Genomic DNA, 121,896 nt, shown 5'->3' on the forward strand with positions numbered 1-121,896 from the left:
AGTGAAACCCAAGCTCCTCATTCATTTTGAGAATGAGAAATAAGAAATCCAGAGAAGTTGAATGGCTTTGCTGGTACGGCCAAGTTGGTGTCAGGGCTAAGAACTGGTCTTGCTGCCCAGGTCTGTGTCTTTCTCAGCATGGCCGCCTGCTCTCCTCCGGGGTCAGTCCAGGGGTCAGACCATGGTCCTCTTTGCCAAGTGCAGTGCCCTGTCCAGTGGAATGTGAAGCTCAAGGACCATTGAGGCTACGGGCAGTGTGGATGTGAGCAGTAAGGATGAAGTTCAACTCCAGGTGAGGTCGGGGTGGAGGTCAACTGAACCCACATCCCTCTTCTCCTTGCTTCACTGGGTGCCCACAGAGGAGCTCTCTGGTTTACACTCCACTTGAACCAGCAGGAGCCCATGGTCTCCAGACTGCACTTGTCCCCTGGCAGGACTGGAGAGGCAGCAAAGGAGCCCAGCAGTCATCACAGGGCCAGAGGCAGAGAACCTGGGTGGTGCTGGGACAGCCTTGAACTAGACTCTCACTCTCTTTCCCTTGGGAGCCAAGCAGGAAAATAGCATAACTGTGTATAAGGCAGTGGAAAAAGGATGTGTTAACCCTCACCCAGAGCTTGTACATCCAGAATCAGTTTTCTCATCCTTTTCTTCCCTTTTTGCCAAACTCCATACATCCCCCATGGGCTGAGATGCTGTGAAGCTGGCCAAGCCTGGTGGCTACGATTCAGAGCAAGGATTTTGGGGTCCAACCTCCTGGGTATCCACCTAGCCTCTGCCACTTGAGCGCTGTGTGATTTCAAGCAGGATTTTATTTTCTGGAAGCCTCAGTTTCCTCATCTGGAAAATGGACATCATGCCCGTTAGTTTAAGAAATACCCTAAGGCTTAAATAAGAGGAAGTTTGCAGTGGGTTTGGCTAAGTACCTGGCATGAAAGTGATGGATATACCTCAACTCCTGTTGCTGTTAGCACATAGAGAACTTCACCAGACAGAATTCATAAAAGAATTTACTTGATTGTTTTTTAAAGGGTCTTCTTCGATGTGGACCATTTGTAAAGTCTTTATTGAATTTGTTGCAGTGTTGTTTCTGTTTTTATGTTTTATTTTCTTGGCCAAGAGGCATGTGGGATCTCAGCTCCCCGACTAGGAATTGAACCTGCCCCCACTGCAATGGGAGGTGAAATCTTAATCACTGGATCACCAGGGAAGTCCCAGGAGACCATTTAGAAGGACAAACCTTTGCAGTTAGCAAGTGAGACTGCATCAGTCATCAACATCTGGTCTTGGTGAAAAGGAAGGGCAGCTGCAGACAAGGAGACCGACTGGTGGAAACAACACAGATGACCTACACCTTGATGGGGCTACATATCAACATCGACCCCTTATAGAGGGTGGAGCCAGCCTATCCTAGCTGGGGAACCCCAAATTCTGCTTTCAGTGACCTACAGCCCTGGCTGGGGGCACCTGGGTCTAGCAAGCAGTCCAACCACGGGGCATGACTGCAGGGAAAAGAGAGAAGCAGTACAAAAGAATGGGGGACCTCCCTGATGATCCATGGTTCGAATCCACCTCCCAGCGCAGGGGACGTGGATTCCATCCCTGGGGGTCCTCCTCATGCCAGGTGGCAACTCAGCCCCGGAGCCACAACCACTGAGCCCATGCTCCACAAGAGAACCTCAGGTGCTGCAACTAGAGAAAAGCCTGCATGCCGCAACAAAGACCCAGCACAGGCAAAAAACAAACAAACAAACAAAAGGAATGGTGGCATTCTCATGGCTGCGGTGCAGAGAAGGTTTGACTGATCTCCGAGAAGAGGACCTAGTGTTTTTCACGATCACTATATTCCAGATGCAAACATTCTCAGGCAGGAGAATGGTCCCTAAAGGATTGGTCTACCAACTGAAGAGTGAGAAACTGTTTATAGAGTCACGCCTGGACTTCCTCGAACATTCCTCCTGCACACACTCACGGACACAGACGTGCACACGGGGTGCCTGACCGAGGGGCAGGGGGACCCAGCTGATGGCTCAGACGGTAAAGCGTCTGTCTACGATGCAGGAGACCTGGGTTCGATCCCTGGGTCGGGAAGATCCCCTGGAGAAGGAAATGGCAATCCACTCCAGTACTATTGCCTGGAAAATCCCATGGACAGAGGAGCCAGGTAGGCTACAGTCCATGGGGTCGCAGAGTCGGACACGACTGAGCAACTTCACTTTCACTACGCTGGCCAGAGCTCCCTGGGGTCGTTAGTACCTGGAGAAGTGACAGAAGAGGCGAGGGCTGGCCTCACCGCACCAAGGATCAGCTAAATGAACCTGGTACCCAGAGTTTTCCTTTCCCTGCAGAGGGAGTGGAGCTGAGAGACTGGAACACAGGAAAAACTGGAATGTGCCCATTTTCTTTCCCCAGTGTCTCTCTGGCGGTCATGACAACAGAGAGGAGGCTGACGGGGGTGGATCAATCTTTCTCCGGCTCTGGAGTGAGTCATTTGGCAAATAGCTTCATGTGGAAGTTACAAAACCTCTCGGGTCACCTATGGAAACCCCAGTCTTCAGAAACCACAGCAAAGTTTCTGTTTGTTTTTGGGTTTTTTTTTTTTTGCTGTTGAGCTCACTTCCGCAGCGGCAGGGATACCGGCGAATCACAAACCGCACACCGACCGCGCACATGCGTTCCACCTGCGGATGGATACGCTGCCTTCGGCCTGGAGGACCCCGGAAGTCCCTTCCATCTGCCGTTACAGTTTCTTTTGTGTGTTGCCTATTTGGTCTCTGTTGTACTAATTTGTCCAGGCCACTCCCAAGATGGGGGGCTGCTACGGTCCTCTGAAGGACCTTTTCTGTGGGGCCCGGAGAAAGCTTTTACTATAGACATGTTTTAAGGGGGAATTTTCTTGCTTTGTGTACCCTACACAGATTTTAGGGCTTTCTTTTACCCCCTTGGGGATAAAAATCATTACAATAAAAACCCACAAAACTTTTGACGCCTGTGGTATTTCTGCTCTTTCGGCTTTTAGTCCACTGAAATTATTTTGGAAACAAAGTAGCTCTCGATTTTTCAATAGCCACCTTCTATCCCAGTGGCTGCCACGTATACAAATTCAGTCACTCAGGAAGTATTTTTGAGCATTGCCTATGATCCAGGGACTGTTGAGTTTGCTGAGTATATAGCTTTGAACATCACTGATACACTTCTTGGTTTCAGGAAGCTTACATCACAGTAATAACTAAAAAAACTTCACAGATATGCTATGAACCGAAACCAGAATTAAGGCCGGATAAAGACCCACTTAAACTTAATGGCCTACCTTTATTAATATATATGCAACTATTGTTCTCAAGTCATTGTTAGTGTACACAAGGGGCTTACCTGGTGGCTCTGTTGGCAAACAGTCTGCCTGCAGTGCAAAAGACCAAGTTCCATACCTGGGTCAGGAAGATCCCCTGGAGAAAGAAATGGCAACCCACTTCAAGTATTCTTGCCTGGGAAATCTCAGGGACAGAGGAGCCTGGCAGCATACAGCCCATGGGGTCAGAAAGAGTTGGACACGACTTAGGGACTAAAGGTACCTACCTACTAGTGTACATAGATATACAACAGGCATCCCCCCAACGTGGGGGGGGGGGGGTTGGCTGTGTCACTGAAAATTTTGGACTCTGTGAATTCTCCTACAGTGATGACAAAAGCTTAGATGCAAGGTTGAAAAGGGACCACCCAACCTGTGAAAAAAATTGGATTTTGCTGAAGCTTTATCTTGGAAAAGGGCTTAGAAGTAAATATCATTTAAACAGTTCATTTTTCTTTAGAGACATACAAAACAACTATTTAAATAGACTGCTGATTTTGTAAATCTGCTGATTTTAATTGGCAGCTCATCCATGTATTCATTTATGGTATACCAAGGCACTGTGCTTTATGACAGAAACACGAAGTTTAATAAGACATGGCCTCTGCCCTCCTGAAGCTTATAATCCTGTAAGAAAAGCAGACATGGAAACAATCTAGTAGATGCTAGGTTGAGGTGAGAGTGGGGATGGAGTCCACCTTGCATGAGCAAGGCAATGGGAGGGTCATCAAAAGAAGACTTTCGAACAGTGTCTTCAGCACAAGTTTAAAGATGTGCCTAAACCTCTTTTAAGAGCCGGTAGCTTTTCTGCATCCTTGTCTTTTTTTGTTTGTTTCTTTGCTGCATGGCATATGGTGTCTTAGTCTCCCAAACAGAAACTAAACCCACACCGTCTCCACTGAAAGCACAGGGTCTTAACCGCTGGACCACCAGGGGAGTCCCACACTATCCTTTTCTCTGTGATGTTTGTCTATGGTAGCTGTAAGGAATTTGGCTGCATTATCCATACACCAATAAACAACTCTACCAGCCCTTAGACAGAGTAAGCTGCTTAGTATTCTATTTTGTGCAATCAGAGATTAAATTCCAAATTCACTGGCACCCGGAGATGAAACAGCTAATTATATACAGTAATTGCATTTAAAATCCATGCCTTTGAATGACTGATGAAATCTTCTCTTTCAAATGCTCATAAAACTCAGTGTGCCCAGCAACCAACTGGGAAGAAGTGGCAGTAAGTTTTCAGTCTTGTAATGTGGGTATGGTGCCATGCTCTTTCACCCCTGTGCTTTCCTTGAATTCACCCTGCATATTTAAATAATACTTTTGTCCAAGAGGAAGAAGTAAAATTGTCTCTGTTTGCAGATGAAATGATATTATATATAGAAAACCCTAAAGACTCCACCAAAAATTGTTAGAACCAATAAACAAATTCAGTAAAGTTGCAGGATATAAAATCAATATACAAAAATCAGTTCAATTTCTCTACAGCAACAGTCTTTCAGAGAAATTAAGAAAACAATTACCTTGACAATAGCATCAGAAAACATAAAATACATAGGAATAAATTTAACCAAGGAAGTGAAAGAACTGTATACTGAAAACTATAAAACACTGATGAAAGAAATTAAGGGAGAAACAAATAAATGAATTGGAAGAATTAATATTGTTTAAACTTTATTCTACCCTAGCAATCTACAGATTCTGTGAAATCTCTATCAAAATACTGATGACATTTTTCACAGACTAGAACAAACAATCCAAAAATTTCTGTGGAACCACAAAAGATCCTGAATAGCCAAAGCAATCTTGAGAAAGAAGAACAAATCTGGAGGCACCATCCATCCTGATTTCAAACTACAGTTGACCTTGAACAGCACACAAGGTGCCAGCCCTTTACACAGTTGCAAAGCTGCATGTCACTTTACAGTCAGCCATCGTCTTCATCCAGAGTTCAGTAGCCTTGGATTCTACCAACCAGGGATCAGATTGCATTTTACTGCAATTCGTATCTATTGAAAAACATCTGTGTTTCAGTTGACTCATGAAATTCAGACTCCTGTTGTTCAGGGGCCACCAGTATATTACAAAGCTATTATAATCAAAACAGCATGGTATTGGCATTAAGAACAGACACATAGATCAAAGAAACAGAATAGACAGCTCAGAAATAAACCTATGCTGTGCTGTGCTGAGTCGCTCAGTCATGTCTGACTCTTTGCGACCCCATGGACTGTAGCCTGCCAGGCTCCCCTGTCCATGGAATTTTCAAGAATACTGAAATGGGTAACCATTCCCTTCTCCAGGGGATCTTCCCAACCCAGAGATCAAACCTATGTCTCCAGAACTGCAGGCAGATTCTGTACCATTTGAGCCACCATGGAAGCCCAGGGAAGAGAAAACCTCTTCAAAAAATGGTGCTCTAAAAACTAGATTCCTTCATGCAAAAGAATGTCACTGAACTATCTTACGTCATACACAAAAATCACCTCAAAATGGGCTAAAAACTTAAGTATCAGATGCAAAACCATAAAACTTATAGAATAAATTTTATAGAAAAAGCTGTTAACCTTTGTCTTGGGTATGATTTTTTTTTACACCAAAAGTAAACGCAACAGAGACAAAAATAAATAAGTGGGACTATATCCAGCTAAAAAGCCCCTGCACAGCAAAGGAAACCACTGACAAAATGAAAAGCCATCTGTGGAATGGAAGAAAGTATTTGCAAACCATATATCCAATAAGAAAATATTTGCAAACCATATATCCAATAACCATATATCCAAAAATAATAATTAACATCCTAATTATACAAAGAACTCACACAACTCAATAGCAAGAAGCCAAATAACCCAATTTTTAAAATGGGAAAGGGATGTGATTAGACGTTTTTCCAGAGAAGACCTTCTCATGGCCAGCAGGTGCATGAAAAGATGCTCAAATCACTAATCGTCACAAATCAAAACCACAGTGAGCTCTCACTTCACATTTGTTTTCTGTTATCAAAAAGACAGGTGATAACAAATGCTGGTGAGAATGTAGAGTAAAGGGGACCCTCATACACTGTTGGTGGAGACTGGTACAGCTGCTATCAAAAACAGTATGGAGATTTCTCAAAGAAATTAAAAACAGACTTACCATCTGATCCATCAATCCCACTTCTGGATATATATCCAAAGAAAGCAAAATCATTATTTCAAAGAGATATCTGTACACTCATTTTCATAATAGCCAATAACATTATTCAGAATAGCCAAAGTATATAAACAACCTATGTGCTTGGATGAATGGATAAAGAAAATGTGGTATACACACACACCATGGAATATTATTCAGCTTCAAAAAAAAGAAAATCTGCCATTTGAACAGCATGGATGGATCTTGAGGGCGTTATGCTAAGTGAAATAAGTCAGACAGAGAGAGACAAATGCTGCATGAGGTCACTTATATACGGGATCTAAATAGAAAAAAAAAGCAACACTGATTATATAGATACAGAGTAGAATGGTGACTGTCAGGGCTGGGGGCAGGGAAATGAGGAGAGGTTAGTAACAGGGCACAACCTCTCAGGTATAAATGAGTAAGGGGACTTCCCTGGTGGTCTAGTAGTTAAGACTGTGTGCATCCAGATCAGGGGGTGTGGATTCAATCCCCAGTCCGGAAACTAAGATCCCACGTGCCACGCAGCATGGTCACACAAAAAAGGAACGAAATAGTAAGATAACCTGTATCTATAGTTAAGATAACATGTAATAGGTAATCTATAGAAGGCATAGATTGTAGTAAGATGACATGAATTTATAATAATTGTGTAATTTCATGATAGCATGATAGCCAATTTTTGTTAATATTTTAAGTTTCTTATGTAATAGTGGTTTACACCTCAAACATCTATAATTTATAGTATTTTAAATCTTTCAAATAAATACTTAAGACTCTGGGGTGTTCTTACTCATAACCTGAGTCACTCGTTATTAAAATGGATTCAGTCATGTATTAGAATGTATTTATAGAATCCATGCTTCACTATAAACACCACAGGAGGGGAAGGGACACAAAATATATCCAGGGCTTGCACTCAGGCCAGTGCTTCTGCTGGGGAGCTCAGCTCAGGAAGTGGTGGTGTGTTTGGAAGACATTCAGTTTAGTTTTCTCCCAACTTGATGGTTAGTTGAAACTTTTGGAACTATTTCAGTTGGATGGAAAACGGAGGAAGTTATGTCAGATGAATCATTTCCCTGTGTGTTGCTTTACAGAATCACTTCCCCTGAATAATTAATAAAAAATTGACAGGAAGAATGTCCCCGGAATAACTAGCAGGCAATTTCAGCGGGGGAACTTTTATTTTTCTCAGTCAAACTGAGCACTTAGTTTTTGCCATTTGAGGAGTTTCGACAGACACGGAGGCAGCCGTAGAGCATCTTCAGAGCAGCTCCCAGTAAGAGCAGGGCGTGTGGATTCCTGGAGAAGCACTTTCATCCTTTTTCTCTGAAGACCCCTGGAAATCAGCCCTGACTTTGGGAAGAGCCCTGCCCCATTCTCTAGGAGATGCTCCAGCATCGCCTGTTCCACACACTGGTTTTGGAATTTTGTGGCCAAGTGACCAGCAACTTTACAATGAGATGAAGTTTCCAGTTTCTAAGCAAATAAGTCAAGCAGTGCAAATTCAAGGGGCATAAGGATTTTTTTGCTGTTTTTACCTAAGACGGTGCCAAAAGTTTTCAAGGACTATACAGGAATCCTAAGTCCCATTTGGTCAAAAAACACTCAGAGCTCACACTATGTTGAATTGCCCAGAATCCTACAAACACATGTGGGGACAAGAAAAATATTTGCTTTCTGGGTGAGAATGCTCCCCCTCTTTTTCCTTCCTGTATTTCTCATGTTTTTGCTTTTGCACTAATTTTATTCTTTCTTGCCACTATACTCCCATATCTGTATTACTTTCGGCAAAGAACACTGGCTGATTCAGCAGCCATGTTGATATCCATTGCAACTTTATTAATAATCTTGATAATATTATTAATACGAAAAATATAGCTCTGGTACTAATTAGGTGGATGACCTCCCACAAGGCATTTAAACGCTTTGAACATCAGTTTCCGGATTAGGTTAGAATTTTTTTAGTTGTTTCAATGTCTACACGCTATGGTTCTGAAGGACCTGGCTGGGCCTGGGGCAGTACCATTCACAGACTGATGAGAATATAACCAAGGGCTCCCTGGGTGTCATTCCAGACACTGCCTCTCTGTGCCTCCTGCCTCCGCTCTCTCCCTGAAACTAATCAGTCGTTCAGCCTATGTGTAAGGAGGAGAACAGTATGGGGGATGCTCTGGGGGCACATGGGGTTTCTCAACTCCCCCCGGGGCCGCCAGGTGAGAGATGTAGCTTTTCAGGTGCTCTGGACCATTCTTGATGATTTAGACACATCCCTGCTTAGAACAGATTGCTTCTCCTAATCTGAGACCCGCCCCCCCAACCTTGCAGTGTTCATCAACTTTTTTCAATGTGGTTGAAAATTTTACTATTTTGAGCCCATAAAACTGTAACAGAGTATTTCACCATTTACCTGGTTAATTTCGCATACAGTGGATTGTTCCATCTCATCGCTGTCAGGATTTCATTTTTGCCTCTGGGAAGTAAGCGGCCCAGTCACCTCCTGCCAGACCACTGTGGGCTAAGGTCCCGGGGAGATGCTGCATGTTTGCTCTGTGCGGGGACAAACCTCCATCGGGCATACCTCCGGGGCATGATGACTACAGTGTCCCCCACACGTGAACCTTCACTGTGTGAACTTTCAAAGACGCGAACATGTGTTTCCATGTCCAATCACATAAGTCAGTTCACATGTCTGGTGTACATGGGCTTGCATTCTCTGTAAGTGGTTGTGCTTTGGGGTACTGTCCAGTACTGCATAGAGTACAGTAGCGTAGTATCCTTATTTCAAGCCCAGGATGTCTGAATGCAGGCTTAAAAGCGGCGGTGATATAGCTGATAGTGCTGAAAAGCACCAGCTATTGTACTATACTACTGTACTTTTCAAGGTACTGGAGAGTAAGATGAAAAATGTTCCCTTAATTTTTTGTGCTTTTTTAAATGTATTTTTTGTGTGAAAAGTATCATAACTCTATTACAGTACACTACTATATAGTCGATTGTGTTAGTTGGGTACCTAGGCTAACTACGAACAACTGGACTTCAGAATGAGCCCTTGGAATGGAACCAGTCCATATGTAGGGGACTTAATGTATTTCACACAAGAGCTGAGGTGCCTTAGCTAAACCCCATCACCCCATAGCTGCCCATCTACAACACGGTGCTAAAAGGGACTCACCTCTCCAGGGGCTGTGGGTACCCTTGAACTGATTATCTGTGGCAGGACATGACTGCGAAGTATTATTATAGTAATAGAGAAAGAGCCAGTATTAGCATTTTTAGGCCCTGGGGACACTTGAAAATCAGATACTCTCAGAGCTGCTGGTAATGGCTGCCTGAGAGCTGGGGAACCAGCTTCTTCACCATCCCCAAGCCGCCAACATTTAACTCATCACAATGCAGAGCAATTTGGGTGACATCAGTTGGGAAGGGGGCTGGGGAGCTGGAAGGGGTGGTAATTAAAAAAAAAAAATTCTTGTCTATGTGTTCATTTAATCAACAAATAACTGAATGTCAGGGGTTGCTCCTGGCAGGGGGTAGGCACCCTGCAGCGCAGCAGGCAGCCTCCGGAAAGGGAGGGGCTATCCTGAGGGTGGGGGCTAGTCCCAAGCTGACAGAAAGCAGCAGGATCCCCGGGGCAGATAGATGGTACAAGTGCTGGGGATTCTCAGAGCCCTGGCACAGAGCCCGGCACCCTGTAGGCACCACAAAATATTTATGGATGAATGAATTTTAAAAATAAATAAATAAAAGCAGGAAGGTCCAAATGGAGTGGAGAGATAAATCCAGTCAAGTCAGAGGCGGCAAAGCCCAGGAGAAATGACCACATGCCAGGGTGTGGAGCCTCAAAGGGAGAGCCCGATCGTGGCCTGGGAGCACATGTTCGCATCTTTGAAAGTTCACAACAAGCAGGTTCACATGTAAGGGACTTAGACTGTAGTCATCTCGGCTCCTATCCTGGGTTCTAGGGGACAGACGGACAGGGAGACAGAAGTGCAGCCAGGCCCTGGGAAATGAATGGAGCCGAGGAGCTCCTCTGAGCAGTGGTGTTGAACTCTCTAGGCACCAGCCTAGGGAACTTGTTCTCTCTCTGTCCACATATGGGCCACACCCTGCAGCCCTCAGCTTCTCTCCTGAGGCAGGTGCTTCCCAGCGTTGCCACCAGCAGTTTCTGACTCATCCTTTCATTTCTATCCTTGCTGTATGTTTTATAAACAAATTTTTATTTAATCCTTAAAGCTATGATTTGGTGGTTGACATTGGCCCAGGTTTTCAGATGAGGCTCAGAGAGGTTAAGTCACTTTCCTGAAGTCACACAGCCAGCACAGGTGGGAGCTAGGAGATTAACCCAGGTCTGTCTGGCTTCAAGGCTAGGATTTGTTTTCTCCACCAAGGCATTTCACAGACTTAGAGAATCTCCCAGTTGTGAGGGCTTTGAAAGGTCATGTTGATGAACCCTCTGAAAAAAATGCAAGAATCCTTTTCTAACTTTCTCCATAAGTTGCTCATGCTCTCGCTTAGGGAAATAACAAACATAGACAAAGAGAAAGAAGATGGGAAGGAGGGAAAAAAGGATAAATGAAAAAGAGGCAGAGAGAAGACAAAAGTTTAGCTTCAATGAATGTATTCAGAGTTTAATTGGCAGGAAAATCTAGCAAGAAGCTACTTTAATTTCAGCATATCTGAACATCTTGTATTTTAGGTTTAGTGTTCTTCTTCTTGCAGGTCTTAGGTCTGGCATGCAGGGATGCAGCATGGGGGATCTAGTTCACTGACCAGGGATCGAACCCCAGGCCCCCTGCATTGGGAGAGCAGTCTCAGCCACTGGACCACCAGGGAAGTCCCTAGTGTTGTCTTATATGAAGTTACATCTGGAGATGGGCCCACCTGCCTTCTCCAGTTGAAGGTCTCCGAAGGCCTGGTCTGCCAGGCTGTGTCCTGGCCTCTGCCCTCTAAGATGTGCTCTTTTTTTCCCAGGCGAGATTTTGCTTCCTCTTGTTCAGCCACTCAGTCGTGTCTGACACTTTGTGATACCATGGACTGCAGCACACCAGGCTTTCCTGGCCTTCATCATCTCCCAGAACTTGCTCTAACTCATGTCCATTGAGTTGGTGATGCCATCCAACCATCTGTCATCCCCTTCTCCTCCTGCCTTCAATCTTTCCCAGCACCAGGGTCTTTACTAAGGAGTTGACTCTTCACATCAGGTGGCCAAAGGATTGGAGCTTCAGCTTCAGCATCAGTCCTTCTAATGAATATTCAAGATTGATTTCCTTCAGGATTGACTGATTTGATCTCCTTGAAGTCCAAGGTGCTCTCAAGAGCCTTCCCCAACACCACAGCTCAAAAGCATCAATTCTTCCTCTTGTTAAAGGTCCTAACTTGCTGTCCTCATAATGAAGCTTCTCCATCGCATGCCCCATTTAAACCATCGATATCAGTATGAGCCCAGGGGTGAGGCATCCATTTGACCTGCCCAGGCTTCCTGAGCAAGACTAAACTAGGGAGAGGGCAGAAAACATGCTTCAGGCACCCCCAGCCGGCTTAGGGAAGGGCTGATGGATTCCCAGACCTCAGGAAGACAGAAATTCCAATAGACTGGAGTTGAAACGGGGCACACATACGTGACTTTGGTTACGTCTTGAGGTTATTTGGGGCGAGACAACTCTCAGAACTAGAAGAGTAACAACTCTGTCTAAATATCCTGGTTTCTACAACTATCCATAGGCAAAAAAGAAAGAAAAATAATCTTGCTCTAAACTTTATATCTTACACAAAAAATTAACTCGAAAGAACTGCTGCTGTTGAGTCGCTAAGACATATGTGACTCCTTGCATCTCCGTGGACTGCAGCCCAACAAGCTCCTCTGTCTTTAGGATTCTCCCAGGCAAGAATACTGGAGTGGGTTGCCACTTCCTTCTCCAGGGGATTTTTCCAACCCAGGGGTCAGACTCAGGGATCGAACCCTGGTCTCCTGCTTGGCAGGCAGTTTCTTTACCACTGAGTCACCTGGGAAACCCAACTCAAAAACAGATGGACTTAAATTTAAAGTGTAAGCCTATGAAACATTTAGGAGAACTATTAGCATGATCCATAAAAGAAAAGACATAAAAGGAAAAAGTCATTATACTACTCTGTTTTTATGTATATTCACATTTTTCCCTAATAATTTTCATTATTTGCTATATAGAAATATTGCTCTGTTCATCATGAGCCTCTCTGGAGTTCCAGGTGGATGGAGGGAGGGGCAGCTTGCAGACAGCACCCTGCTACCCCCCAAAGAGCTGACAAGGATGGGACAGGTTCAGGGCCACTGCCCAGCAGTTCCTAACCCTTGGAAGCATGCTAAACAACAGAGGGGATCTAAGAGACCAATAAGGCTGGCCTCCTGCCCTCAGGTTGCTCAGTGTCTAGACTCGGGTCCAATCAGAAGACAGTTTAGGGCTAAGGTATGTGAAAATAACTGTAAGGTTGCGTGCATGTGTGCAAAGTCACATCAGCCATGTCCAACTCTTTGCGACCCCATGGACTGAAGCCCACCAGGCTCCTCTGTCCACGGGATTCTCTAGGCAAGAATACCAGAATGGTTTGCCTTTTCCTACTCCGGGAGATCTTCCCGACCCAAAAATCCAACCCAGGTCTCAGGTCTCCTGCATTGGCATGCCGGTTCTTTACCACCGGCACCACCTCAGGGAACTATATTCAATACCCTGTGATAAACCATAATGGAAAATAATATGAAAAAGAATATATATGTAAATATATACAGTAAACTGAATCACTGCAGGTGGTGATTGCAGCCATGAAATTAAAAGACACTTACTCCTTGAAAGGAAAGTTATGACCAACCTAGACAGGATATTATGGAGAAGGCAATGGCACCCCTCTCCAGTACTCTTGCCTGGAAAATCCCATGGACAGAGGAGCCTGGTAGGCTGCAGTCCATGGGGTCACGAAGAGTCAGACACGACTGAGCAACTTCACTTTCACTTTTCACTTTCATGCATTAGAGAAGGAAATGGCAACCCACTCCAGTGTTCTTGCCTGGAGAATCCCAGGGACAGAGGAGCGTGGTGGGCTGCTGTCTATGGGGTTGCACAGAGTTGGACACAACTGAAGCAACTTAGCAGCAGCAGCAGCAGAGACATTCCTTTGTCAACAAAGTTCCATCTAGTCAAGGCTATGGTTTTTCCAGTAGTCATGTATGGATGTGAGAGTTGGACTATAAAGAAAGCTGAACGCAAAAGAATTGATGCTTTTCAACTGTGGTGTTGGAGAAGACTCTTGAGAGTCCCTTGGACTACAAGGAGATCCAACCAGTCCATCCTAAAGGAGATCAGTCCTGGGTGTTCATTGGAAGGACTGATGTTGAAGCTGAAACTCCAATACTTTGGCCACCTGATGGTGAAGAGCTGACTCATCTGAAAAGACCCTGATGCTGGGAAAGATAGAGGGCAGGAGGAGAAGGGGATGACAGAGGATGAGATGGTTGGATGGCATCACCGACTCAATGAACATGAGTTTGGGTAAACTCCGGGAATTGGTGATGGACACGGAGGACTGGTGTGCTGCGGTTCATGGGGTCGCAAAGAGTTGGACATGACTGAGCAACTGAACTGAACTGAAACTGAATCACTTTGCTGTACAGCATAATTTAGCACAACATTGCAACTCAATTACATTTTAACAAAATATATTTTAAAACAACTTTCCTGGCATACATAAGCACCTCATTTAATTATCACAGCAATCCTGCAAGATTAGTCTTATTATTCCTCTTTCTTGGGCCACTTAAGTCCCAGAAAAGGATGAGGCTTAATGAGAAATGTGCCCCAAACCACCAACTAGTAAGTAACTGCACCTTGACTCAAGTTCAGAGCTGATTTCAAACTTTGGTGTCTTCAACTGCTTCCCCATAGCACTTTCACCCATATTAGTCTGCAACGGTTGGCCTGACAAAGTACCCCACCCTGGAGAGCTTAGACCACAGGAATAGCTTGTCTCATGGGTCTAAAAACTCAAAGTCTGAGATCAAGATCAGGCAAGGCTTATGGAGAACTCTTGCCTGCCTCATCTAGGTTCTGGTGGGGCAATCTTCACCTTGTAGCTGCAACGTTTCATCCCTCTCTGTCATCACGTGGCCTTCAGTCACTGTGTCTGTCTTGGTGGCTCTTTCTTTTGCCCTTATGGGGACACCGGTCACACTGGATCAAGGGCACACTTACAACCTCATGACCTCATCTTACCTTGACCACATCTGCTCAGACCCTATCTCCAAAGAAGTTCACATTCATACGGGGTTGGCACTGCACCGTATCTTTTGGTGGGGGACACGAAGTAACCCAGAGAATGAAATCTAACTGATCCGGGAACTGAAGGCAGGAGATGCAGTGATATACCCAGGCTACCAAGCCCTCTGGCGGGAAAAGGGCTCTCTCTTTTTTCACATTATGAATGGATTGGGTAAACCTACCCTGTAGACACAAGAGAAATCACATAGACAGTAATGAAATTTGGGAGGGGTTGGCGAAAATCTGATATTGATTCTTTGACACGTTTGCTAAAATAGAGCATAAAACAGTCAGTAGGGGCCAGAGGTGAGGGAGGAAAAAGGAGCCAGCAATCAAATCACTGCAAGTCATCTGGGTGATTGTTCATTTATTCCATTATTAAACACATGCACATGTGCAGTCAGTACAGTGAAGGGTCACTCACCTGGTAAATTTCCACTGAGTGGCCACCATTGTCAGTGTGAGTTTATATGTCCAGTTGGCATGCTTGTCTCCTGTCTTCTGTCATATGTCTTTGGATAATCCTGAAAGATAATTTTGCTGTACAGTCTTTAAGAAACCAAGATTTGACCTGTTTCTTTGGAACATTGGTCATCGATTTTTCAGATTAACGTCCTTTGGGAAGAACCAGGAAGTTATCAAGGGAAGGAAAAAGGTAACTAATTATACTAAACATAATATGATAATTCAAGTCACCTCTGGAAATTCCTAGCAAGTAGTCATGTCCAAATTGTGCTTCACATTCTAACCAACGGGCCTTGGTTACATCTCCATCACCTTCAAGCTTTCCAATGTCACTTTGCTGTGCTGGTCTGCGCTTAGTTGCTCAGTCCTGTCTCTTAGTCATGTCCGACTCTCTGCGACCCTATGGACTGCAGCCTGCCAGGCTCCTCTGTCAATGGGGCTTCTCCAAGCAAGAATACTGGAGTGCATTGCCATGCCCTCCTCCAGGGGATCTTCCCAACCTAGGGATCGAACCCAGGTCGCCCACATTGCAGGCAGATTCTTTATAGATTCTTTACAGAGCCACCAGAGAAGCCCAAGAATACAAGAGTGGGTAGCCTATTCCTTCTCCAGGGGATCTCTCCAACTCAGGAGTAGAACCAGGGTCTCCTGCCTTAGTCCCAAGAAGACAATAGGACAACCAGGAAATGGCAGAGGAAAGCCCATGAGAACATGGACTAAATCATCTGGGTGTAGGAGACCTATATTTGTAGAGGACAGAATCCAGGGGCCCCCGAAAATAGAAGGTGTACCGCAGTATCATTCTGAACTGAGCATGAATCTTTAGGAAGTAGTTGTTTAAAACAAAATAACTTCCCAGTTCCCCAATTTTCTCTCTCTTTACAGCTCATCACCTCAGTCATCCTTCCTAACACCTTGACACAAATGCCTTTATCCTCTCAGTCATCCTCTCTAACAGCCCAGGGCTGCATGGTGCCCTCATGGACCCCAGACCCCTTCCCCAGCTTATATCCAGCATGTTCAAAGCTCCCACCCTCCACCCTGATGGATGACGACATAAGAGCTGAGGGCAGTCGTGGTTGGTACGTTAGCGTGTCACACTTTCAGACGTGTGATGAAACAGTTATTAGTTTAGATGATTTTCACTTCATATTTTGAGAACAATGAGTATCATCTTGAGTCAATTGAGCATGTTGGCATCCACCAAGTGTTGAATGGGCAAATCGATAGGGCGTCAGCCTGCTCACTGAGTTCTGATTCTTGGACTCCTTTCCCTCTCTCCCATGACCTTAGTTCTAGGTTTGCCTCAGGATCCAGCAAGACCACCTCCTCTTTCCACTAAACATTCATCAGATTGTCACAGCCTCCAAAAGAAGTCCCTCTCCAGTCTTGCACTATGAGGTTTGTTCAGAGATGCTGGCAAGAGATACATACCCCAAAGATGGGATGGGAAGAGTCACACTGACCCTCCTTCACTTAACTAAGGTGCACTGTAATAAAACCAGTCCTGGGAAGTCCCTGTCCTCAGCTTACAAACATAAATACCTGCAAGCCTGCTCGTATGGCTGCAAGAATTGAAGGAGCGTTTTAAAACCCTGAAAGGCGACAAACCTGTGACAAGATGGGGTTTTCAGTATTTCCTATAAGCAAGCTTCACCTTGAATATTCAAAAGGTACTGCTTGACTCACGATGGGGTCATGCCCCTTTAAACCCATCGGATGCAGTTGAGCATAATCATCTAACACAAAACCTATTTCATGATAAAGTGTTAAATAGCTCATGCAATTGGTTGAATGCTGTACTGAGGGCGGAAAACAAAACAGTTATCTGGGGACTCAATGGTTGTAAATGTATTGACTGTGAACACTCATGACAACAAGGCTGATCGGGAGCTGCTGCTCATCGCCCAGCATCACCAGCAAGGATGGAGGGTCGTGACCCAAATCACTAGCCTGGGGAGAGATCGCAATTCAAAATCTGAACTTCTTTTTCTACTGAATGCCTATTGGTTTTTTGTTTTGTTTTGTTTTTGCTGTACCGCTCAGTTTTCAGGATCTTAGTTCCCCGAGCAGGTATTGAACCCGTGCTCCCTGCAATAGAACTGTGGAGTCTTAACCACTGCACCACCAGGGAAGTCCTGCATGTTGCTTTTGAACTGTCACGAAGTTGGAAAATCATTAAGTTAAACCAGCTATAAGTAGGGACTGTTTCTTCCACTCTTAGTCTCGGAACTGAATATTTATTTAGACTTCCACCATTAAGGGAAAAAAGAAAAATAAGAACACCTCAGTCCGGTTTTCTGAAAGAGATCTAACTCATTACAGAGCACACATGTGTTCTCACAAGCGAACGTCTCTCTACATATAATTTATATTGACATAAATTATATACACAAATTTATAACACATATCATATATCTCATAATACACTGTATGTATATATCTCATAATATATAATTAAAACATAATTATAATATACAAAAGTATGTGTCATATGTATTTATATATATTTGATGATATATTTAATATTTTGGAGAATATTTAGAGAATACTTTCCTTTATTCCCCATCCCCAGCCTCGTGGATATTCAGGCCACCATTGCCAGCCAGCAAGGGAAGAGAATCATTTCTGTCTTCCATAGTCGATTGAACTTGAATTCTTGCAAGGTCTTTGCATGGTCTTGGAACCTGGTTTCTTCAGAGTTCTCCTAATTCCCTCAGTTAAACTGGATAATTTCAAGCTGGTTGTACAGAGGGTCTTCGTGATTTAAACCAAAACAAGACGTTCCCTACTTGGCCATGTCACTTGAAGGACATCTTCTTGACCTTCCTTCCCTGGCCTGGGACAGGAGTAAGTGGAACTAATCCAGGCCTCACGTACAGATAGCCCATCCCTGGGATCTGCCAATATAGGCTGGCCCAGTGGCCTGCCTCACAAGGGGGTTTTGAGGAATTACTAGTTAGAGGCTATAAAATACTTATGAGTATAATAAACCCCAGGCAGTGAGATCACACTTGCACCCCAGTGTTCATTGCAGCATTATTTACAATAACCAAGCCACAGAAACATCCTAAATATCCATCAAGAGAGGAAGGGATAAAGAAGATATGGTACAAATAAATAATGAAATATTATTCAGCCACAAAAAGGAATGAAATTGGTTCATTTGTAGTGACACAGATGGGCCTAGAGACTGTCATACAAAGTGAAGAAGTCAGAAAGAGAAAAACAAATACTGCATATTAACACATATATATGTGGAATCTGTAAAAATGATATAGATGATCTTATTTACAAAGCAGAAACAGAGACACAGACATAGAAAGCAAACCTATGGACACCAAGGGGCAAGAGGTAGGGTGGGACGAAGTAGGAGATCGGGATCGACATATACGCACAGCTGATAGTACGTGTAAGATAGGTGGGCTTCCCTGGTGGCTCAGTGGTGAAGAAGCCGCCTGCAACGCAGGAGATCCGGGTTTGATATCTGCATGAGGAAGATCCCCTGGAGAGGGGAATGGCTACCCCTTCCAGTATCCTTGCCTGGAGAATCCCATGGACAGAGGAGCCTGGCAGGATATAGTCCAGCGGTCTCAAAGAGCTGAACACGACTGAGGGACTAAGCATGCATGCATCAAACAGATGGCTAATGAGCATCTACTGTGTAGCACAGGGAACCCTACTCAGTGCTCTGTGAGGACCTAAATGGGAAGGAAGTCCAAAAGAGAGGGGATATATGCACATGTATAGGTGACTCACTGTGCTGTAGAGCAGAAGCTAACACAACCTTGTAAAGCAACGTTCAATAATTGTTTTTAAGTACCATAGAAACCCAAATTGTTTCTGAAAATGCTAAACAATAAGACATTTCTCAAAAGAGCCTCAGTCCCTCCAGTTTTTTCCAGGAATCCAACTCAAGCAGCTTTACACAGCCATTATCACTTAATTACCAATATAAATCTCACTAGCAACTTCCATAACTTTGTTTGCAAATGAATATGCACACCTCCTAAATCATTCCCTCCTTTTCTCTCTCTCCCCAGCTGGAGTGGAGAGAAACTGTAGCAGCTGTGATTTGCAGAGGCTTCTGGCCTGCAGTGTCACCCCAGGCCGCCCGTACCTGGGACACGGCACTGCTGAGGCTATGGAATTGTACCTGGTTCCCGCTCAGCCCCGTAAATCCCCCCCTGGCATCGGCGGGGGCAGGCGCATGGCAGAAACCTGGCTCCATCTGTTTGAAAGGTTCACAAACCACAGTGAACTTTTTAGTGATCTCAGGCCAAGTTTCCGGTGTGTAATGAAAACCGAAACCCAGTGTTGGGTTTCCTTACCAAATTCACACAGGGCTGGTCATGACAAGGGACTAAGTGTGAGGTGGCAGGGCACAGCTAGGACACACAGCCATCAGTTCTATTTCTAGCTCGGCCACCGACTTGCTGTGTGGCCTGACGCCAGTCCCCTACCCTCACGCCTGCAGTTACCTGTCTCCAGTATAGAGGGGGAGCTTTTTACCAGAAAGTTATCTTTCTGGTTCAGAAAGGTGTTTTGAGATAGTAGCATTCCTCTGCATCATTTTTAGTTATAGCACAGAGGCACTTGAGAATATTATGACCATCCCACTTGTGTGTATTATCCATTTTTTAAAATATTTAAATAAAATTGAAACAAAATCTATTCCATTTATTTAGGCCCTCTGTCTGCATTCTGAAGTCTTGCTCTTATTTCCTTTCTAAGCTTCAGCTTTTGATTCCAGGCACATGTATATTTACAATTATAGAGAACAGTGGGGAAGGGATTATTGCATGATTTAGAAGGTTTATCTAAATGACCTCCCAGACCTCTCCCAACTCAGAGGTTCTGTGAGTCTATGAAATGCCTTGATGAAGGAGAACAAACCCAGGCCTTCAAGTCCAAAATACCTGTGTCTATTTTCTAGCTCTCACATTTACTGGCTGTGTGACTTCTGGCGAGCTACTTAACCTCTCTGAGCCCAGATTTCTCATCTGAAAACCTGGGGCAATGCCAAATACTAAGTCGTTGTCAGGAAGATGAAATAATAAAGTACTTTTCAGACATGGGACAGGGTGCCAGACAAAGAGTAGATGCCAAGGTTTTGCTTGTCTTGATTCACACAAGTTTCTGATTGGGTCAAAAATGTAGGTCATATTTGAATATTGCCTTTGTCTTCCCTTCCAGGGCCCTACTTCAGAAAGAGAAAGAAAGAAGGAAATAAAAAGTGACTTGCTGAGGCCCTTCTGAAAGCATCACCCATGTATTGAAATATTCCTTCCAGTCAAAAACTAGGTTATTAATTATACATTGCTATTGGAACAGAAAATAAGAAGAGGCCTCACTGCTTATGACCCAGAACTTGACCATTGTTTGATTTCGATTATTTCCTGGTATCTGCGTAATGTATCCCAAATGTGAGATTTGCACTGTTGAGAGTCCAACCAACTGTAGCCTGAATGACTGTCCGTAATATTTAGTAAATGCCCTGGAATGACTGTTCATTTCCACTCCAGGCAGCGCATTTCTGGGGGATTATTTCACTGCATGGGTGGCCCAAGTCCCTTGGCCTTCAGCCTCACAGCTCATTCCACAGCTCTGGGCAAGCAGCAACCACGCAAAAGCGCGAGTCTTTCTTCCCGGCCCCAGTGGCATGAGTAACATCATTAACTCTTCGGGGCTGAGGTCTGGGATGACGTCAAAATCTTCCACCCCACTGTGTTAGCTGACAGAATACCAGAGTAACAAAGTTTTGGCAGTTTGTTTTCACGCCAGCAACGTGCCTGCCCTCATAAAAAATCTTGGGATATTTTTTTCCTCTTCTTTTCCAGCAGGATTGTGGGTTTCAAAATGGAAGCAAAGTCCTCCCCGCGTCTAGCTCCAGTTCTGAGAACAAATGGGCAAGAAGGCTCCGAAATTCTACAGACAAGGGGAAATGCTGCTGACGTGTCCCCGCGAGGGACAGGACAGGAAGAGCACAGCTGTGCCGTGTGCCGTTTCACATGCTCCTCTGCCGATGAGCTTTCTAAAGTGTAAAAACGTTGCAGGGCGCTCCCTGAGAGGAGACACACAAACACATTTCCTCTGGGCCCCGGGCCAGCGCTGGGGCAGGCAGAGGGCGCGCAAGTGCACTGTGGATGCCGCGCGCCATCTGGTGGCCAGGAGGTGACATTGCGGGCACCATCCGGGCTTTTACACCATTGATCTGCAGTCATTTCACGGAAGGAGCAATTTTGTTGTTCAGTTGCTCAGTCGTGTCCAACTATTTGCGGCCCCTTGGACTGCAGCACGCCAGCCTTCCCTGTCCTTTACCATCTCCCAGAGCTTCCTCAAATTCATGTCCATTGAGTCGGTGATACATCCAACCATCTGGTACTCTGTTGTCCCCTTCTCCTTCTGCCTTCAATCTTTTCCACCATTAGGATCTTTTCTAACGAGGTGGCCAAGTATTGGAGCTTCAGCTTCAGCATCAGTCCTTCCAATGAATATTCAGGGTTGGTTTCCTTTAGGATTGACTGATTTGAGCTCCTTGCTGTTCGAGGGATTCTCAAGCGTCTGCTCCAGCACCACAATTCAAAAGCATTGTTTCTTTGGCACTCAGCCTTCTTTATAGTCCAGCTCTCACATCCATACATGACCACTGGAAAAACCATAGCTTTGAATAAAGGACCCTTTGCTGGCAAAGTAATGTCTCTGCTTTTTAATATGCTGTCTAGGTTGGTCAGAGCTTTTCTTCCAAAGAGCAAGTGTCTTTTAATTTCATGGCTGCAGTCACCATCTGCAGTGATTTTGGAGCCAAAGAAAATAAAGTCTCTCACTGTTTCCATTGTTTCCCCATCTATTTGCCATGAAGTGTTGGGACTGGACGCCATGATCTTTGTCTTCTTAATGTTGAGTTTTAAGCCAACTTTTTCACTCTCCTCTTTCACTTTGATCAAGAGGCTCTTTAGTTCTTCGCTTTCTGCCATAACGGTGGTGTCATCTGCATATCTGAGATTTTGATATTTTGATATTTGATTTTTGAGATTTTGATATTTCTCCTGGCAATCTTGATTCCAGCTTGTGCTTCCTACAGCCCAGCATTTCTCATGATGTACTCTGCATATAAGTTAAATAAGCAGGGTGACAGTATACAGCCTTGACGTACTCCTTTCCCAATTTTGAACCAGTCTGTTGTTCTGTGTCCAGTTCTAACTGTTGCTTCTTGACCTGCATACAGGTTTCTCAGGAGGCAGGTAAGGTGGTCTGGTATTCCCATTAAAGGAGTATATTGTGGGCTTTTAAATTCTGTTGGGAGTGATCATAGGGGATCCCGAAGGAAGACCCCAAGGGCCAGGTGTTCTAAATTCCGTTCGTTCTTCTGCGACTGGATGCTTGATGTCTCAGATTCTCCTAGAAACAGAGATAATGATCCTTGGGAAGCACTCAGCTCTGGGCCATCCAGCGTCTCATGTCCTCGGGTCCTCCTGTCCCTGTCATGATCGCACAGACCTGGGCACAAGAGTCCCCTTCTTTCCACTGCCTGGGGCATGCTTAGGTTCTCTTCTCCAGCCTTCGGAATCCAACATTTCCCAAGGCTTGCTTCACGGCATCTCGACATTCTCAACTGCTTCATTTTTCGCCCACACTAGTGTTTGTGAAGCCTGTTCCAAGAATACTGGTTTTATTGTTCAGAACTGTATCTTCTCATAAACAGTGTAGGAGGGTTCCCTTTTCTCCACACCCTCTCCAGCATTTATTGTTTGTAGACTTTTTGATGCTGGCCTTTCTGAAGAGTATGAGGTGGTACCTCATTGTAATTTTGATTTCTATTTCTCTAATAATTAGCAGTGTTGAACATCTTTTCATGTGCTTTATGGTCATCTGTATGTCTTTTTTGGAGAAATGCCTATTTAGATCATTAAAAAACTAAACATCTGGCAATCCCACTCCTGGGCATATATCTGGAAAGAACCCTAATTTGCAGAGATACATGCACCCCAATATTCATTGCAGCACTATCTACAATAGCCAAGACATGGAAGCAACCTAAATGTCCACCAAGGGAGGAACGGATAAACATGTAGTACATATTAATGTATACAATGGAATACTATGCACCCATTAAACAAGAATGAAATAGTACCATTTGCAACAGTATGGGTGAGCGTAGAGATTATCATACTAAGTGAAGTAAGTCAGTCAGAGACAAATATGGTATCACTTATATATGAAACCTAATAAAAATAATACAAATGAACTTATTTGCAAAGCAAGAGAACTATATATATATATATTTTAAAAGGCATTCCATGTTTGAGAAACTCTGGAATTAAAATAAGAATTATTGTAGGACATCTGAAGAACGTTGACATATTGACATTGTAGGGAGTATTTAAGAAAGAACTACAATTTTTTTAGTTTCTAAACTTGACATCGAAATTTTGCCCCCGTCTTCACCTTCAACTGTATCTTGAAAATAATCCATTTGATAAAGCAAATTTAGCAGGAAATTGGTCTAGCCCATTCCTTTGACTCATGATTAGATAGGCTTATTTTAAAAGTGATTCATTTCTGGTAGTCTGTTGTGGCTGTATAACAAAGTACCGCAAACTGGGTAGCTTAAACTGCAGAAATTTATTCTCTTGAAATTTCTTTTGAAGCTTCTGCTTAACTTGTAGACGGCCATCTTCTCCCTGTATTTTCACGTGGTCTTCCCTCTGAATGTGTCTATGTCCTAATCTCCTTTCTTACAAGGATACCAGTCATATTGGACTAGGGCCCACCCTAATGGCCTCATTTTAATTACCTCTTTAAAGATTCTATCTCCAAATACAGTCCCATTCTGAGAGACTAGAGGTGGAGGAGGGGTTAGGATTTCAGCGTATGAATGTTAAGGGGACACAGTTCAACTGATAAGACCATCTTATTTTTGTATCTGTTGGAGATAACTTGTGCTTCAGTGGAAAACAGCATTCTTTAGAGCAGGGTCAGCAAACTATAGTCAGTGGGCCAGATATGGCCTGCCACCTGGGTCTATAAATAAAGTTTTATTGACACAAAGCAACACTCATTCCTTTATGGATTATCTATGGTTACTTTTTGTTTAACAGTAGAGTTGAGTAGTTATAACAAAGGGCACATGGCTTGTGAAACTGAAAATATTTACTACCTGACCATTTATAGAACAAGTTTCCCAGGTGAGTATATACCTCAAGTTTATCTAATTCTGACTCTATAGGGACTCTGCATCTTTCATTGCCTTTGAGCTATTTTACAGCTTATTAGGTTGTAGAAAATGAAGAGCAATGTAAAATAATCCTTCCCTTAGACACAACGAGGGGCTTCCCAGGTGACACTAGTGGTAAAGAACCTGCCTGCCAATGCAGGTAGATGTAAGAGACACTGGTTCAATCTCTTCCCTGGGTTGGGAAGATTCTCTGGAGGAGGAAATGGCAACCCACTCCAGTATTCTTGCCTGGAAAATCCCATGGACCGAGGAGCCTGGCGGGCTACAGTCCATAGGCTTGCAAAGAGTCGGATGCGGCTGAGCATGCACACACATTAGACACAAGGAAGCCAGCTTTGCTTCCACTTGCTCATTCCTTTCAACCTTCCTCATCCACAAACATGCCTGTTCTTTAGATTCTCTTTTGAACTCGTTGTGACATCCTAACAGTTCCCTCACTGATCATGACTTCAATAAAATCTTTAACACATGTTGATTCTATATTGGGATAACAGTCATCATTTTCCTTCTTTGAAAACTTTCCCTTAATGTACTGATGTCATTATTCTTGGGTGTGCTCATAACAATGGGATTATAAATGACAATGTTTTTTTGTTCTTAAAAGATACACACTGAAGCATTTAGGGTGGAGTGTCATGCTTCTAGCTTACTTAAATGGCTTGGCGTGTGTATGTGCACAAATTCTCACACATACTATATATATATGGAAAAAGAAAGAAAAGAGAAAGCATATATAGTAACATATAAACAACCAGTGAATCTAAGTGAAAGCCATATGATGTCTTTGAGTGGTGTACTACTCACTCAACTTTTCCATAGGTTTGACAATTTTCAAAATTAAAAAAAAAATTGGAAGAGTAAATTTGTGTCCTGCTCCCAGTTAAGTGTGTAGCTGGCCTGTGTCCTGTACTTCTGGATGTCCTTTACTTCAGAGAGCAGCCAATTACAGACACTTGTTAGCTATCTGACTCTTGGCAGTGGGTTCCACAAATAAGAATAAGTAAATGAAACATTGTTGTTTCTATTGTCATAGGCCTCCACCGTCTCAGACTTTTTTTTTTTTTTTTGACACTCTGCAGACCATGTGGGATCTTACTTCCCCGACCACGGATCGAACCCACAGTCCCTGCAGTGGAATTGCAGAATAATAACCATCGGACCACCATGGAAATCCTCCATTTAAAAACAAAAAAAGTTAATAGCACCATGTGAGCAGGATAATGTAGAATTTTTAAAACTAGATTTCTCATACTCCCCAAGAGTATTTTTAAAGGAAATGAATCTTTTAGGATGAACCCAGAATCTGAGGACCACTTGGAGCATGTTCATGTACAAGCTTGGGGTACTGCTTTCTGGAAGTGGGTGGACATTGAGGTTCATATCTCTCAACTGCTCTACAATTATTGCCCTCCCGCCCCTCAGCTTGACATCATGGTCGTAATATGGTTAAGGACCCCATGAATTGCAATTGTCTGCTGCTTGAGTTGGGACTGTAAGATTCGGAGCTTTTAACATCCTTCAAGGCATGATGGCAAGGTAACAAAGAAGGAAGAAAGCCAGCTGAATGCTCAAACGCTGTGTCATTTAGTGTGAAGGCTTGGGATTGAAATTTTCTGCCGGAAGGAAGCAGAAAAAAATGAGTTTTTACAGAAAGCTGCTGTTTCTAAATCTAAAAGGTGCACTAAAAATAGCTGAAGGGACTGAGCTACCCAGAGGCTTCTTGAGTTGCCCAGTGGGAGTTCCTGCTTGGAGAATCTGGCCTTCAAAGATGCTGCTCCAAATAGCCCCAATAGCTGGTGTGTGGGGGGCTCTCTCCGGGGCTGTCGTTCATCCAGACACAAGGAAGCAGGGGCTGGAGTGGACAGAGATGCTTCTTAACTGAAGGAGACCCTGGAGGAAGGCTTTCTCCCTCTGACAGAGGCTGATGGTTCTGAGAGAGAAGCACTATGTGGGCAGAGACCAGACCGTTCTGAAATCAACCAGGAGCACATGAGTTTTGGCCATGAATTTTGACTAACTTCCCCGTTGGCTCAGACCGTGAAGAATCTGCCTGCAATGCGGGGGACCCAAGTTTGATCCCTGGGGTCAGGAAGATCCCCCAGAGGAAGAGATGGCACCCCACTCCAGTATTCTTGCCAGAAAAATCCATGGACAGAGGAGCCTGGTGGACTACAGTCCATGGTGTTGCAAAGAGTCAGACACGACTGAGCGACTAACACACACACGTTAACACAGACTCTAAAGGAAAATGTCTTTATCCATTCCCACTGATATCATGCTCATTAAAGCCCTGACTTTTTTTCTTACCTGGGCCATCTGCCATAGCCCCTGATAGGGGCACTCTATCTCCAATTTAGGCCACTCCAATTCATTCTACTTATGAACTCCAAAACCATGTTTCTGCATCCCAAATCAGTTCAGGTTTTTCTGTCTATTTTTAGTTTAACTTGAAACAAATCAAACAACCAATAAGCCTAGCAAACAACAACAAAAAATCCCCAAAGTCTTCAGTGATCACTACCTTTTCTTGAATTAACCTAACACCCTTACCCGGCCCTGTCTTTCTAACTATGTCAGCCACCTCTTCTTTATCTACTTCACCAAATGCCTCCTCTCTCCACCAAAATGTGCAGAGAGAAAGAGGAGGCATTTTCCTGTCTACACTGGGCTGACAAGAACTGTGTCATATTCATTTTTCTAAGCCCCCATTGAGTTTAGTGCAGTGCCATTCCTATAAAAGGTATTCAAGAAATAGCCTTGCAGTATATACTAAAAAATGGGCTTCCTTAGTGGCTCAGAGGTTAAAGCGTCTACCTCCAATGCGGGAGACCTGGGTTCGATCCCTGGGTTGGGAAGATCCCCTGGAGAAGGAAATGGCAACCCACTCCAGTACTCTTGCCTGGAGAATCCCATGGACGGAGGAGCCTGGTAGGCTACAGTCCACGGGGTCTCAAAGAGTCAGACATGACCGAGCGACTTCACCTTATATACTCAAAAGAATTGAAAGTAGAGATTCAAAAAATGCTACAAATGAACCTATTTACAAAGCAGAAGTAGAGTCACAAATGTAGAAAACAAACTTACAGTTACCAAAGGGGAAAGGGAAGTTGGGGAGGGGTAAATTGGAAGATTGGGATTGACATGCGCACTGCTATATATAAAACAGACGATCAACAAAGACGGACTGTGTAACACAGGAAACTTGACACTCTGTAGTGACCTACCTAGATGGCAACAGAATCTGAAAAGAGATTCTATTCTATGTATATGCATACCTGAATCACTTTACACCTGAAACTAACACAGCATTGTAAATCAACTATACCCCAATAAAAAATTAATTAAAGAAAAAAGAGACTCAAAGAGACATTTGTACATCCACGTCCACAGCGGCATTATTCACAAAAGCCAACAGATGAATGGATACACCACGTGTGTTAAATCCATACAAAGGAATATTCCTCAGCCTTAAGAGGGAGGAAACTCTGACGCATGTTACAGCATGGATGAAGCTGGAGGACACTGCGGTGAAATAAGCCAATCAGAAATGACAAGCACTGCGTGATTCCACTTAGACAGGATCCTGAGAAAAGTCACAGTCGTGGACACACATGCACGATGCCGGTTTGGGGTAGGTGGGGGTCGGGGGGGAAAGAAGGGGCAGTTGTTTAGCAGGGACGGAGTTCCAGTTTTGCAAGATGATTGCACAGTAGTGTGAATGTACTTGATGCCACTGAACTGTCCACTGAAGAATGATGGAGATGGCACATTTTATGTTATGTATATTTTGTGTGCGTGCATGCTAAGTGGCTTCAGTCGTGTCTGACTCTTTGTGACCCTTTGGAACCATAGCTGGCCGGATTCCTCTGCCCATGGGATTCTCCAGGCAAGGATACTGGAGTGGGTTACCATGCCCTCCTCCAGGGGATCTTCCCCACCCAGGGTTTGAACCTGAGTCTGTCTCCTGCAGTGGCAGGTAGGTTTTCTTTGTGCCACCGGTGAAGCCCATGTGTATTTTACCCCAATTTTAAAAGAGAAAGAAATAGGCCTGGAATGCCGAGTTAAGGAGTTTTTGGATGATTTCACCTGTACTTTTGTAGTGCTGCTCTTTCAACAGAATGGCTAGACTTTTAAAACATGCAAATCACAGCCTTCAACATTCCCTTCTCCCCTCAAAAAGCCCTACAGTGATTTCCCATCAAGAATCAAGACTGAAACTCTTAATCTAGTCTGTTGGCCTACCAGGCCAGTCTCATCTCTCCCCCATGTTCCGCCATCCTTTTGTCTTTCACAGGCCTGTTCACTGCTCCCTCTCATCTCAGGGTTTCCCCCAGTGGAACTGGTCAATCCCCCTCATTCTTTAGATATCAGCGGACGTACTTGTTATGGGGAAGTCAGGCCTAGCCCAGACCAGACTGGGACCTCTGGTTGCAGGCTCTCAGCATGCTCTTGCTTCTCTTACACAGTGCTTGTCATAACAGTTATTAATTATTATTTTTTTTAACTTTAGATTGTAAGCTCCCAGAGGACAGGACTACTCACTGACCTCCACATAGTGCAGGTAACTCAAGTATTTGCTGGGTGAACAAGTCCGATTTCAAGTTGTCCTTATTGATGTGGACTCTTTCTGCCAGTCCCATCTACAGGGGTGTGACAAGTGCTAAGACCCCAGAAAATGTAAATACATTTGCATACATCTAAGGTCCACTTTATTTTGGGGGGCTCCAAAATCACTGCAGATGGTGACTGCAGCCATGAAGCAAAGTTATGACCAACCTAGACAGCTCGTTAAAAAGCAGAGACATTACTTTGCCAACAAAGGTCCATCTAGTCAAAGCTATGGTTTTTCCAGTAGTCATGTATAGATGTGAGAGTTGGATATAAAGAAAGTTGAGCACCGAAGAACTGATGCTTTTGAACTGTGGTGTTGGAGAACTCTTGAGAGTCCCTTGGACAGCATGGAGATCCATCCAGTCCATCCTAAAGGAAATCAGTCCTGAATATTCACTGGAAGCTGAAGCTGAAACTCCAATACTTTGGCCACCTGATGCAAAGAACCTACTCATTTGAAAAGACCCTGATGCTGGGAAAGAATGAAGGTGGGAGGAGAAGGGGATGACAGAGGATGAGATGGTTGGATGACATTAGTGACTCAATGGACATGAGTTTGCGTGAACTCCAGGAGTTGATGATGGACAGGGAGGCCTGGCGTGCTAGTCCATGGGGTCACAAAGAGTCGGACACGACTGAGCGACTGAACTGAACTGAACTGAAGGTTCACTAATGTAAGCAACACCAAGCTCTGCCATAGTCCCTAACCAATGGGAACCTGTATTCACAGAGAACTGTGATCATGTGTTAAAATCATGGCCCTGCCCGTTCATAGGGACATTAAGTTTCCATCATGTCAGTTATAGATAGAAAAAGAAGTTGCCCAGGGACTTCCCTGGGGGTCCAGAGATTAAGAATCTTCCTTGCAATGCAGAGGACGTGGGTTTCATCCCTGGTTGGGGAACTAAAATCTCACATGCCTCAGACCAACTAAGCCGACACACTGAAACTACTGAAACCCAGGTGTCACAGCCAGAAAGTCTGTGAATCAGCCATGAAAGATCCCACGTACACAATGAAGACCTGGTGTGCTGTAACTGAGACCCCACGGAGCCTAATCAATCAATTATTTAATTATTAATTATTTACAAGGTTGCTCAAGTACTAGATTTAATGCTAGGTTACCAATACCTAGATTTTCAAATTGAATGCAAACAAGATCAAGGATTATTTGTCTCCTCTGCAGGCAACCTTTGCAGTTGCAAAATGAATTGGGTGGGAGTGGGTCAGGAAGGGGGCAGGGCTTCCCAGGTGGCTCTAGTGGTAAAGAACACACCTGCCAAAGCAGGAGACATAAGATCCCTGGGTCCGGAAGATCCCCTGGAGGAGGCCAGGGCAACCCACTCCAGTATTCATGCCTGAAGAATCCCATGGACAGAGAAGCCTGGCGGGCTGCAGTCCATGGGGTCACAGTCTGACACGACTGAAGTGACTTAGCATGCACGCAGGTGGGGGCACATTTGGCAAAGCCTGACAGTTGTCATCCTCCCGTTTCTTTGTCCTTTTAAACATTTTGACTCATCCTTCTCCTCTCTCCGACCCCTGTCCACCTGCCTGCCAAAGTCCTCCTCTTGGATCTGACCTCCTGAAGTTAGATTCAGATTCTGCTCTCACCATCTGCTGCTGGGTATGGAGTGGAATGCCGTGTGTGTGTGTGTGTGTGTGTGTGTGTGGAGAGCAAGGTCTTTTTCAAAGTCTGTTCATCTGTTCTCTGGGTAGAGGACCTTAAAGAACAATACACCCTGCACAGTGAGAAGATCAGCCTCCTCCTAGCATATCTCCTGTATGTCCATAGGTTGAGTGGCTGTCTGCCTCTTCCCACCCCCCTTTTTTTACCTTAACCTGCGGAGCAAGATGTGTGTGCATGTTCAGACACTCAGTCTTTGTGGGCCCACAGACTGTAGCCCACCAGGCTTCTCTGTCCGTGGAATTTTCAAGCAAGAATACTGGAGTGGGTTGCCATTTCATACTCCAGGGGATCTTCCCCATGCAGGGATCAAACCCATGTCTCTTGCATTTCCTGCATTGGCAGGTGGATTCTTTACCCCTGCGCCACTTGGGAAGGCTGGGCAGTGAGATAAATCTCCCTCGTTATGCTGATTTTTATAAACTATGCAGTTTAGGGAGCATATAGTGGATGAATACTAAATAAATTCACCTTGATTGATTGATTAGTTGATTGTGAAGAATTAAATAAAGAGCACCTATTTCCTACAGACTCAGAAACATTGAAATAATTATTAGCCAATGAGAAAACACTGAACTTAAATAAAAGTGCCCATCATTAGAAAGATATGAGAGTATCAACTTAAAATCACAACAATCTTTGAAGATGAACTTGAAACACTCAGCAAATATATCTTTTCCTTCTTACTTTATGAACACTGCATTTAATAAACAATGTTCTCAGACATACTTACACGTTTGGGAATTTGTTTGTATTGGTCATGATGCTCCAGAGAAACAGTCCAGTAGGATATGAGAATATAGAGAGAAAGAGATTTATTTTAAGGAACTGGCTCACACAATTATGGAGGCTGACAAGTTCAAGTCTGCCATGAGGGCTGGTGGTGGGAGACCCAGGAGAGCCAATGGTGCAGATGAAGCCTGAAGGCTACCTGTTACAGTGCTGCCTCTTACTTAGGGGTCTGAAGTTTTGTGGTTGTTGGTCTCTTCAGCCATCACCCGATTGAGTGTGGCCCACCCATATTAGAGAAGGCAATCTGCTTTACTCTAAAGTGTGTGTGTGTGCATGCGTGCATGTGCGTGTCGCTTCAGTCACGTCGGACCCTGCGACCCTATGGACTGGAACCTGCCAGGCTCCTCTGTCCACGGGATTCTCCAGGTACGAAGACTGGAGTGGGGTGCCATGCCCTCCTCTAGGGGATCTTCCCAACTCAGGGATCAAACCCCCATCTCCTTCATTAGCAGGTGGGTTCTTCACAACTAGCACCATGTGGGAAGCCCACTCAAATTTATACCAATGTACTATTAGTCTCAACCACAGATACCTAATTTGACATATAAAGTTAATCATCACGCTTCATATGTACACCTTCACAAAGAAAGAGAACCCAATAGAGAACACACTTAAGTGAGGAAAAAATGTAGCGCCACCCTGTCCGAGATCCAGAACCAAGCCTGAAAACCACTTGCAGAGGTGAGTGATACTGATGGCACCTGCTCTGTGCTGTATAAACCAGTCCTGCCTTAACGAAGCAGGAAAAACAACAGCCATACGATACCAATGCACGCAACCTTGAAAACTGTCTCAAGACCTCACCTTTGGAGCCTTGTCACAGCCCCACATGAGGAATCAGCAATATCTACTTACTGTTTTCTGGCTCTAAACCCAGGATAAACATTTAAATCTATGTGCCAAAGCCTCTGTTAGGCCTCCTACTCGCCCAGCAGGGAAAGGAAAGTCCCAGTATTCCAGGAAAAGCTCTTTGAGTCACTGTTACTATTGGTGAGAATTTGATTGCCCTAATAGGACCACGTCTGGCTGAAAGAAGCAGGTAAAGGGCTTTCTGTAGTGTTCAATTGCTTATCAGTGGGCTAGAAAAATAAAGACAGCCAGTAATGGATTTTACCTCCTTCTTTATTGCAGATGTAGCTGTTCAAGGCCCCCCCAGGGCTCTTCCACTGGCGACAATTCCCTGGGCTTTAACCCCTCCTGCAGTGATGAGCTGCTCGATACAGAATCACAATTCATTGTTTAACAGGAATCCTCGTGTGCCTGAATATATTGCCACTGCCTCCCTAAGCCAGACACAGCAGAGTGAGATTCTGCCAGTGACAGAAAGCCTGAGAATTCTGATTCTGCCTCACAAGTAGAGTGGATGAGCAGGCTTTGTCCTGCACTCCCTGCCTGCCAAACTCGGGGATCTGATGGGAACCATGATACCCAAGGCCCATGGATTGAAGCATGGGTAATTCTACCATCACTGCATTAGGGAAGCACACCCACGCAGGACCACTTTGTTTGCAGAAAAACCAAAAAGGGAAGGAAAGATGGGAGGAAGGGTCATTCTTAGATTGTTTTTAAAAGATATGCTGGTGGGAAGTTTGATGGATTTCAAGGCAGTTTCCTTGGGATCCCAGGTGAGATACAGATGTATTTTGCCCAGGATGGGCATGTCCTTCCTGGGGACCTCAGCCATATCCCATCATTTTCATAGTTAGGCTGGTAAATTGCCCAGCACCCCACACCTCTCCTTCTGTGCATCTCCAAGTGAGTGAGGCCATCTCGATGGAGATGAGACAGTTTCTATCTATAGCAGGGTGGTTTTCTGAGTGTTGAAAGGATGGCTTGTCCTGAAAGTTGTTATCCTCTCTCTCCCCTAATTCCTGTGAACATCTATAATGAGTAAGTAGGTGCTAGAGCAAGGCCAGCATTTCTCAACCCTCTTGTGGAGCTTTTAAAAAAATTCATATGGGACTTCCCTGGTGGTCCAGTGATTAAGACTCTACATTTCCACTGTAGAGGACACAGGTTCAAGCCCTGGTCTGGGAACTAAGATTCCACATGCCACGTGGCACAGTTAAAAAAAATTTTTTTTGGATGCTTGCACCTTGCACTTGAAGTTTCTGGTTTCCCTGGTCTGGGATGAGGCCCAGACATTCTGTGTGAACATGCTGCTCCCAGGGATTAAAGATTCCTGATGATTCTACTGGGTGCTGAAATGAGAATCTCTGAGTTAGGCCAACATAAGTAACAATCTTTTTTTTTCCTAGAAAGGCAGAGCTAACATGTACATATTCAGCAGATGCTAGTGACAGTCCTTACAAACTTTACCTCGATCAGTCCCTTGAGTATGAGTTGAGGAAAAGGAAAAAGGCCAGTGGATGCCCAGAACCAATTGTGTAGCCTCCTCCTTCTTTGTTGGACCAACACGGACCCACAGGGCTTGGTCCAGCCAGTGTGCATTTCAAGGTAGGAATGATGGTGCTGATTTATCAGAAAGAGGTTCCTCTGTGAGGAAAGAATAAGATGCTCAAAATGAAGTGAGCTAATAATACTAAATAATACACAACTGGGGAGGAGTTTTTATCAGGAAGGAATGCTTGGCTGCACTTACAGAAAAACCAACCAAAGAAGCTTAAGCAAATAGGGGCCAATATTTCTCCTAGAACAGTAAGTCCAGAAGTGGATACTTGCTAGCACGGGTTGAGCACCTCCAAGGAACCCAGGCCCCTCCTCAGTCTCCTTCCTTGCACCTTTCATGCAGAGTTTGCCCTTTGCTCCTTGTTCTCCTGTGGCTTGGAGATGACTACTGGAGATGCAGCAAACACACTGCTTTCAGGCAGACGGGAGTAGAGGAGGGGCGAGGCAGCGATGGTCTCTTTTATCAGAAAACAAAAGCTTTCCCAGATGGGAATGTTCCTGATGGTCCAGTGGCTAAGACTCTGCTCTCCCACTGCAGGGAGCATAGGGTTCAATCCCTGGTTAGGGACCCAGATCCCACATGCTGCAACTAAGAGTTCACATGTAGAAACTAAAGGTCCCAAGTGTCACAGCTAAACCCTGGAGTGCATACATGCTAAGTCACTTCAGTGGTATCTGACTCTTTGCAACCCATGAATGTAGCCCTCCAGGCTCCTCTGTCCATGAGATTCTCCAGGCGAGAACACTGGAGTGGGTTGCCATGCCCTTCTCCAGGGGATCTTCTCAATCCAGGGATTGAACCCACATCTCTTACATCTCCTGGGTTGGCAGGTAGGCTCTTTACCACTAGTGCCACCTGACCTGGCATAGCCAAATAAATAAATATTTTTTAATTAAAAAAAAAGAAAAGTGTCATCTCTTTAAAAACAAAAACAAAACAAAAAAAACATTCCCAGACTACACAAGCCAACTTCCACTTCAGTCTCATTGTCCAAGACTGGGACTCAGAGCTAGCCCTCGCCTCTAACTGTGAGGACAGCTGGGTCTTGTGAGCATGAGGCCTTGCCCCAGGGGTTAGCATACTGTCATCTCGAAGGAAACTGGAATTTTGTGAGCAAGGGAGAAGTATGAATACCGGGTTAATAACTGATGGTGTCTGACACTGAGCTCCACAGGGAATTTGAGTTTTCTAGACGTTGCCCTTCACACAAACCTATTACCGAGACTGTGTTGGCAATTTTCTCCTCGGAGATTCTCTGAAGGGTTTTCACGGGAGACATCACAAAGCAAGAATCAGGACTCTATCAAGCAGCTTGCTCCCATTCTTTGATCCTCAGAGGTTCACTGAAGACTCCAGCTGAAATCTTGCTCTGCAATTGCTATTTTCTTTCTTTCTGCAGCTGTCTTCCACTTTGCAGCTGTGACACTAAATGGAAAGGATGGCAAAAGCACGCTGCGTTGACAATAGCACCATCTTCTGTCCGGAGAAATGTCCGCTTCTTGACAGATCAGACTTTTGGGGTCATGCCCGTTCATTCCCGAGCAGACATACATGTGAGACACGCACACTTAAGAAGAAGTCTTGAGTGGGCTCTTGAGCCCTGTGTACCGATCTTTTTCAAGATATGTATTCTACTGAAGCACAGTTCATTTACAATGTTGTACTGATTTCTGCTGGACAGCAAAGTGACTCAGCTATACATATGTACACTCTTTTTCATATTCTCCTCCATTATAATTTATCATCACAGAATATTGAATATAGTTCCCTGTGCTATAAAGTAGGATCTTGTCGTTTATCCTCTCTATAATAATAGTTCGCACCTGCTAACTTCAAACTCTCAAGCCATCCCTCCTCTACCCCCGCCCGCCTTGGCCGCCACACGTCTGTCCTCGATGTCTGTGAGTCTGTTTCTCTATCACAGATGCATTCATTTCGTTCTATTTTGATTCACATATAAGTGGTATCATATGCTATTTGGCTTTCTGTTTCCGAATCACTTAGTATAATAATCTCTAGGTCCCATCCAGGTTGCTGTAAATGGCATTATTTCATTCTTTTTAGAGTTGAGTGGTATTCCATTGCATACATGGAATCACGGTAGATCATGGCATCCAGTCCTATCAGTTCGTGGCGAATAGATGGGGAAAATGTGAAAACAGTGTCAGATTTCATTTTCTTGGGCTCCGAAATCAACGTAGGTGGTGACTGCAGCCACAAAATTAAAAGATGCTCACCTCTTGGAAAAATAGCTATGACAAACCTAGACAGTGTATTAAAAAGAAGAGACATCACTTTGCTGAAAAAGATCCATTTAGTCAAAGCTATGGTTTTTCCAGTAGTCATGTATGGATGTGAGAGCTGGACTTTAAAGAAAGCTGAGTGCTGAAGAACTGATGCTTTTGAACTACAGTGTTGGAGAAGGCTCTTGAGAATCCCTTGGACTGCAAGGAGATCCAACCAGTCCATCCTAAAGGAAACTAACCATGAATATTCTTTGGAAGGACTGATGCTGAAGCTGAAGCTCCAGTACTTTGGCCACTTGATGCAAAGAGCTGACTCACTGGAAAAGACCCTGATGCTGGGAAAGATTGAGGACAAGAGGAGATGGGGGTGACAGAGAATGAGATGGTTGGATGGCATCACTGACATGAATTTGAGCAAAGTCAGGGAGATAGTGAAGGAGCGGGAAGCTTAGGGTATTGCAGTTCATGGGGTCGCAAAGAGTCGGACACAACCTAGTGACTAAATGACAAGTATTCCGTTGTACTTATGTACCACACCTTCTTTACTCATTCATCTGTTGATGGCCTTTTAGGTTGTTTCCATGTCACGGCTATCGTAAATAGTGCTGCTGTGAATATAGGGGTGTATGCATATCTTTGAATTACAGTTTTTTTTTCCTGGATACGTGCTCAGGAGTGGGGTCACTGAATCATATGGCAATTCTATTTTTAGGTTTTTGAGGAAACGCCATACAGTTCTCCTTAGCGGCTCTACCAGACTAGTTGCTATTTCAACATCAAAAACAGCTGCCAGCGTGGACGCGTGTTAGAGTCACCCCTGCCTCCTCTTGAGCTGCTTTACTCCCACTCATGTAGTCATGGATTCATTCCCCACTCTCTCCAGCACCCCTTGGAACCCAAGCCTGCCCCATGCTGTTTCTCTGCAATACATGTGTGTGCTTCTGAGGGAGAAACTCCGCCTGTGCTTTGCCCTGTGGACATGAGTGTCTGGCGGTGGTCTCTGAGGACCATTTCCTGGGATGTGCTCCATCCTCCACCTCTGGCTCTCACAGCTGACCGGCCATCTCTCCTACTGTATAGCACAGGGAACTTTACTCAATGCTTTACAATAACCTAGAAGGTAAAAGAATCTGAAAAAAAAAAAAAACACATACATGTATGTATCACTGAATCAGTTTGCTGTACACCTGAAATTAACATAACATTGTAAGTCAACTATATTTCAGTTAAAAAAAAAACTAGTCATAAACCCTAATTCACTTATGGACAAAACAGGAAACTCGCAAGGAGTTGGGGAACCAAACTCAAACACCTTTCACACACGACTTCCAATGCAACCCCACATCTTCATGGGAATGAACAGGGGTAACTGGCTGTTTCTCACACAGGTCTCCTCTGTCTATCAAAGCAGCGTATTGTTGCATGTTGAACTAGGCAACAAGGACTTCAGCTCTCAAATGCTCATGTTTGAGTCATTATGTCCCAGAGAAGACTTTCAAGATGGTGGAGGAGTAAGACGGGGAGAGCACCTCCCCCGCCACTCCCTGCAACAAATACCTCAGAGGTTCATCAGCGTGTGGAACGGTTTCTACAGAGCACCTTCTGAGCGCTGAGGGAAGACCTCAGACTTCCAAAAAGGCAAGCCAATCTCGCAATGAGGTAGGGCAAAATGCTCCACCCCTGAAACTAACTAGTTATAAACTAGTGTCCCTGGAAACTTTCCGACTGATCAATTTATAACTCTCTCACTATGAAATACTGAATTCGTATCCACTCTGTTCCAAACGCTTTTTGAGTAGCTACCATGCTTCTGGTACTACATTTGGTGTGTAGGCTACACAATAAATTAAAACTGAAATCCTCATTTGAAAAGGAGATCATGAGCTATGGCAGAAGCACACAAATTCATTCATTCATTCCTACCACATTCCTAGACCTTGGGAGTGCGGATTATGTAACTAGTGAATCTAATTGCAATCGCAGATTTGCGTTCTTGATGTTTTAGACGTAATGCAGCAGAGTGCACAGCTTTGAGTCAGTTCTGCTGCTTTTTCATCATGCGACACCGAGGCAAGGTACTTACTCTCTTCCCTGCTCGGTTTCCTCATCTGTAAAATGAGAAAAATAACAGCGCTTCATTTCCGAGTTGTTTTGAGAATTCAGTAGAGTGTTATAGGTAAAGATACTACCATATCTTCTTTTTAAGTATGATAAGTAACTGTTGCTGCTGCTGCTGCTAAGTCGCTTCAGTCGTGTCCAACTCTGTGCGACCCCATAGACAGCAGCCCACCAGGCTTCCCCGTCCCTGGGATTCTCCAGGCAAGAACACTGTTAGCTACTGTTATTACCACAATTAAAAGCTTGGGGAAGATAGAAGTACCATTAAGGCATTGTGAAGGGCTTCTTACAGATGCCCTATAGTTTGGGTCTTCATTGAGGAGTAGTGGATAAACATTGCTTGAGCATGATACAACCAGAAGTGCAGATGCTGGGATTAGTGTAATAAAAGATATAGCCCATGACATTATATGATATGATATAATATAAATGAGTGCTCAGTTATGTCTGGCTCTTTGAGACCCCATGGACTGTAGCCCGCCAGGGATTTCCCAGGCAGGAATACTACAGTGGGTTGCCATTTCCTGCTCCAGGGGATCTTCCCCACCCAGAGATCAAACCTGAGTCTCCTGTGTGTCTGCTGCATTGCAGGCAGATTCTTTACTGCTCACCCAGCAGAGAAGCCCATAGCCCCTCATAGCCACTGATAAGCCCTCAAATTGCTTACAGGGGGAGGAGACAGAGAAGTAAACCTGTGGTCACAACAGTGTGGCAAAGCCTGTGTAAGAGATCTGCTAGGAGAATCCCAGGGACAGGGGAGCCTGGTGGGCTTCCGTTTATGGGGTCACACAGAGTTGGACATGACTGAAGCGGCTTAGCAGCAGCAGCAGCAGCAGCAGCAGGATGTTTGGGAAGTTTGGAAGAGGGGGACACCACCTAGGTGGAATGGGTGTTGGTAGTGGGAGTGAGGTTTAAGGAATGACTTTCTGGGATTTCCCTGGCAGTCCAGTGGTTGGGATTCCATGTTCCAAATGCATGGGGCACAGGTTCGATCCCTGGTCAGGGAACTAAGGTCCTGTATGTCACATGGCACACCCCAAAATAGAAAAACAAAAAGAAATGACTTTCTGGAGAAATGATAATGTGAACTGTGTCTTGAAAGGAAAAGAACTAGTCAAATGGAGTAAGAGTCTTCCAGAAGAGGGAAAGCCTTTGGAACGACAAAGTGAAAGCACATGGCATGTTTTGGGGACTTCAAAATCTAGGTGTACATGGGGCATGAGGACAAGGAGGCTGGAGAAATAGGCAGGGCCACCTCAAGAGGCATCTGGGATGTCATGCTAAGAAATTCAGCCGTAATTCTGGGGGCCGTGGGTAGCTGTGGCTTAATTTTAGGAAGGTCATCCTGGTAGCAATGTGGCATGTGTCCTTGGGTGGAGAGTGAATCAGGCAGGAAGTTATTGTTGTCATCTTAATAAGAAATGAGGAGAGTCTAAAACTAAGGTATTGGTGGGGGACAGAGAGGTGGGGACACTAAGAGATTTAGAGAGTTTCATGGATAGATTTGAGGAGCAATTATATGTAGGAATCAAAGAAGAGAGAAGGAAATCTATTTGTAACCAAACAAGACTCTATGGGGCCTTCCAGGCAGAAATCACAGCCTACCACTATGTCCTCTGCCCGCCTCTTGCTTGTAAAAAAAAAAACCTTTAGGCTGCCAGGCCTTCTCTGAGTTATAAAGAGTACTTTTAATCAGAGAAATGAGTAAATGCAGAAAAAAAGGAAAACAGTCAAGCAAAACAAAATAGTAATAATTTAGGGACTTCCCTGGTGATCCAGTGCATAACACTACACTTTCACTGAAGGGGGCATGGGTTCCATCCCTGGTGGGGAACTAAGATCCTGCATGCTGCCTCATGCAACCAAAATAATAATAATAATAACAATAGTTTGGGCACTTGAAAAAGTCAAGGACCTTTAGTTCCATCTCATGGGCTATAGGTAATATCCGAGGCCATGTTCTTTAAGCTGTTTTGCAGATACTGCAACCTCCACCAGGTGGAAGAAGTTAATGGCATGCTGCCCGCAAGCACATAACCGCAGACCAGAAGGAACCAGAAGGTTGAAGAAGGTTGATGATGTTGACTCCTGATTACCTCACTACCAACCAATCAGAAAAATGTGCACGAGCTGGTCATACACTCCACAGTCCCTCTTCCTTACCCTGTCTTGAAAAACCTTTCCCTGGAAGCCTTCATTGAGTTCAGGCCTCTTGAGCACTAGCTGCCTGGACCCCTTGCTTGGCGCCTGCAGTGCACTTCACTGCCACCTGGTGTCAGTAGATCGGCTTAACTGCACATCCAGGCAAGTGGACCAAAATATGGCTTCATAACATTTTGGCTCCCAGGTTTTTTGACTTGGGCAACTGAATGAGTTATGGCCACTCCACTAAATAGGAAATATACAGGAAGAAGTACATTGGTGGGGATAGTGATAATGGGGAAAGGGATGAAAGAATTAAGATAATAAGGTGAACTTCTTAAAAGTGGAGATTGAGTGATGCCTTGAGGGACATTCAGTTTCGTAGGCAGGAAGTAGATAGGTTTGGAGTTTGAGAGAGAGATTTGGTGCTAGACACCTCGAGTTTTTTCATCATTAGCAGTGTGAATCACAGTAGAATCTGTAGTTTTAATGATGCTATTCAGGGAAATTTTAGAGAGTGAGAAGAACAGGAATCTAGAGATGTTAAGTCTGGAAATATCCATATGAGCAGGTCAGGAATAGAAACAGGAGTCCTTCCCAAAAGGATGGAGAAGGAATAGCTGGGGAAATAAGAAAAAGAAAAAAACAGAACAAAGGTATACGGTGAAAACTAGAGGAAGACGGTTTCAAGAAAAGGAAACTCTTGAGTCCTTTGGCAGTTTCAGTCTTTAAAATTTTAGCCATTCAGATGGGTGTGAAGTAGTATCTCTTTGAGGCTTGAATTTGCATGTCTGTGAGGAATAATGATTCTCCATACCTTCCCATATGCTTACATTAGCCTATCTTTATTTGCTGAATGTCTGCTCAAGACTTTTGTCCATTTTTGATAGATATATAAAGACCATATGTTGAAGGAAACTGATGTTTATTTATTTGGCCTTGCTGCAGTGCATGAAGGATCTTAGTTGCCAAGCCAGGGATGGAACTCATGTGCCCCCTGCAGTGGAAGCACAGAATTTTAACCACTGGACCACCAGGGAAGTCCCCGAACTGATGTTTTTTCAATGCTGAAGGCAACTGATATTTACTGACACAATCTAAATTGTTGTCATTGTCGTTTAATCATGTCTGACTCTTTGGCAACTCGGTGGACTACAGCCTGCCAGGCTCCTCTCTCCATGAGATTTCCCAGGCAAGACTACTGGAGTGGGTTGTCATTTTCTTCTCCGGGGATCTTCCCAAACTTGTTTCCTGCACTGGCAGGCATATTCTTTACCACTGAGCCACCAGGGAAGCCTTACAATAAAAACCTTTATGCATGCAGTCAATGGAAAACCGAATGACTCTGAAACATGGAAAAAAATCCTGCATATATGATGTTGGATAACTTAATATAAATTATATAAAACATAAAATATAAAAATCAAATAACTTTAAATTGCATAAAATACACTTAAATTTAAATAACTTTAAATTACACTTTATCCATTATATTTATTACACATAAAGCTCTTTAAAAGGGCAACTGTGACTTCTCCATGGACTAAGGGAGAGATCTTTGTAGTTTGGTTGGAAGGCAAAGAAAACCCACCTCACTGATTGTTTGCCTAGGATTGAGCCACAAACCAAACTAGTATGGTGCATGCTTAGGTGAGGTTTTTGTGTTTCTGTATTTAGCAGTAGACGCTGTCAGAAATACAGAAAATATAGACAAAAGAACTATTTGGGGACTGCATGTGGAAGCACAAGCATTGTGTGGGAAGAACTGCATGCTGGAGTCAGCTTGGGCATTCGACTGCCAGTGCTGGTGTGGGCATCTCGTTTTCAGCTCTGTCCCTAGCTCATTCCTACAGTACTTTGCACGGCTCCTGAATTATTCTTGTTTTCAGTATTTATTTCTTCATGCAGCTGTCGGGAGTCCACTGCATACCCACTGTATCAATGTCTTTGTGGGTGGTGCCAGACTGCTCATTTTTAAAAACAACCTAGGTGATGGTAAGCATACCTTCCAAATGTACCTCTGGCCCATTTTCATAGCACTCTGAAATGATTTAGAGCCCCTGGATAGGCCAATCTCTAATTAAGAATCGATGGAGTTGGTGTAGAGACTACATTAACGTTTCACGAGAGAGCCTCTTTTCTTCTTTAAAAAGTTACCCAGGCCAGTCTGGTAGGACCGGCCCAAGGAGCCACGACCCGGCCCAGGGCGGGGCTGCAAGCCCCCTACCTGCGGGCGGGTGCTCGGGACAGCCGCGCACGCGCACGCACTCGCGCACGCCGGCGCCTTCCTTTGGGCGCCCGGGGTCGGCGGCGCGCGGGGCAAATGGAGTGGGTGCTGGCGGATGCGCTGCTCTCGCAGAGCCGGGACCCCCGGGTCCTGCTTGGGGCGCTGTGCCGCGGGGAGGTATCTGCGGAGCGCGTGGAGACCCTGTGTTTTCTTCTGCAGCGACTGGAAGATGAGGAAGCGCGCGGCGGCGGCGGCGGCGGCGGCGGCGGCGGCGGCGGCGCGGGCGCGCTCCCGGAGGCGGCGCGCGAGGTCGCCGCCGGGTATCTGGTGCCGCTGCTGCGGGGCCTGCGCGGGTGCCCAGCGGGCGGCGCGGATGACCCTGGGCCCGCGGCCCGCCAGCGCCGGCGTGTGCTGAGGGCGGCAGGCGCTGCCCTGCGCTCGTGCGCCCGCCTAGCCGGGGGCCCGCAGCTGGCGGCCGCGCTGGCCGAGGAGGCGCTGTGCGACCTGCTCAACGCGCGGCCCGCGCCCGGCTTCGAAGGGGCCGTCGAGGCGGCCGTGGAGGTGCTGGCGGCCGTGGGGCCCTGCCTGCGGCCTCGCGAGGACGCGCCCCTGCTGGAGCGAGTGGCGCGGGCCGCTCTCGCGCTGGCGCTGGGTGGGGACAAGGCGGGGCCGTCCCCGGACGCTGCGGCGCTGGTTGCCGGGCGGCTGCTGCCGGCTCTGGGCCGGTGCGGCGGGGCGGCGCTGCGGGTTGTGTGGGGCGGGCTGGTTGCGCCCGGGGTGTCTGAGGAGCCGGGCCGCGTCGGGTCGCAGCTGCTGATTCTGAGCGCCCTCGCCGAGAAGCTACTGCCAGAGCCCGGCGCAGACAGCGTGCCTGCCGCGCGCGAGGCGGGCTTGGACGCCCGGCGCTGCTGGCGCTTCTGGAGCGCGGTGCAGGCCGGGCTGGCCTGGTCTGAGGACGCCTTGACGCGCAAGCGGGCGCGCTACCTGCTGCAGCGGGCTGTGGAGGTGTCGGCGGAACTGGGGACCGACTGCGCGTGCGCCCCCGGCGAAGGAACCGGTACTTGCCTCTTTGCTCCCTGGCCCATCCTTACTTGACTTTCTGCGAGGGCAGCCTTTCTGCTTCCGGGGCCGTCTCCGCGATTCGTACAGAATTTGGTTATTCTCGTGGTCCGCATAGAGCCTGAAAAACCTTGGGAACCTTATCTCGAGGGTGTTCTCTGAACTGTATCACTGCAACACTGTTAGAGGAGTCCGCATTTAGGATAAATTCTCTGACCCAGAGCGGGTGGAATACTGCATTCGTGGAATAATTTAGGAACTAGTCCAGCAGGATATTAACAGACCAAAATTGCACTAAATCGTGGGCTCGTTCAAATAGAAAAGAAGGGATAGCACCCATCAAATTGAAAGGAAAAGTATTTGCATGTACTGACCTACGAATTGAGCCTTGAGTATTAGAATTTTGTCATGGGAAACCCATCACAATCCTTCGGTAGTTCTCTTAGGAGAATTTATTAATATTAGTTAAGTATAATGGCCTTAAGTCGACCTTTGGCGGAGAGTATTTTTGCAATTGATTTAATAGAATGAGGTATTAATTAATTAATTTTATATTTTGAGCCTGTGCGTCCTACCCGTTTTTTACAGGATAAAAGTAGACAAAATAGCAAGGCCTCCTTTTAGTTTGGTTTGTTACTATTGATCAGTTTGTTCACTGAAATGTGTGGAAAATACACTTCAGTCGTTTAAATTTATTTTGATCTATCGAAGTCTGAAATGGATTGATTGAGTCAAAACTGCCTCAGTGGATGGAAAATTTCTATCCTCTCAACTGTGGCTGCCTACTTATTTATATTAGTAAAAGAGTTTTGTTCTGCTGAAGTTGTGAGTAGATTAGATTTTTATACACGTTTAAAACATCAGATGGTAGATATTTTAATAGCCCACAAGTTAATGATCATCCAGTGAGCGCTGTTGCTGGAAAACATTTTTTTTAATTACCAAAGTTAAGCAATCATTTATTTTAAAGCGTCAAATCATTCTGCAGTTTTAAAGATAAGCAATAGTCTTATGCTTGCCTCCCATCTATATTTCCTTCATTTCAAAGAGCAGCCGCTTTTATCTCTTAGCTGATTATCTTGGTGTCTGTCCCTATATCTTTGACATATTCTAGTAATATCATAAAACCCATTATCCTACTTGCAATTTTGATTGAATGTGAGTTCAACAAAATTATGACTATGCAGGTACTGTTCACCAGTGACCTATGTAGTAATCTATGATTTATTTTTTCCTTCCTGCAAGTTTTCCCTATATTTGTCATTTAGTTTGGTTGCCTCCATATTTACCACTAATTCAGCCCCCGATTCTTAGTTAGTTGTTTAAATCTGTCCTGTACAAAGTGAGATCATCAGTCATTATAAATTTTCCTGAAGAAGTCTCTTCTGAAGTCCCATTCCAAGCTCAGCCTTGTGCATACCACTGACATTCTTACATCTGCCTTCACTTTCACCTGGGAGACTGCCTTCACCTGATCCTGTGTTGAAGCTATTTTCCTGGAGTCCTTATCTTCAAGACCTTGAGTATCTGATAATTTAATCAAAGGATCCTTTATGTCTTTTCTATCAGTTCACCTGACACTTTTTTAGTTTTTGTCTCCTGGAAATCCCCATCTGTTTGTGGCTGTTTTCTACCTTTTCCATTAGATCCTTTAACATACTAATCAGAGGTATATGTAAGTTCTATTTTTGGACCATCTTTGAGTCTGGTTTTGTTTTCTGTTCTATCTCTTGGCAATGAGATTACTTTTTTTTCAGAAGCAACTGCATTATTTATGCCTTAGAGATAGGTACTCTGTTAGATTGCTGGGCTTGAGTCACTCTGGTTGAGCTGGCTTTGGATTTTGTTACTGCTATAGTTGGCAGATTGTTGTCTCCTTATGTTTAGAAACATAAAATTTTCTATTTAGGAACTAAATCTAGAAACTGATTTTCTTTTTTAAACCATATCAGGCCCAAGTCTGTTTTGGTGGTCTGAGAAGAAAAAAGATGAGCTTCTAAAGTTTTGGGAAAACTATATTTTAATTATGGAAACTCTTGAAGGAAATCAGGTAAGTGTTTTCATATTTTATCAAATCATGTATAGGTGCAGTTTTTTTTTTCCCCCCCAAACATTTTATAGAACCAATACAAAAAGGTCTACCTGGATATAGCATAATGGAATACAAGCGTACTTTGTTTTCCAGTGTGAGTGAGTGAGTGAAGTCACTCAGTTGTGTCTGACTCTCTATGACCCTATGAGCTATAGCCTGCCAAGCTCCTCTGTCCGTGGGATTTTTCAGGCAAGAATACTGGAGTGGGTTGCCATTTCCTTCTCCAGGGGATCTTCCAGACCCAGGAGTTGAACTCAGATCTCCCACATTACAGGCAGACTCTTTACCATCTAAGCTACCAGGGAATCCCTTTTTCTTTTCCAGCATAGATTAAATTTAAGGTTAAATGTAAACTCAGGAAGGAGAAGAGTGAAAAACCCGTGTTAAACCTATTTAAAAGAAGAAACTAAGATCATGGCATCCGGCCCTATTACTTCATGGCAGATAGAAAGGGAAAAGGTTGAAGCAGTGACAGATTTCCTCTTAGGGCTCTAAAATTGCTACGGATGGTGACTGCAGCCATGAAATCAGAAGACAGTTGCTTCTCAGTGGGAAAGCTATGACAAACCTAGACAGTGTGTTGAAAGGCAGAGATGCCATTCTGCCAATAAATGTCTCTGTAGTCAAGGCTATGGTCTTCCCAGTGGTCACATACAGTTGTAAGAGCTGGACCATAAAGAAGGCAGAGAGCCAAAGAATTGATGCCTTCAAACTGTGGTGCTGGAGAAGACTCCTGAGTCCCTTGGACAGCAAGGAGATCAAACCAGTCAATCTTAAGGGAAATCAACCGTGAATACTCATTCAAAGGACTGACACTGAAACTGAAGCTCCACCTTTTTGGTCACCTGATGTGAATAGCTGACTCTCATGTAAAGTCCCTGATGCCTGGAAAGATTGAAGGCAGAAGGAGAAAAAGGTGTCAAGAGGATTAGATGGCTGGATGACATCACTGATGCAATGGACATGAACTTGGGCAAACTTGGAAAGATGGGGAGGGACAGGGAGGCCTGGCATGCTGCAGTCCATGGGGTTGCAAAGAAATGGACACAACTAGGGGACTGAACAACACAATGTAAACTCAGGAAATTAAAGAATATTTCGGTTGACTTAATTTATCATTCAAAGGATTTGGTCTTATTTGATCTTCCCTTGACATTTACTTCTAAAGTGTTTGTTAGTTTTTAGTTTCTCTATGTTATAAATAATCTCCAAAGAAATACACAATGAGGAAAATGTTACTTAAAGTCTGAGGTCAATTGTTATTAAATAATAATGACCCTTTGATTTTGTAGGCTTGCTTTCTTTTCTTCCTTTCAGTTCTTACATCTTTGCATTCTTTGGTTCTGAGACTTGAAACCTGAAAAATCATTTTCAGTTGACTTGAATTAATCTTCGTCAGAACATGGAATTTTTAAGTTAGGAGGAATCTCTTTAGAGATTAACATTTAGATTGACATTCATTAGAATCATCCTGGTGCCTTATTAAAGTATTAGTTGCTGGATCTGGTCTGCAGGGTTTCTGATTCATTAGGTCTGTGGTGTGGCCTGAGAATTCAAATATTTTACATATTCCCAGGAGACACATACGCTGCCATTCTAGGGACCACACTCGGAGACCTGTTATAGGGGTTCTCATACGTAAGCTGCAGATCGGTGTGGGACCAGCCATCATGGGGTCACTGTGAGGTGTCAGTCCAAATGCATTGTTTGTTGACTAAAAGAAGTACTCATATGTGCTAAATGTATGTAGGTGTGGGAATGAGGACTAAACGAAAAACATTTCTAAATTTATATAAACTACGGTTTTCCTTAATCAGTGCATCCATAACACCCTCACTGTTTAGAAACTCTTACGTTAGTTGCCCTTAGTTTCTAGGATATGTACATTAGACGCTGGTATCTGCAAGAGTCTAAGAAAAAAGAGCATTGAACCCTGAGCTGGCTCTGTGTCTAAATGTGTGGCCTTGAACAACTTGAGTGACTAGAGAAAGCATTTCAGTATTTTTTCATCTTTGTAATATTAGTGTTATCGGCTGCCTGCTTCCCAGGACAGTTAAGGATTACATGACATAATTTATGATACTCTATAAATGTAATGTTACTGTAACTATGTTCTAGGTTATATTTATTAGCTTTGCCGTACTCAGTCTTGAATTTGTATGATTAGAAAAATGGAAAAATCAGGCACCTTCTGCATGTTTTTTTACATGGGTGTGGTGGGGTCAGGGAGGGTGGAGGTTGTGGAGGGAGGAACAGAAGAGTGACTTACATAAATATGTAACAATACTTTGGTTTTTAAAGGTGAATTTTCATTTCCGATGGCTTTTTGCTTTTGTTTTCAGATACATGTTATAAAGCCAGTTTTACCAAAGCTAAACAGTCTGTTTGAATATGCAGTGTCAGAGGAATATGGTAATGGTTGCTTTTATTTTGATTTTTTATGACACATCATTTTCCCCCTTATTTTATAACTAATTCTTGTTCACTGTGGAGAATGTTATATGAATATACAAATTTGCTGCTACCAGGAGACAGCTGCTAATATTCCAGATATATACCTTGTGGATTGATTGTTCATAATGCTTTTTTCTGACTCAGCAGTATATCCAAAGTGCACTTACCTATGTCCTTAAATAGTCTTTGAGAATTTAATTTTAAATGGCTGCAGAGTTTTCTATAATTTAGAGGCATGGTAATTTTATAAACTTATGATTATGGAAAATTTCAAACAGAAGGAGAGGAGTTTGTATGATGAACCCTATCACCTAGCTTCTGCACTGATCAACTTGTGGCCAGTTCCTGTCTTACATTGCATGTGGCCTCACTTGCTCACTCTCCATCAAATGATTTTGAAGCATAATGCTAGCATTATCATTTCATCTCTAATTATTTCAGTATATATCCTTAAAAGATAAGGACTCTTTGGTAATGTTTTATGTATGGTATATTATTCATTTTTTAATAAGCATTGTTTGATATTCTAACTGCTTTCCAGCTTTGTTCTCTTAATATATCTGTTTCATTGTTAAAGTTGTTTTCTTAGCGTTTCAGCCATTGTTCTGTAGGTTGGACTTCTGGGGAAGGGAAAATTCTAAGATACTATTTTAAATATAGTTTTTAAGTCCTTAATCAGTACTATATTATGAGGACTTTTCAGGACAAATAAAATGAAAATGGAGCTTCCTAAAATTATCTTACGAAATTAAGTTTAGATAAATGAGACAGCTAAATGCAGGCTAACTGTTTTGTATTCATAAGAATGATGAAATGCTGCATTATCGTGTTTACACATGAGAGTTAACCTAGGTAAATGGGTTTCAGTGCCTGCTTTAGATAATGACAACTTTAATAGTGTGACCCCTTAGGAATTGAGCTTGATTCAGCTGATTGCTATGGTTGTTTTCTGATACACTGGAGTTTTTCACAGACCATAAGAATCTATAGTCCCACCTGGGGCTAGAATTTAATTAAATCCTGTTGTGACTTCACTTACGCATTTACTGTTAAAATGATTCTCTTATTACCACATTTTGCCCACAGCTCTCGGCAAAACAAATCAAATAGCAGTGACAGATTTTGAAAAATTACCACTGCCAAAGAATTGAACAAGCATCTTGATGTAAATAACACACAAAAAGGGACTGATTTATTTATAGAATGCCATGAGTTTAAAATGCTGAATTTTTTTCCTAAAAATATTAAGGATATTTGGAAAGAGTTAAAAGTATCTCTAAGGTACATAATTATTTCATTTTTTGTTTATCACTCATTCATGTATTTACTTAATAGATGCATACTTAGTGTCCAATACATACTGAGCACTGGGGTAAAGTGGTGAGACAGAAGAACTATTTTTCACTTGAGTTTTAGTCTGTTTTCCAGGAAAAAATGGTTTTGATTATAAAGTTCTAGACAGACAACAGAAAAATGACAGGAATGGAATACTAGTAAGGCCATACCTTGGTGACGCGAGCCAGCCAAGGCCTGCCTTAGGACTGACTCAGTGGAGCAGAGAGCTCTGGGTGCAGAAGCCCTGAGATGCGAGCGGCCCCATGGGCTAGAGCGCCCACCTAGCGAGGCAGAGCTTAGTGGTGCGGGAGGGGTGGCCTGAGGCTGGAGCAGTTGTCAGGGGCAGTGTCATGCCTGGTTTGGATTTTATTCTGAGTTTTGAGAAGCCACTCAAGGGTTTTAAACAGAGGAGGGACAGTTTCAGATGAAAAATGGATTGAAGTAAGGTGAGAGAATTGGTTGAAATCACCCCAAACCTAAAGTTCCAACCTGTGTGTGTGGAGTCATATTTAATTCTGTACACTGTAGTCACCATGAAATCCGCTTGCAATCTTTCTAAATGAAACTGAAAATGGAAAATGGAATACTGAAGTGATTTTGGTTATTCATTAGTTAAACACCTTTGAACGTGATTGTTGTAATGAAGTTAATGTGTTTGTGTGTATGTTTATTTATGAATATATAGTCTGTGTGGAGCCATATGTGAGAATCAAAGTCAACTTTGGGTGTTTATTTTCACAGGATACTGGCTCTTTCACCCATCCTGGCATCTGTGCATTTATAAAAGAATGTTTGAAAGTGAAAATAAAATCCTGACTAAAGAAGGTGTTACCCATTTTTTGGAACTGTATGAAACAAGGATTCTTCCATTTTCACCAGAAATTTCTGAGGTAATGGCACCCTCTGCCTTCCTTTGTTCCCTCTGTCAGAAGAAAAGAGGTGAAGGCATTTGTTGTATCTTATGTGATCTTCAAAAGTATATCCTGGGGCTTGAAAATCGCAAATAAAACTTCAGAGATTTGCTGAAAACAAACCCTATATCTCTAAACTAGGCTCTCGTACTTGGGCGTTGTCGACAGGCTGCCTGCATCATCACCGTGTTGAAAAGTAGTCCTTTGTTATCCTGAACAGAAGTCAGCGGCATGAGCCCTGGATTAGGAGTGTGTTAGTGGTACTCTCTCCATGGTCCTGAAGCACTGACTTATTGCTCTTTGTCTAGTGATGCTGCTCCTCCGATTCTGAGTCAGTGAATTACTATCGTGCTGTACTGAGCAGGGGTTGCCTTTTGAGCTATGTTATTAGAATGTGTACTTCCACTTGTCAGCAATCACACAAAGTGACGACCCTGTGAGAATTATAGCTGTGACTTTAAGTCCTGTTATGATGACGTGAGTTGAATGATCATAGACTTAGGAACAGTAATTTACCTCTCATTTAGAGGTAACCTAAACGTTCTTAATTATCGAAGTACATGTACAGTGTTTTAGTAGGCATCCTTTTTCTACATTCTCCTAGCCTTCTTGCACTTCCTGAAAGCACACTTTTGTCTACTAATGTTTTCGAAGATATGCTTTTCCCCATTTATTGTTCAGGCATAGGGGCTTAAATTTTCTCTTGGGTATCTCTGTTTTTCACCAGTCACTACCTTTATTTTCTACCATGTGTCCCTTCTTTGGATTCCTTTCTTCCTTCTCAGCACAGCACATGCTCTCTTAGTATTCCATACATTTTTATCAGGTTGGAAAGTTTGGTTTGACAGCTGGGATTAAGGTATCCTCCAAGGCTATCATAAATCAGCCTGCAGCATAAGAGATTGCTTATAACAGCTCTTCAGTAGCCCTGCATAGGATGTAGAGTTAGGGCAAGTTGACTTTTCAAAATTACAGTTAGAGGTTAATGTCAGATTTTTTTTTCCTTTTTTTTTTTTTTAGTTTATCATTGGACCATTAATGGATGCACTTTCAGAGAGCTCTCTGTACAGCAGGTAAACATGCATTTTATTTAGCAGCAAGAGTAATATGTATTTGATTATAAATTTAACTTGATTATGAAATATGACCAGATTGTTAAAAATGCATTTGGTGGATAAATATATGTTGCCTCATAGACATTCAGCTTTTTCTTACCATGTTGTCCCTTCTGGGTTTGTGATTCTTCTTGACCTTCTAGTAGTTGTACCTGGTGTTTCTCTTTTTCTTTTCTTTCCCACTCTGAACCCATCCTTTCTTGGGTTTTAGGGAAGGACACCTTACATAGGGACTTTCTGACTTCTGCCCTCTTGGAATTTGTGATGGCTTTGGCTAACCAACACTTGACACTTTTTTTTCCTTTCCTCTAACTTTCAGTTTTATAGAAAAGTTGTGAAAATAATACAGAGAATTCTGACTTACCTTTTATCCACATTCCCTAAACGATAATGTTTTACCGGATTTGTTTAATTGTCATCTTTATGTATGTATATGTGTCTTTGCATCTCTGTGTGTGTCTGTTTCTTAGCTCTGTCTGTTGAGCAGACTCACCCATCTGTATTTCAGTATCTGTCCATCCATCCATATTAAAAACCATCTGTTCACATCAGTATGCCCATTTCTAGTCCACTACCACAAGGTTCATTCTAACTTTTCCCTTTCCATATCAGATGGTGGAGGCCATTCTCTACTACATGTTGCTTATTTAATACCTTTATGTTTCATCAAGCTTGATGCTGAGAAGAGTGTCATTATTATGCCTTTCCTCATTTTTTGAACTTTATCTGTACTCTTGAATTGTATCTTCAAAAATTTCCCTTGCTTTTGAAATTATGTTGTATTAATATTTCTAATTCTGATGACTAAGTTTATACTTGCTAGTCTTTTGTTTGCTATATCTCTAGTAGAGCAAGCCACCCTGGTGGCTGGCTCAGAGGTAAAGGATCTGCCTACAGTGCAGGAGACGCAGGTTCGATCCCTGGGTCGGGAAGATCTCCTGGAGAAGGAAATGGCAACCCACTCCAGTATTCTTGCCTGGGAAAAACCATGGACAGAGAAACCTGGAGGGCTTCAGTCCATGGGGTCACAAAAGAGTTGGACACGACTCAGTAACTAACACTTTCACTTTTGCTTTTCTGATAGAAAGTACTCTGACAGTCAACTTCTTTAAAAATTTTAAATCAACCTGTGCTAAGTTATATTAATATTCAGTTCTATTTAATATCAAAAAACCATATCAATGCTTGATTTGCCAATTATTTTTATTTTTCAAATAACTCATTACTATTGAATAGTTTTCTGAAGCAGACAGCTGGAGAGCAGTAAAACCAACTTGGTGGTTTCTGAGAGTTGACAAACATTTATTATGAAATGCCTTCAGTTTCCTCCCACACTAGTGTGTTCAGTTAACAGATAATGTTCCAGGCAGAAGCAAAATAAACAAAAATAAAAGTGTCTTTAGTAGATGTTAGCAATCAAATGCTTTTGCAAAAGTGGTTTATTACTAACATATGTCTTTTACTTAATACTTAAAGGTATTAAATCGTTGGAGTATGTGTTAGCAATAATAAAATCCAATTTAAAATCACCATTTCTAGACTTTTCTTAAAACGATACTATTTGGCAAGATCGATGCATATGTGTCAGAAAAAGTGCCATGGAAAGGGGATCTATGTCTGCTCAGTATAACCCATCACTAACTCACGTCAGTTTTCCAGTAACGTCCTGATGTTTTTGTAATTGGAGGGATTCTCAAGATTTTACTGAAAAATAAAATGCAGGCTCAGAAGAAGGTAGTTTTATTGTTGAAAGACATTTGAGCCATATTGCACTTAGTTTCATTATGCTTCATTGTCAGTAGATTTTATATATTTGTTTTTTGACCCCCTTTGTCTATAGGTCCCCAGGCCAGCTGATAGGAAGTGTTTCTCCACTGGGACTGAAATTACAGAAGTTTTTAGTCACTTATATTTCTTTTCTTCCAGAAGAAATAAAGAGTATGTATCAGTAAAGAATTTCTTTTTAACTTACTAGCTTAAATGTAAAAAAATTTTTAGAATGTTGATTATAAGCACCATCCTTCTGGGAGAGTCCTGCTGTTGCTGCTGTTAAGTTGCTTCAGTCGTGTCGACTCTGTGCAACCCCACAGACAGCAGCCCACCAGGCTCCTCTGCCCCTGGGATTCTCCAGGCAGGAATACTGGAGTGGGTTGCCATTTTCTTCTGCAGTGCATGAAAGTGAAAAGTGAAAGTAAAGTCTCAGTCATGCCCGACCCTTAACGACCCCATGGACTGCAGCCTACCAGGCTCCTCCGTCCATGGGATTTTCCAGGCAAGAGTCCTGGAATGGGTTGCCATTGCCTTCTCTGAGGAGAGTCCTAGGACTGTTACAATCAGTATTGTCAAACTACTTCCTTTTTTTCAGGATAATGCAAATTTTGTCAGAATTATACAAGTGTCCATTGAAATTGAGTACACACTTTCACCTTTGTATATAGCATGGTACCAGTATTGGAATCTGTAGCATGGAAGCGATTATGGAATATATACTGCAGTTTCCCATTCTTTCTAAGTATCTATATTCAGTTTCAAAAATTAGCAAAAAAAAGTCAAAGAAAAAAGGAACCTGGGCTTAGGAAAAAGTTATAAACTGAATATCCATTGTGTCAAAATTGTTGCCTTATACATACTGACTTAGAAAGATTAAAAAAGAAAAAAAACTTTTTATAAGACCTCGTATCTTAGAAATGTCCCACTTCTTCGGATTGGAGATGTGTGTTTCTTTCTGATGAGCTCTGTTGGTAAGCAAAGCATGGAACCAGTGTTGTTTTGTTTGCTGAGTAGCAGGATATACCCTGCTAAGCCTTTTCTTCATTCTAGGCTTTGTGATGTAGAAAGTGACCCTGGCTATGAAATATATATATTTTTTCCTTTTGTATTAATATTTAATCTGCATATAGGATGAAAAATGACCAATGGTAATATGTATTCAAAAGTCAGGAAAGAAAGGGAAAAGATGGCCATCTGTATATCGCAACCTTAGATTTATAGAAATTTGATTCTTTTGGTTACTTTCAAAAAAGTTAGAGTGGAGAAGGTAGCTGCCAGAGCCATTCTTTAGTTTGCTAGAGTTTGGAAGTTTATAGCCTGGGGATTAATTTTCTGACCACATGGGCACATCCTGTGTGTATATCACAGTGTGAGTGAGATGGTGGTGGTCAGCACCCCGCAGAGTCTGAGAGCCTGGTGTTTGTGGTTGTACCAGACGCATGACAGACCCTTGTCAATGTGGTGAGTGAGTGAGAAATAGAAGCTTGACAGTTGCCATCTTCCTTGTGTGTTGAGAGAGGCATTAAGCAAAAGATGGAAACTTAAATAGTCCAGCAAGAATGAGGGCAAGAAAACTGTCTACTTATAGGTTTTACTTTGTAATTTTTTTCTGTCAGTGATTCCCAGTGAATATATTAAGCATACCTGGTTTTGGGCTAGGCACTTTGGGAAATACAAAATACATGTCATATCCTTTCAGGATTGTCCAAGGATTTCTTAAAAGTGATTTCTCAAAAGATTTCTACAATGATGATCTGAGGAAACAGACATTTTCATTGACTATGTGACTTAAAGACCCTTAAGACATCACATATTAGCAGAGAAAGCGGGATAGAGCACCATCCTTGTGTATCTCAAAATAGTTAAAGTAATTGTAGTGTAGGTAAGAAATAGCCTGTGAGAAAGAGCTAATATTACTGTTTGCAGATTCCAGAGGCCAGATACCAATGGTATTTTTCTTTAACTTCTCCAACAAAAGAATGGTTTCCAACAGTAAAAAATGTATCTTTTACCTTAACTTAAAAAAAAAAAAAAAAAAATATATATATATATATAAAATGCTTGTTATCAGAGTATGTACAATATACTAGAATACTCATCTTACTAAAAGGGAATGAATTTGAAATAACGTTGATTTTTTTTTATCAGCTTTATTGAGATATAATTCACACACCATAAAATTTACCCTTTTAAATTGTTCAGTTCAGTGGTTTTTAGTATATTCACAAATTTGTACAACCATCACCACTAATTTCAGAATATTTTCATTATCCCCAAAAGAAACTCCATGCCCATAAGTAATCGTCTCATTTTCCGTCTCCCCCAGCTTCTGTCAGACACTAGTTTATTTTCTGTCTCTAGATTTGCTTATTCTAAACATTTCATATAAAAAGAATCATATAATACATGGTCTTTTATTTTATGTCTGGTTTCTTTTTGCTTAGTGTAATGTTTTAAGATTCACCTATATTATAACATGTATCATTCCTTTTTGTAGCTGAATAATAATGTAATAATAATATTATAGATACTTCACATTCTGTTTATCCATTCATCAGTAGATATTTGGATTGTTTCTACTTTTAACTACTAATATGAATTACTCCTGTGACTATTCATATACAAGTTTTTATATGAATATAATCTTTCACTTCTCTTAATTATATACCTACGGGTGGAATTATTGGGCAATATGGTAACTCTGTTTTTAATTTTTAGAGGAGCTACTAAACTGTTTTCCACACTGGCTGCACCATTTTACGTTCTCACCAGGAATGTCTGAGACTTTAGTGCCTCCACATCCTGTTAACACTTGTTATCATCTGTCCTTTTGATCAGAGCCATCCTAGCGGGTGTGACGTTGTATCTCGTTATGGTTTTATTCGCATTTCCCTATGTAGTGTCTGATGATTTGCGCATCTTCTCATGTGCTTGTTAGCAACAATGATGTCTTAAAACTTTCTCTTTCAGGTAGTTTCCTGTTAAAATTTATTCAGAGGATGACAAGCAGACATTGGTGTGCTGTTCCCATTTTGTTTTTATCTAAGGCTTTGGCAAACGTCCCAAGATGTAAAGCTCTGGGTATAGAAGGACTTCTTGCCCTCAGGTAATTTACTCTTGTGTATATTCATATGTGGTTATTTGTCATAACTTTTCTTAGTAAATTAAGTTTTCTCTTCTGCTTTAATCCATGGTGAGTGGTTTTAGTTAATATTGGCATCCTGATTTCTCACTCTTTATTTTATAGAAGCAAAAAGCAAAAAAAAAAAAATCTATTCATGGGGATTTCCCTGATGGTCCAGCGGTTAAGACTCCACACTTAGACTGCAGGGGGCGCAGGTTCAGTCCCTGGGTGGAGAACTGAGGTCCCACATGCTGCTGCACTTACCTTTGTTTTATGAATTACTAATTTAAATGTAAATAAATGCCGTAATATATACTGTTGAATTTTGACCACTTTAAAAATAAGGCCAATGTTTTTATTAAATATCAACATTGATTACCAATTATTTCCAAAAATGTGCCTTGAACGTGTCTTGTTAGTTTTTAAAGATTCTTTTCCATATTAAAATTGCACTCTACTAGAGGCCTTACGTATTTAATAGCTTTGCAGCTCTCCTGACAGTGACTTTCTGCGTCAGAAAGTGTAGATACTATAAGCTGAGTTGTCAGTAACTACAGATGACCATGGTATTCTCTGAGCCCACGGGAGTGCGTGTGTATTTCCCCCCCGTCAGGGACGTTCTGCAGTGCACCATGGTCACACATCAGATCCTCCTGAGAGGGGCGGCGCAGTGCTATCTCCTGCAGGCCACCATGAATCTGGTAGACGTGGTAAGCTGATCTTTCTTACTCACGTTAACTTCAGTTCGAGAGTCTTTCTCAGTGAGCGGGAGTTCGTTAAAGAGTCTACACGGCAGGCCTGTGATGCTGTCATTAGAAAGCCCTGTTCATAAGATTGGCCCTTGGCTGGCATCTGGAACCTGAGGGCTCCCAACATCCCAGTATCGTGCCTGCAGGGCTCATGAAAACAGTGTGATCTTCACTGAACAACTGCTTTCCTTCTGGGGCTCTGAAGTTGTAGGTGCCGTGCGCAGGGCATCTGTGTGACCAGCTCCCCAGTGAAAACACTGGGCACTGGTTCTCTAAGGAGCCCTTCTGGTAGGCATTTTACCTGTTGGTAGGGAAGCTCGTGACCATACTGAGAGACCATTTTTGGAAGCTTTCACCTGGTTTCCTGTGTATTTTTTTCTGCACATCTTCCAAGAACTTGACTTTCAAAGAACATCCTTATTCTGTTTTTCACGGAGCTCCAGTAACACACTATTGTTGAGAACAGGGGTCAGCAGACGTTTTTGTGAAGGGCTGGCTTGGTATATTTTAGGTTTTTTGAGTCATACAGTTTCTATTCAGTTCAGTTCATTTCAGTCGCTCAGTTGTGTCCGACTCTGCGACCGCATGAGCCACAGCACGCCAGGCCTCCTTGTCCATCACCAACTCCCAGAGTTCACTCAAACTTATGTCCATCGAGTCAATGATGCCATCCAGCCATCTCATCCTCAGTCGTCCCCTTCTCATCCTGCCCTCAATCTTTTGCAGCATCAGGGTCTTTACAAATGAGTCAGCTTTTCGCATCAGGTGGCCAAAGTATTGGAGTTTCAGCCTCAAAATCAGTCATTCCAATGAACACCCAGGACTGATCTCCTTTAGGATGGACTGGTTGGATCTCCTCGCAGTCCAAGGGACTCTCAAGAGTCTTCTCCAACACCACAGTTCAAAAGCATCAATTCTTCAGTGCTCAGCTTTCTTTATAGTCCAGCTCTCACATCCATACATGACCACTGGAAAAACCATGGCCTTGACTAGATGAACTTTTGTTGGCAAAGTAATGTCTCTGCTTTTTAATATGCTGTCTAGGTTGGTCATAACTCTTCTTCCAAGGAGTAAGCGTCTTTTAATTGCATGGCTGCAATCACCATCTGCAGTGATTTTGGAGCCCAGAAAAATAAAGTCAGCCACTGTTTCCACTGTTTCCCCATCTATCTGCCCTGAAGTGATGGGGTCAGATGCCTTGATCTTAGTTTTCTGAATGTTGAGCTTTAAGCCAACTTTTTCACTCTCCTCTTTCACTTTCATCAAGAGGCTCTTTAGTTCTTCTTCACTTTCTGCCATAAGGGTGGTATCATCTGCATATCTGAGGTTATTTATATTTCTCCTGGAAATCTTGATTCCAGCTTGTGCTTCCTCCAGCCTAGCATTTCTCATGATGTACTCTGCATAGAAGTTAAAAAAATAAGCAGGGTGACAATATACAGCCTTGACGTACTCTTTTTCCTATTTGGAACCAGTCTGTTGTTCCATGTCCAGTTCTAACTGTTGCTTCCTGACCTGCATACAGGTTTCTCAAGAGGCACGTCAGGTGGTTTGGTATTCCCATCTCTTTCAGAATTTTCCACAGTTTCTTGTGATCCTTATAGTCAAAGGCTTTAGCATAGTCAATAAAGCAGAAATAGATGTTTTTTTGGAACTCTCTTGCTTTTTTGATGATCCAGTGGATGTTGGCAATTTGATCTCTTATTACAGCTACTCAAAAGCAACCATAGACCATTTACAAATAAGGGGGCATGACTGTGTTCTAGTAAAACTTTACTCACAAAACAGGCTGTGAGTGACTTTGCCAACCCCAGACTTAGAGCTGCTGCTGCTGCTAAGTCGCTTCAGTCATGTCTGACTCTGTGCGACCCCATAGATGGCAGCCCACCAGGCTCCCCCATCCCTGGGATTCTCCAGGCAAGAATACTGGAGTGGGTTGCCATTTCCTTCTGCAATGCATGAAAGTGAAAAGTCAAAGTGAAGTCGCTCAGTCGTGTCCGACTCTTAGTGACCCCATGGACTGCAGCCTACCAGGCTCCTCCATCCATGGGATTTTCCAGGCAAGAGTACTGGAGTGGGGTGCCATTGCCTTCTCCTGGACTTAGAGCAGGGTGTCTTAATTGGAGATGTGTGACCTTAAGGGAATAAAAAGATTTGGGTGGTTTTCTGAAGGCTGAGGGTAGTTTTTGTGGGTTTGAAAAACAAAGATTCGCTTTTGATGTAAATAATAAGTAATTTCTTATAGGATATTTCTGGTTTTTGCTTTTAGATTATACTACCTTATCTCAGAGATAGTAATCTCGATTTTAAGGAAAATAGATTTATAAAGTAATCTTTCATTTTGTATAATGGTTAGCTGTTTATAATCAAACTCTTCATTTTGAAAGTTGAATATTTCCTTTTTACAAATATAGCTCTTGATTTAACTAATAGTATTCTACTTTAAATAGTATGTTAGATTGGTTTTACAGTGATGTTCATTCAGTTAAACATTTTTCAATGAGTAATTTTTTAAAACTGCCCTGCCCGCAGGAGAAAGTGTCACTCTCTGACATCTCAACTTTTCTCATGTCAGTGAGACAAGAGGAGTCATTAGGAAGAGGAACTTCACTGTGGATGGAGGTGAGACTGAAAATAATGATAAGGTCTTTGAAAACTTTGTGAAAAATGGTTTCTTGTCAAATTCACTACTGGCTTTTCTTGTTATCTGTCAACAGAGGTTTTTAAAAAAAGTTTATTTGCTTTGAGTGGACCTAACCAATAATGCTGTTAGAATTCCTTTGGAGAAGTGGGAGACAAAGTGAAACAGAGATGGAAGTATTCTAGAGAAGATAGTGTTAGTGGGCAGATCTCGACTGCAGATGAGAGTGCTGAAAGTACTGATGATGTTAGACTCAAGGACAGTGACACAAATATCTACTCGGGTTACCAACCCTGACATTTCGGTGATCTGTAATTCTTCTGACTTCTTGCATCTCGCTCGTCATGAAACCCTAAGTGTCTTGCAGTGGATGGAGAAAAGTCCTGGCGATTATGAGTAAAGTTGGTATAAACATTTGCATACAGATTTTTGTGTCACCATAACTTTTTAACTCATTTGCGTCGGTTTCAAGGAACATGGTTTCTAGATTGTGTAATGAGCATATGTTTAGTTTTTTTAAGAAACTGCCTTCCATATCCATGATTCCGCCATGTCCGGACCCATACAACCATGGATCGTGAAATGCTGTAGTATTTACTATTGAAAAAAATCCACGTGTAAGTGGACCTGCAGTGTAAACCCACGTTGTTCAAGGATCAACTATATTTTAAAATGCACATATGATAGAAAATAAACTTGCAAGGAGGGTAGGAGCTTTCCTTATAACTTATATTTCAAATTCTACATTCTCTCAAAAATAAATCCTTGTTTTAGTATATGAAGACGAAATGAATTTTAAGGTTGTAATTTGTTTTACATAAGGTGTTACTATTCATAGAGATGTTCTTTACAACACTTTATCAAAATGTACATTTTATATTAGATGCTTTAAAAATTCTTGCCTGTTAATGAAGTTTATAAGTTCTTTGAGGAGTTTAGAAAACACTCACACACGTATGTGAATATACTCACATACATACATGCATACAAACATTTTTTTCTGTATAAACTATGTGTGAAGCTCAATCATGACAATAAACATTCTGTTACTTTGTTGTGTTCAGTTATCTAAATTCAGTTTATTGTAGAAGAAAGAAAATTAATTAGGGAAATTAGAAGCCCTTCGTTCAGTTAGACTTTCAAAATAAGTGATAACTGTTTTCTTTTTCAGCTCTGTGATTGGTTGCGTATTAACGAAAGCTGTTTCAAGCAATCCTCAACTTGTAGCTCCATTGGACTTCACGAGACTTCTTCTTTAAATGCTTATGTCAGGAACCTAGTGCAAGAGTATATTAGGTCACCTGCCTGGGAAGGTAAGTCTGAGATCATTTTTACGGACTGATGTAACCAAAACATTTTCTAAGAACTTTCTACTGGTTTTTCAAATTGAAAATATATGCCAAATATATGCTGATTTGCAGATGTCAAATTTATATTTCAGCCAAGTAATGTGAATAAACATTATGTAAAAATATTGTTTCCTAACTTGCACTTTATCTCTTCTAGAACTTGAGATTTTAAACCATGTTAAATGTTCTGAGAAACTAGTAAGTTGTCTGAGAAGGAATTGAGCACAAATAAATTTATTAATTTATTCTACAATTACTGAGTCTTTGTCAGCTAGATTTTGCAGATGTGTGTTTGGAGCCTCTGTAGTGGAAATATTTGTAGATAAATCTGTTTATCTTTTGTTTGTTTTCAAAGCATTACATTTAGTGTCAGCTGATTATGAAAAGTAGTTTTAGAGAAAAATTGTATTTGAAAGAATGGTTTTGTTAGTTTCTTTTTTTTTTACCAGATACTTAGCAAAAGATCAAACGCACTGAGTGAGGGAAGAACTATGAGTAGATTCATTAATTAGTATTCTTTCTACATTTCTAAGGCTTCCTCATCATTAAAGTCATTAGTGATAATTTGAGTAAATTGCGTCTTTGAATTTAACGTGTCTTCAATTTCCTAGCTTTGTCTCAGACCAAGTCATTTTTATCTCCTGACTTTTCTAATCTGATTATGGAATAGGTCTTAAATGATCAGATAATTATCCTTCCAAAATGCATGAGTTTATCTGTTTGTCCTTTCTGGAACGTTTTGCTTTTGTGTTTTATTGTCTCTATTGTCTAGTAAATTTACTGTTACTTGGAAGGTTCTGTTGTTAGGCCTATAAAAAGTAAATAAATTTTAGTTCCTATTGGAGGGAGCATAGATTAAACTCCCTGAAATATCTATATAACTTGTCTTAAAACTCAGTCTATAACAGCATCAGGTCTGATTAAATCATTCAGAATTGGATAAAGTAAGATTTTTAGAGTTTCTTCCTTAACATTTCTGGGACTTAAACTGTTTAATATAAGTTTTAAAAAAACTGATCTCAAGTGCAAAGGAGGCGTGTGTGTGTATGTGTAATATTTTGTTTGACTCTTAATGCCCTTGGCTAAGTGTCTTTATAAAATTTTAGTTTGATTAACAATTATTGGGCAGTTTTCAAAACAAGGCAATAAATTTCAAAGCAAACATGATTTAGCTTGAATTTTTGAGCATAAAATACTTATAACACTCAGATTTGTTTTTATAAAAAAAATCATCAGCTCAAACATTTTTTAATCAAATTCTACACCTAAAGTAGTTTTTTTCTTTGGGTTTCATATGCTCAGTACAGATAGATTTTACACTGATTATTCAGCAACTGTATGTCAAGTGTTTTCGAAGTGCCAGACACTGGAGTTACAGAGATAAAAGATATGTCCTCTACCCTCAGAGAACATAGGCCAACAAGGGAATTGATAAGTAAACACCTAATCTTAACACGGTGCCCTGAAAGCCATGAGCACCGGAATGGGGCCCCAGGGTCAGGGCTACTGATCAGAACTTGTAGACCTGTGGGGGATCAGGAGAGGTCACTGGATGAGGTGAACAGAAATATAGGTGGAAAGGGAGGGGTATCCTGCAAGGCTTGGATGAACTTACATCCAGGAAGCTTGAGAGTAGATAGACCTCCACCAGTGTCTGTCTGTCGTATGGAGCCCAGGTTGGAATGGTGAAGAGGTGGTTAAGAGAGGATGGATATATATTCGGTAGCTGTATGTGTACCGTATCATATATATGATATGTAACAAAACAATGCAGCAACAACTGAAACCACACAAAACCAGCATCGTCAACGGGCAAAAATGTTGGAGCACTTTCAGAGCAGGGTTTCTGAATCAGAGAAAGTGAGACAGTTTGCAAACAGCAGTAACAGTGTGTCAGAGCTTGGAATTGTTGAAATCAACCAAAGAGTGAAATATATTGAAGAAATTTTATACTTACACAGTTCATCAGAAAGGGTGCCTACTTAAAATGTAACCAAGATACCTGAGGAAAGATCCCAAAGTAGTATATACTACAGCTGTACAACCAGTTTTAGAAACAGCTTTATTGACATATAATTGACATACATTAATTGCACATATTTAAACTTTATACAGTATGATGGGTTTGACCTCTGTGTATTGCTTATGAAACCATTAGCATAGCAAGATAGTGAACATAGCCGTCGCTCCCCAGTGTCTTCATGCCTCTTCGTCACCCGTGGCTCCTGCTTCTACCTGTTCCTCTGCATCCACAGATCACCTTGACATGCTTTCTGACACTAGCTTGCATTTTCTAGAATTACAGTCAGTTTTTAGAATTCGTAGTAGCAAAATTTGACTGATAATTCAGGGTTAACCTGCATTACGATAACTAAAGATAGCCAGTGACCTTTTGTTTCTTTAAAACCATTCTTGCTTATACTTTTCCAGCCTCAGTGAGAGAAGGGGGAGAAGGTGTAAAGAATTCTTTGCCATTGGTTCTCAGAGCATGATTTCCAGACCAGCAATATCAACATCACCTGGAAGCTGTTTAGAACTGCAAATTCTCAAACTCTATCCCACACCTGCTGAAACAAACTCTGGGTGTGGGGTTTACCCTCTGTATTTTAAGAGGCTCTCAGGGGGAATTCTAAACCGCATGCTGAGGTTTGAGACCCGTTGTTCTGTAGCCTGGGTTTCTCTTAAGATGGCAGTAGAGGACTCGGGAAGCAGCCCTACAGCAAAAATCTCTGCTAGAGTGTCCTCCACTGGAGTAGTCAGGCACTCTGTTGTTATTGACCTAATCCTGTGACTCTCCTTACAATCAGGAATCTTTAAAAATCCACTAAACTTCTGATTCCCTTTCAGTTATCCCTTTCACTTATCCAAAGTGAAACTTATTCCTTTCCTTTCACTTATCCAAAGTGAAAAATTGTTTAGGACTTCAAAAAGTGCCACTGTGATTGGAAACATTCTCAAAAAGCACCCCTACGCCACTCCCACCTCGTAGAAGGTCAAAAGGTATCTCATTATATGATTGCTAGAAAATGTAAGGAACTGAATAGTGTATTGGTATTTCAGTTTCATCTTTGTTAACAATGAGTTTTTATATGTACATGTGGGATATAAAGCACTTAATGTGAGTAAAAAGCGTTTATCATTCTTATGATAGAACGATAGAGAGCAAGTTTCAATAATTCACTCTTATAAAAAGCACATAAATTTAACCTACTAAATTATTTTGGAAAGCACCAACATTTAGATTGTCTAAAAAATACACATTTCTTCAGCTCAGTTCAGTTCAGTTGCTCAGTCCTGTCCATCTCTTTGAGACCCCATGAACCGCAGCATGCCAGGCCTCCCTGTCCATCACCAACTCCTGGAGTTTACCCAAACCCATGTCCATCAAGTCAGTGATGCCATCCAACCATTTCATCCTCTGTCGTCCCCTTCTCCTGTCCTCAATCTTTCCCAGCATCAGATTCTTTACAAATGAGTCAGCTCTTCATATCAGGTGGCCAAAGTATTGGAGTTTCAGCCTCAACATCAGTCCTTCCAATGAACACCCAGGACTGATCTCCTTTAGGATGGACTGGTTGGATCTCCTTGCAGTCCAAGGGACTCTCAAGAGTCTTCTCCAACACCACAGTTCAAAAGCATCAATTCTTTGGCACTCACCTTTCTTTATAGTGCAACTCTCACATCCGTAAATGACCACTGGAAAAACCATAGCCTTGACTAGATGGACCTTTGTTGGCCAAGTAATGTCTCTGCTTTTTAATATGCTGTCTAGGTTGGTCATAACTCTTCTTCCAAGGAGTAAGTGTCTTTTAATTTCATTGCTGCAGTTGCCATCTGCAGTGATTTTGGAGCCCAGAAAAATAGTCAGCCACTGTTTCCACTGTTTCCCCATCTATCTGCCCTGACGTGATGGGACCAGATGCCATGATCTTAGTTTTCTGAATGTTGAGCTCTAAGGCAACTTTTTCACTCTCCTCTTTCACTTTCATCAAGAGGCTCTTTAGTTCTTCACTTTCTGCCATAAAGGTTGTGTCATCTGCATATCTGAGGTTATTTATATTTCTCCTGGAAATCTTGATTCCAGCTTGTGCTTCCTCCAGCCCAGCATTTCTCATGATGTACTCTGCATAGAAGTTAAAAAAATAAGCAGGGTGACAATATACAGCCTTGACGTACTCTTTTTCCTATTTGGAACCAGTCTGTTGTTCCATATCCAGTTCTAACTGTTGCTTCCTGACCTGCATACAGGTTTCTCAAGAGGCACGTCAGGTGGTTTGGTATTCCCATCTCTTTCAGAATTTTCCACAGTTTATTGTGATCCACACAGTCAAAGGCTTTGGCCACTAAATGGTATTTATAACATTTTAAAGGATAATACAAAGTTTATTCTTTTGTTGTGTTTTTAAACTAAGTTATCCTCCATGTAAGTGTGTTTTTAGTATTGTCTTCTGTACTAGTGTAACAAATTAGTATCAAAATAAATTACTCCCAATATATATTAGAATATTTGAAAATATGTTTTAAGTATTTGAACCACTGGTCTGGAAAACTAGATTAACTAAATCTTTCTTGGAAGTTGAGGTGAAGAGTATCATCTTATGATAGAATGAAAAGGAGCTCTAGCTATGATTTATTTTACTTTACCTGGCTTTCAGAAATAGGAAAATACTGATTTTTATCATTTAACCACATTCTTCCAAAAGTTGTTCTAGAAACTTTGCATATATTACTTAATTTTTATAATAAACCCAAGAAAAGTCACAGGTTTATTTAGTTTGATTTTATAGAAGATGACCTAAGCTTTCTGAGAGGACAGCCTGCTGTCCCAGGCTCCCATAGCTAACAAGCAGTGCACCTGAGGTTCAGACAGGAGTCTGAGATGTCAAACCCTTTGTATCTGTATCCACTCCGCCCCCTTTCCAGTTCCATTTTAGGGAACTCTCACTCCTCATCCAAGATGCCAGAATTGCCTCTTAACCTGTTACCTTGCATCTAGCTTCCTCTGCAATCTCTTTTCCACCTTATACCTAGAAAAATCTGTTTAATATAGAAACTTTGATCTTACATAACTCTCCTCCCCGTCTCTGTATCCATTCACTTTGACCTCTAGTGGCTTCCTTTCGCTTTTGGGGTGAAGACAGAAACCCCTTACAAGCCTATAAAGTCCCTGGTCTCTCCTACCTGTTCCTGTAAGGTCATCTTTGGTGCTCCCTCCCACTTTATACCCCTGTCCTTTACATGGAATATGACATGCTCTCTGCTGCTTCAGAGCCTTGACATGCTCGTCCTTCCACCCAGAAGGGTCGTGTCTCCCTTCCCCTACCTCATTCTTTCCTAGCTTTTGTACCCAGCCCAATCGTCATTTCTTCAGGGTGACTTTGTCTTACTCTCTAGTTGCACGATTTAGAACACTTACTGCTGTTGTCATTGTACGCGTCTCTGTATGTTCTCTGATGATGCTCTTCTCTTCTGCACTGTGAATTCCACGAGTATAGGAGCCACTGGGTCTGAGGCCAGCGCATGGCATGCACTCGGCATGCAGAGATGTCTGTGTTCACACTTAAGTGTATAAAAATGAACCATGCTGTGGGGCGTTCTATATTTCTTCTCAGCTGTGTTTGTCTCATGTAATACTGATAAAACATATTCATTTAACTGTCTTATTTTTGAAACATCATCTTTGAAGGATTTTGTTAATGCTTTGCAAACCTTAACTATTGTTATTTAAGGAGGAGAAAACAGCTGTATGCCTGATTGGTTTGAAGCTAAGCTTGTTGCTATGATGGTGTTGCTGGCCATAGATGTAGAAAGAATGAAGAGTCAATATAGGTAAGTGTTTCTAAACTTGAAAAAAAAGCTTTTTTTAAAAAAAAGGCTAATCCTGTTTATAGTCCATATTCAGATTTTTCAGTGATTGGTATGGAATTGATCACAGCTTATTAAAGGAGGAAATTAGAATATGGCATCATAGTTAAAGAAATGTTTAAAATTAACAATAAATTAATAGTGCCAGAGTTTTAAACTTCAGAAGTTAAAAACACAACTATGTATTCACAAATCGCTGGTTTTGTGTAAGGATATTAGAAGGATGGGTTGTAAGGTCCTAGCATAAGATTAAGTAAAGACAGTTACTAGATTTTACCCCTTTATAAAATATGTAAATTTTAAAAAATAAAGTAATAATGATAAAACAGTCCCATTTATATTTTGAGAAATATGAGCAGATTGTCACCAGATTATAATTATTGCAAAAAGCAGCTTCCTTAGGTAGTGTCTTTGCATATAATGTAAATCTCTTTTCTAGACAAAGTTTCAGTACTAAAGTTGGTTATGACAGTTTCTCACAAATCTTTAGTTCTTTATATTTTTTTGTTAACATGTCTCATTTCCTTGACTAGTATATATTTGTTTTGTTTTTTTCTGAAATATGGAAGCAAGGTTTAATTTGCAAGCATTTTAATTTGCTGATAAATTGGATCTAGGATTTTGTTCATACTTCTGCCCAAAACCAAGGACATGTATTGTTCCTTGTGCTTTCTTCTCCAGTGAATTGCTGCACTCACTGAGAAAGCATGAGTGGAAACGCCTGTCCTAACAGGTCGTCCTTAAGAGTAATTCCGTCTGGTGGAATCTTTAGCTAACCAAAACTGTAGGTGGAAGACAGTTTCTTTATCCTTTTGAAATGCTTGATTTGGGCATGTCTTTTAATGTCTAGTGAAAAGCGGAGGACACAGAATGTATTAAGGATATTCTTAGATCCTCTCCTGGATGCCCTTGTGAAGTTTGGTACAAATGCCTACATGCCCTTGCTGAAAACTGACAGATGCCTGCAGTTGCTGTTGAAGTTACTGCACACTTGCTTGTTGAAAGGTTCCGGTACCCGAGATGGTGAGGATCAATAGTTTCTGTCGGTGTTTTGCCAGGTATATCATTGGTGCTCAGGGTATATCATTGGTACTCAGAATGAGAAGAAATTCCTGACCTTTTTCTTTGGCTTCATACATTCAGCAAATATTTACTGAGTTGGTGCTGGGGAGGCAGCGACGAAGGAGCAGACTGCCCATCCGGAGCTGACATTTTAGCATTTGCATTCATTGTGCACTATTGATTCCATATTGATGGAAGATGATTTCATTGGCTTTTACTTGTTTTGTTTGTTTGTTTCTGTAGGTTCTCATTGATTTCCAGACTATTGAAAATGATCACTATTTCATATATTTTCTAAGCCAAGATCCATTTCTTATTGACACTGTGTAACTTGTTACAGAAAGTAAACTAAAGCATGAGAATAGAAGTAATTTTATAATTACTTGTGCACAGAGGAGCGTGGAGGGCTACAGTCCATGGGGCCGCAGAGAGTCAGAGACGACTGAGCGACTGAGCACGCAGGCACACACATGTCCCTAAGCACCTCTATGTAGAAAATGCTTCATCCAGGAAGTACCTTGTTGGTAGATGGAAGCACTGAGCACTTTCTTCCTTAAACTAAGATTTATGTAAAACAGTATTTGAAAACCCATGGACATCGATATTAGAATTATCAGTGGGTAAGCCTTGGTTCCCAATATTTCTGATCAATTTCATTTGGAATTTTAGAAATTTTCCATTTAGGAAACAATATTCTAGAGAAACTTTGGTATCAGGTTAAACTGGAGGATAATATTGAAAGGTTAGATTTTCATATAGACTTGTGATGTATTATAAAAGCTAGAGTCCAAGTTCTGATACTTTTGATAATGATAGCAGAGCCAAATGCTGTGTACATAGCAGTAACTTTTTATAACATTTTACTCCTTTAAGGGCATAAACTTGTGTTCATTTCACACATCTCGACTGTTGAAGGCACTTGACTCAGTACCCTCAAGTGCAGGACTGGGTCATGGGTGCCGTTTGGAAAATTATTGGGATATTAGATACACGCAAGAATATGAGATAGTTGTATGTAAATTATGATGCAGAATAATTATACGTCCGTGAAAGCACCACTGTTGCATCTGTTGCTGAGAATGAATTTACTTCTCAGTCTCTACCTTTTGCCTCCTTATTTTGGTTTTTATCTGTGTCACTTCCATATGCTTAAAAAATGATTTTACCACATAAATCAATTTTCTCACAATATATTATCTCATTTTCCTGCTTTTAAGCTTTATAGAAATGTTACTCTACTGTAAGAAGTCTTCTGTAGCTTTTTTTACTTAGCGCTCTTCCAAGATTAATCCATGTCCTTTCATATAAATGCTTCCTCATTTTCCCTGTGGTGCTACCTTCCACTGTGATGACACCACAGTTAGGTGTTCTCATATTGCTGGACGCTGGATTGCATTTAGTCTACCGCTTTTTAGTACAGTACTGATTTGAGCACTTGTCTACATGTCTCTTCTAGCGTGTGTGTCTCTCCAGTGTATGTACCCCCAGGACCAAAATGAGTGGTTCTTAGGGTATGTGTGTATTCAGCTTTTAAGATAATACAAAATTATTTTTCCAAGTAGTTGTGTACATATTTTGTGTTGTCACTTGCAGAGTATAAGTTCCCATCGCTTCTTGTGCATCTCTTTTATTATACTGCAAGAGCCAAGGAAATCCGTATTTAGTTTTGGTAGTAGTTGACTTCCAGATAACTGGCAAAACATGTTAGTTTAGTTAACTTTATTTTTAATTGAAGTCTAGTTGATTTACAATGTTGTATTCATTTCTACTGTACAGCAAAGTCAGTATATATATATATATATATATATATATTTATGCACACACATACACCTGCTTTTTTAAAATATTCTTTTTCATTATGGTGGTGGCTCAGACGGTAAAGTGTCTGCCTACAATGCGGGAGACCTGGGTTCAATCCCTGGGTCAGGAAGATCCCCTGGAGAAGGAAAAGGCAACCCACGCCAGTGTTCTTGCCTGGGGAGTCCCATGGATGGAGGAGCTGGGTGGGCTACATTCCAATGGGTTGCAGAGTCGGACACAACTGAGCGACTTCACTTTCACTGAATGTAGTTCTCTGTGCTATACAGTAGGGCCTTATTTATTTATCTGTCCTGTATAATATCTTACATCTGCTCATTTAGATTTATTTAATTAAATTAAAACAGATCTAAATCCTGAAAGAATTTCTTTGATAGGGAAAGAGGAAAATAGTTATTTTCATTTTATAAATGAGTAAATAATCTAGCAACTAACTGCAGGTCCTAGGATAAATGAACACATAATGGTAAAGTCAGAAATAACGAGGTAAAGTCAGCCCTCCATATTTATGGGTTAAACTAACTACAGACTGAAAATATTCAGGGCAAAAATTTCTAGAAAGTTCCAAAAAGCAAACCTTGAATTTTCCGTGCTTCAGCACATTCTGCAGCAGACCTTGGCTAAGCCTGGATCTGCTGTGAAAAGTGTAACATTAAAACACACTCCTGGGCAATGCAGACACGTTTCACCTACTTACGAGCCATAGTGGCTTATGTGGGAAAACCCATTTCACTTAAAACTCCCCCAAAAGATGTCTTAAAATGTTCAAAATAAACTAAAGCCTAATTAATAACTGGTGAAATGGACTCTGCTGCCTCTGTCAGCTTAAAGCTCTAAATAAATGATGTTCCAATGGTTATTTTTTTTTTTGTTCACAGTAAATGTTCAATGTTTATTTTTATATTTGAGGAAACATACCATCAGTCACATTGCAACTCTCCCCTTGTACATTGGATTATATGCTAAGTCGCTTCAGTCGTGTCCAACTCTGTGCGACTCCATAGACGGCAGCCCACCAGGCTCCCCCGTCCCTGGGATTCTCCAGGCAAGAACACTGGAGTGGGTTGCCATTTCCTTCTCCAGTGCATGAAAGTGAAAAGTGAAAAGGCAGTCGCTTAGTCGTGTCCGACCCTTAGCATGGACTGCAGCCTACCAGGCTCCTCCATCCATGGGATTTGAGGGCCAGGTAACTGCCCTTATCACACTTCTGTCCTAACTACAGGCTGAATTTGTCACAATAGTGGGTATGATCCTCTTTGCTGAGTGTTACTTTTTCCCTGAGTGGCTTTTGTTTTCTAGCTTTGATCTTTTGTGTCTCTTTGAACTTTTCTTCCCAAATTAGGTTTTAATTAGTTTTTTAATTGTGGTAAAATGTATGTAACAAAATGTGCACTTTAAACGTTTTTAAGTGTATGCACAGTGCTGCTTAGCCATCACCAGAGCACACCTCCAGGACTTTTTCATCTTCCCAGCCAAATCTCTGTACCTGCTAGATAATTACTCCCCATCCCAATCTGCCCTCCCCAGCCCCTGGCAACACCAGGAATTTCTGTCTCTGGGAATTTGACCGTTCTAAGTGGAGTCATACAATACTTATCCTTTTATGTCAGGCTTATTTCACTTAACATTAGTGTGTTCGAAAGGTTCATTCATGCTGTAGCCTGTATCAGAATGCCATTCGTTTTTAAGGATGCATAGTACTCTGTAGTATGCGTATGCCATGCTTTGTTTATCCATTCATCTGTTGGTGAACGTTCAGATTGTTTCCATTTTTTGACTATTCAAATAACGGTGCTCTGAACATTAATGTACAAGTGTCTGTTCAAGTCCTTGCTTTCAGTTCTTTAGGGTACATACCCAGAAGTGGAATTGCTGGTTCATAAGGTAATTCTCAGTTGTGTCCGACTCTTTGCGACCCCATGGATGGCAGCACTCCAGGCTTCCCTGTCCATCACCAACTCTCGGAACTTGCCCAAACTCATGTCCATCAAGTCGGTGATGCCGTCCAACCATCTCATCCTCTATTGTCCCCTTCTCCTGCCTTCAGTCTTTCCCAGCATCAGAGTCTTTCCAGTGAGTCAGTTCTTTGCATCAATCAGGTGGCCAAAGTATTGGAACTTCAGCTTCAGCATCTGTCCTTCCAATGAACACCCAGGACTGATCTCCTTTAGGATGGACTAGTTTGATCTCCTTGCAGTCCAAGGGACTCTCAAGAGTCTCCTTCAACACCACAGTTCAAATGCATCAATTCTTTGGCACTGAGCTTTCTTTATGGTACAACTCTCACATCCATACATGACCACTGGAAAAACCATAGCTTTGACTAGATGGACCTTTGTTGGCAAAATAATCTCTCTGCTTTTTAATATGCTGTCTAGGTTGGTCATAGCTTTTCTTCCAAGGAGCAAGCGTCTTTTAATTTCATGGCAGCAGTTACCATCTGCAGTGATTTTGGAGCCTGAGAAAATAAAGTCTCTCACTGTTTCCATTGTTTCCCCGTCTATTTGCTGTGAAGTGATGGGACTGGATGCCATATCTTAGTTGCTTGAATGTTGAGTTTTAAACCAGCTTTTTCACTCTTAACTCTTTCACTTTCAACAAGAGGCTCTTCAGTTCCTCTAAAATCATGGTAATTCTGTGTTTAATTTCTTTTTTTGACTGTGATGTGAGGCCTGTGGGATCTTAGTTCCCTGACCAGGGATTGAACCTGGGCCCCAGCAGTGAAAGCGCCAAGTCCTAACCACTGGACAGCCAGGCAGTTCTCTTTGTGTTTAAGTTTTTGAGGAGCCACATGTTTTTCATAATAGCTGTACCATTTAGAATTCCAGTTGGCAGTGCAAAAGCCTCTAATTCCTCCACATCCTTGATAACGCTTGTTATCTTTTATTTTTCTTATTTTTGATATTGGCTATCCTCGTGGATATGAAGTGATATGATTTTGACTGTGCTAGCTTTTTGATCATTTTAGGTACTGCTTTTGGGATTCAGGTTGTGACTGTCAGTTACAGGAAACAAAACCCTAAACATCATTCTGAACCTGTGCACAGTTTGTATATTGTGATGCAGTGTTAACTTTAAGGATGTGGCAGTGACTGGGGTCTAAGTGAAAGAGAGGGTCTTGAGTCCTGTGGTAACTGATAGGACACGCGATGGTAACAGCGATGCTAACACTGAAATCACAAGTAGCATCGACTTCTTCATGTCCCTTTGTTCTCTCTTCTTCAAGCCCTAAGCCTTCCCTTGCAATCTCAAATTAACTTTTTTTCAGTCTAATGGGTTTGAATGAATCTGTGAAAAGCAGATATTTTTTTATGCTATAAGTTTGAGATATGAGTTGAGAAATAAAAGGCAGAGATTATAGAAGAGAGGAGTTTTCTATTCTTACCATATTCATCAGTCATTTTCTTGGTTCATAAAAAGCTTTAATTCCGGACTGTTTGCTGGTGGCTGCTTAAACTGGCAAGTGACTCATCCTTGAGACACTTCAGAGGCCATAATAGGGCTGTCTTTATAATAGGTAACATGAATGTTTAAAATTAATAGCGTGATTTTTAATGCAATGTGTAATCTTCTTAAAAATTTATCTGCAAGTGATAGATGCAGAATTTTGTTAAATAGCTATTTAAATCTTTTGCCTATTTTTAAATTGAGTTGTTTTCATAATCTTGTATATAACAATGAGTTTGTTATATATTCTATTAATAGATACAAGTCTTTTGTTTAATATGTGATTTAAAAATATTTTTCCCAAATCTGGAGTTTCTCTTTTTCACTCTCTCAACAGTATCTTTTGTAGAAGAGAAGTTTTTCTTTCGATGAAGTCCAGTCTGTTTATTATATAATTGCATTTATTTCTTTCTGACCGCTCGGTCTTCACTGCCGCATGGGCTTTTTCTCTAGTTGCAGCGGGCAGGGGCCACTCTACAGGCACAGTGCATGGGCTTCTTGCGAAGCACAAGCTCTAGGGCACGGGCTCAGCAGTCGTGGTCCAGGCCTGGCGTGTGGGGCCAGATCAGGGGTCAGTCCCTGGCTCCCACAGCGGGAGGCAGCTTCTTTACCACCGAGCCGCCAGGGCAGCCCCTGTTTCATGGTTTTTTAATTCTTAGATCTAGCATGTAAGTAGAGGTAATTTGTTAAGGTGGGAGGTGAGGTTGAGGTTTGTTTTTTGCCTAAGAGTTTCCAGTTGCTCCAGACCATTTGTTGATGAGATTTCCTTTTCTTTGTTGAATAGTCAAAAATTAATTGGCTGTGGTGGAAACAACCCAAAATAGACGGACGCATGAATAGATAAGCAATATATGACTGTAAAAAGGAACAGAAGTACTGACACATGGATGACTCTTGAAAATACTAAGTGAAAGAGGCCACTTGCAAAACGCCATGTAGTATGTGATTCCGTTTACATGAAGCATCCAGAACAGGCAAATCTAAAGAGACAGAAAGTATGTCAGTGACTGCTTAGGGCAGGCAGAGCAGGAGGGTTATAGGGGTGGTGGCTCAAGGGTATGGGCTTTTCTCTCTGTGGTGATGAAAGTGTTCTAAAATTGACTGGTGATGGTTGTACCTATCTCTGACTGTACTGAACACCTTTGAAGTACACATTCTTAATGGGTGAATTGTAAAATATGCCATTTATAGCTCAATAAAATTGTTTAAAAACAATTGACCATGTTTCTGTGGATCTATTTCTGGCTTGTTTTATTGATCTTTATTTTTCTCCCTTCACCAGTACTGTACTATTTTGGTTACTGTAGATTTACAATAAGTCTTTAAATAGGTAGTGTGATTCTTTCAAATTTATTCTTTTTTGTCAAAAGTATTTCGAGCTCTTCTAGTGCCTTTGCCTTTCACTATGAACTTTATAATCAGCTTGTCTGTATTTACCAAAAAAAAAAATCCTACTGGAATTGATTGGAACTGAATTGTAATACAAAGATCAGTTTTTTTGAGAATTGCTTTCTTTCTTGAGGCTGATAATTCATGAATATGTTTTATCTCCCAATTTATTTAGGCTGTTTTTTAGTTCTTTCATCAGAGTTTTTTTTTTAAGTCTTCAGCATCTATATTTTGTTAGATTTGTGTAACATATCTTTGGGGGAAAGATTATTGTAAATGATACGTTTTTTAATTTTTTGGTTTTGAATTGGTCTTTGCTAGTATACAGAAATGTGATTAATTTTTGTGTGTTGAACTGTGTCCTGTAACCTTGCTGAAGTGTACTTAGTAGTTGAAGTAGTTTTTTTTTTAAGATCCTTGGGATTTTTTTGTAGACAATGATGTCATTTGTGAATGAGGACAATTACATTTCTAGGGGTTTTCATGGTTTATCCTTCACATTTCTTTAGGATCTGGGTTCTGAAGTGATTCATTTGTAACTCCTGACAGTGGTAGTGGTGATCCTCTCTCTCTTCTCTTTAAGACTGGCTAGTACTGACCTTTTCAGAGAAGCAGCTTTTGGTTTCATTGATTTTTCTCTTTTCAGTTTCATTGATTTCTGTTGTTTGCATCTTTCTGCTTGCTTTTGGTTTATTTTGCCTTTTGCTGAAGTTAAGGCAGAAGCTTAGAGTATGATTTTAGATCTTTTTTAAAATGACCTCGAATGCTGTGGATTTTCTTTAGTTTTGTATTATCTGCGTCCCACAAATTTTGGTATGTTGTATCTTTAGTTCAGAATTTTTTTTTTTTAAGACTTTCTCTTTTACCCATGAATTTAGAAATGTATTTGGAGATTTTCCTGTTATCTTTCTGTTATTGCTTCTTGTTTTAATTCTGTTCTAGTCAAGAGAGCATACTTTATACAGTTTCAGCTTTTAAAAATTGTTATTTTGTTAGGGTATGGTTTATTTTGGCCTATGTTCCATGTACACTTGGAGAGAATGTATATCTTGTTATTATTGGGTGTGGTGTTCTATAGATGTCAGTTGTATCCAAGAGTTTCATGTTTTTCAGTTTTATATTCTTGGAATTTAGGAGTGTTGAACTCCAACTATAATTTTGGATTTGTCTCTTTCTCCTTTTTCTTCTGCCAGCTTTGCTTTATGTATTTTGAAGGTCTGTTGTTAGGTAGGTTGTGCTTTTTCTTGGGAGTTGACTCTTTTATCATTATGCAATGTCCCTTTTTATCCCTGATTATTTTCTTCACTCGGAAGCCTACTTTGTCTGATAGTAGTATAACCACTTGTACTTTCTTTTAATTAGAATTTGCATAGTACTTTTTTTTTCTGGCTTTGTACTTTTAGCCTACTTAATGAGCATTATATTTAAAGTGAGTTTCTTATGGACAGCATATAGTTGGAGCATGATATTTTTGTCTCTTCTGACAGTCTGTGTCTTTTATTTGGTCTAAACTGTTTGCTGCTGCTGCTGCTGCTACTAAGTCGCTTCAGTCGTGTCCGACTCTGTGCAACCCCAGAGATGGCAGCCCACCAGGCTCCGCCGTCCCTGGGATTCTCCAGGCAAGAATACTGGAGTGGGTTGCCATTTCCTTCTCCAATGCATGAAAAGGAAAAGGGAAAGTGAAGTCCCTCAGTCATGTCTGCCTCTTAGCGACCCCATGGACTGCAGCCCACCAGGCTCCTCCATCCATGGGAGTTTCCAGGCAAGAGTATTGGAGTGGGGTGCCAGTGCCTTCTCCAAAACTATTTGCATTTAATGTAATTATTTACATATTTGGTTTTAGAGCTGTCAGTTTTTGTATTCTGTTTATTTTCCTGTTTGTAATTTCTTTCTTTCCCCTCTTCTGGCTTCTTTTGAGTAGTCTGGACATTGTTTTGTCTTCCATTTTAATTATCTTTTGTGTTTTTTCCTAAATGTCCAAAGTTTTTTATGTGATTGCCATGGGGATTATGATGTGCACAGTTTTTTACAATCAGCTTAGAATTAACATTTTACCAGCTTGAAATTCGTGTAGAAGTGTTACTACTATAGGTCCCTTAACCTCTTCTCCTTCATTTATTATAGTTGTCTTATATCTACGTTTATTAAAAACGGTACCAGACAATGTTGTCTTTTTTGCTCTTAACCATCAAACACATTTTAAAGATTCAAGGGAATAGTCTCTTGTATTTACCCATTTAAAATTTTTTTGCTGTTTCATCCTTGACATTCCATGTTTTCCTGTGGCACTGTATACCATTTGTTTGAAAAATGTCTTTTAATATTTCTTTGGAGGCAAGTTTGTTGGCAGTCAATTCATTTCCCTCCATCTGAAAATGTTTTTATTTTGTCTTCTGGAGAATATTTTTGTTGAATGTGAAATTCTGGTTTGCTAGGTCTTTTCTTCAGCAGTTTAGAAATGTTCCATTTGTTTCTGACCTCCACGGCTTCTCATTAGAACTCTGTAGTCATTCCCATCCTTTTCTCCCCCAGGTAGTAAGGTGTTTCTCTGTGCATTCAGCACTGTTTCTTTGTTTTCAGTTTTGGGAGCTTGGCTATACCATGTCGGATCGCCTTTCTTTTTAAAGCCTGGCCATGCTGCACATGCGGTGCAGGGTTTAGTTCCCAACCAGGGGCTGAGCCTGTGCCCCCTGCAGTAGAAGTGTGGGGTCCTAATCACTGGACCACCAGCGCATTCCCCAGTTTGCATATTTTACTGATCTGTTTTCAAGTTCACTGATTATTTTCCCTTACATTTCTTTGCTGTTATTGATCCCATCCAGTGAGTTTTAAAATTTTCAGTTATTGTACTTTGAATTATAAAATTTCTACTTGGTTTTTGTATAAGTCTTCTATTTCTTTGGTGAGACTTTCTGTTTTTCCATTCATTTCAAGGATAAGTGTTGACTGTTCACGCGTTTTAATAGCTGCTTTAAAGTCTTTGTCAGGTTATTCTAACATCACTGTCATCTTGGCGTTGTCATTTGTAGATTCCTTTCCTACATGAGCTAGCAATTTCCTCATACTTTATCTACCCAGTCATTTTGGATTGTACCCCAGATCTTTTGAGTATTGTGTCATCAGACTCTGGATCTTGTTTGGATCTGTGGACGGTGTCGATACATTTGTGTGGCAGTCAGCCAGCCTGGCTTGTTTCAGGCCTCAGCTTCTGTGGCCCCAGCTTCTGTGGGTGTTGGCTCACGGTCAGTTTTGCTTTGAGACCTTTCGCAGTGCTGTCTTGACCTGTCCGCCAAGCGCTGCATCCAGCGGTCAGGCTGGCACGTGTGTGGTTGTCTGTTCAGTGCTGAACGTGCTGGGCCTTCTGAGTAGCATCATATTCAGGGCCAGCAGTTCAGGGGTGAGCCTGGCCACCCTCAGTACACCACTTGCTGGGGCTGTTTTCCTGATCACGTCCGTCTTTGGAATCCCCTAACTACACACTGTCTAGTTCTCTGAGTTTCTCCTTTTTAATTTCCTGACCAGAAAGTGGGGGCTTAGTCTGCTGCCCACCTTCGTGACTGCTTCTCCATCAGGGGGTCCATCCACAGCAGGACCAAAGCAAACTCGCCACTGTTCAGGGTTATTATTTGCTAAATCCATCTGCTGCTTTTGACTTTTGAGAGTCTTCACGTGACTGTTTCAGATATCCTGTCCAGGCTTTGTAGCTGAATTCAGTGAGAGAGGGCAGTGTACCTTTGCTGAATCTTATCCAGAACTGAAACTCTTCAATGGTTTTTAAGATTAATTGTAGATATCCCTACTGTTACGTTATCAGAATTCATTTTTGGTAAGTGAGTCACACACCTAACAGAGTTGAACTTTTGCTAGAATATATGATATACATTGTACCAAATAACTTATTTCTGTAATTTTAGTTGCATGCTTTTTTTTTCCTCCATACAGATGAGGTATTTACTCTTCTTCAGAACTTTATCATGTCTACTACAGAGAGCATTTCTGAATTTATTCTCAGACGACTTACTATGAATGAACTAAGTACTGTAAGTATTTACTTGAGTAACTTCAGTCTTTTCATCAGTATTTTGAGTGATTACTGACTGGCAGGCACTGTATTAAGTTGAAAGGAAAAATTAATGTGATATTTTCTTGAAAAGTGGCCTTGGGGGGCAGAAAAAATGGAAGATTTAGAGTCTCTTAGTTCCAGTTCAACTGGTGTAACTGATCCTAGGAGAATTATATAGCTTTTCTGAGCCTCAGTTTCCTCATCTGCAAAGTGGGGATAAGATATCTGCTTCCTAGAATTTAGAGAGTACCAAATGGTATAACATATTTGAAGTACTTAGCATAGTCAATGTATATTTGGTCCCAGGATCCAGAGATTCTGACTTGGCAGGTTGGGATGGGACTGGGTGTCAGTGCACATAATATATTTTTATATCTGTATGTGATCTTCAAATGAAGTTAGAGTTGGGAACAACCAGTCTGAGGTGAAGAGGATGCTCTGTGAAGATGGGTATCCTCTCTGTCTATGCTCACTGCATAATTGTTCTTTCTAGGACATCTGAAAATAAAATTATAAAGTTTTCTCCTTTTCTTTGGGAATATTTTGAAGATATTAATTTTATAGAAATGCCTATAATTCTTAATTTGGGAGGGTTTGACATTCTCTAGGGCAGATGTTGAAACAGTTACAATCATTATATTGTCAATAGAGTGAGAAAGCATACTGATTTTAACACCTTTTATTAGAATATCCAATTAAGGACATTTGTTTGATAGCTGGTAAGCAGGTGTGAAAATACAAAAAAGCAAGTTTTGTACCAAAAAACCTGAGATATTTTGATAAGGCAAGGAGGAGGAGTGTGTTTATCTTTAGCATTTTTCTTATTCAACAATTGTTAGCAGTATTGCTACACCTAAATTTCCAAGACGACATTTAATAAAGAAGTAACTTTTCATAATTTGTTCTCCTATCACTTCATTGTTATCAGTATTACTTTTCCATTTTATTATAGAAGTTTTCAGACATACACAAAATTATAGTGAACCTCCTTGTCCCCAAGGAGGGACAGAAATAATATTTTTGTTTGTTTGGAGTCTGAAGCTAAAAATAGCTTTAAAAAGGGGAAAGTTATTGTGTTTGTCTTTGAGATTTTAAAAAATGAACTCATTTCCAAAATAACTTTAAATTATTACATAAATCCACTCTGTAATACATTTGGAATTAGAATTCCCAATTAAGTGCATTTATTTGATAACTTATTATAGTTTAATAAAAGTCTCTTCCCCACTTTCCTTCCCCTCAGCAGCGTGACAGTCAATATTTAACAACAGGCTCTCCTGCAAATGTCCATTCTCTGATGTGTAGCCGTAAAGTCAGTTCTTCAGGCTTGGTTTGGGTCCCTTCTTTTTTCATTTCCTCCTGTCTAGGTGACCTCATCTGCATACCCAGGTTCAGTTATGCCAGGCACCCTTACATCTGTCTCCACCTCTGACTGTCCTTCTGGCTGAGTGCCATTCAGCCAACTGCTGTTTGATAACTTGAGTTAGACTTTCCACACATACAGTGTTTGAAATGGAACCTCTTATCATTCCTATAGGAGGTTATCCACCCTACCCCATGCCCCTAGGTTTGCTTCTCAGGGGATGTGTGTGATCCAACAGGTTTCTTTAAGCCTAAGACTTGGGAATCTTCCCTGGTACCTTTATCCATCACTCTCACCCGCTGTGTTCGATCTGTCACCACGCCCTGGAGTTGTCACTTCTCTGCATTGTATCCTGTCACTTGGCAAAGTGCCTGGCCTCTAGTGGTTGCTCCGTGAACACTGATAGACTGAAGGAATTCTGTGCTTCCTGTGTGCCACGGAAGCGCGAGGGCAGAGCACTTGGCACTGTAATAGTGATCAAGGCCACCACTCGGGGCCCGTCTCTTCAGGATGCTTTCTCTCACTTAATTCTTCCCCAAACCTTGTAATGGAGAGATACACCCTCCCCAGTTTACAAGCAAGGAATCTGAGGCCCAAAGAGATTAGGTCTCTTGCCATAGGTCACAGGGCTAGATGAACCCAGTCTGCCTATGTGTAGGCGTTTAGAAGACCTGCATTTAATACTGTAGCCCTGCTTACTAGCTCTGAGATGCTGGGTAGGTTGTTTGACCTCTCTGAACTTAGTCGTCTTCTCAGGCAAGTGGGGCAGGGACCATTCCTTGTAAGAATGGAGTGTTACAAGTGCCTAAAGCAAAGGAAATGGCAGTTGCCATAGCTGTTATTATGATGATTTATGCTGTGTTAGCATGGAGGACAGGGCTGTGCATCCCAGGCAGTGTGTGTGTTGGGCTTCCCAGGTAGCACTAGTGGTGAAGAACTCGCCTGCCAATGCAGGAGGCTTAAAAGATGTGGGTTCGATCCCTGGCGTGGGAAGATCCCCTGGAGTAGGAAATGGCAACCCACTCTAGTATTCTTGCCTGGAGAATCCTGTGGACTGAGGAGCCTGGTGGGCTACAGTCCATGGGGTCACAAAAAAGTCAAATACAACTGAGCAACTTAGCACACAAACAGCCTGGGAGGCTTAGTTCCTGCCATCCATGCTAAGTCTCTCCAGTCATGCCCAGCTCTGTGATTGTATGGACTGTAGCCTGCCAGACTCCTCTGTCCATGGGATTCTCCAGACAAGAGTACTGGAGTGGGTGGCCAGTGTGCCTTCCAGGACGCTCATAATCAAGGTGGGGAGCCAGCTGCGTGCAGAGTGAGTCGTGATGTGTGCTGTAACTGTGCTGAACGCAGAGTCACTGTCTAAGCACAGGGAGGATGTGCTCAGCTCTACCTGGGGAGTTGATGAAAGGCTTCTTGGAGGAGATGATTTCTCCCCTCTTCAGTGTCATCTTTCAGTACTTTTAGATAAACTTAATAAACTGATAAACTTTTAGATAAACTGAACTCTCCTGGTTTTGTGAAAATCATGGACCCTGCTTGTTAAGTGTTTTATTGTGTGTCTTAGGTTTCAGATCTGGATCGTTGCCATTTGTACCTGATGATGTTAACTGAGCTTATAAATCTCCACTTGAATGTTGGGTGGAAAAGAGGCAACCCTATTTGGAGAGTTATTTCTCCTTTGAAAAATGCATCCATTCGGCATCTTCAGGAGATGGACCATGGACAGGTAATCCTCTTTGCTTCAAAGCTTATAGTTATGTTGAATAAGGCATGCATGGAATACATATTTGACTACTAGACAATATTTTGATACACAGAAAGCATCTGCCAAAATTTAATTTTGAAAATAATACCCTTTGTTCATAATATTTGATGAAGATTGAGACTCCTGTCATAATATATAACATTATATTATAATAATAGAACAAATCCTGTCATAATAGGTATATAGCAAAGATATGGTGTTCAGTTCAGTCGCTCAGTCATGTCCGACTTTTTGCAACCCCGTGAACTGCAGCACGCCAGGCCTCCCTGTCCATCACCAACTCCCAGAGTCCACCCAAACCCATGTGCATTGAGTCGGTGATTCCATCCAACCATCTCATCCGCTGTTGTCCCCTTCTCCTCCTGCCCTCAATCTTTCCCAGCTCAGGGTCTTTTTCATTGAGTCAGCTCTTCACATCAGGTGGCCAAAGTATTGGAGTTTCAGCTTCAACATCAGTCCTTCCAATGAACACCCAGGACTGATCTCTTTTAGGATGGGCTGGTTGGATCTCCTCGCAGTCCAAGGGACTCTCAAGAGTCTTCTCCAATACCACAGTTCAGAAGCATCAATTCTTTTGCGTTCAGCTTTCTTTATAGCCCAACTCTCACATCCATACATGACTACTGGAAAAACCATAGTCTTGACTAGATGGACCTTTGCTGGCAAAGTAATGTCTCTGCTTTTTAATACGCTGTCTAGGTTGGTCATAATTTTCCTTCCAAGGAGTAAGTATCTTTTAATTTCATGGGCTGCAGTCACCATCTGCAGTGATTTTGGAGCCCAGAAAAATAAAGTCTCTCATTGTTTCCATTGTTGCCCCATCTATTTGCCATGAAGTGACTTCAGTCTTAAAGTCATTTAGATACAGAGAGTGGATTTTCACTAGGTCTTTTACCCAGGTACCCGTCAGGGACACTTTAAGGTGTCCAAATTCAGCAGTGTGGTGTCGGAGCCTCCATACGCTGCCTTCTGCCTCACTTTCTAGCCTAGTTGTGCATAGCCTCTCCCCTTCCTTCCCACAGGACACCTGTGCTGCACTCCTGCCGGGCCACCGCACGGGGCTTCCCAGATCACAAGCACACACCGCACCCTGCCTCATCTAGGCCTCGCCTCTGTTTGGTGCTTCCATATACACTGAGAATGCCGTCCCTTCAACATACACTTGCCAGTAGCTGGTCCATCCTTAATGTCCCAGCTCAAATTACATTTTCTCTTAAAGGCCTTGGATTGGTGTCTCATTCTTTCCTTCATTTACCTATTGCTTTGTATACCTTCATTTTTGTACTTATTTCCATTTTACTTGTTTTTGGAATAATTTATGTGTATATGTCTTCTCCGTTAGATTTTAGTACCTAGAGGCATTTCTTAACATGATAGAATAAGATGTAGTGGTTATGAGCACAGGCTTTAGAATTAGACTTCCTGGTTACGAATCCTGGCTTTATCCTTACTAGCTGTGTGACCTTGGGGAACTTACTTAACCTCTCTGTGCTTCATTTACTGCATCTGCAAAATGAGGGTTATAGGGTTGATGTGAAAATTAAAGCTAGCTCATTTCCGGTAAACCTCTAGAACAGTACGTGGCACGTGGAAAGTCATCAATAAATGTTAGCTCTTTGCAATTAACACATGGTAAGAGTTTTTTTAAAGTTGAGCTGAATCATAATCCAGTCTGGGCTGCTAATTAAAATAGCTCCTTAATTCCATTAATAATCTAATTTTTGAAGTAGTTTTCAAGAAGTGTCCTAGAAGAAAATTATAAGGAGGACTGATTAATCCTTCAGTATCCTATCCACTGCATATTAGTGTAATGAAGGGACATTGTGAGTTCTGAGTGTGCACCAGAACCATGAACCAGACCTCAGTGATTTTTTACAGATTGGCTTGCTTTCTTTAGTGATTCACTGAATTAGATGAAGGTTAATAGGGACCATATTATGCAACTCAAAAGTAACCCTGCATTTTATTTCCTGTATTGGCGGTGTTGCTGAGTAAAATTGATCTGTAGAGATACTCAGTTTACTTTGGGGGTGGCAGGGGCAGGTGTGGGATGGAATAAGTACTAGAGGGTTCCTTTCTGTAGAGGTGTTAGTGGTGGACAGTACTGGGGAGAACAGCTTTGATCTCTCACAGAACCTGTCCAGGTTCTTGCCTGCACTTCTGGTTAGAGATTGATTTTCTCTCTGTATGTACAAAGCCAGGCTATCTTGGTCTCCTTCCTTTGTGCTCCTACATGTAGAGTTCCAAGCGCTTTATGTGAAATAACCAGTTTATTTAATTTTCACAGTAATTCTGTGAAGTAGATTCTGTTACTGTCGCCATTGTACAGCAGAGTAAACCAAGGTGAGGTGTGTGTCCACAGTCAGCTGGGGGAAGTGCACAGTCAGGGGTCAGACCTAGGCTGTGCGGTTCACGAGTCCAGCTCTTATCAGTAACTGCTGTGCTGCGTCACCTGGCCTAAAGCAGGATACAGCTGACTGAAGGAATTGCATATGATGTGCAAGGGGCCCTGTTTTTTCCTTTTTAAATGAATGAATGTCTCTCTCTCTCTCTCTTTTTTTTTTTTGGCGGCACCAGGTGGCATGCAGGTTCTTAGTTCCCTGTGCCCTCTACAGTGGGAGTGCAGAATCTTAACTGCTATGCAGCCGGGGAAGTCCCCCGACCTTTTGTTTTTAATTCTAGTTCAGCCAAACAGTTGAAATAAGACTCACTCATAGGAAAGTTGTATCCGAATTGTCTTTTAGTGAATTACTGAATTGTTGTTGTTGTTCAGTCACTAAGTTGTGTCTGACTCTTTGTGACGCCATGAACTGCAGCACACCAGGCTTCCTATCCTTCACTATCTCCCTGACTTTGCTCAAACTCATGTCCATTGAGTCAGTGATGCCATCCAACCATCTCATCCTCTGTCGCCCCCTTCTCCTCTTGCCTTCAATCTTTCTCAGCATCAGGGTCTTTTCCAGTGAGTCAGCTCTTCGCATCAGGGGGCCAAAATATTAGAGCTTCAGCTTCAGCATTGGTCCTTTCAGTGAATATTCAGGGTTAATTTCCTTTAGACTGGTTTGATCTTGCTGTCCAAGGGACTCTAAAGAGTCTTCTCCAGCACTACAATTCAAAAGCATCAGTTCTTGGGCACTCAACCTTCTTTATGATCCAACCCTCACCTCTGTACATGACTACTGGAAAAATCAAAGCTTTGACTGTGTGGACCTTTGTTAGCAAAGTGGTGTCTCTGCTTTTTAATGTGCTGTCTAGGTTTGTCATAGCTTTCCTTCCAAAGAGCAAGTGTCTTCATTTTGTGGCTGCAGACACTGACCACAATGATTTTGGAGCCCAAGAAAATAAAATCTGTCATTGTTTCCACTTTTTTCCCATCTGTTTGCCATGAAGTGATGGCACTGGATGTCATGATTTTCATTTTTTGAACGTTTGGTTTTAAGCCCACTTTTTCACCCTCCTCTTTCCCCTTTTTCTAGAAGCTCTTTAGTTTCTCTTCACTTTCTGCCATTAAAGTGATATCATCTGCATATCTGAGGTTATTGATATTTCCCCCTGCAATCTTGATTCCAGCTTGTGACTCATCCAGCCTGGCATTTTGAATTATGTACTCTGCATTTTAAGTTAAATAAACAGGGTAACAGTATACAGCCTTGAGGTACTCCTTTTCCAATTTTGACCCAGTCTGTTGTTCCATGTCTGGTTCTAATTGTTGCTTCTTGTCCTGCATACAGGCTTCTTGGGAGACAGGAAAGGTGGTCTGGTATTCCCATCTCTTAAAGAATTTTCCAGTTTGTTGTGATCCACATAGTCAAAGGCTTTAGCATAGTCATTGAAGCAGAAGTAGATGTTTTTCTGGAATTCCCTTGTTTTTTCTGTAATCCAGCAGATGTTGGTCATTTGATCTCTTGATTCCTCTGCCTTTTCTAAATCCAGCTTGGATATCTGGAAGTTCTCGGTTCACACACTGCTGAATTTTTATTACCACTTTGTTTGTTCACCACCAGTTTGTACAGAAATGGTACAACCAAGCGACGTATGTTGGATTTCCCTTTTTTTCCTCTGATATTCAGCAGCAGGCACCAAGCAGAAAAGGTGGGCACGAGATTCCGGCAGACTGGAATTCACGTCCTTACTGGTCACAGAAGGTTGTCCTGTTTCCTCCCCAGGAGCCCACACTGGGCAGACAGATGCAGAGAGCTGCCAGCATGGCTGCCTTGGCCATGGTGTATGAGGTCCTCAGCCAGAAGCCAGAGCTACAGCCGGACTCTCTGGATGCGGATCCCCCAGAAATGTTCATCTCATCACTCCAGCTCAATCAGACTCTGCAGAAGCCCCACACAGAGGGGGAGAGCAGGTGCGTTTACCACTTGGAGAGCAGCATGTACACGAAAGGCTTCTTTTTGCTAATGTTTAAAAATCCACTTTTGTCTCAGTCATAGAGGTAATTAGTGGTCGCTCACCGTTACTTAAAGAATTATTTAAGCTTTGAGAACAGGCTTCATTCAGACAATATATTATCACATTATTTATCTCTATTACTGGAAACCCATTAACTTTTCTGCATTTAGTTTTCAGTGAGTCATTTAAAGTGAGTGAAAACACCTGCTTTCAGAGTAGTTAGGAAATTGAGTTTTCTGCAGTTTCCTTGTTTTTTGCTAGACAGAATAATTTAATAATGACTGTTTAACTTCTCCCCTTGTAAGGATAGTGTGCTACTACATGCAAAAGAAATTGAGACAGACCTAAGGAAGGATGGGGTTTGTGACTTAACTTTTTTGTCTCAGTTTTTTTGAAGAGTCATCATCTTCCCAAGGATGGGGGAAAATAGTTGCACAATATATTCACGATCAGTGGGTCTGCCTCTCTTTCTTGTTGAGAAAATGTGACACCCTTACACCAGCCTCAGAGGGTGAAGTTCCAGTGGCAGTACGGACTTTGCAGTCTGCACTAGAAGCCCTCACAGTTCTTCCTTCTGAGCAAGTCTTACCTGTGTTCCACTGTATGAAAATTTTGGTTCCCAAGGTAAGACGTAGTGAGACATAAATTGAAGAATAACCATAGGAACAGACATCAGTTTCTGAAATTGTGATAATCATGTGTTTCTTTCTTTCTATTTTCCCCTACCAGCTTCTGACCACCTCTGAATCACTCTGCATAGAATCTTTTGACATGGCATGGAAAATCATAGCCTCTTTAAGCAACACTCAGCTGATATTCTGGTCTAATTTTAAAGCTTTTGTTCAGTTTGTTTTTGATCCCAAAGTTCTTACCATCGCTGCGAAAATCAAGGGCCAGGCATATTTCAAAATAAAAGAGGTAACTTTAAAAAAATCGAGATGAAAATGCCCATAAGATTTAGCATCTTAACCATTTTTAGGTGTCCTGTTTTTCAGTTGTGTTAACTTTATTTACATAGCTATGACAGATCCCGAGAACTTTTTCATCTTGTGGAACTGAATCTCTGTCCCCGTTAAACATCCCCCACTTCCATCCCTCCCCTCACACCCCTGGCAAGCCAGCATTCTACTTTTGGTTTCTGTGAATCTAGTTACTTTGGAGAAAAGAGGGAACTTTTTGTTTTCATTTTAATTTGTGTAGCTTGTAGCACATGAGGAAGAGGAGAGGTGTATTTGTAACTCCATATTAGTTTGCTGTTATTTTTTCATTCAGTCAGTAAATATTTCGAACCTCTTTTAGTGTCATAAGTAAGAACAAGAAAATCGGTTAGATATAAAGGAGTAGGTGCAAAATGGTAGCCCATGAACCATATCTGCCTTCCAAATTTGGTTCATCTAATCAAATTAAAAATTTCTTAATAGTTGCCAGCTTTTAAGAATTGGGAAATTTGCACAAAAATCTCTATTTCTTCTTCTCTTGGAAAATTGCATGACTGGCCAGCTCTGGTCATTTCTACATGAGAGCAGCGGCTGGGTGCTGCCTAGTACTTGACTCAGGTGGGCACGCCTTTTCTGCTGCTTCACTCCAACCACGGCTTGATTTCTTCTGGACCCTGAGGGCAAATTCAGGTGCCATTTGTCAGTGCGTCTGCCGTTGCTTTTCTCGTACAAAGAAATATTTCTTTGAATATAACCTTATTGAAAGGGCTTTCTGGTTTCTGGAGCCATTTGTGTTTACAGTCACTGGTGCGCAGGAGGGGACATAAGGCAATGGGACTGCATCATGCCTGGGGTGCACGTGCACTCCCGATCCGAAGGGGGCGATGGAAGATAAGTCTGTATGTTGCCCTGCTGTCACTGCGCTGCCTCTGTCGTTTCCTGCCACACAGCACACACTTAGAGATGGTGGCTTCTTTTGCTTTGGGGAAAGGGAAGCCTCTGGCAAGTGTAAAGAAAACTGAACATGTCAAGGATGAGGTGTTTTTTTCTGCCTTTCATTCTGTTCACTTTGGACAGTTGTTTCTCTGGGAAAGTTCTGGGTGAAATCAGTATCAATAACATTTTATTTATTTTTAGTGGTAAGAAATGAAAAATTAGCATTCCGTGATTGGTTTTCATCTTTCAAACGATAAAAGAGTTTTTAATTTTTTAGACTATTTATGGTTATGTTGAAACTATCATTTGGAAGCCATTCAAGTAACAAGTTTTGGCAACACAGATTAAAAAGAAAAAACTTGATTGATCAAATGATAAAGTAACTGTTGTATTTCATTCCAGATTATGTACAGGATAATTGAAATGTCTGCTATAAAAACTGGAGTCTTCAATATCCTGATAAGTTATTGCTGCAGATCTTGGGTAGTTTCTGCTTCCAATGTGTCTTTATCAATTGCTAAAAATTACAGTGAACTTGTCCTTGAGGCATGTATATTTGGAACTGTGTTTCGGCGTGATCAAAGGTAAAAGATGCCATTATTGCAGCCTCTCATAATTTTTTATATTAAGTATCTATTTGGGTAGAATTGTGCCTTTATATTAGCGGAGAAGGCAATGGCACCCCACTCCAGTACTCTTGCCTGGAAAATCTCATGGACGGAGGAGCCTGGTGGGCTGCAGTCCACGGGGTTGCTAAGATTCAGACACGACTGAGCGACTTCACTTTCGTTTCACTTTCATGCATTGAAGGAAATGGCAACCCACTCCAGTGTTCTTGCCTGGAGAATCCCAGGGACGGGGGAGCCTGATGAGCTGCCGTCTGTGGGGTCTCACAGGGTCACACACGACTGAAGCGACTTAGCAGCAGCAGCAGTGCCTTTATATTAAGACTTTCAATTAGAAAATATTACTTAACTTTTTATTTGGGGCTTTAATTTTTTTCCTCTAAAACTTGTTCTTTGTTGCATGTTTTTTATGGAAAGACTTATTCAGGATGTACAGACGTTCATAGAAAATCTTGGACATGAGTGCGCAGCAAATGTTGTTATTGAAAAGTAAGTGTGGTGGGTCTTCTATATCTTGATGTAAATGGAATATTCAAAATATAACACATGAGAGATATTCTGTGTAAGATATTGTGTGAACCTTCACAATTGTTAGAAATTATATTCCCTTGCTAATATATTTTCTTCAGATCTGTCACTGTTTACTGAAATTTGATAAACTTAAAAATTAGTGCAGAAGTCCAGCATAAATAAGGAAATAACTATGGGAAGCATACAATCCCTATTCCTCTTTTCTGGGTGGAGGACTGATCATCAGAGCACAAGTTGATTCTTTTTTGGTTAAAAATCACTATTCACCAATCCCTATGCTCACGCAAAAACAAAATTGGTTGAAATAGACTCTAAAGGTTTGATGTCTGGGATAAACCTCTGATTGATCTACTGCTAAAATCATTGAGGTTTTTAAAAATTTTTATTTTCTCACATAATTTTCAAAACTTTGTGTGTATAGGTGTTTATAAATAGTATTGTCATGAGTTTAGAGTTTAGGACAATAAATGATGATTGTGTCTAGTTACCAAAAGTTAATTATTCTGAGAGTCATACTTGTGGTTTAAACCATCTGCCACTCTTCATTAAATATATACATTTGTCACTGCTCATTGTCTTAATTAATTTTTTGTTTTCTTGGCTGCTTTAGTATGACAATAAGTAAAAATTTTCAGTTGATGGTTCCAAAATATTTTGATTTCTATTAGACAGACATAGTTAATTTAAAATAACACTTGTTCACATTATAACAGTTTTAATGGACTTGGAAATGCTTACTAACGATTTCAGTGAATTTATCTTTCCACACTGGATACTAAAAACGCTGGGCTGCTCAGCACACACAGTGTTTCCTGAGTTTGCCGTTCACTTAGAGACACGCATTCACAGTGCCCAGTGAGAAGAGCGTGCTGCTGATATGTATTTTGGCCTCTGGGCAGGAGGTGTCTGTGGTCCTCCAGGAGCCGTGTCATGAGCTGTGATCTCGTTTGTCCACAGATAAGATATTATTGACTCAGTATCACTGTGTGCATTGTTTTACCAAAAGTCTGGGTAAATTTGGGTTCTTTCAGACTTTTTGTACAGGCGCTCCTGTTGCCTAAATTTAAATTTATCCTAAGTGTTTATCCTAAATTGTCATTAAATATGAAGCTACTTAAGATTTTGTATTTCAAAACTAACATCTTACATGTTTTTTTTATTTTGAAGATGTATTAACATCATCTATCATTTTATGTATTTTAGTACCAAAAGAGAAGACCATTATGTGAGAATTTGTGCCGTCAAATTCCTGTGTTTATTAGATGGCTCAAATATGTCTCATAAGTTGTTTATGGAAGATCTTGCAATCAAGCTATTGGATAAAGTAAATATGCTTTATTTTAGCTTAAAGTATCTTAACTTGCTTAAAGCACTGGCAGTGACGTAACAAAAGTAAACGTAGCATTTGACTGAGTTTAGACGAAACGGACCATTAAGGCAGGAGAGAGCTCTGATAATCCAGAAGGGCTTGGCGCTGCAGCTCTCCTGCAGGTCCCATTTTTCCAGACGTACGTAGTCAAGGGGCTGGAGAACCCCATGGACAGAAGAGCCTGGCGGGCTGCAGTCCCTGGGGTCGCAAAGAGCCAGACACGACTGAGCAGCTAACACTTTCGCTCTCAGTGTACGGCTAACATCTCAGTCTCCTCTCGCCCACGTGACCCCTCAGCTCTAACGGGGCACGAGGAGAGAGAAGGACATTTCCAAGTACTTTCATATTAAGCACAGGCGTATGGTTCCTTTCCTAATTTTAAAAGAAGTTTAAAAAACAAAAGCAGGTAAATGCATTGTTTTGAAAGGAAACTTTAAAAAATGTCATAAGGAAAAATAAACAGTGTCATAAGGAAGTGTCTTTTTTATCCTTCTACCTTTCAAATAATAGGCTCCTATGCCCAGTTTATACCTTTTAAACTTGAAGTTGTCATTGATTTTGTTTTCATTACTCACAAATTCAGTAGATAGTTTAACATTGACCCCTCCCTCCCTTCTTCCCTCCCAGGATGAGTTGGTGTCCAAATCGAGAACTCGATACTATGTGAACTCTCAACAACACAGGGTGAAAAACCGAATATGGCAGATTCTGCTTGTACTTTTCCCCAAATTTGATCAGGTATGTTAATTATATTTGTACCTTTAAGCATAATGTTTTCATATGGAAGCTGTTACATGCTTCTTTAAAACTGAGAAGTAAGCTGCTTAAAATATGTATTTCAGTTCTTAAAGTTATTCAGAAGTTTAATAGAATATTAAGACAGTTAGGTGTCATGGAAGTAAATTGGAAACTGATTTAAATGGTCCCACTTAATACATTTTTCCATTAGTATTTTATTATAACATTTTAACATATATTTATGCCACAATAAAACTTTAAGCTTTTTTTTTCATTAGTGACTGTTTCTTAATTAAAATTAATAGCCATTCACAGTGGTTAGGACTTCAGATTTTCACTGCTGTGGCCTGGATTTAATCCCTGTTCAGGGAACTGAGATCCCGCAACCCACGCAGCATGGCCAAAAAAAATATTAATAGCCATTTCCAAGTTGATAAGACACTAGATTTGAATTGTTCCCATCACAAAAAAAGAAATTATTATGTGACATGATAGAGGCATTAGCTAATGCTGCAGAGGTGATGGTCATATTGCGGTAAATAAATGCATTGCATCAACATTCTGTAAACCTTCACCTTTTTGTATGTTAATTATAGCTCAGATTTTAAAATTAATAATGATAACAGTTTAATTTGTCAACTTTATTTTTCTCAGAATTTCTTGAATAAAATTATTGACAAGATTTTCCAGGCTGGCTTCATCAATAATCAGGCATCCATAAAATATTTTATAGAATGGATTATTATACTGATTCTTCATAAATTCCCTCAATTTCTTCCGAAGTTCTGGAACTGCTTTTCTTATGTAAGTAGAGGAATTGTTTTCATGTCTTTTTAATGAAAAGATTTGGGCTATGTTGGGACATTGTTTCACTTTATAGATTTTTTCTGTTGCCCTGCCCCTAATATACTGACATCCTAAATTGTGTTTGCAAGATTTGAATTAATTTAGGAGACAGAAAGCTCTGGCATTTATCTTGAGTAGAGCATAATTTTTATTTGAGAGCTTTTCTATTCCAACAAAACAAAGATGGAAAAGGCTTCTGTTATTAAAAAATATGGGAAATAGGTGCCTTCTATATTTTTATTTACTGAGCAGTGTCTTTGTTTGATCTTAGAGATAAGAACAATGAGCCTCCCTTCTATACACAGTCTCTCCTTAACCAAATGATTTCTCATCTCTTGTTGGTAATGATGCTGAGCTGCTCATTCCTCTGCTGTAACCACCTATCTACTGTTTTTCCTAGTTATGCCAGGCTGGGTGATTCTGCATGTGGTGTCTGCTGGGCTGGGGGCTGCAAATGGCTTCTTCCCCCATGTGTTTTCACTTCAGCCGCAGTCGTGGGGCCAGCCGAAGTGCCAGGCACCACTATCTCAACATGTCTCCAGCTGGGAGGCCAGACCTCTCTCTCCAAGAATGAACATTTCAGGAGGATGCGTCCCCATGTTCTCATGCTCCCCTGGCCTCTGATCGCATCCTGCTTTTGGATGGCTCATCAGCCGAGAGCAGATGCATGACCAAGCCCCCAGCCGGGGGAGGGTCTGGATTAGGGCATGAATGTGGGGAAGCTTGTTTCACTGGGGACCCCTAGGTGACTGAGTACCCCTCTCATCACCTGAGTACCTTTCCTCCTCATCAGCAGGCTGTTTGTACCGTGCTCCAGCCTGAAATGGTCTTCTTTATCATCTTTGCCTGCATAGCGAAGTTTTCCAGATTGAAGTTCACATGTGCTTTGTGTCTTTTCTTAAAGGAAGCTATCTCCCTGAGTACTTTGGATCTCCTTAGTATGGGTTTTGGTAGCAGAGAAATAGTTCTTGTTATAATGGGAATTTTGATTTATTGTTTGATTGGATTTTACCTTTCTTCCCCATAAGACTCTAATCTCCATGAAGGCAAGAATCTTACCTATTTTTGTTTTCCCCTCTTTCTGCAACAGTTACTGGCCCATGGAAGACATGCAGTAACTACTCCTTACATAAAGGGATTAATCATCAAATCTTCCTCTTGGAGCAGTTTCTGAACTGTAGTGTCTATAGTCTCCAGTCCACCTGGCGTTCGTCAGTTTTTTATTGCTAAAATAATGTGTAATTCCAAATCACTTACCGAGAAGGTTCCCAAATTCTGGTTTAACACTTTTACAAGCAGTTTTTCCTTGTGACATTTTAAAGGGCCTGCACAGTCCCTTATTTAACCTTTGCTGCTCCCCCTCCACTTGGGGACCTTTGCCTCCTCTTTGCCTGTGTCTTTGTCTTCTTCATTTGTACTTGTTCCCTTTCCTTCCTGCTTCCCATGCCACACCCCGCCCTTCCGACTCTGCAGTGAGCTCACCCTCACCTCCACCCTTGCTCAATCCTTGGTTGAGTGTCTAGTGCCCTTGTGTCTGCTGAGGGTTGCTCTGTGGGCATTTGGCTCTAGGTCATTCCTGTCTTTTTACTTGCTTGTGCTCATCTGTTCCCCCTGTAAGCCGTGGCTGCATCAGAGAGGAGCTGGCCTCTCATCACCAACCCCATGGCATCCAGCCTGGTGCCTTGAGGGACGTGGGTTCACTACAGCTGTGAATGACGGTTTGGTGTATCTGATATATTTTCAGGGTGAAGAAAACCTTAAAACAAGCATTTGTACATTTTTATCAGTTTTGTCACATTTGGACATCATTACTGAAAATATCCTGGAAAAGGTGAGTATAAATTGTTTATAAGAAGAGCTCAGGCTTGACCATCAAAATAGAATTTATATATCTGTATGAACTTTTTTCATGTGGGGTATTCCTTGTGTGTTTTGCAGCTTCTCTGCTTCCGCCCTCCCGCTAATGACAGATGCACTTTGACACAGAGGCATACTAAGGTGTGGCCCACATGCACACACACAGTGAGGTCTACCTCAGCATATATTAATGGGCAACTTGTAATGATAGGATTCTTAATTTCATATAAGCGTTTGTGTAAAATTATTTAAATAAGACTTCCCTCATTATATGTAACTGTGGAGTTACTTAACACATGCTTGTACAAAGAAACTTATGGTCAGAGTATTTACAAGCCATTGTGTTCTTGAAGGTTTATATGAAATGCTGTCATTATTCAAAGTGTGAAGGCCAGCTCTTTCATCTTTCTCAGGTTTAGAGCATCTTCCCTAGATAAGTAGAGATCCTAACTAATTCTGGTTCATCACTGTGGCAACTGTGAAGAATTCAGGGAAGCCTGCCAGTAAGATTTAAAGTTGGCTTAAAACTCAACGTTCAGAAAACTAAGATCATGGCATCCGGTCCCGTCACTTCCTGGCAAATAGATGGGGAAACAGTGCAAACAGTGAGAGACTTTATTTTTGGGCACCAAAATCACTGCAGATGGTGACTGCCGCCATGAAATTAAAAGACTCTTGCTCCTTGGAAGGAAAGCTATGACCAACCTAGACCGCACGTTAAAAAGCAGAGACATTACTTTGCCAACAAAGGTCTGTCTTAGTCAAAGCTGTGATCTTTCCAGTGGTCATGTATAGATATAAGAGTTGGACTATAAAGAAAGCTGAGCGCCAAAGAATTGATGCTTTTGAACTGTGGTGTTGGAGAAGACTCTTGAGAGTCCCTTGGACTGCAAGGAGATCCAACCAGTCCATTCTGAAGGAGATCAGTCCTGAATATTCATTGAATGACTGATGCTGAACCTGAAGTTCCAATACTTTGGCCACCTGATGCGAAGAACTGACTCGTTGGAAAAGACCCTGATGCTTGAAAGATTGAAGGTGGGAGGAGAAGGGGACGACAGAGGATGAGATGGTTGGATGGTATCACTGACTCGATGGACATGAGTTTAAGTAAGCTCCGGGAGTTGGTGATGAACAGCAAAGCCTGCCGTGCTGCAGTCCATGGGGTCCCAGAGAGTCAGACATGACTGAGCAACTGAACTAACTAACTACGATTTAGAGCAAGATGCTGTATTATTGAATCTGCAGAGAATGCACTGCAGTGTTGTAAACTCTGGGAGGAAATACAGTTGACCCTCAGTCTACACAGGAATTAGGGGCCCTGACCCTCTGCCCAGTGGCAAATCAACATATAGCTTTATAGTCACCATAATACAAGGTTACTCACCTGTATCTGCAGATTCAACCAACTGCTGATCAGGTGGCGCTGTAGGAAGCATTTAGTGAAAAAATCCATGTGTAAGTGGACCTGCACAGTTCAGACCCCTGTTGTTCAGCAGTCAACTGTCTGAAATAAAAATATTCTGGGAGTAGGTTTCCTAGACTTTTTCAAAGTGTTGTCTTTAAACACAGTAACAGTCAAATTTGTGGTTAACCTTTTTTCATCAATCCTAAACCAGACCTGTCTTCCCAACACATTTTAACCTGAAAAACCATCATAATATCTTAAAATCAATGGTGTGTTACAGTGTCTGGCAACCAGATGGCAGTCATGTGAAAATTTGTGCTAACACCTTCTGGTAAGAGTAAGAATCTCTAACATCAGATACTATCACGTGTTATCTTTCTGCTTTAAATATGTGCAGGGGAGAGATTTGCTTACAGTCTGTTGAGGGAAATAAGATAGACAAAAAACCGCACTGTTGCCGGGCTGTTAGCCTGGTGCAGCCAGGAGCGTTTTCCGGTGAGCCATTTAGCAGGAACATTAAGGTAGCTCCTGACACTTTATCAAATGTTTGACTCCATCTGGCTTCTACGTTACTTCACATCACTTCCTTTGCCATTCAGTATCTGTTGAACTGTGTGGTTTTACAGATTAGGGACTATTATTGTATAAAATCTCTAGGCTGTGAAGATAGAAAAATCTGTGAATTCACTAAAAAAGACTATAGCAAAGTTTAAGTTATCTTACTATTCTTCTTAATTTTCCTGCCACCAATCAATGTTATGTGTGCCCAAAGTCACCACTAGGGAAAACAGAGTGGTTCAGACCAAAGACCAGGGAAAACAGCACTTTGATGGGATAGCTTGCCTTAGAAGTAGTTTCAGGTTCGCCTGAAGTAGAGCTCTTGAAGAATATTTCTCGGCAATAAGTGATGGAGACTGTTTAAATACAGGTTATATTATAGTTAGCCTGAAAGTGCTTTGTTCAGGTTGACCTCGGTACTGGAGTGTGGGGGAAATGTGTGGCAGCATCATAAATAAGAGCTGAGGAGCTGGGAGGATACTTTGCTTCTTGAGGAAAGGGCCATGCCAGTGTATCTCTAACCTGTCTGAGAATGATGATGCAAAACCAGTGAAAGAGAATTACTTTGTAGCGTTTTCATCATCTGTAACCTTGTTTTTGTTCCTACAGTAGAGGGTCAAATGGTCCTGGTTTACATATGAAGAATGATTCTTTCTTTTCAGAAACTAATTCTGAAGCAAGCCCTTATTATCGTGCTGCAGTGGTGCTTAAACCACAATTTTAGCATTCGACTGTATGCGCTAGTCGCTCTTAAGAAAATCTGGAGCATGTGTAAGGGGTTACACATTGAAGAACTTGAGGCTTTAACTTCTGTTATTGAATCCAGTCTGAGTCAAGTGGAAAACATGCACGGAGCAGGGTAAGCAGGCCTTGTCCTTTCCCCTGGTCCAGCAGAGCGTGTGGAGAGGTGTCGGGGGTGCCCAGCCAAGGAGTCGGGGGTGCCTGGTCCAGCAGAGCGTGGGGAGAGGCGTCGGGGGTGCCCGGCCGCAGCAGCTTCTCTTAAGCACATCACAGGCTGCGGTGTGCAGAGCCGGGTCAGGGAGCATTTAAGCTGCTCACTGATGTGCAGTTTAATTACAGTTCTAAGTGCTATCAGCTCCATCATTGACCTTTTGTCGCCTTTTTTAACTCTTGGTCTTTATCTTGAGATGGTTCTCTTCAGTGCAGCTGAATGTTAGCATCCTCTACTGTCAAAGAACCACTGAGAAGCAGCACGGTCTGACTTTAAAGCCATGTGCTTGTCACCCCTCCAGTGTCCCCACTAAAGCTGGGAGCTCCTTTTTCTTTTTTAAAAGAACTTCTTGGTTCCCCAAACAAAATCCTACTCAGATGCTTGATATCAAACAGATAAAACACTGCTGCGGTGGATGGAGTTGGGAGGGGTGCACAGCGCAGAGCAGAACCCAGGGGATGGGAGCTTGGACATGCACTGGGGTGTTGTCCCTTGAAGAGGCTTTGGAAAGCCAAGGGGCAGAGCCAGCAGCTGTGTAAGGAGGGGGCTGATCTCTCATCTCAGGTCTCCTGTTTGTTACCCCACTGATACTGAGGCCTGGTCTTCAGTGACAGGAGGGACTGGAACTCAGGGGTGAAGAAGGTACATTGGTGGGAGCGGAGAAGGCGTCTTGAAATTCCTGCTTTAGCTTGGAGTTTGTTGATCATGAATTTAACCCAAAACCTGGTGGCCATGTTTTATAATTTTTTTCCTACCCCTTTTGCCTTTTCAGCCTTGTCAAATTTTTGTTTTCTTGCTGTATTATGTGTGTGCTTGTTAAAGTTAAGAATTTAAACCCTTGTATTACTTTTGTTTGACTTATGAACACTGCTGCTGTTTGGCTGCGTGTCATGAATCTTCAGAGTAGAAAAGTGACCTATGTAATGATTTTCTGTCCTGGAAAAAAAAAATTTCAAAGCCTCTATGGCCAGAGGGAGACGTAAGACTCCCAGCCTAGATTTCGTATACAGTTCCCTTTTAGGATTCCTTTTCCCCGGCATGAGAGGTGTATCTGTGGTAGCCGTTATGCGATTTTCCAATCCACTGACCACCATCTCTTTGAGGAAGGAGAGACCTGGTTTTCATTCTTGTTGAATCATTGTTGTAGGACTGGGAGAGAGGTATTTAATTTCTTTGTCTGTTTTTCAGGTTTTATTTCAAAATATCGCATTTAGGATCAGCTGTTAAAAGGCTTTAATCTTGAAGATAGAGGTGTACAAATCTTGAGGCAAAATTCACAAATTTCCTACACATTCTAAATTCCACAGTGCCTGCTTAAAAGGCCTAACTGGTGTTCACTCTTACCGGAGGTGATTCACTAGTTCCGTTCCTCAGACGTGTTTTTAACCCTTAGGAGCGCGAAGAAGAACTGGCAACGCATCCAGGAGCATTTCTTTTTCACAGCGTTCCACCCGCTGAAGGATTACTGTCTGGAGGTGAGCAGAGAAGAGCACGTGTGAATTTCCTTCCGTGTCTGTAGCCCTGATGCATCCTTATATAATGAGGCTAACTGTCCCTGCAGCACCGCCTTCACGTTGTAAAGTTCTCAGTGCTATTCTGTCGCCGTGTGCAGGCGGCTTGCTCGCGCTTCGCTCTTCAGCAGTGAAAATTGGCTAGTCATCTTCACTTTCTGTTTCTCAGGCAGTGTCTGGCTTGTAAACCCTGGAAGGGGGAATAGTTCACTCTGAACAGAAATCTGTTCTGACATTAAAAGGAAATGAGTGAAAACATTTGTGCAGGTGAGATTTGTTGTATGAAGCCCATTGTTATGAAAGATCAAAAAGATCTACTCTTATAAGTGCATATTTTAGGTTCTCGATGATAGAAATTGTATAGCAAATGATCGATCACCTCACTGATCATAATAGATAATGTGCTTATGTAATTTTAAGAACCATAAACGTATTTATTACAGTTAGCATGTGAATTAATTAACAATATAGAGATTATTAAAATTTATGTAAATGATTACTACTTTCTTCCTTTTTCAACTGTAATTATCATGTTTTGCCTTTGATTTTTAACTATGTGACCTAAATTTAAACACACACACACACACACACACACACACGACCTGGGACCTTTCCTCTAAGGAACTTGGAAGTATCAGTAACTTAAGCTACTGTGCATAAGAGTTTTTGTTGTTGCTGTTGGGTTATTTGTGTGTGTGGATTACTAATAAGCTGGCCTTTTTAAAAAGAAATATAGAGATTTGTTTATTGTGAGATATTCATCATAGAACATTATTGTGTGGTTTCTGTTGCTTCATTGCAAAAATTATTTAGGAGTTTTCAAATATTTTAACATGTTCTGTTCTATGTCCTTTAGCACCCAGAATGCTTTGTTTGACATCTTTCTGAAGGACTCTTAATAACTCTGTAGTGCTAAGTCAGCCTTTTCTATTCACTTCTCCAGCAGGAGTAAGTCCCTTGCTTCCCCTCTTCCTTCGTCCTGACTTTGACTGCCTCACTCTCATATATTTAATATATTTTATTGTCCATTAATTATATGAACCATAAAGTGTGTATATGTAAATAAAATAATGGCTCACGAGAACTCTCCTTATACATTTGGAGCTATACTTAGTAGCTACTTAATAAACACTTAGTTGCATCCAAGCCAGTTAAAGTTTGCATGAATATTGAAAACCATATTAATTCTAAAAGCTTTTATGAAGACTTGCACAATGTTATAAGTTTGTTATTTCATTCTTAAATTGCCTATTGTGCTTCTGCTTCTTACGTGCCTTGTCACCTTTGAGGATCTCACTTTTCTTGTCATAGGTAAGAAAAGGGAAGGAGGATTGTTATGTAATGAATGAATAACTGCTGTTTACAAATTACTTCCATGTGCTGTTTTAACCTGATTTTACCCTCATTTTATCAATGAGGAAGTTGAAGCCAAGAAAGGCTAATGGCTTATCTGACATCACACAGCTAAGATACAGCTGATGCAAATCTGGATTCCAAATCTGTATAATGACAGTGAGGGTAAAGATCTGGCATCACAGGACCTTGAATTTGTTTGCTAATGGAGGTATTTGTCTGTCAATAAACAGTATTTATCCAAATACCGTCCAACACTAATGCCCATCAGTTCCCAAACACTTTTTGCTTGTGTCCACGGCATGGTGTGTAGTGTGTACAGTAAGAAATGCTGGAGCGGAAGATCTGCCTGCTCCTAAGGATTTCCAAATCAATCCCTTAATTTCTTAGAGAAGATAATAAATTTAGATAAGACAGTTGCTACAAGATGCAAATGAAAGTATGTAATCTGATCAGACATGATAGTTTGGAAGAATACATCAGTAATAATAAGTTGTACTTGAAACATTTTATCATGTATTTCTTTATTATTTTTAAGGGGCAAAAATTTTAGATTTTACAATTCTCCTTTCAGACGATATTTTACATCCTTCCACGCCTCTCCGGCCTTATTGAGGATGAATGGATTGCCATTGGTAAATTTACCAGGTTCACTGACATTCCTTTAGATGCAGGATTTCAGTGGTACCTTTCTACAACTCAACTGTGTGAACTAAAACCAGGTGACTGGTCCCAGCAGGACGTAGGTAAGCATTTTTGTTTTCCCCCTGTTGCCTGATCAGGCTCCCTGATTTATATTACTTAGAAACGATAGTTGGTCACTGTTTTGTTGATGTGCTGACCTCAGCTCCCCCTGTGAGAGAAAAGACAGACAGTGTGGTGTCACTTTGCACTTCTGTCCTAGTTTTAGAAGTACGCTATTATTCATTCATTTACTTTAGAAGTAGGCTTTTAAAATTATGTATTATTATTATTTTTGGCTTCACTGGGTCTTCGTCGCAGCACTCAGGGTTTCTCTCTAGTTGTGGCTCACAGAGCTTAGGTGTCCAGGGGCATGTGGTATCTTAGTTCCCCAGCCAGGGATCAAACCCACGTCCTCTGCATTGGAAGGTGGATTCTTAACCACTGGACCACCAGAGAAGTCCCCTGACTAGTACTTTAATCTAGCCAATGTCAGTTGGTTTTGCTGTTCAAAGCCGAAGAGAGCCTCACCTGCTTTACCATGTAAAGCTAAAATCTTCTCTCTTCTTTGCCTTCTACTATATATTTCTGAAAAAAGAGATTTTTTTTTTAAGGGCCAAATTAAGCAGTCTCTTTCCTTGTCCCTTTCGGGAATGAAGCCGAGCTTCCCATTCTCGCTCCCTCTGGCTGGCATCACTTACCTCTTAGATCTTCCCCTAGGCTCCAGCCCTCAGCCACGCCCACTTCCCTGCAGCTTTCTCTAGGACCTGCCTTTCCCTGTTGATCACCTCCTGCTCCTTCCTCCCCTCAGTCAAGCTTGCCCTCCCAAAACCTAGGATCAAGTCCTGCACCCATCTTTAAAACCACAGTGAACCTTAAGAGATGTGTAGCAGTGATCTGTATTCTCCGCATTTCTGTCACTCACATTGTCCTCTTCGCTTGCCCTAACCCAGAACCATCCCTGCGGCTTCTTTCAGAAAAGCAGAAGCTGTCTCGTCTACTTCTTTACCATACCTCACTTTCAGTTCAGTTTATTCCAGTCGCTCAGTCGTGTCCGACTCTTTGCGACCACATGAATCGCAGCACGCCAGGCCTCCCTGTCCATCACCAACTCCCAGAGTTCACTTAGACTCGAGTCCATCGGGTCAGTGATGCCATCCAGCCATCTCATCCTCGGTCGTCCCCTTCTCCTCCTGCCCTCAATCTCTCCCAGCATCAGAGTCTTTTCCAATGAGTCAACTCTTCGCACGAGGTGGCCAAAGTACTGGAATTTCAGCTTCAGCATCATTCCTTCCAAAGAAATCCCAGGGCTGATCTCCTTCAGAATGGACTGGTTAGATCTCCTTGTAGTCCAAGGGACTCTCAAGAGTCTTCTCCAACACCACAGTTCAAAAGCATCAATTCTTTGGCGCTCAGCCTTGTTCACAGTCCAACTCTCACATCCATACATGACCACAGGAAAAACCATAGCCTTGACTAGACGGACCTTAGTTGGCAAAGTAATGTCTCTGCTTTTGGATATGCTGTCTAGGTTGGTCATAACTTTTCTTCCAAGGAGTAAGCGTCTTTTAATTTCATGGCTGCAGTCACCATCTGCAGGGATTTTGGAGCCCCCCAAAATAAAGTCTGACACTGTTTGCACTGTTTCCCCATCTGTTTCCCATGAAGTGATGGGACCAGATGGCATGATCTTCATTTTCTGAATGTTGAGCTTTAAGCCAACTTTTTCACGCTCCTCTTTCATCAAGAGGTTTTTTAGTTCCTCTTCACTTTCTACCTGACTTTATGTAGCATTTATTTGCTTGTTTCCTGCTATCCTGATTTTCCTTCTCAGTCTGACTTTTCTTCCTCTCCTTGAGCTCTCCCACTTGCCCCTTAAATTTATACTTCTCTAAAATTTTAGTGTTTTCAAGCATCTCTTGGATAACGTTAAAAGTGCAGATTCTTGAGTCCTGCCCTTAGATTTTAACTCTGGAGGGCAGTTCTGGGAATGTGCATTGTTTAATCAAATACTGTGGATGTTCATGAATGCATTTTAATACTATCACCTTAAATTTATTTACTCAGTCTACAAAGATTTACTGATTGCCTGCTACAGGCTGAAAGTTAAGACAAAGGCCATGCCCTCAGGGCACTCAATTCCTAGATGAGCACACCCCTATAGCAATGGATAATATGTCAGCAAAAAAGTACTGTGGAGACAATAAAGCAAAGTAAAGCTGTGACAAAGGATTAAAAAGACCTTTTTCAGGCTTCCCTCATAGCCTGCAATGCAGGAGACCCAGGTTCTATTCCTGGGTTGGGAAGATCCCCTGGAGAAGGAAATGGCAATCCACTCCAACATTCTTGCCTGGAAAATCCCATGGACAGAAGAGCTTGGGGGGCTACAGTCCATGGGGTTGCAAGAGTTGGACACAACTTCGTGACTTCACCACCACCAAGGAGCTAAAGTTGAGCAGAGGCAGACAGGAAGTAGGAACAACTGAGGCAAAGCATGGAGGAAGAGCTTCCCTAAAATAGAGGTCAGCAGATGTGAAGATCTATGGGCAAAAGACTGGTGACAAGAGCTGGAAGGGACAGCCTGCTGGGAAGGAGAGAAGGGAGCAACAGCACATCCTGACGTCTGATTGGAGTTCCACTGTGGAGAGGGATGAGGAGTTACTGAGTGGGGAAAGGCTGCAGAGGTCTTTCTGTTTGTTTGTTTTGGGTAAAGAGAGATATTGCAATATGATTTCTATGTTGTTCAGTTGCTAAGTCATATCCCACTCTTGGCAACCCCAGGCTTCCCTGCCCATGACTATCTCCCTGAGTAACCCACTTAGGGAGGTATCACCCCAGGGAGATAATGGAAACCCACATTCGCTTTCCACCCTGAATTTGCTCAAACTCATGTCCATTGAGTTGGTGATGCCATCCAACCATCTCATCCTCTGTCGTCCCCTTCTCCTCCTGCCTTCAGTCTTTCCCAGCATCAGGGTCTTTTCCAGTGAGTCACATCAGGTGGCCAAAGTATTGGAGCTTCGGCATCAGTCCTTCCAGTGAATATTCAGAGTTGATTTTCTTTAGGACTGACTGGTTGGATCTCCTTGCAGTCCGTGGGACTCTCAGGAGTCTTCTCCAGCACCACAATTCGAAAGCATCAGTTCTTCAGTGCTCAACCTTCTTTATGGTCCAGCTCACATATCCGTACATGACGGCTGGAAAAAACCATAGCTTTGACTGTGTGGACCTCTGTCGGCAAAGTGATGTCTCTGCTTTTTAATATGCTCTCTAGGTTTATCATAGCTTTTCTTCCAAGGAGCAAGCGTCTTTTAGTTGCATGGCTGCAGTCACCATCTGCAGTGGTTTTGGAGCCTGAGAAAATAAAATCTGTCACTGTTTCCATTTTTTCCCCATCTATTTGCCGTGAAGTGATGGGACCAAATGCCATATTCTGAGTTTTTTGAATGTTGAGTTTTAAGCCAGCTTTTTCACTCTCCTCTTTCATCTTCATCAAGAGGGTTTTTAGTTCCTCTTCTCTTTCTATGCTGAGACTCAAATACTAGGATCCCCTAGGTGCCTTCATTTTTAATTCCCATTCTGTTGGCTCTCCTTGCACATTTTTTACTTTTTTACAGCTAGAAACCACCACCTGTGTAACTGCACCTTTCAGATCTTTGTCTCTCCCAGCCTCTTTCCTAAGCCTGCTAGATGCTTGCACCAGCTCTTCTGTAAGCTCTTTAAACTCAGTATCCAAACCCACATTAGCTTTCCACCCAGAGGCTCCTCCTCAGTATTCCCTTTCTATCAGTGAGGTTGCTTGCTCTCACAGAAGTCATTCTTTTCCTGTTGTCTCTTGCCATGTCTATCCGTTAGAAGAGCTTGGCAACTCTGCCTTTCCTCTTCAGCCCTTCTTGCATCATTTAATTGAGACTTTCTGTCTTTGCTGGGCTAGTGCAAAAGCCTCTCAGTGATTTTCCATCCCCAGCTTTTCCTCCTCCACATCACTTTGGAGGATTTTTCTAAAACACAAGACCAGTACTGTTAACGTCTTCTTAAAACCCTGTACTTGCCTCCTGTCTATATGATAAATTGTTTATCATTATACACAAAGTCCTTAGGACCGGGTCTGTCATGTGCCTCCATCAGCTGACTGCTGTGAGAGCCCTAAAGCGCTGCCGCCGCCCGAGCCCTGTCCTGCCGCAGCCTGCGTGTGTGCACATGCCAAGTCTGCAGCCTGCACCACCCTTCCCATGCTCTGCTCTGCTCAACACTCCCTCCCCGGAGCCCTCCTGGGTCTGGCTCTTTGCCGTCCCCCCCGTTAGTAACGCCTCCCTGTGTGAGCACGCCATCAGTATAGGACTGCATCACCGTCCGGGTCAGGTCTCTTCCGTCCCCAGGAACCTCAGAGCCCCCGTCTGCTCAGTCAGGTTCGGAGTGGGACAGGGTTGAGGAAGAGCCTGGAAGAAGGATCTCAGACCTGAACACACAGTTAGACAGGTCAGTATGTTCTGTGTGCTCAGCGAGTTGGTGAAGAGAGAATTATTTGAAAGAATAGTCCTCATTTTAGAAAAGGGCCCCCAAGTACTTGTAAAATAAGATAAAAGCTGTTTATGTTGTTTTCTGGAATACAGTATTCCTACAGAAAACTCCAGTCTAACAACACTGTTTGCAAGATACAGGATTATTTTCTGTACATCTAAGAAAAAATGCTACCAAACTATGGATGTGGGACTTAAGGATTCTAAGATGCTTCCAAATTTTGGGTATGCTAACATGGAAAACAGTGTGAGACTTTATTTTTTGGGCTCCAAAATCACTGCAGATGATGACTGCAGCCATGAAATTAAAAGACGCTTACTCCTTGGAAGAAAAGTTCTGACCAACCTAGATAGTATATTCAAAAGCACAGACATTACTTTGCCGACTAAGGTCCGTCTAGTCAAGGCTATGGTTTTTCCAGTAGTCATATATGGATGTGAGAGTTGGACTGTGAAGAAGGCCGAGCGCCGAAGAATTGATGCTTTTGAACTGGGGTGTTGGAGAAGACTCTTGAGAGTCCCTTGGACTACAAGGAGATCCAACCAGTCCATTCTGAAGGAGATCAGCCCTGGGATTTCTTTGGAAGGACTGATGCTAAAGCTGAAACTCCAGTACTTTGGCCACCTCATGCGAAGAGTTGACTCATTGGAAAAGATTTTGATGCTGGGAGGGATTGAGGGCAGGAGGAGAAGGGGACGACAGAGGATGAGATGTTTGAATGGCATCATGGACTCGATGGACGTGAATCTGAGTGAACTCCGGGAGTTGGTGATGGACAGGGAGGCCTGGCATGCTGTGATTCATGGGCTCGCAAAGAGTTGGACACAACTGAACGACTGAACTGAACTGAACATGGAAAAAATGTGCATCTTTTATTTTCATAAATTGTTGTATTTTGCTTAGTAGAGTTTAATTTGAATATTTGCAACTATTATTGAAAGTGGCAATTGTATCTGAATCCAGCTAAAGTTCTTTAGTTAAAAATCTCATTTTAAACTGTTTATTTAAGCTCCTAAAAATATATATATGAGACTTTCCTGGTGGTCTAGTGGTTAAGAATCCTCCTGCCAGTGCGGGGGACAGGGGTTCGATCCCTGGTCCAGGAAGATCTCGAGTGCCTCGGTGCCTGCCCTACGACTACTGAGCCTGCACTCTAGAGCCTGCGAGCCGCGGATGCTGAAGCCAGCGCGTTCTGGAGCCTGTGCGCCACAGCGCAGCCAAAACCAAATAACTAACACACATACACACACACACACAGAGACACAGACACAGACACACACACGTAAATAGAGGTTTATATTTTCTTTTTCCTTCCCAGGTTCCAACTCAGGTGAAGCAGATAACCAGTCAGAGTGGATTGATGTTCAGAAGAAGATTATCCCGTGGAAGAACCATGTTCCAGACTTGGACCTGGAGCTGGTATTTCAGGATCGTGCTGCCAAACTTGGAAAGTCAATCAGCAGACTGATTGTAGTGGCCTCACTCATTGATAAGCCAACCAATTTAGGAGGTAAAGGGACAGTCTTGATCCTGAAAATCTATACTAACCCAGTGCCATTTGGGCCTCTTGTCCACATTCCACCTTCCCCGGGAGCTCCAGAGGATGCCCGGGTCCTGGTGGGCGTGGCCTTAGGCTGGCGGCAGTAATCCCCGCTTGTCCCGTGCAGGGCTGTGCCGGACCTGTGAGGTGTTCGGGGCCGCGGCGCTGGTCATGGGCAACCTTCAGTGTGTCAGAGACAAGCAGTTTCAGCACCTCAGTGTTTCAGCAGAACAGTGGCTTCCTTTAGTGGAGGTGGGTGGAAAGTGCTTGATTATTAAAATTTTCATTCACCAGACTCTCTAGTACTCTGTCTTCCTGTCATTCCTTTTGCAGTAGTCCAGCCTGTCATATTTTAAAAATAATACTAAAAAGTAAAATACAGCCCACTCTGTTCTCCTTTTTATTATCTCTCACACTATTATATTTTTAGAAATCATCAATAATGTAGACTTTTTAGTGAAATGTGTCCTGTTGTAACTCACTCTGATTTTATAAATGTATATGATGTTGGGAGCATCCTTTTTTATAGTGTATAATTCTGTCCTTTTCCTGTTAACAAATTTCAGTTTCATCAGAAGTTTCTTTTTTTTTTCTTTTATTCCCATCAGGGCTGTAAATGAACAATTTAATATTCTGCTCTTTTTAAACTAAGGTAAAACCACCTCAGCTGATCGATTATCTACAACAGAAAAAGGCAGAAGGTTACACCATCGTGGGTGTGGAACAGACTGCCAAAAGTGTAGACCTAACCCGGTACTGCTTCCCTGAGAAGTCTTTACTCTTGTTGGGGTAAGAGCTTTGTCTTGAGTCTCTGTCTCGAAAATGTTTCAGAAGATTTACAGTTTTACCTGGGCTCCTGATCCTACCCCCACACCTGACTTCTGACTTAAAGTTTTATGAAAAGCGCCACCCCCTCCCACTCCCTGGCCCCCCCCGCCCCCAGGCTTTCCTTTTACTTTACCTGTTGGGGATGGTTCGGTGAACACAGAATCAACCCATAAATCTTGTTACACTCTTGTTTATTTTTCTGGTACCATAGACTTGTTTCATTTTGTTAACCTTTCTCTTCCAGTAATATCCAGGATGTCTAAGAAAAAAAAATTGCTTTTTACAAAAAAACTAACCTTTCTTCCATTTCTCCTCATCAGCAACGAACGTGAAGGGATTCCAGCGAATCTGATCCAGCAGCTGGATGTGTGTGTGGAGATTCCTCAGCAGGGCATCATCCGCTCCCTCAACGTCCACGTGAGTGGGGCGCTGCTGATCTGGGAGTACACCAGGCAGCAGCTGCTGAAGCAGGGGGGCTCCACGGCCTGACGCCCGCGCCTCACCTGACACGGGTTGTTGTTGGTGCTGCTGAAATGTTTAAAACTACCTGGACTCATGAGATAGATTCTGAAATTGACTGGGATAGTTTTGTCTTTTTTATTCACAGTTTAATGCCAAAACTTTATCATGTGCCTTAACTATATTACTGTATATGTTGTCCCCTTTAATAAACATTTTTGGCTAAGTTGTATTACTTCTTTAATAAAATATTTTAATTGTGGAAATAAAACAATGAATTTTAGAAAGATCTTTTCTTTCCTAGAGACTAGTATTGTCAGAAAGGTGGATTATGGTGGGAGAAGGCAGGATTAAGGCGGCTGCAGTTATCTATGAATACTGTTCCCTTGCCAGGAGGAAGCACGGGCTGGGGCAGGGGGGTGGAAAGTTAGCTTCCCCATGAGGAAGTCACTGGCCTCCTGCTGCTGCTTTCTATCCATTTCTCAGAGGAAACATGCTTGGCAAGGTTATCAACCCAGGGTCCCTGTAAAGTTCGTAATTTAGTTTTAAAGCCATGAAATAGGCCATCGATTCAGTTCAGTCACTCAATCGTGTTCGACTCTTTGTGACCCCATGGACTGCAGCACACCAGGCATCCCTGTCCATCACCACCTCTGGAGTTTACTCAAACTTATGTCCATTGACTCAGTGATGCCATCCAACCATCTCATCCTCTGTTGTTCCCTTCTCTTCCCGCCTTCAGTCTTTCCCAGCATCAGGCTCTCTTCTTGTGAGTCAGTTCTTCGCATCAGGTGGTCAAAGTATTAGTTTCAGTTTCAGCATCAGTCCTTCCAATGAATATTCAGGACTGATTTCCTTTGGATGGACTGGTTGGATCTCCTTGCAGTCCAAGGGACTCTCAAGAGTCTTCAACACCACAGTTCAAACGTATCAATTCTTCGGCGCTTAACTTTCTTTATAGTCCAATTCTCACAACCATATATGACTACTGGCAAAACCATAGCTTTGCCTAGAAGGACCTTTGTTGGCAAAGTAATGTCTCTGCTTTTTAATATGCTGTCTAGGTTGGTCATAACTCTTCCAAGGAGCAAGCATTTTTTAATTTCATGGCTGCAGTCACCATCTGCAGTGATTTTGGAGCCCCCCAAAATAAAGTCGCTCACTGTTTCCATTGTTTCCCCATCTATTTGCCATAATCATTCAGATAAAGTTTTTAGGAAATTTTCCTATGTCACCTTTGCTCAGGGTTCAAATAATGATTAGATAGTAGTCTGTATTCTTAGAGTTGTCTGCGTAGACAGAGAAGGTGACTTAGTCGTGCTCATCATTAACCAAAAGTGAGACTGGAACCCTCAAGGGTTGATTCTCTGTTTTTGTTCTTCTGAGGGTTCTGTTATTAGGATTACTTTATTATTTAATGGTAACTATCACCTTCCAGCAACATAATCACTGGGTCTGTTTAAATAATATTTAGATTTCAGAATCTGTTCCCTGTATATATGTTTTTCTGCAGCTTTATTAAAACAATTTTTGTTTTGCATTAGAGTTGCAAAGATAGTACACATGCGCTTCACCCAGATACCTCTAATAGGATCTTACATAACCGCAGACATTCATCAAAACTAAGAAATTAACATTGATAACGGTGCTGTTCACTACGCAAACGATTCTGATCTGTCCAGGTTTCCCGTTTCCCGCTGATACTTTTTCTGTCCCAGGAGCGCTGGCTTTGGCATCCGGGATGCTGTACTGATTCTACTCCGCAGTCTCCTCCAGTGTCTGACAAAGTTACGTGGGCCGGTTCCTTTCTTACCCATTCCTTTCAGTGAGTTTATGTCATATATGTGTAATAGACTGATTTACCAGTCTTCATTCCAAACAAAGTCTCTCAAAATCCTATTGGATTTTAATGTGCACAAAGTCACTCTCTACAGTGTATAACTCTCTTGGGTTCTGACAAGTGCACACCATGATGTCGGAGAAAGCAGCTTCCACACCTAAAAATTCCTTTGTGACCCCTTCAGAGGCAGCCTCCTCCACCAGCAGTGAATACCAGTTTGTTTCCCTGCGTCTTCATCAGCACTTGGTACTATCAGTGTTTTTAAGCCGTTCTAATAGGTATGTAGTGATCAACTGTTATGGCTTTAGTTTGCATTACTCTACAAATAATAGGGAGTGTCTTTATAATATGTTATTTATAACACTGAATAAATTCGTGAAAACACAATTTGCCCATTTTTTAACTTCAGTGATTTTTTTAAGTAAGTGTTCATTATTCTGGATACAAATTCTCTATGATATATATATGATTTGCAAATATTCTCTCCCAGTTTGTAATTAATCTTTTCATTCTCTTAATAGTGTCTTTCACAGAGCATAAATTTTTAATATTGATAAAGTCCAACTTAGCTTTATTTCCCCTTATGGATTGTGCCTTTGAGGTCATCATCTAAAATTTCACTTCCAAACCCCAAATCATGTAGACTTTCTCTATACTTTCTTCTGTTAGTTTTATATTTGACATTTAAGTCTATGCTCTATTTTGAGGTTTTTTTCTATCTCTTTAATTAAGTGCAGTTTGTATTGGCGTTCATTTTATTGTGCATGGACACCCCTTTACCCCTTATCCAAACTCGGTTGACTGTGTCTGTGTGGCTGTACTTCCGGACTCTCTTCTGTTCTGTAACCATGGGTCTACCCTGCCAATACCATATTGTCTTTAATTACTGGAGCTTTACCAGCATTAAAATCACTTAATATGAACCTTCCAGTTTTGTTCTTTTCAGAATTATTTTGCCTTTCCATACAAATTTTAGAATCAGCTTGTCAATATATACCAAAAATCCTGAGATTTTTATTGGGGTTAATTTGAACCCATAGAATAAACTGAGGAGAATTTAACAGTTCCTTAGCAACAGTGAATCTTCTAACTCATGAACATAGTACCTCTCCAGTTAAGTTGTTCTCTGATTTCAATGTTTTATAGTTCTGAGGATATAGGTCCTACACATACTGTTAGATTTATATCTAAGTATTCCTTTGTTTGTTTTTTTAGTGCTATTGTAAATGGTGTATTTTAAATTTTAGATTCCAGTTGTTCATGGCTGGTATACACAAATATGATTTTCTTTTGTATAGTGACCTTGTTTCCTGCCACCTTTCTTAAGATTCACTTACTAATTCTAGGTGCTTTTTTGGAAGGTTCTTTGGTATATTCTGTAGAGATACTCATATTGTCCATGAATAGAGCCAGTTTTACTTCTTTCTTTCCCATTTGGCTGCTTTTTTTGTCTTACTGCAGTAGCTGGGAATTCAATACAGTGTTGAATAGGACAAGTGGGGGCCTTTTTACCTTGTTACTGATTTTAGGGAAAAAGCATTCACTGTCGTCTTGTTTAGTAACTAAGTCATGTCTAGCTCTGCGACCCCATGGACTGCAGCCGACCAGGCTCCTCTGTCCATGAGATTTCCCAGGCAACAATCCTGGAGTGGGCAGCCGTTTCCTTCTTCAGGGGATCTTCCCAACTCAGGGATCGAATCTGCATCTCCCGCACTGGCAGGAGGGTTCTTTACCTGAGCCACCTGGAAAGCCATTCACTGTCCTATCATTAACTATATTAGCTGTAAGGATTTTTTGTAGATGGTCTTGATTATATTACCTGTATATCTGAAGTTGAACCTTCAATTCCTCATTTTTTGGAGGCTGTATTAAAATGCTAACTCCCAGGACAATGGAAATCTATCTGCTTTTTTCAGTATATATCTCTATAATAGCATTTGCCTACTCCCCACCCTCCAACAGCACAAAGGTACACATGTTGTTATAATTAATTTTTTCTTAAAATATATATTAACTAAATTAAGCATATTTCATATCATTTTATTTCAATTCTTCATACTTTGAATAATGGAATCTTGTTACTTGATCATTTAAATTAAGAACCACATATATGAAACAGGCTTTGGTGTCGGCCATCATTCAAACTACTATTGTCCCAGAGTCAAAGCATTTTTGAATGTCCAGAAAAAGTAATTTCAACTTTTCTGAACTATTCAGGAACAGCCTAGGACTGTGCAGTCATTTTCGAAGGCTGGAAATCTCCTGCTTCAAATTTTTCTTTGAATTTTAAGTAGTCTCTTCTTTTATCAAAATATTTTATCTGTTGAGAAAAAAGGGTTTGAAATAAGGGTAAGTTATATAGATTAAACACAAGGAACAGACTTAAATGTAATTAATTATTCAATATAAATTATGTAAGTAGCCTAAGTAGTTTACATTCTAGAGTCTCTAAAGGGAGTGTAGACCAGTGAGTTCTAACCCTTCTTGGGTTATGAACCCTGCTGAGAATTTGAGTATGCGGTGCACCTTTCTCAAGAAGTGTATCTGTGCTTGCTGCTGCTGCTGCTAAGTCGCTTCAGTCGTGTCCGACTCTGTGCGACCCCATAGACGGCAACCCACCAGGCTCCCCCGTCCCTGGGATTCTCCAGGCAAGAACACTGGAGTGGGTTGCCATTTCCTTCTCCAATGCATGAAAGTGAAAAGTGAAAGTGAAGTCGCTCAGTCGTGTCCGACTCTTCGTGACCCCATGGACTGTAGCCCACCAGGCTCCTCCGTCCATGGGATTTTCCAGGCAAGAGTACTGGAGTGGGGTGCCATTGCCTTCTCCAGTATCTGTGCTTAGACACGTAAAATGTGCCAGGAGGGTCCACAGAACTCTCAGGTCACAAGACTTCACGATTGAAGACACTATACAAGTTTTTCCTATCAACTGTGAGTTCAATTAGCTTTATAATTTACCAGCCATGATATTTCTATTTATTTTTGGCCGCACTACATGGCATATGGGATCTTAGTTACCCGACCAGGAATCGAACTCACACCCCCTGCAGTGGAAGTACAGAGTCTTAACCACTGGCCCACCAGGGAATACCCCATCAGTCACGACATTTTTATTAAGTTTATCTTACCCAGAAACATACATTTAAGGAGACACACACACAATTAAAAATTATATGTATGAACTATGAATAAGGAAACTGATGGTAAAGCTTTAATAACTTAAAGATTTCATTTTATTGTTTCTATTTACATCCTCCTCTTGCCACAGGGGAGTCTGGAGTATCTTAAAGCCCCCATATCCTGAAACAGTAAAATCACAGAAGTAGAAAATCAAGGCCAGCCACAAAATCTTCAGTGTCTTTATCTGAGCTGTTCTGCAGACAAGGCAAAGGCAGGATACGACACACCTTTTCACTATCAGAATAGAAAACCTTTTCTTAGGATTTAATTGTTGAATATTTCAGTGGAGCCCAAGTAAGTAAAAATGAGCTTAGACTGAGGACGTAAAAATCTGCCCTGCCCTGTCTCAAGCTGGGATAAAAGACGTTAACGTTCCTCCAGAGGACGTACTGCAGGCAAAGACTGTCCTAAGAAACCCCTTTGAGTGACTACCGCTTTCTTACTCACCAAAAAACTGTTCTCGAAAATCGAACTATCAGAAATTTTCTCTTTGAAGTTACTTTGGTAAAAAAAATCCCCCACTTTTACCTGGGGGATCTGACTGGCACTTTGACACAAAGAAGTAGTCCTGATTGGAGCTCAGGTGCGGGACTTCAAGTAAGGGACTTCTAAGCCTATGACAGTCAGCATTTATCTTTGTAGGAAATAGGACCCTGGGTCCACTTCTCAGTCCGGAGTTGTCGGCCTGCTTATACACAGAGCCCCTCAAAGCATCACTTTTTCAATTTCACCTAAACCCTACCCTTCCCCAAGCCCTCTGATAACTCCTTTCCACTTGGTGAGATGCCCACAGCAACTCCAACACATGGGCTCACAGCATGCTAGTTAATCTGTCAGACTCCATACCTCTGGCGGCCTTCAGCTGACTAAGCTGGGACGGATGTCATATGTAAAGAATATCAGATGAAAAAGTAGACAATGTCCTTAACATTTCTGTGGCAAATCAACAGATCTTTGCATTTCTCCTGTTACATTGTCAACTGCCTAAGGGATAATTCCATTTAATGGTCCTACTTAGATTTCACTCCCAACTTGTCCAGAACTTACTTCTCTACAGACATGTTTTTCTTCCTCTGTCCCATATTTCAGTGACTGCATCACTATCCACCCAAATGCTCTGATCTCCTTCCCCATCTTGATCGCTACAATACAGGCCCACATCATTTCTCACTTGGATTGCTGTAATAGCTCTATAACTGGTTTCTCTACCTTCAATCCACCTGTCACACCACTGCCAAGTATCTTTTGGAAATCTCAATTTTATCATGTCACTGCCTGTTTAAAGATCTTTCAAGGTATCCTTATTGCCTTCAAGAACATCCAAACTCCTTGTTTGTAAGGCAAACGAGGTTATTCAAGACTAAACCTCCGCCCACCTATCCTCTGGGTGTACCACCAACCCCTGAAATGCTAGCCACCCAGAGCTACCCCCTTTCCCCAGTGTGCTGATTTCTCATGCGTCTTGCTTCCATGCCTTTCATATACCATACTCTGCTTGAAAATCTCTTCTCTCTAGTCTTTACCACCTGATTCAGTTAACAGTGGAAGGCCCTCAACATGTGCACCTCCATGAGGCTAATGTCCAAAAAGGCTAACAAATCAGCAGGCATTCCTTGAAAAGCACTGTATACATACAATGCCAGTGTCCTTAAGCCATTAAATGAGATGCAGTATAGTAGCATGAATACCAAAATACTGGAATTTCTGAGACATTTCAAAGGTTGACAGTGAAAAGACAATATCCAAAGTTGACATTGTTGTTGTTCAGTCACTAGGTCATGTCCAACTCTTTGCAACCCCATGGACTGTAGCACGCCAGGCTTCCCTGTCCTTCACTATCTCCTGGAGTTTGCTCAAACTCATGTCCATTGAGTTGGTGATGCCATCCAAATTGATAGATACAGCTGTCCAGTTGCTCTGTTTGTGGAAAACTGCATTGGATGATGCTAGAATGACAGACCTGATCCCTGCTCCTTCCTAGGTTAAAGAGCCAATAGGAAACTTTAAGTAGGACCATAATACAAGGCAAACTGATGAAAGGGCTAAGCAAGGGGGTGAGCATGCTTGCTCAGTCGCTAAGTTGTGTCTGACTCTTTGTAACCTCATGGACTGTAGCCCACCAGACTCCTCTGTCCATGGGATTTCTCAGGTAAGAATACTGGAGTGGTTTGCCATTTCCTTTTCCAGGGGATCGTCCCAAGCTAGGGATCAAACCCACGTCTCCTGCTTGCCAGGCAAATTCTTCACCACTGAGCCACCAGGGAAGCCCAAAGCAAGGAGGGAGGTAAGAGTAATTTGGTTTTGTGATGACATATTAGTTTTATGGCCTACATATTACATAACAAATTTGTTTTTTTAGTGTTTTACAATAGAAGCATTCACTGTAAATCTCTATTTGGTTCTACTTTTATCTTTACTATTCGTTTGTGACTTCAGCTAAGTGAAAGAACAAAAATTCTGGAATCGGAGCAACCTCCATGCTAATCCTCTCCCCACCACTTTACTCGTTAACTGATCTTGAACAAAGTATCTCACCTCTCTGAGCCTCAGTTCCTATTGTATAAAAGAGATACAAAGGCACCTCACAAGACTAAATGAAAATTAAAGCAAATGCAAACACAGCATCTCGCATAAAATGCACTCAGAGGACACCCCATCACTTCCCTCCCTGTCACCCTCTCCACCTTCTCATACACATCTCTGGAAATATCTTTCATTTTTATTCTAAGGCAATTGGGTAAGACTTCAACAAGTCTTGAGTAGAAAGCAAAGGTGAAAAGGGAGCAAAAACCTGAGGGCACAGGCTAGAAAAGACAGCTCGATCGTGGACCGAGTCTGCAGAAGACAAAGATTTTCCATGGGTGTGCGTCCCTGTCAAATGCAGCAGAAGTTACTTTGACTACTTTGGCCACACCCCTTTTTCCTTGGAGCCATCTATAACTTTTCAGGTTGCTGTCATGTTCTCTAACAACACTCATGTCATAACTCAGATGGTTTCAGTATCCATGTGGTTGATCCTTTCAACACCCTGGCCTCTCAGCTCCTTGACCTCTTTCTTAACTGATCTTTTCCTCCAACCTACCTCACTGCCAGAATCAAAGCCTAGTCCTCGTCTTTAACAACAAACATGGCCACGCCATAACCCCAATTCTGAGCATTTCCGTTCTCCAAATGCTCCCTTTTCACTTTCTAAGACCCTGATGCCAACAATCCATTGATCACACCACCTTTTCATTGACCATCATCCCCCTCATACCCTCACTTGTCTCTTTACCCTGAACCCAAAGCTTTTCATTCAGAGGAAAAGCCACTGTCCCCGGCTTCTCAGTGCCTCATATCCTAACTTCTAGTTTCTCCTTGCTGTTCCTTAAGCACACTGGACCCGACCCTATTGCAGGGGTGTTGTGTCACCCTGCTTCACTCCTGAGAACAGTCCTCCAACAATTCCCACTGTGGAGCCTGACACTCATCTCTGGGACTGTGTTGATGTTAGTATCTTTGCCTGAGGTGGGGAGCAGGTGAGGAGGGCCTGTTGGATACAAGATGAGGAAGAATTCATTTGTGTATATGCAGAGGTCAAGGTTGGTCCTTGAGAACATCCAAATAGGAAGCTCTGGAGTTAGAAAGGATGTAGATTTGGACCTCAACACCTAAGTGGTACTTCAAGCCATGGCTGCAGGTAAGGCTGGCTTGGGAAAGTTGAGCAGCATAGAAGGGAACTCTATAGGGTATGATTTAACAGACACACGAAAGCCTGCCAAAAAGCTATGGCTGCTGGAGACCAGGAAAACTAGGGGAGTGAATTATGAAGGGAGAATGCCACCAGGGAGGTGAAGTCAAAGTTGCTCAGTTGTCTCCGACTCTTTGCGACCCCATGGACTATACAGTCCATGGAATTCTTCAGACCAGAATACTGGAGTGGGTAACCTTTCTCTTCTCCAGGGGATCTTCCCAACCCAGGGATCGAACCCAGGTCTCCAGCATTGCAGGTGGATTCTTTACCAGCTGAGCCACAAGGGAAGCCCACCAAGGAGGTAATGCTTTTGTATTTAAATAAACTTGCATTATGACTAAGTTTCTAGAACATGAGATTTGCACAGCCTAATCCACAGGTTCTTTTCTTGCATGACAGGGACAAAAAGAAGGATGTGGATCAGAGAAGAGCATGAGGTCTGGATTCAAGACTACTGAGCCTGAATCCAGGCTCTGCACTTACACATGACCTGTGCCCTCAGAAGTAAAATGGGGTAACAGAGCTACTGTGAGGAATAAAATATAGAGACGATGCACCTGAAATGCCCAAAGCCTGTACTAATAAATGTTAGCTGTGACTAGCATGCGGGAACCTGGTGAGAGGGTGGGCCTGCACGCCATGGCACCCGGCCTACGTATGAGCGGAGGAGACGTCAATAAAGAAGCACTGGCTGACAGTAAAATCCCTTTATGATGCTGAGAACAGAACCTGCCCTGAAATCAGGGAGATGGGAAGGTCCATTAGCCATTAGGATAGAGAAAAAGCAGTGTGTTTTGGTGGGGAGAAAGAGGGGAAAAAAAAAAAGACTGAAATGTAACTTTTCAAAGGGACTAAGACAGTGATTCCAGCTGTGGTTATCCACCAGAATCACCTGTTGAGCCAGAGCCCTTTTAAAAGAAGCTTCCAGAAGTTTGCAGATCTGAGATGAGGTCTGAGACATAGCTATCTTTTTTTTTTAATATTTCCACATGATTCTGACATGTAAACCTGGAGTGGAAAATCCTGGCTAGGCTGTCAAAAGACAGATCTCAGGGTGAAGAGGTTCTCCTGGAAAAATGTGGGGTAGGGAAGGGGGGAGATGGAACCTGCCAACACTCACCTCAAAGGGCTTCATCACTCCCATCGTACATCCCTGTTTCTAAGTGACCACAGAGCCAGTGAGCAGAGAGTGAGAAAGGGCCTGTTGCATAGGCAGGAACAGTATCCAGGCCTTGAAGGAATTTGATGTTGGCCCAAACTCCCCCATTTTCCTCCTACTTTGTAAACTAGGAGTTAAGTCTCTGTGGGTCTATCTAATGGGAAAACCAGAGATGTATAATATTTGCCTAAGTCATTATCTAACCCAATCACCAAGCCCCTGATTTATCACTTTTCAGTTTATATGTCAAGTTAGACATCTGATTGTCATAGTAATCCCAAGGGACAGGTTACACTGTGCTGCTTTTACACACACAGAGTTCATCTAAAGCAATTATCTCGTCAATGCCTTCATCCCTACCCTCCATCACAGCCTTCTTGTGGTCTTCAAGCCTGATTCTTCATCTAAAAATTTGAGGTGTGAAAAGGTGAAGGTCGTAAATCCACTTCATCTCTAAAACGATCTGTTCTCAAACTGCTTGGTAAAGTTTGGAGGAGCATGATGGTGAGAAATCAAAGTTCGAACCTCACAGCAGCCAGCTAGACCTGACTCAGAACTATGGTTCTGCCACTCACTGACCAATACAGAGTAAGCAAGTTATTGCAATGCTCTGGGCTTCTGCTGTCTGCTCCAGAAACTGACAGCAACAACACCCAACTCAAAGGGTGTTAGTGAAGAGCATCAAATACTTACTGAGCCTGGCGATGGTAGGTGCCTTTTCCACCCCTTCGCATTTGAAGGACAGGCCCCTACAGAGCATGAGCATGTGTCAGCGAGGCGTCTGGAGTGGCTGGTGGCAGAATCCACCATGCGATCATTCTGTTTCTTCTACTCCCTAAGCTCCTTTGTGTTTCAGGTATATGACCACATGATTTTGAGCAGCCAACAGGGAAAGCTTTATTTCTGACAGCAGCTCTAGGACAATGAATCTGCCAACTCTTGCCCAAGATTAAATACTATCCCTTCAGAAGATCCTGGAAAGGGATTTCCCTGGTGATCCAATGGCTAAGACTCTGTGCTCCCAACACAGGGGACCTGGGTTTGATCCCTGGTCAGGGAACTAGAGGGCTTCCTCGTGACTCAGAGGTACAGAATCTTCCTGCAGTGCAGGAGATGCAGAGATGTAGGTTTGATCCCTGAGTGGGGAAGATCTCCTGGAGGAGGAAAATTCCATGGATAGAAGAGCCTGGAGGGCTACAATCCATGGGCTTGTAAATAAGAAAGTGAAAGTGAAGTCTTGTTGGACTCTTTGCAGTCCCATGGACTATAGCCTGCCAGGTTCCTCTGTCCATGGGATTCTCCAGGCAAGAGTACTGGAGTGGGCTGCCATTTCCTTCTAAGAGTTGGAAACAACTGAACAACTAAACAACAACAACATGGAACTAGATCCCACGTGCCACAAATAAAGATCCCACATGCCGCAACTAAGACCCAGGACAGCCAAACAAATCTTTTTTTTAAAAAAAGAAGAGCCTGCAAAAATCTACCAATTTAGGGGGTTGGAATTTTTTGGTTATTTTTCACAGTAGTCTTGAGTCCAGACCCCAGTTTGTTTTTCAAGGAACTTTAAAGAGTCAGGTGACATTTTCCAAAGGTCTGCGCAATATGTACATAAAACAAGCCTGGATTACCAGACAAGGTTTTCTCTGCTGCTCACAGAAACTGTTGACTTGACACACTTCAGAGGGCGCTTCATTTCATAGCTCACCACTCACTATAAGCTCTATGTATTTTGCCAGTGAACAGCGATATGTGCAAGTGTAACTTACCCACTGTTGGGGACAGCTTGATTCAAATGAGCTTCTTAACTTCTTGCACTTAGAAGCGTCCTCTGTGTTCTCATCTAAACACTTCCAGTACTCATCGCGGGCTCCCCAGCAAGCCTGCCTTTCTTTCATAGATGGGGCTGCCATTCCTAGCCGGCTCAAGCTGTCAACCAAAATGTGTGATATTAACAAAGGACTTATAATACCAGAGAAGGCAAGCCAAAGAAAAAGATATTGTCATTCCCTCCGACCTCCTCTTTTTAAAGCTTTGCCTCCGGATTTTAATGATGCGAGCACAACTAATCAGTTCTACAGGAACGTTATCATAAGAGCACTCGCTGCTGCTACTGCTAAGTCACTTCAGTCGTGTCCGATTCTGTGCGACCCTACAGACGACAGCCCACCAGGCTCCCCCGTCCCTGGGATTCTCCAGGCAAGAACACTGGAGTGGGTTGCCATTTCCTTCTCCAATGCATGCAGGGGAAGCTTATCCCTTACTCCATGTAATTGCTCCGCTGCTGACGTAGCAGCTTGGTCTCAGAAAGCCGCTGTTAGATTCCTGGCTCCCACATGGTCTGTCACTTAAGCCAGCGCGTGTATTCTCTCGAGACTATTTCCCCATCGGTAAAACGAGGGTAGCACTGCCCATTTCACAGGGTTGCTGTTCGAACCAAAGTGCTGTACAAATAAATGCAGGAGGGCAAAATCACCAGGCAGGACAAGGAGTGCTACTTCGTCTGGCAGAAGAGAAGCCCGAGGCTCGCGGAGAGTCAGCTACCTCCCGGCTCCATAGCCTCTAGGGCGCGCCCCACTCGGCCCCGCCAGCAAGCCCACCTCTCCGCCCGCCCAGAACCAGGTTCCCTTCGGCGCCGACGGGAGGAAAGAATCACGCGGTCCAACAACCCGGGAAGAAGGGCGTGGGACCGAGTTGGCGCCGCACTGTCTCCTGGCCCGCTTGGGCAAGTCACGTAGACCCCACCACCTCAAGGAAACAATTCACGTAGCGAATTCGCTGGCCTTGGAATGACCCTTACGGGCCACCGGTCTGTTCCAGGAGGGCGGGACTTCCGGCTCCCTTTTCTTATGTGTCGGAGTGACTTCCGGGCCTGCTTCGTCTGGGGCGGCGGGTTATAGGGGTTGTGGAGGTGAAAAGTGGGTGGGATCCGGTCACTCCTCAGAGTGGCCTTGGTTTTATTAATATCTCAGTGTCTGTTGCCCTACAGTTTTTCGTAATTTTAACGAACTGTGCTCCTTTCGTGAATCTGAGCTTTTATACACATTGCGCCAAGCGCCGGCCGGAAGATTTCATGTGCGAGCCCTGCCGGAAACGGCGACTTCATGTGGAAGTTGGCACCTGAGGCGAGAGAGGGACGAAACCTCAAAGAGCTGTGAGGGCTTAACTCCTCGCTTCTTAGATTAAAAGGAAAAAAGAAATGGCCCCCAGAAAGAGGCGGTGACGCCCCGGGACACATGGCAAATAAGTGACTAAGCTGAGAATCCAGGGTACCAAACTCCCGGTTTCCTGATTCAGGTTTGATGCGGTTACATCTCTTAACATCATCCATTACCTTTTCCTTGTTTGAACTCTTGCGGCTTTCTTCTTGATTTTTAACAAGCCTTCCCCAGTGACTGTTAAGACAAGCAAAAGAAAATCAGAAACGATAAAGGAAATCTGAATAAAATGATTTGACCTAGTGAATACTCAGAAAAACAACCGAAGTCAAAGCATAGGTTTTTTGGAAAGGGAACATACTACCAACAATCAACCACATACCTAGCTGTAAAGTAACTCTCAACAAATTTTAAAGGTCATTCGGCATGTGTTTTTTAAGCACATGTTCTAGTTAAGCTAGAAATCAATAAAGAATTATAAAAATAAGCCCATATAACCCATAGCCAATCATAATGGTAGTAATGAGAAAATACTTTGAGCCAAACAATAAAATACAATAGGAACACCTGTAGAATAAAGCTAATGAAGTACTTAAAGGAAAATTTACAATCTTTTTATTTTTTTTTGAAAATTTACAATCTTAAGTAAGTATACTAGAAAAGAGGCTGA

General features: G+C 42.1%; 2 protein-coding genes and 1 non-coding gene across 3 annotated transcripts; 2 read left to right on the plus strand and 1 right to left on the minus strand.

The window, feature by feature from the left end:
* The first annotated feature begins 33,550 nt into the window (after nt 1-33,550).
* On the plus strand, nt 33,551-33,623 carry TRNAG-UCC (transfer RNA glycine (anticodon UCC)). The gene has a single exon. It is a non-coding gene; the product is annotated as a tRNA-Gly (tRNA).
* A 9,202-nt stretch (nt 33,624-42,825) lies between these two features.
* TARBP1 (TAR (HIV-1) RNA binding protein 1) lies at nt 42,826-108,374 on the plus strand. Its single transcript, XM_052640412.1, has 31 exons — nt 42,826-43,786; nt 45,741-45,838; nt 48,223-48,292; nt 50,411-50,559; nt 51,601-51,653; nt 53,536-53,633; nt 56,436-56,571; nt 57,203-57,299; nt 59,871-59,960; nt 61,151-61,292; nt 67,058-67,157; nt 68,044-68,216; nt 78,852-78,949; nt 81,906-82,067; nt 86,273-86,460; nt 86,891-87,128; nt 87,234-87,422; nt 88,781-88,962; nt 89,422-89,493; nt 90,739-90,859; nt 91,532-91,642; nt 92,297-92,446; nt 94,233-94,319; nt 94,427-94,486; nt 96,974-97,170; nt 98,657-98,738; nt 100,702-100,873; nt 106,648-106,839; nt 106,997-107,121; nt 107,522-107,658; nt 108,018-108,374. The coding sequence occupies exons 1-31, from the start codon at nt 42,826-42,828 to the stop codon at nt 108,184-108,186; spliced, it is 4,899 nt and encodes a 1,632-aa protein (XP_052496372.1). The 3' UTR covers nt 108,187-108,374.
* A 3,641-nt stretch (nt 108,375-112,015) lies between these two features.
* LOC128048424 (cytochrome c oxidase assembly factor 6 homolog) lies at nt 112,016-120,816 on the minus strand. The gene is made up of 3 exons (XM_052640810.1): nt 120,669-120,816; nt 119,838-119,997; nt 112,016-112,316 (listed from the first exon to the last, which is right to left on the minus strand). The coding sequence occupies exons 2-3, from the start codon at nt 119,979-119,981 to the stop codon at nt 112,221-112,223; spliced, it is 240 nt and encodes a 79-aa protein (XP_052496770.1). The 5' UTR covers nt 119,982-119,997; nt 120,669-120,816; the 3' UTR covers nt 112,016-112,220.
* Between the last annotated feature and the right edge of the window lie 1,080 nt (nt 120,817-121,896).

The sequence above is a fragment of the Budorcas taxicolor genome, chromosome 5 (assembly GCF_023091745.1).
Source record: "Budorcas taxicolor isolate Tak-1 chromosome 5, Takin1.1, whole genome shotgun sequence".
Lineage (NCBI taxonomy): Eukaryota > Metazoa > Chordata > Mammalia > Artiodactyla > Bovidae > Budorcas > Budorcas taxicolor.

Coding starts and splice junctions, on each gene's coding strand:
- TARBP1 (XM_052640412.1), top strand. CDS start 42,826: ATGGAGTGGGTGCTGGCGGATGCGCTGCTCTCGCAGAGCCGGGACCCC. Junction 61,293..67,057: donor TAGGTCACCTGCCTGGGAAG/GTAAGTCTGAGA, acceptor TTGTTATTTAAG/GAGGAGAAAACAGCTGTATG. Junction 87,423..88,780: donor CATATTTCAAAATAAAAGAG/GTAACTTTAAAA, acceptor ATTTCATTCCAG/ATTATGTACAGGATAATTGA.
- LOC128048424 (XM_052640810.1), bottom strand. CDS start 119,981: ATGGCAGCCCCATCTATGAAAGAAAGGCAGGCTTGCTGGGGAGCCCGC. Junction 112,317..119,837: donor CAAGCTGTCCCCAACAGTGG/GTAAGTTACACT, acceptor TTTTCTCAACAG/ATAAAATATTTTGATAAAAG.